The sequence below is a fragment of the Bufo bufo genome, chromosome 1, assembly GCF_905171765.1.
Source record: "Bufo bufo chromosome 1, aBufBuf1.1, whole genome shotgun sequence".
NCBI lineage: Eukaryota > Metazoa > Chordata > Amphibia > Anura > Bufonidae > Bufo > Bufo bufo.
In genome coordinates, this window is record NC_053389.1 from 716,413,800 (window position 1) to 716,532,147 (window position 118,348).

Sequence of the window (118,348 nt, forward strand, 5' to 3'; positions counted from 1 at the left end):
TTTAGTTCACAAAAATCTAGGCAAGGACGCAAGCCCCCAACTTTCTTCTCCACAAAGAAGAACCCTGCAGCCACGGGTGAAATACAGGGTCTGATATGTCCTTTAGCGAGACTCTCGGAAATATAATCCTTCATGGCTTGTCTTTCGGGGCCAGAAAGATTAAATAACCTGCTCTTAGGTAACTTTGCTACAGGGAGCAGGTTAACCGGGCAATCATACGGACGATGGGGTGGTAACTCTTGACACCCCTTCTCAGAGAAAACATTTTCAAAATCTGACACTAAATGCTGGTAAGGTTGTAATGGAGGTGGACGAGCAACTGCTACTTAAGCAATTGTCCCTACAATGCACACTCCACTCCAATATCTCCCTGGCCTGCCAATCAACAACAGGATTGTGCGCTACCAACCAGGGAAGACCCAATACCATAGGAGTAGGAAGACCTTCAAGGACATAGCAATAAATAACCTCATTATGGAGGGCCCCCAAACGAAGATGTACTGTATGTTATGTACAATGTGTGTAAGGTTCCCCTGAGTAAGAGGAGCAGAGTCGATAGCGAATATGGGGATAGATCTCGGTAAAGGACTAAAAGAAAAACCCAGAGTCCAAGCGAATCGGGCATCCACCAAATTGACCCCCATCCCACTGTCTAAGAAAACAGAAATTGTCTCAGTTTTATTACCCGAGACTACCATAGCTGGCAAAACAAATTGAGACGTTTGTATGGAGGAGATGTATACACCCAGGTTGTAATCCTCCTCACAACTTAGGGTCAATAGTTCCGACGGTTGTTTCTTTTTGGGTACGGATGGACAAGCTCCAATGAAATGACCCCTCTGACCACAGAAAAAACAAACCATTGTCTTACAGCGAACCCCTGGAGAACCAACCTGATGAGTGTCTCCCACTGGTTGCATAGGTTCGTCTGAGTCAGAACAAACACACTCCTGCCTGAGAAAAGTCTCTGGAGGACAAGAACTCCTCAGCCTATCAATTCTTATAGATAGCGACATAGCGGCCTCAAGGGATATAGGAGTCTCATACAGCGCAAGCACGTCTTTTACTTTCTCTGAAACCCTGGCAAAACTAGCTCCTGAGAGCTGGGTCATTCCACTGAGTATCTGTGGCCCACCTTTGAAACTCGGAACAATAAAGCTCCGCTGTCCAATCTCCCTGCTGAAGCCGCAGTAATCTAGACTCAGCTAGGGAGACTCAGTCAGGTTCATCGTATATGAGACCCAGGGCCTCAAAAAACTCATCTACCGACCGGAGGGCCTGTGTACCAGCTGGCAACGAAAAAGCCCAGAATTGAGGATCCCCTTGGAGAAAGGATATAACAATCCCCACCCGCTCGCTGTTCCTCATTACCAGAGGAATTTGGGCGCAGCCTGAAATATAATTTACAGGCTTCACGGAACACCACAAATTTGTCTCTCCCTCCAGAAAATCTGTCAGGGAGAGCAACCTTAGGTTCCAGATTGAAGGACCGACGTCCTCAATTCGGTCACTTCAAGAGACAGACCTTGCAACTGCTTTGCCAAAGCAGCAATAGGATCCATAGTGGATCTTAAATTTTGTATTTTTTTTTTTCAAAATAAGGGCCAGATATAACATCACGTCTGATGTGGCAGGTAACAGATGTGCGGAGCAGAGGGGAGGGAAGGAGAGTACCCTTTCACTAGGGAGAGGGAGGAGTGGTGACCCCTAACTCAGCTAGCACTGGCACCTGGCTCCCCTGACGTCCCTAGACGGCCTGCTAACCTGTACACTGATCACGTGCCTTGTCCCTGGCTTACCCTGAAATAAGCCCTAGGTAGTGAATAGGACGGTGGAAGCGCTAGTCCTCACCACTGACACCTAGGGTAACAACAGGGAAAGGACAAACAACACAAACACCACATATAACCCCGAAGGGAGACAACAACAGGAGTGAACCGGAGATCCAACAGCTCCACAGCAACTCCAACAACACCAGAGGTCAGAATAGAAGATCTGGAAAGAAGGTCTATATCTGGCAACAAGGGAAGCAGAAAGGGAGAATATATAGTAGCTGGGAATGTCTGACAGAAAACAGCTGAAAAGCAAAACTCAGATTTCTAAATGGGACAAATTTCTGGTCGGGACATCAAGTGCCTACTGTATACAGGGGCTCAGGAGGGTTTATGGCAGGGAACTGCTTGTCCTCCTCCTCCACTAGCTTCTGATCTCTTATAGACTCCGAAGTCATCACTGACAGGAGCAGACTGTGCATGCTCTGCTCTTACACGTGAGGGAGAAGAGCGCAGGCGCAGATAGACTGCACAGATGACCTGGCATGGACGATCTTGTTGTGAAGCTCCTCCATGTCGCGTGCAGCCATGGACAGATTCGGCTGCAGGGCAGAGCGGGCTCAGGGGGCGTGGCTTCAGATAATAGAAAAAACAGGCAGATCTGCTTAATGACATATATTAGGAAATTAACTTTTTCCCTGCTTCCTACACAGTAGTAGCAAATACATGGAGAGTGGACAACCCCTTTAATGTAGGAGCATCAGGTACTTATGAACTTGGCCAGTGCCTACAGGTGCTATCCTGAATTCAACTGTATTGCTAGGCTCAGGAGGATGACAATTTCGTACTGTGGCGTGGGCAGCAGTATTTTGTGCTGCAGTGGGGTATTTAAGTTCCCAGTCCGCCCTGCAGGTGGGTATTTAAGTTCCCAGTCCGCCCTGCAGGTGTATCTCTCAACTCATTCTCACCTGTTGGGTGTAAACCATGATCCATGAAACCTACCTAGTTTGATGAGGACAGGAGGCTTTATCATAATTTACCTCTCTTCCTAGATCAGTGGTTCTCAACCTTTCTAAAGCCGTGACCCCTTAATACAGTTCCTCATGTTGTGGTGACCCCCAACCATTACATTTTTTTCCTTGCTACGTCATAACTAATTTTGCTACTGTTATGATGACCCACCAAAAACAAGCACAGACACCAATACACCAAATGTTAATTCAAATACACAAGTATTCATTCATAACCACAGAACTTTAGCATAAATACAAAATATTTGTAAACCAAATAAATAACTTTAAAATAAATAATAAACAACAAATACCCCCTAAAAAATAAATCAGTGGTGCGCACAGTACCCCTCAAATAAATAAATCAGTGGTGCTTCAAGTCCCCCCCAAATAAATAAATCAGAAGTGCTCAGGGTCCCCCAAATAAATAAATCAGCGGAGCTTCAGGTCTCCCCCAAATAAATAAATCAGCGGTGCTCAGGGTACCCCCAAATAAATAAATAAATCAGCGGTGCTTCAGGTCCCCCCCCAAATAAATAAATAAATCAGTGGTGCATCAGGTTTCCCCCAAATAAATAAATCAATGGTGCTCAGGGTCCCCCAAATAAATAAATCAGCGGTGCTTCATGTCCCCCCAAATAAATTAAGCCTTGCTCAGCCAAATAATTAAAATAACATTAGCCAGGCTCAATTAAATCATTGGTGGCAGTGGTGCTCAGCGGCGGTGTCATTAACGAAAAAACTCGGACCTCAGCAGACAGGCGGCCCGACTTACCCGTCCAGACGTCAGGCTCCTTCAAGCACAGGCAGTGATAGGACATCACTTCCTGTGCGCGAGGATAAGGGGCCGCTGCCGTTGTGCGGGCGACCCACAATAGGAAGCCTCAGGCGACCCCCCGGAAAGGGCCGCTCGACCCCCAAAGGGGTCGCGACCCCTAGGTTGAGAACCGCTGTCCTAGATGTTAAAGCTATGAAGCTGTATTTAGTTATCAAGTCACCTGACCTTTTGTACATTCCTCTCATTCACGTGCCCCTGTCTACACTTCCACTAGGGCTAATGTTTCTTGCATTTGTGCAGTATTTTTTCTGCCCTGTCTTGCATAAGATTATTGATTGCACAGTTTACGGTCAGATTTAATCTGTTGAGTTACTGAAGGGTCCATGGAGAGGGGAGTCAGCACTAAACTGAATCTTGTCTCACAACATTTCCCTGTAATTGGCTCTAGGGAGCCCTTACTGCATGTATAGGTCAAATCGTAGTTAGCTCCCCCTAGTGTTGACTATAGGCAGCCAGAATGTCATTATCTTACTATGTTAAGAGAAGCAATAAACTTGAAGCTTAAAGGGTTTTTTTTCAAGACACCAAAAATTTGGCCAATGGAGAGAAACGCCATAAAGTAATAAAATATCAAATGCCTTAAAGGGAACCTGTCACCGGCATTTTGTGTATAGAGCTGAGGACATAAGTTGCTAGATGGCCGCTAGCACATCTGCAATACCCAGTCCCCATAGCTCTGTGTGCTTTTATTGTGTCAAAAAAACGATTTGATACATATGCAAATTAACGTGAGATGAGTCCTGTCCCTGACAGATATGGATCAAATCGTTTTTTTGACACAATAAAAGCACACATAGCTATGGGGACTGGGTATTGCGGATGTGCTAGCGGCCATCTAGCAACTTATGTCCTCAGCGCTATACACAAAATCCCGGTGACAGGTTCCCTTTAAAGGCTCTCCTGTTGTTTTCTGTGGTGCCGCTCCTATGGTCTCCGCTGATCTTTGTGTACTATGCTGCAGTATTGATGTGCCTACCTACATGACTGCTGCAGCCAATCACTGAGCTCAGTAGTCTTCTGCTATACACCACTGAAACCAGTGCTTGGTTGCAGCAGTCATGTGGATAGACAGGCACGTCATCGCTGCAGGACAGTAAAAAAAAAGAATAGCAGCAGAAGGATTTGTCAGAAGAATGGGTTTTATTATAATCTTGGAAGAAAACTTTAAAGGTGCATGGCCCACAGCATGGCCGGACCTGTGGAGGTAATCATACATACCTGATTCCTGCTCCAGCACTAGTTCTTACTGACAGACGTACAGAATTAAACCTCGCTGCAGTGATTTCATTCATTTTATTTCCCTGCATTGTATCATAAAGATTATAAACAATATTCAGGTCAATGGATAAAAATAATAGTTAAACACCGCAAATGACTTTAACATGTATTTATTTTTGGACCTTTGGTGGATCTAGGCCACAGTACGTGACATGACGGTGGCTGTTCTCCTGTTGTAGTCATGTTCTGCCATGTCTGACTGCATCACTCTTGACATTCAGATGTGCTTAGCAATGGATGTATACAACTGCAGTCCAGGAGGCTTAACAAAAAGAAACCATTGACACTTGTACTCAGAATTCAACACATAAGGGGCTGTTATGACATATACATGTCTCTTGAAAAAAATATGGGTGAGTGCTAATGGCCTACAAGTTAGAAAAGAGTCCTGGGGGTGTTGGTGGGGCACTCACAGAGTGCATATAAAGGGACCATTGTCACATAAAGGTATTGTGTAGCACCATCATGTCCTCAAATTCTCATGCAATAATGTGTGGGAGTACCGAGCCGCAACGCAAGCCTGTGACCAGTGTGAGGGCAAGAGGTATACATCCGGGGACATGATTGCCGATTGTTAGGAGAAACAAAACTGATGAATTTCAGTAATATAATCCACAAAGGATGGCATCAGGAATGTGAACAAGCCATGGGCAGAGAATGGACATCAAGATGTCTGGAAATGATATAGCACAGGCATACCATGTATGTAGAACAGGCCTCATGCAAACGACCGTATTTCTCATCCATGTGCATTTTTTGGCGATAGCACACCGACCCATTCATTTCTATGGAGCCTTGTACACATCCGTATGTTTTGTGGATCTGTGAGGCCATTCTGCAAAATTACAGGACATGTCCTATTCTGGTCCGCGTTGCAGACAAGAATAGTTCTTTCTATTGATGGAAGTGAGAAAAATACAGAATGCACACGGAAGGTGTCCAAATTTTGTGGATCCGTTGTTTGCGGACTGAAATATGCACACGGCTGTGTGTATGAAGCCATAAAGGGGTGGTCCCACGAAAAATATTCTAAATTTTGTAATCCAGCATTTGGATCTGAATACTTTTGTAATTACATGTAATTAGAAATTTTGTATAGTCACTGAGATATTTAACAAAATGTATCTGTACAGCACCACCTGTTTGTTCTTTTCCTTATTTCTCTGTCCACCTCCCTGAGATGGTCACACACGCTCGGTTCTATCCTCCAACTTCCACCAGCTGAATCTATTGTTAGAAGCGAAGCTGTGACAGTTACAGGGAGAGGGCTGAAGCAGAAAGAACATGCCCCCTGAGAAAAGACACACCCCCTGAGAACGGGCATGCCCCTGAGCTGCCAGCTTGCAATAAATCTAGCAGAGCAAATGGATAGATGAATGGGGAGATCTCTGGATCCAGGCGAGGTACAGGGTTGGTTGTAGCTTTGTTAGAAAAAGACTGTCATGTACTATATGATGTCCGATTTTAATTTTTTACATTATTCATGGGATAACCCCTCGGAGGCAATGATCTTTATAGTGCTGGGCAGATGCATAACTGGAAAATCCTGGGCCCCAATGCAAAACCTGTAATAGGGCCCCCACCTACATGTACCATTTATAATACTGGTGGCAGAGGGAATATTAACACAAGGGCCTGGGTGTGACTGCTACTTCTGCACCCCTTATAGCTATGCTTCTGGTTGGTCCATGTAAGATTGGCATGTATAATTTTCAGAAAGCACTGTCAGTGTAAAGGGAGCACACATGACACGTAATTATTGTTTCATTGTTTTTGCACTACAAGTACAAGAAGGCAACTTATTTGGTGATTTTAGCCTGACCCAAAATTCATCATATAGCACAAATGACAAAACCCAGATTCCTATATAACATCCTTTTCATTTAACTCTAAAGGAATTTGGTTTTGTAGGAAACTCAGCAACAGTTGCATGCTAGAGCCTCTAGTTTCTCTTCCATAGATGAAACATTACCATGGACCACTTTTAGTGGGCAGTGCCAATGCTATCCAATTCACTTCACTGCTACCTATAGCCATTCCCCGTCTGATACAAGACTGCCAGAAAATTCAACAAGTTTTAGTTGAAGAAAATGGCTGAATATTCGCAAGGCTTACCCCCAACATTAGGTCTATTCTGAAATCTGTGAAATCATGAAACAGACTAGTGGACCCAAATAGGTCATTCCTTTGTTTGTGGGTTCATTTAAGCCCAAAATTCAGTGTACAATCTCCTCCAGGTTGAGTGGTTGTAGTGAGTCTGGTGTATTGCTTTGTGGCAGTTCTTGCTGTCCCTTAGACGTTAAAGACACATCTTCTGAACATGGACCTCCACTGTCTACAGTGAACGGCAAGCCCATGATGGCCTGATTCTCCTGAAAGTCCAAACTCCTGGCACACTGGATGCCATTGGCAAGGTGCTGGCTCTTTGTTGTCAGTGAATTTAAACTTTGTTCTGTACTAATGGCCATTAATGGCTGGCAGCTCCAGTCTTGGCTTCCATTTTCAGTTACCATGCCCTGGGTTTGAAGGTCAGGGACTGCAGTCAAACAAGTCTCAGCTTGGTCTTTGTTTGGATCCAAACTAAGTTCTTCCTCTTCTTCTGAGTCCAAGCCAGCACAATGACCACTGCGCTCAGAAGCAGAGAAGTCAGAGTGGACAATGACGTCAGCCTCCACTTGATTCTGAGATGGATTCCTTTGATTCTTTCCAACATCCATCTGGTGAGAAGTAAATAATTTTTCAGTATGCTAAACACCAACCCAAAACAGAGCATTTATGTCTACGCACCCTTAATCAATTTTACCTTATGTGATTCATAGGAAATATCATGCAAGGCCATCCTTAGACCTCCAGAGGTCATATGATTTGCTGAACCATTGGCAGCACAAGTGAGGTCGCCTGTGATGGTATCAGCATAGCTGGTGATGTGGTTTGCCCAATTCTGAGTGACTGATCCATTCCATGAAGGCTGAAAGGAATATAGAGACAATTCATGTTGATGATTAATTGACAGCATTAAGATAAATGTATTGAATACCCAATAATGTGTACTTAAGGTGACTACATATGAAGGGTTGGCACTGTTCACGTTCCCTCTACGTTCGTTGTATACGCCAGAAATCTCCCATATCTGTGCTGAATGTAAAGGCATATTCCATTAAGTGGCATTTGTCAACCATTGGCCGCCCATGTCAAAACTTCATGTACGACCAGTGTACCTTTTTTCCGTTCAACCATTATACATGAAAGCACAAAAGGCTACACTTCCCTCCCTAAAGCTACAGTACAAATCATAAACTACTGACGTATACCTGCCCGTCAGATAACAGTAGAGCTCTATGGATACTTCAACCTCCAGGTTTTCCAGGCACATACATGAACATAGAAACACTTAGTATAAACAGATGTGTGGTGGCACACAGATGTAAATGTTAATAATCTAACAGTATAAAATATTTATTTTATATGGATATTTACCAAGGAAGCAATTGCCAGCAATACATTTTGATGCGGCACTTCGCTTTCAACAAACTTTGCATTATTCAATAGTAAAGTGTGAATACAACAGTATGGTGTGTATTATTTCACCTGTATCTGGCATTTTTTGCTGTGCTTGCTGAATATCTGGTTTGCAGCTCTCTCAGATATGGTAAATGGAGACAAGCTGCCATCACTACACACAGAAAGTAGAGGAAAATCTACTTAACTGTCTCACAGTCACTCGGAAGCAGCTCCAGGATTATGGAGGAAATGAAAGAGAAGTACTGACCTGTATTTTTGTGAATGAAGCACTTGTGATGAGCTATAAGCTTGCTATGTAGCTGCTTGTCTGTGTGTTTCTCCTCACTTCCTCCCACCTCCCCTCTCCATAGACTTGCACTGACATGTGTAATATGATCCCTTTGAGGAGATGGCATTTTTTCAAGTGAAAAACAATTAGCTGTGGAGTGGGGATTCGAGGTGCTAGTTAAACAGCTGATAACAGGTGAATACTGACATTTCTCACCAATAAAACATATTACAGTTTCTTGTTCAGGTTTACTATTGATTTATGCAAAGTTGTGTGAAAAGCTGGTGACCATTTATTACTTCTAACGCACATGATGACTTTGTAACTTTGTACATGATTGAATATCCTTATCTAGTGGTAGGCTACATTCTCATACAGTACTCTGTTCTGTAATGGAATTCTTTCAAGGCCTTTATCAGAAGAACCGGTCTTACATTTCTACTGTTGTTTATCAATGTGTGTGATATATGGACCTACCTTCACCTTCACTTGATTTTTGTCTTCTGTTGGTGGATTTAAAACAAGGCTATGGCTTCCTAATAGATTTGGAACTGAAAGAGAAGGAGTATCTTCTTGTGCAGGAGGCATCAAAGTCTCTAACTCATGTGAGTCTTGGCAGTGAGTTTGGGAACATGACCCCTGTCTTGCCCTTTGATAGGATGAAGGACCCCTAGTAGTCCTGGGCCCCAAATCAGATCCCACGTCCCTGGGTAAGAACCAGTAAAGAGAGCAAAATAAATGACAAGTACCGCACTGTTATGCGTTTAATGACATATCATTCCAAACTGGCTACCTAGTTATATAATTGCTATATCTGCGGTAAATATATCCCGGGCAGATAAGTGAACTTGTGTAACATATAGAAGGTTCTAGGGTTGAAACATTAGCCTTCCTTTAGTGGGGGTGTCAGCTGTTTTTTTTAGGTACTTTCACACTTGCTTTTTTCTTTTCCGGCATAGAGTTCCGTCCTAGGGACTCTATACCGGAAAAGAACTGATCAGTTATATCCTAATGCATTCTGAATGGAGAGCATTCCGTTCAGGATGCATCAGGATGTCTTCAGTTCAGTCTTTTTGACTGATCAGGACGGAGATAATACCGCAGCATGCTACGGTTTTATCTCCGGACAAAAAAACTGAAGACTTGCCTGAATGCCGGCATTTTTTTCTATAGGAATGTATTAGTGCCGGATCCGGCATTCAAAATACCGGAATGCTGGACCCGTCCTTCTGTGAAAAAAAAAAAATGTCGGATCCGTTTTTCCGGATGACACCGGAAAGACGGATCCGGCATTTCAATGCATTTGTAAGACGGATCAGGATCCTGATTAGTCTTACAAATGCCATCAGTTGGCATACGTTTTGATGGATCCGGCATGCAGTTCCGGCGACGGAACTGCTTGCCGGATCACTCTGCCGCAAGTGTGAAAGTAGCCTAACATGGATGGATCAAGTCCGCCAAAGCAGGAGTCACTTTTACAGAAAGGTGGCCCAAGCAAAGCATACCCTCTGTGACATCCACAGGGTATATGGACAGGGGTTATCTTATCTTAATCATATGCACACCAATGGAAAACTTTCCATTTTATTTCTCTCTCTCCTAGTTTTGACCTCAAAAACTGCATCAAAACTGCAGGTGTGAAAGCCCCCTCGGACACATGCCCTCTTGCCATAAATGTCAACATTTTCACAAGTTAATGCAACAAGTCTGATTTATACTATTAGAGAAGTGCACAGAATACTAACTAGTATCACATTTCTGACTTACCCCTGCTTGCCCTGTTGGAAGCTTGCACACATACAGAGAAGGAGGCACAGGAGGCACAGACAGACGCCAACAATGATACCAGTCACGGAATTCATATCCAGGACATCTGGAAAGACAGCAGAGAGACTTTTATGGCACATGCAACACAACATATTAGTTGCGTTTTATTCTGGACTAACTTCTCCTATGTGCTACTATTGAACTTTTCTCTGACTGTTGAATAATCCAGAATATCTCATTATCTGGTACCCACAGGTTCCTTTAATATCATGTTAAAGGGGTATTCTGGTACCTTGCTATGTAGCTGCTTGGCTGTGTGTGTCTCCTCACTTCCTCCCTCCTCCCCTTCTACTGCATTGGGGATAACTAACAGATTGGTGGGGATCTCACCAATCCTGACAATGCGTGTCCCATTCCCACATCTGAAAAGATCTGTAGGCCAAAAATGCGCCATGGCACTGCACTCATTCTCTATGGGTCTGCTAATGAGTGTCAAGTGCTGTACTCAGCTATCTCGGGAAGTCTAACAGAGAATAAATGGATCAGCATGGTGCATATTTGACCTGCCACTCCACTAGGATGGGGGTATGGGACCTCTGCTCTCAGGACCATTGGGTGTCCCAGCATTCGGACTCCCATCGATCAGTTAGTTATCCCCTATCTAGGGTTGTAACCAGAATTACATATGACGTCACGAGGATGGGGATGCAGGCCCTGCTGTATTCAGCAAATGGGGTTCGAGGAGCAAGTTGTTTTAATTTTACACCTGTAAGACCTTTGTAGCTGTTTTTAAAGGGTGCACTCCTGTCTGAAGGCCCATTGATTTCAAAGGCCAAAAATAGGGCATGTCCTATTTTTTGACGGTCGCTATTCATTGGCCATTAAAAAAGTGCTGTGTGACAGCCATTACAAAAATGGCCATCACACAACCGTTTCTTATTGTCGTGTGAATGTGGCCTTATAGCTTTAATGAAGCTGCATCATATTTGCAGCAGTTTTGAAAAAAACATGGCAAAAAGGCATGATGCAACTGGGATGTGTGAATACAGCCTTAAAATAAGAATAATAATGTTCTGTGGCGCGGCGAATCGATGGATGTCGTATATCTCGACTTCTCCAAAGCATTTGACACTGTACCACATAAAAGGTTAGTATATAAAATGAGAATGCTCGGACTGGGAGAAAACGTCTGTATGTGGGTAAGTAACTGTCTCAGTGATAGAAAACAGAGGGTGGTTATTAACGGTACACACTCAGATTGGGTCACTGTCACTAGTGGAGTACCTCAGGGGTCAGTATTGGGCCCTATTCTCTTCAATATATTTATTAATGATCTTGTAGAAGGCTTGCATAGTAAAGTATACATTTTTGCAGATGACACTAAACTGTGTAAAGTTATTAACACAGAAGAGGACAGTATACTGCTACAGAGGGATCTGGATAGATTGGAGGCTTGGGCAGATAAGTGGCAGATGAGGTTTAACACTGAGAAATGTAAAGTTATGCACATGGGAAGGAATAATGCAAGTCAACCGTACATACTAAATGGTAAAACACTCGGTAACACTGACATGGAAAAGGATCTAGGAATTTTAGTGAACAGCAAACTAAGCAGCAAAAACCAGTGTCAGGCAGCTGCTGCCAAGGCCAATAAGATAATGGTTTGCATCAGAGGGGCATAGATGCCCGTGATGAGAACATAGTCCTGACACTTTACAAATCATTAGTCAGACCACACATGGAGTACTGTGTACAGTTCTGGGCTCCTGTAAACAAGGCAGACATAGCAGAGCTGGAGAGGGTCCAGAGGAGGGCACAGGGCCGTCTTTACCAAGGGGCAAAAGGGGCAGCTGCCCCGGGCCCAGTTGCTCCTGGGGGGCCCAAGGCAGCTGCCTCTTGAGCCCTGCTAGCCACTGCCCCGGGTGTCAAGCTGTCAGCTACACAGGGGGTGCTGCCATGCCTGCCTGCACTGAGTCCAGGCATCATGATCGTACTGTGTTAAAGTTGTGATCAGGACCTTAATGACATCATCACCATGTGACCAGTAACCTAGCAATTACTGGTCACATGGCTTTGAGGTCATCACAGGTCCTACCAGGAGTGTTGCAGAAGTTAACTGTGGAGCTTTTTTGTGTGAACATTACATCAGAAAAAGGTGACAGGGGCTGTTATGTTAATATACTGTAAACTACTGTATAGTGGTGGGCTGTATACTGTGTGGGGGGCCTGTATACTGTGGGGAGCCTGTATATTGTGTGGGGGCCTGTATACTGTGTGGGGGCTGTATACTGTGTGGTGGGCTGTATACTGTGTGGTGGCCTGTATACTGTGGGGGGGGGGGGCTGTATACTGTGTGGTGGGCTGTATACTGTGTAAGGGCCTGTATACTGTGGGGGGGCTGTATACTGTGGGGGGGCTGTATACTGTGTGTGACTGTATACTGTGTGGGGGCCTGTATACTGTGGGGGGGGCTGTATACTGTGTGGGGGCCTGTATACTGTGGGGGGTGTATACTGTGTGGGGGGCTATATACTGTGTGGGGGGCTGTATACTGTGGGGGGGCCTGTATAGTGTGGGGGGCCTGTATAGTGTGGGGGGCCTGTATAGTGTGGGGGCTGTATACTGTGTGGGGGGGCCTGTATACTGTGTGGGGGCCTGTATAGTGTGGGGGGCCTGTATAGTGTGGGGGGGCCTGTATAGTGGGGGGGGCCTGTATAGTGGGGGGGGCCTGTATAGTGGGGGGGCCTGTATAGTATGGGGGGGCTATACTGCTGTACTGTATACTGTGGGGGTCTGTATACTGTATACTGTGGGTGCGGTATAGTGTGGAGTGCTATACTGCTGTACTGTATAGTGTGGGGGGCTGTATCGTGTATAGTTTGGGGTGCTGTATACAGTGAGGTGTTGTATACTGTGAGGTGCTGTATACTGTGGGCTGCTATACTGCTCTACTATATACTGTGGGGTACTGTATAGTGTGGGGTGCTATACTGCTCTACTATATACTGTGGGGTACTGTATAGTGTGGGGTGCTATACTGCTCTACTATATACTGTGGGGTACTGTATAGTGTGGGGTGCTATACTGCTCTACTATATACTGTGGGGTACTGTATAGTGTGGGGTGCTAAACTGCATACTGTGTGGTGCTGTATACTATAGGGTGCTATACTGCATACTGTGGGTTGCTGTATACTATAGGGTGCTATACTGCATACTGTGGGTTGCTATATACTATAGGGTGCTATACTGCATACTGTGGGGTGCTGGAGTGCACTGTAACACTAGGGTAAGCCGAGCCCCGGTCTCCTTCCTGCAGAGCGGTGCCCACTTCCAGCCTGAGCCCAGCTGCCCAGAGCACTGATCCTGAGCCGCTGGAGTCTTCAGAACTGGAAGTATTTACAGTCATTCACTGTACTCTACCAGGTGTGTGGATTTTTTTGTGTGTGTTGTGGTGGAGGGCGTGATTGCCTAAGGTGTGGGAAGGCGGGATCCAGGGGGCCCAAGTAAATTTTTGCCCAGGGTCCAATCAATATTTTTTTTTTAAACTCGTTTTATTGAAAATTTAACAATAAGCATGGTTCAGCATATTTTGAAGCATTGACACCCCACGCAGGGGGGTCTCCAGCTCCACATAGTACAAACGTGATACATAATGTGTCAAGTGATTCTCAGCAATATTTCGCTACTTGGCATCAAACAATACAGCATATCTACTTTCTAGTGTTTAGACATTTAATGCAATGTTACCCTCCGACACAGAGTGCAAGTGCACAGGTTGCAAGGAGTGATTTGAAGAGCACCACTCCCCCCACACTTTCTGAAATTTCCCTGGGCATTTTCTATGTATGTATACTACTTTTTCCATATTCATTGCATGGTTCATCAAGGTCTTCCATTGGTTCACTGTGGGGACTCTATCCGCCATCCACCTCAATGCTACAGCCTTCCTAGCCAGGAAGAGGGCTTCCCCTAGGAATATTCTCTGGTGATGTGTCCACTGTTCCTCCTCTAATATCCCTAGGATACATATTTTTGGGCAGGCTCCTATCGATACAGGCACTATCGTAGACAGAATCTCTAGAACCTTGTTCCAAAATACTTGTAAGTGTCTGCATCCCCATATCAAGTGCCAGAAATCAGCGCTCCCCTCTTGACATCTATGGCAACTGCTGCTAGGTAGTCTCCCCATCTTATAGAGCCTGAGGGGGGTTAAGTAGCTTCTATGCAATATGAATAATTGTATCAGTTTATTATTTACCGACGGGGAAACCTTAGTGGGTACCAACATAGCCTCCTCCCATTCTTCAGCATCAAGAGTTGGGATATTAACCTTCCATTTCGCTTCTACTTCCAATGGCTGAAGAATCATGCGATCACCTAGTAAATATGTGTAGAGTATAGAGATAATGCCCTTAGGTCCCTGCGATCTTAGCACCCCTATCAGAGGATATTTGGAAATGCTGCGACCTGTCCCTCTAAACTGATCATTTAGGGCGTGCCGTAACTGAAGGTACCGAAAAAACAAAGAATGGGGAATCTCAAATTTCTCCTGTAGTTGTTGCAAAGTTCGTAATACGCCCTCTTCATACAGCTCAGCTAATGTCAACACTCCGCATCCCTTCCATATCCCTGCACCCTCCAATGTTTCCAAGTGCGGCCACATGGGATTGTCCCAGAGCGGGATTGCATCTGGTAAATCTGCATACGAATTTAATTTGGCTGCTTTCCATATTTGGTTAGCCAGTCTATGAGCAGGAAGTAGTTTCCTGGATACTGTACTTGGGGACTCCAAGACAGGCCACAGATTAGAAAGGTTAAGATATTCCCTCAACCAATATTCCGGTCCTGGTAGTTCTCCCTGTTTGACCCATGCCGCTATATATTTCAACTGGCCGGCTAAGTAATATAGAAAAAAATCGGGTAGAGCCGCTCCCCCCCTCGTCTTAGACCTCTGTAATACTTTCTGCGAGAGCTTCCTCCTAGCCTTTCCCCACACAAACGCCGTTATCAGGGAGTGCAGCCTGTCAAAGAAGGCCTTTGGTACCGGGGCGCATGCATGTGACAGGAGATACAGGCCCTTGGGGAGCAGAATCATTTTGACTAGGTTCAATCTCCCCATCACCGAAATCGGTAATGCCTTCCAAGTTTTAAATTTATCAATAAATAAGGACTCTATCGGTTCTATATTTCTCGTCACAGACACTCCAGGGTCCCTTGTGATCACGATGCCAAGATACTTAAACTGGTCCACTACCGGTAAATTATGTATACTCTCCGGCCACCCATGATCCCAAAGAGGCATAATAGCTGACTTCGTCCAGTTTATGAGCAAGCCCGAGTATGTGCCAAATTTCCCTATTACCTCAATTGCTCTGGGCAGAGTCAGCTCAGGCTCGTCCATAAACAGAAGGAGATCATCTGCATATAAGCCTATCTTCTCCTCTCTGTCTCCTCTAGAAATCCCCATAAAGGACCTGTCCTGCCTCACTCTTAATGCCAAATGTTCGATTACCACCGCAAACAAAAGGGGGGAGAGGGGGCAACCTTGTCTAGTACCTCTATGCAGAGTAAATGAATCTGACATGGTGCCATTTACTAGTATATTTGCCTTAGGTCTCTGGTACAGTATCTCCACCCATCTTATGAACCCTGGGCCAAACCCGAATTCCTTCAGGATCCGAAACAGGAAAGGCCACTCCACAGAGTCAAAGGCCTTAGCCGTGTCAAGTGATGCCATGGCCCATTCACGCCCCTCCGCCACTCCTACCTGAGCAATAACCTGAGCTCTCCTGATATTGTCAGAGGTGGTCCTCCCTGGCATGAATCCCGCCTGATCCTGGTGTACTATAGACGTTATTACTTTATTTAAACGAGAGGCTAATAATCTGGTTAGAATTTTGTAGTCTAAATTGAGCAACGAAATCGGCCTGTAAGAGCCACATACAGTTGGATCCTTGTCTGGCTTTAATATAACAACAATAGTTGCATCATATAAGGTCTCGGGCAGTTGGTGACGCTGGAATGATGCTGAGTACATCTTAAGGAGTTGGGGGCTAAGAGTTTCACTATATCTAGAATAAACTTCAATTGGGATCCCATCCGGGCCCGGTGCTTTCCCAGTTGGTATGTCATGCATGGCTAGCTGGATTTCTTCCAGAGTTATATCCTTGTCCAGGAGGGTCACTTCCGCCTCGCTAAGCTTAGGATGTTCCACCTCTGAAATATAGTTACTTAACTCCCTCTCCGTGTAGTTAGCTGCTGTGCTGTACAGCGATTGATAAAACCGTTTGAAAGCGTCAAGTATTCTCTGCCCGGATTCCTCCAATTGTCCCTCAGGGTTCAGAATTCGAAGTACCGGGGGGGACGACTGGTTGGCTCTAGCAATCTGAGCTAAAAGCTTGCCCGCTCTATCACCAGATTCAAATGACTGCTGCTTCATAAAGAACATTTTGCGTTCACTTTTCTCCTTAAGGTGCATCATATACTCCCTTCCTCTAGTCATCCACTCTATCCTATTCCCTTCTGTGGGGTCCGAACAAAACAATACCTCCGCCTCCCTACATTTATTATGCAATTCTACTTCCTGGCGGGACGTGTCCTTTTTTACATAGGATATTGAGGACTTCAGACATCCCCTCAGGAAGGCCTTCAGGGTGTCCCACAATAACAATTCCTCTGTTTCATCTCCCTGCACATCCAGGAATACTCTCAGCTGATCGGGGATTCTATCATTTTTTGTCAATAAAGAGAGCCAGAAGGGATGTATTCTCATCTTCCCCCCTCTAGATGCAATCCCGGGAGTGTCAAAACGTGCCACTACTGCAGCATGATCTGAGGGTCCCCGCGACTCATAGTTAATTGCAATCAAGTCCGTATAACTAGCAGCATTTCCCAGGACATAGTCAATTCTCGAGAGTGCCCCCCTAGCGGGAGTGAAACAGGAGTATTCCCTCAACTGCGGGTTTCTAATCCTCCACATATCTATCCATCCCATTTCTGCAGCAATTCTAAACAGAGTGGTCGTCGAGTGGACTCCAGTCTCTCTCCCTTCAGGCGGCCTAAATCTATCTACCTCTTCCTGCATTACCATATTAAAGTCTCCCATGCAAATCAGCCGGGTTGAGGGATACTGCGCCACAAACCCCAGGATAACATGAAGGAGTGATATACTCGCCGGGGGGGGATTATATATGTTAATTATTACATACGGGATGTGGTCAATAAAGCCATACGCCATTATATATTGTCCCTCCGGATCAGCAACTGACTGCTGCGGTTCCCACAGGAGGCCCTTGCGCACTAATATAGCCGCGCCTCTAGAATTTGATGAGCCATATGACTGAAGTGACCACTGAACCCATTGTTTTACAATTCTGTGCCCCGTGTCAGCCGTCAGATGAGTCTCTTGAAGTCCCAGAATGTGAGGGCTATAGCGTCGTATATGCGAGAACACCGCTATCCTTTTGTTCGGATTTCCAAGTCCCCTCACATTCCAGGACATCACTACTAGAGGTCCCATAGTACAATCTTAAAGTTATCCTTCCAGTAGTACAGGATGTCATCCGGCCCTTGTGGAGTAACCTCACCCATTTTAATAGTTCGCCCCCCTCCCACACTACTGATGCATAATTGATGTGACCATGCTTTCAACAACTTACAAAACATATAACATAACAGATAAACTTCTAATACCTCTGAGCAAACATCCAGTGCATGCATCATAGTATTAACTAGGTGACAATCTATATTCGGAGACCAGTGCGGGGTGAAGATGTTATGCCCGCACAGGTAGCCGAGCATTCCCTGGTCAATGTGAGTTTCATAGCTGCAGGTACATCTAAGCCTCAATAGGTGCAGACACTCATATTCAGACAGCCTGTGAATCAACATCTACAGTAGGACTATAACCATGCTTACAATGATCTGCTATCTGAAAGAGCACCATATTGCATTCAAGTAATGCATATTGCATTCAGGTAAAGCTAAATATTGCACCATATAATAAGGATAAACCACTCAGTGACAAGGCCTCTATAAAGTGCCTTTTCAGAACTCAGTAATACTTGCAACTCAGTCCCAGTGTTTCAGATCAGTGCATTCTTGGACGTCTAGCAACCCAGTCCTCAGCCTCCTTTGGGTCGGTGAAAAATATCGGCCGTTCGCCATCCACTACGCGTAGTCGCGCTGGGTAGGCCATCGAGTATTGCAAATTTAATTCCCTGAGGCGTCTCTTGACTAAGACGAAGGTGGCCCTCTTTTTCTGCAAATCCGCGGAGAAGTCCGGAAAAAGTGACACGTTGGTGTTTTCGTGCATCAATACACCTTTGCTCCTTGCTTGGCTAAGAATTAAATCTCGATCCTTCCAATTTAATAAACGGGCGAGCAGGGGCCTTGGCGGTGCGCCTGGAGGTGGTGGTCTGGCCGGTACTCTGTGCGCCCTTTCAACTGCATAGGCCGCTGAGAATGTGGCTGTAGGGAACTGGGCCTTAAACCAAAGCTCCAAGAAGCTGGCAGGATCTCTCCCCTCCGCTCTCTCTGGCATCCCCAGGATTCTTACATTATTGCGTCGGGCCCGGTTCTCCAGGTCGTCGCATTTCTGCCTCCATAATCCAACGGCTCTTTCCACCTCCGTCAGCCTCGAATCTAGCGGCCTGGTATAATCCTCCAGCTCCGACACCCGATCTTCAGTGTGTTTAACTCTTTCCCTCAGCTGTTGCACGTCATGCCTCAACAGGCCCAGGTCGACACGCACCTCCTCAATTTTGCAGGTAAGGGAGGATTGGCAGGAGGAGATCGCTGTGAGGAGCTGCTCTGAGACCGCTTTCAGCGTTATCTCCGGTTCTCCAGCCTCATCATTTTCTATCTGCTGCGCGGCCTGTCCGCGCGTCACCGCTGCACGTGGAGTGGCGGGAGCCGCGGCGCCATGTTGGTTTTCCTGGCGGGCATATTCTTTAAGTTTGTCGGCCGCGGTCTGCGCCTTGCTGGGACCCATATCTTGGTTCCTGGGTTTCCTCCGTCTCCTCTGCACTTGCCACTCTGAGTCTGAGGAATGCAGCTTGGCAGGATTATTCAGGATTGATACCAGGGACCGGAGCCGCTCTCAAGTGCGTGCGGTCATGCCGGCAGTTAGCCACGCCCCCTCCAATCAATATTAAAGACGGCCCTGGGAGGGCAACTAAAGTAATAACTGGAATGGGGCAACTACAGTACCCTGAAAGATTATCAAAATTAGGGTTATTCACTTTATAAAAAAGACGACTGAGGGGAGATCTAATAACTATGTATCTGTATCTGATTGCCTGATTGGAGTCGGGAAGGAATTTTTCCCCTAAAGTGAGGAAAATTGGCTTCTACCTCACAGGTTTTTTTTTTTTTTTTTTTTTTTTTTTTTTTTTTTGCCTTTCTCTGGATCAACTTGCAGGATAACAGGCCGAACTGGATGGACAGATGTCTTTTTTCAGCCTTATAAACTATGTTACTGTGCTATAGTAAAAATGTGGTGTACCAGGGGGTAATTAGAAATTTGGAGATGAATACATGGAATTTGATGTGCACCAGCAAGCAGAAAGGAAGGTGTCATGTCTGATGTAGACAGACAATAGAAAGCACAAAATTGATATTTCATACCTGGTAGTCTTGGAGGCAGGGTCTCAACTTCAACCACATTGGAATATGGCCCCCAGCCTGACACCGTCTTGGCTCCCATCTTGAAGTAATATTTGGTCCCACTTTGTAAACCGTCCACTTCTGCACTAAAAGTAGTTCCTATGTAAAATAAGGCATACTGTCTTATTAACAGTACAAATGGAATGTGCTAGTGTTAACTACAATATATTCCACTAGTAAGCAGATCATGTAATGGTTTATATGTATGTCTAAAATGGAAAGGTTGTCCAACAAATAAATGAATGTATGCTATTAATACACACTAAAAAAATAATTTTTTAGTTAGATTTTTTTTTAAAATATGCTCCTGTGTCTAGATATTGCTGTTATATGCTTGTCATGGCGCCCCCTGCTGTTCTTTTAATTCTCCCTCAGAATATCCACCTAATGAGTCCACCTCTGGTGGTCACACATGCCTAGTAGCTCAGTCCCACTGCCTGGGTCCTCCCCTGCCGGATCATGGATCAGCAAAAACACTTCCGTCATGAAGTGATAATACAACCATCTGCATCTGTTATGAACGGATCCGGTTGTATTATCATTAAAATAGCCATGACGGATCCGTCACAAACTCCATTGAAAGTCAATAGGGGACGGATCCGTTTCTATTGTGTCTGGATCTCAATAGCGAAAAGGGAAAGCGCAAGTGTGAAAGTAGCCTTATTTATACCATAAAAAGAACTAAGGCTACTTTCACACTAGCGTTAAAGTTTTCCGGTATTGAGTTTGGTCATACGAGCTCAATACTGGGAAAAAAACGCTTCAGTTTTGCCCCATTGCGTTCTGAATAGAAAGCAATCCGTTCAGGATGCATCAGGATGTCTTCAGTTCAGTCCCTTTTACAGTATTTGGCCGGAGAAAATACCGCAGCATGCTGCTGTATTTTCTCCGGCAAAAATTCGGGAAACTTGCCGGATCAGGGCATTAATTTCCATTGAAATGTATTAATGCCGGATCCGGTACCAAGTGTTCTGGAAAAATGGACCCGGTTTCCCGATCTGCGCATGCGCAGACCTTTAAATCTGTGAGGAAGATAAATACCGGATCCGTTTTTCCGGATGACACCAGAGAGACGGATGCATTTGTCAGACGGATCCGCATCCGGATCCAGAAACAAATGATATCCGTTTGCATATGGATTTCCGGATCCGGCAGGCAGTTCTGGCAACGGAACTGCATGCCGGATTCTTCTAACGCTAGTGTGAAAGTACCCTAAATTAGCTAAGCACATCAGCATCCTCTACACACATCTAGGACTTCGCTACAATGTATCAGTCTGGAATCCAAGCTCAGAGAATTGCCAAGACTGGATACAATTGTATCCCCTTCTCATCTGACAGCAGGAACGGGTACACGTGGGTTTGCAGCTTGGGAATGTGAAGAATAATGCCAGCAAATATCTTGAAAATTACATGGAAATTAAACGTAAAGTACATCACAAAGTTATCAAACTTTTCACGTCGGCCTCATGCACACAACTGTGTCCGTATTGCATTTGTTCTGTGTCACTCCCATTACCAGAAATGACTATTCTTGTTTGTGATACGGATAAGGCTACATTCACGCGAACGTTAGGGCTCCGTGCCCGTGCTGCGGACCGCAAATTGCGGTCCACAATGCATGGGCACAGACCGCGGGGCAGCCGCATGCGGATCGCGAACCCATTCACTTGAATAGGGTCCGAAATCCGCATCTGATGGTCCGCACCGCAAAAAAAGTAGTGCATGCTCTACTTTTTTGCGGTGCGGAGGCACGGCCAGAAACACCACAGAAGTACTCCGTAGTGCTTCCGTGGGGTTCCGATCCGCGCCTCCATTCCGCATCTCCGTGATTGCGGACCCATTCAAGTGATACGGCCACGGGGGGCACACGGCCGTGTGCATGTAGCTGAAGAATAGGGCATGCTCTAAATATGCAGAACGGACACACGGATGTGGACAGCTGTGTTTTTGTTTTGTTTTTGCGGACCCATACAAATGAATGGGTCTGTGAGTAATCCACAAAAAAGGCGTATCAGACACGAATGCAAAATACGGTTGTGTGGATGAGGCCTAATACACCAATTAAGCGTTATTAACCTAAATGCCCTTTATTGATCATTAATATACACTCCAATTTTCTTAACATGATTATAACAATCCATATCATTTATCTAAAACGACAACAGATACTGCTCGCTGTCAACATCGCAGCAGTGAGCAACTGTACGTTATTACAAGAAGCCGTCCCATTCACTTCAATGGGAAGGATCGCTCCATTAAAGTGTATAGGAAGGGAGACTCCTGCTGGAAGGAATGCTGCATACCGTATTCTATTCTAAGAGCATGATTTTTCCATATAAAAACTCTTCTGTAACTATTGCTAAGTCTGCAAGAACCTTTAAAAATGAATCAGGCGAGAGATGTTCGCACAGGCGGAGTCAAGCTGCGATATTAACAATCTAATTCTTGTGGTCTTGTATAAGGCTACATTCACAAGACTGTATCCATTTTGCGGTCCGCAAATCGCGGATCCACAATATACGTATACTGTCCTTGTTCCATCCACATTTTTTTGAGGACCTATTGACTCCAATGGGTCCTTGGACCGCATTTTATGGACCGGACATATGGATGCAGACAGCACACAGACAGTATTCATATTTTGCGGATCCACGACTTGTGGCTTGCAAAACGGATACTGTTGTGTGCATGAGGCCTTAGTCACAATTATGGTCTTAGGCAAATATAATGATATGAGGGACAGCATAAAGATCTTAGAAGTTGAAAAACTTAGTGTGTATCTACTGATGTCCATATAATATTCTACACATACCGTCCTTGGTTAAAACAGTCCACATTCCATCAGGGTGGCTTTTATTGGCAGTGTATAGTATTAGATACTGCACAATTATTCCATTTGATTCCACCGGGGGGCGCCAGTGCATCTGTACAGAAAACTGTGACAGTGGCTCCAGAACCAGGTCAGCGGGAGCCGAGGACGGTCCTAAAGTAAGAGTCACAATTTAGAGGAAGAGACATAAAAGGTGCCAATCAGATGCATGGTAGAATGGACGTGTTAAAGGTGTTTTCCAGGTGTTTAAAGGAATTGTAAAGGAAAGATGACTTCCTGCCTTTCCAGAGCTGGCTCCCCGTCCCTTCTCCTCCTGGCCTCCAATGCTCCGTTGGGCTCCCTCAATGTCAACATCACCGGCCGAAGCAGTGACCAGAACCCTTTACGTCATGACAAATGGTCACATGACACAAAGGGTCTCTGCCGTGGCCAGGAATTGGTTGCGCCGATGTCAAACTGGATGTTGACATTAAGGGAGCCCAGCGGAGCATCACAGGCCAGGATGAGAAGGGACGGAAAGGTGGCGCCGGTAAGCAGGTAAGTCATCTTTCCTTTACAGGTCCTCCAAGTCGGGGGGTGGGTTCTCATTCTTTCACAACACTTTTATAGGGGTTGTACCATGAAAAAGGACATGCCCCCTGAGTAAGTGCATGCCCTATGAGCTTCGATTTTGAAATAAATCTAGCAGATCAATTGCAGAAATGAAAGGGCAGATCTTTGGATCCATGTGAGGTACAGGGCTGGTTCTAAGGCCTCCTGCACACGACCATATGGCTTTTTCAGTGTTTTGCAGTCTGTTTTTCACGAATCCGTTGTTCCGCTTTTTGTTTCCATTGTGTTTCCGTTTCCATTCCGTTTTTCCGTATGGCATATACAGTATACAGTAATTACATAGAAAAAGTTGGGCTGGGCATAACATTTTCAATAGATGGTTCCACAAAAACGGAATGGATACGGAAGACATACGGAGTACATTCTGTATGTGTTCCGTTTTCTTTGCGGACCCATTGACTTAAATGGAGCCACGGAACGTGATTTGCGGGCAATAGGACAAGTTCTATCTTTCAACGGAACGGAAAATCGGAAATATGGAAATGGAATGGATACGGAGTACATTCCGTTTTTTTTGCGGAACCATTGAAATGAATGGTTTCGTATACGGAACGCAAAAAACGGCCGTAAACATAAAAAAAAAAACGGTCGTGTGCAGGAGGCCTAAGGGTCAATTCACACGTCCGTAGTGTATTGCGGATCCACAATACACCCGGCCGGCACCCCCCATATAACTGCCTATTCTTGTCCGCAATTGCGGACAAGAATAGGACATGTTCTATTTTTTTGCTGAGCCGCGCTCCGGAAATGCGGATGTGGAGAGCACATAGTGTGCTCTCTGCATCTCTTCCGGCCCCATAGAAAATGAATGGGTCCGCACCCGTTCCCGATATTGCGGAACGGATGCGGACCCATTTGCGGACGTGTGAATAGACCCCAAGTTTGTTAAAAATTGTCATGTACTATATGATGTCTGATTTTCAAATTTTACATTACTCACAGGATAACCCCTTTAATAATGATGACCTATCCTCATAATAGGTCATGAATATCAGATTGACGGGGGTTCGACACCCGCCACTCTTGGTGATCAGATGTTTGAAGAGGCCTCCCCACAACAGCGCCAACCATTGCATAACTGCTGCACTTGGTATTGCAGCCCAGGCCGATCAGATATTGCTGAACTATCTGGAGGACAGGTCATCGGTATTAAATGCCCCTTTAAATCTCAGTCTGATTATTTAACGATCGCCAAAGTGTTAGAAGGTGATGAAGATATGCAAAGAGATACAGTCAGGTCCATAAATATTGGGACATCGACACATTTCTAACATTTTTGGCTCTAAAATGTGCTTTAACTGCAGACTGTCAGCTTTCATTTGAGGGTATTTACATACAAATCAGGTGAACGGTGTAGGAATTACAACAGTTTGTATATGTGCCTCCTACTTGTTGAGGAACCAAAAGTAATGGGACAATTGGCTTCTCAGCTGTTCCATGGTCAGGTGTGTGTTCTTCCCTCATTATCCCAATTACAATGAGCAGATAAAAGGTCCAGAGTTCATTTCCAGTGTGCTATTTGCATTTGGAATCTGTTGCTGTCAACTCTCAAGATGAGGTCCAAAGAGCTGTCACTATCAGTGAAGCAAGTTTAATGCCCTGCTCAGGCTATGTGCGGAGGTCTGCCAGATTAGCAGCACGTGTCTAGCCTTTTGTTTTGGAGTCAAGCTAGATCCGCCTCCCTTCAGGTGCACTGGGTGGGGTCGTTCGTTTCAGTTTAAATCACACCCACTCCCAGTGTTCCCTGCGGGTTATAGCTTCTGTCTGGCTCTGTGTATGCAAGGAAGGAAGGAAGAATTGGCTGTTCCTGCTCAGAAAGATAAGTTGTTTTTTTGTTCTCTTGTGGTTTGCTGTCTTGGCTGTTAGAGAGACGCCTGCCCCTCCAGGTTCTGAGGGAGCAGGCTGCCTCTATTCCCCTTTCACCATCTTAGGGTTTTTAGGGTATTTTCAGCCCAGGCACAAGGACACGTTATTCCCACCTTAAGGGTCTGAACGTGGGCATAGCAGAATAGGGAGAGCTGGTAGGGATTTGCCAGGAGGTGACCTTGATCCCCAGCTTCTCGCCTAGAAACTTGCATGTTTATCTTTCTGTGTATCTTATACCCTGTCCGCCGTGACATTATAACCCACCAATACTTTGACTGCCATTGCTCAGCGGTTGTGAGATGGAGTCAATTAATGCGCTAGTTGATCGCATGCAGGGATTATCCCTGGAGGTTGCGGATCTGCGTAATTCGGTCACACGGTGTCAGAATGCTCTGGCATCAGGTGCAAGTCAAATTTATGGGGAGCCTAAAGTCGCTCTCCCTGATAGATTTGCAGGGGGTGTGAATGACTTTATCTGCTTTAAAGAATCATGCAAGTTGTATTTTCGGCTGCGTCCATCTTCATCTGGTGATGAGAGTCAGAGGGTTGGTATAATAATTTCTCTGCTTAAAGGGGACGCGCAATCCTGGGCCTTTTCTCTGCCGCCCGGTTCTCTGGCCCTCCGGTCGGTGGAAGAATTTTTTAAAGCCTTGGGATTAGGGCTGCACGATATATCGCAAAAATAATCGAATCGCGATAATCGGCAAATGCGATTTGGCGATTCGGCCGACCCGAAAATGCCGCGATTATATATGAAGGGGCCCCTATTGATAAAAAGTCCTCTGTCCTATTGATAACAGGTCCAGCCTCTGTACTTACTTTCACGATGAATGCACTGCAGCGACGAGCGGGAGCGAGCGAGGCAGCCGGCCGGCGCGTGACTGACGTCACTTAGTCACGCTCCTGCTTCCTGAATTAAGTGGGAGGAGCGTGACAGTGACGTCAGTCACGCGCCGGCCGGCCCGCTCGCTGCCGCTCTCTGCAGTGCATTCATAGTGAAAGTACAGAGGCTGGCCATTTTATGAATAGGAGAGTTATGTGCGCAGTTTAGGACACATGAAGGGACACATAGGGCCATGAGGGGGACCAGCATAAGATGCTATATGTGTGTCTTATGCTGGCCCCCCTCGTGGCCCCATGTGTCATAGCACACATCCCCTATAACAGTGCCATCCACAGGTCCCCCATAACAGTGCCCTCCACAGGTCCCCCATAACAGTGTTCTCCACAGGTCCCCCATAACAGTGTCCTCCGCAGGTCCCCCATAACAGTGTCCTCCGCAGATCCCCCAAAACAGTGTCCTCCGCAGATCCCCCATAACAGTGTCCTCCGCAGATCCCCCATAACAGCGTCCTCCACAGATCCCCCACAACAGCGTCCTCCACAGATCCCCCACAACAGCATCCTCTACAGATCCCCCACATAACAGCGTCCACCAGAGATCCCCCATAACAGCGTCCTCCACAGATCCCCCATAACAGCGTCCTCCACAGATCCCCCACATAACAGCGTCCTCCACAGATCCCCCATAACAGCGTCATCCACAGATCTACACCTCCACAGATCCCCCACATAACAGCGTCCTCCACAGATCCCCCACATAACAGCGTCCCCCACAGATCTCCCACATAACAGCGTCCTCCACAGATCCCCCACATAATAGCGTCATCCACAGATCTCCCACATAACAGCGTCATCCACAGATCTCCCTCATAACAGCGTCATCCACAGATCCCCCACATAACAGCGTCCTCCACAGATCTCCCAAATAACAGCGTCCTCCACAGATCCCCCATAACAGCGTCATCCACAGATCCCCCACATAACAGCGTCCTCCACAGATCTCCCAAATAACAGCGTACTCCACAGATCCCCCATAACAGCGTCATCCACAGATCTACACCTCCACAGATCCCCCGCATAACAGCGTCCTCCACAGATCTCCCACATAACAGCGTCCTCCACAGATCCCCCACATAACAGCGTCATCCACAGATCTCCCACATAACAGCGTCATCCACAGATCTCCCACATAACAGCGTCATCCACAGATCCCCCACATAACAGCGTCATCCACAGATCCTCCACATAACAGAGTCATCCACAGATTCTCCACATAACAGCGTCCTCCACAGATCTCCCACATAACAGCGTCATCCACAGATCCCCCACATAACAGCGTCATCCACAGATCCCCCACATAACAGCGTCCTCCACAGATCCCCCACATAACAGCGTCCTCCACAGATCTCCCACATAACAGCGTCCTCCACAGATCCCCCATAACAGCGTCATCCACAGGATCCCCCATAACAGCGTCATCCACAGATCTACACCTCCACAGATCCCCCACATAACAGCGTCATCCACAGATCCCCCACATAACAGTGTCCTCCACAGATCTCCCACATAACAGCGTCATCCACAGATCCCCCACATAACAGCGTCCTCCACAGATCTCCCAAATAACAGCGTCCTCCACAGATCCCCCATAACAGCGTCATCCACAGATCCCCCACATAACAGCGTCCTCCACAGATCTCCCAAATAACAGCGTCCTCCACAGATCTACACCTCCACAGATCCCCCGCATAACAGCGTCCTCCACAGATCTCCCACATAACAGCGTCCTCCACAGATCCCCCACATAACAGCATCATCCACAGATCTCCCACATAACAGCGTCATCCACAGATCCACCACATAACAGCGTCATCCACAGATCCCCCATAACAGCGTCCTCCACAGATCCCCCACATAACAGCGTCATCCACAGATCCTCCACATAACAGAGTCATCCACAGATTCTCCACATAACAGCGTCCTCCACAGATCTCCCACATAACAGCGTCATCCACAGATCCCCCACATAACAGCGTCATCCACAGATCCCCCACATAACAGCGTCCTCCACAGATCTCCCACATAACAGCGTCCTCCACAGATCTCCCACATAACAGCGTCATCCACAGATCCCCCACATAACAGCGTCATCCACAGATCCCCCACATAACAGCGTCCTCCACAGATCCCCCACATAACAGCGTCCTCCACAGATCTCCCACATAACAGCGTCCTCCACAGATCCCCCATAACAGCGTCATCCACAGGATCCCCCATAACAGCGTCATCCACAGATCTACACCTCCACAGATCCCCCACATAACAGCGTCATCCACAGATCCCCCACATAACAGTGTCCTCCACAGATCTCCCACATAACAGCGTCATCCACAGATCCCCCACATAACAGCGTCCTCCACAGATCTCCCAAATAACAGCGTCCTCCACAGATCCCCCATAACAGCGTCATCCACAGATCCCCCACATAACGGCGTCCTCCACAGATCTCCCAAATAACAGCGTCCTCCACAGATCTACACCTCCACAGATCCCCCGCATAACAGCGTCCTCCACAGATCTCCCACATAACAGCGTCCTCCACAGATCCCCCACATAACAGCGTCATCCACAGATCTCCCACATAACAGCGTCATCCACAGATCCACCACATAACAGCGTCATCCACAGATCCCCCATAACAGCGTCCTCCACAGATCCCCCACATAACAGCGTCATCCACAGATCCTCCACATAACAGAGTCATCCACAGATTCTCCACATAACAGCGTCCTCCACAGATCTCCCACATAACAGCGTCATCCACAGATCCCCCACATAACAGCGTCATCCACAGATCCCCCACATAACAGCGTCCTCCACAGATCTCCCACATAACAGCGTCCTCCACAGATCCCCCATAACAGCGTCATCCACAGATCTACACCTCCACAGATCCCCCACATAACAGCGTCATCCACAGATCCCCCACATAACAGTGTCCTCCACAGATCCCCCACATAACAGTGTCCTCCACAGATCTCCCACATAACAGCGTCCTCCACAGATCCCCCACATAACAGCGCCATCCACAGATCCCCCACATAAAAGCGCCATCCACAGATCCCCCACATAAAAGCGCCATCCACAGATCCCCCACATAACAGCGCCATCCACAGATCCCCCACATAAAAGCGCCATCCACAGATCCCCCACATAACAGCATCATCCACAGATCCCCCACATAACAGCGCCATCCACAGATCCCCCATAACTATGTCATACCCAGCCGCGTCAGCGGCTCATATGGGAAAATCCAAGCAAATAGACCTCTAGCACAATTCCCTTAAAATATCGCATCGCATATCGTTATCGCAATTTTTAGGGCCCTAATCGCAATCGCACAAAATTCCCATATCGTGCAGCCCTACTTGGGATTAATATATGATGACCCAGATCGGGTCTCGATGGCGGAATCTAAATTGCGCAATTTATTACAAGGTGAACATACTGCAGAGGCTTACTGCGTTGAGTTTAGGAGATGGGCTACCGAGTCAGAGTGGAATGACCCCGCGTTACGTAGTCAGTTTTGTCAGGGGTTATCTGAGAGATTGAAAGATGCCCTTGCCTTTTATGAGTACCCGGATACATTGGAGAATGCAATGTCTTTGGCAGTACGGTTAGATAGACGTATTAGAGAGAGGTGTAAACCTCCCTCCGCGCAAGGGATCCCTCCTGTGAGTGGTTTCGTCTCACCTGCTCCCCAGGGTGATATTACATGTAACTCAGGTAGCTGGGTCAGGTATCTTTCCGTTCTGGTAGTAGAGACTTTAGGAGGTTGCATAAACTTTGTTATTACTGTGGAAAAAGTGGTCATTTTATTTTTTCCTGTCCTTTTGTTAGACCGCATGTTGATGAGAAAGAATCACAAAGAGGTTTACTTAAAGAGAAAAAGAAAACATGCCTGACTCGTGGTAGTGTGAATGCAGTGGTGGAGCAAGCAGGTATGCAAGCTCCCTGTAGTACTTGTTTTCTCCTTCCAGCTATAGTGGCGCTAGACTCAAGAATTTTTTTTGTTGAAGTATTCATTGACTGTGGTGCTGGGGTAAACCTTATTGATTTTCTTTTTCTTCAAAATCTGGGTCTAAATACTTGCACTTTAAAAAGAGAGATTCCGGTTTTTGCAATTGATTCTTCCCCTCTTTCTCAAAGGAGTCTCACTCATATTGCTCATGGTATTCTGTCTTGTTTTGTCATGAAGGACTTGCCCGCTCCTATAGTCTTAGGGTTATCGTGGTTGACAAAACATAACCCAATTATAGATTGGCAAGCAAGACAGATCATTGGTTGGAGTGAGTTTTGTTCGGATAATTGTCTTGGCACATCTATCTCTGGTGTGTCTACTACGGCTCTACCTCTGTATCTCTCAGATTTTGCGGATGTCTTTTCGGAGGGTGGGGCTCAGGAATTGCCCCCTCATCGTGACTATGATTGTCCAGTTAATCTCATCCCAGGGGCTAAGTCTCGGCTTTAAAATCTTTCTCAACCTGAAAGAGAGGTCATGCGGAAGTATATTGCCGAGAGTTTGGCAAAAGGTCATATTAGGCCATCTAAGTCTCCAGGCCTTTTTGACTATTAAGGAATGTTTTGCGTCTGCTCCCATTCTGGTGCAGCCCGATGTGTCTCTGCCATTCGTGGTGGAGGTTGATGCATCAGAGGTGGGGGTTGGAGCAGTGCTGTCACAGGGTTCATCTCCTGGCAAATGGGTTCCATGTGCTTTTTTTTCCAAGAAGCTCTCTGTCGCCGAGAGGAATTATGATGTAGGAGATAGAGAATAGCCATCAAATTGGCCTTTGAGGAATGGCGTCACTGGTTGGAGGGGGCGTCTCACCCCGTTACAGTATATACGGATCATAAGAATTTGGCTTGCCTACAATCTGCCAAGCGTCTGAACCCTAGACAGGCCAGATGGTCACTGTTTTTTACCAGGTTCAATTTTGTGGTTACTTTTCGCCCGGGGGTTAAAAACGTTAAGGCTGATGCGTTGTCTCGCAGTTTTCCTTGGGGATGTGATTCAGAGGATCCTGCTCCGATTTTGGCTGATGGGGTGGTGGTCTCTGCTCTGTACCCCGAATTGGAGATGGAGGTGTTGGGAGTCCAGGAGGGGGCTCCTGGTTCTTGTCCCCCAGGGAGGTTGTTCGTTCCTGACGGACTGCAATACAAGGTATTCAAGGAACATCACGATACTGTCCTGGCTGGACATCCTGGTGGTAAGTCCACCTTTGATCTTGTGTCCCGGAGGTTCTGGTGGCCCGGGTTATGTAAGAGCGTTGAGGATTACGTGGCAGCTTGTGAAACCTGTGCACGGTCAAAGGTTGCTCATACTCGACCTGCTGGTTCACTTCTTCCTTTGTCTATCCCATCTCGTCCTTGGACGCCTTTGTCTATGGACTTTATTACGGATCTGCCGAGTTCCTCCGGGAAGACTGTAATTTTGGTGGTTGTTGACCGTTTTAGTAAAATGGCTCACTTTATATCGTTAGCTAGTCTGCCCAATGCCAAGACTCTTGCGCAGATTTTTGTGGATAATATCGTGAAATTGCATGCCATTCCTTCGGATGTGGTTTCTGATAGGGGCACACAGTTTGTCTCCAGGTTTTGGAGGGCGTTCTGCTCTTGGCTTGGCATTCAACTTTCGTTTTCTTCGGCTTTTCATCCGCAGTCGAATGGGCAGACAGAGCGTACTAATCAAAACCTGGAGACCTACTTGAGGTGCTTTGTGGCTGAGAATCAGGAGGACTGGTCCTCATTCTTGTCCCTAGCAGAGTTTGCTTTGAATAACCGTAGGCAGGAGTCCACGGGGAAGTCGCCATTTTTTGGCGCATACGGTTTTCATCCTCAGTTTGGTACCTTTTCTGGGACTAGTTCCTCTGGGATGCCAGAGGAGGAGAGATTTTCTTCTGCCTTGTCTTCTATCTGTGTGGGTGATCTGGTGTGGTTATCTACCAAAAATATTAAACTGAGAGTACGATCTTGGAAACTGGGTCCAAGATTTATTGGACCGTACAAAATATCTGCCGTGGTCAACCCAGTAGCGTTTCGGCTGGATCTTCTGCAAACTTGGAGGATCCATGATGTGTTCCACAGGTCTTTACTGAAAAAATATGTGAAACCGGTGGAACCATCGCCATTGCCTCCTCCTCCTGTTCTGGTTGATGGAAATTTAGAGTTCGAGATCTCCAGGGTTCTTGACTCAAGAGTTCTTCGGGGTTCTCTTCAGTACCTAGTACACTGGAGGGGATACGGCCCTGAGGAAAGGATGTGGGTTCCGGCTCTGGATGTTAGTGCCAGCCAACTGGTGAAGGCTTTTCACAGATCCCACCCGGATAAGGTTGGGCTGGGGTGTCCGTAGGTCACCCGTAGAAGGGGGGGTACTGTCCTGCCCTGCTCAGGCTATGTGCGGAGGTCTGCCAGATTAGCAGCAAGTGTCTAGCCTTTTGTTTTGTTTTGGAGTCAAGCTAGATCCGCCTCCCTTCAGGTGCACTCGGTGGGGTCGTTGGTTTCAGTTTAAATCACACCCACTCCCAGTGTTCCCTGCAGGTTATAGCTTCTGTCTGGCTCTGTGTATGCAAGGAAGGAAGGATTAGCTGTTCCTGCTCAGAAAGATAAGTTGTTTTTTTGTTCTCTTGTGGTTTGCTGTCTTGGCTGTTAGAGAGATGACTGCCCCTCCAGGTTCTGAGGGAGCAGGCTGCCTCTATTCCCCTTTCACCATCTTAGGGTTTTTAGGGTATTTTCAGCCCAGGCACGAGGACACGTTATTCCCACTTTAAGGGTCTGAACGTGGACATAGCAGAATAGGGAGAGCTGGTAGGGATTTGCCAGGAGGTGACCTTGATCCCCAGCTTCTCGCCTAGAAACTTGTTTGTTCATCTTTCTGTGTATCTTATACCCTGTCCGCCGTGACAGCAAGCCATCATTAGGCTGAAAAAACAAAACAAACCCATCAGAGAGATAGCAAAAACATTAGGCATGGCCAAAACAAATGTTTAGAACATTATTAAAAAGAAGGAACGCACTGGTGAGCTCAGCAACACCAAAAGACCCGGAAGACCACGGAAAACAACTGTGGTGGATGACTGAATAATTCTTTCCCTGGTGAAGAAAACACCCTTCACAACAGTTGGCCAGATCAAGAACACTCTCCAGGAGGTAGGTGTATGTGTGTCAAAGTCAACAATCAAGAGAAGACTTCACCAGAGTGAATACAGAGGGTTCACCACAAGATGTAAACCATTGGTGAGCCTCAAAAACACGAAGGCCAGATTAGAGTTTGCCAAATGATGTTCTGGAACAAAATCCTATGGACAGATTTGACCAAGATCAACTTGTACCAGAGTGATGGGAAGAGAAGAGTATGGAGAAGGCAAGGAACTGCTCATTATCCTAAGCATTCCACCTCATCAGTGAAACATGGTGGTGGTAGTGTAATGGTGTGGGCATGTATGGCTGCCAATAGAACTGGTTCTCTTGTATTTATTGATGATGACAAAAGCAGCAGGAGGAATTCTGAAGTGTTTCAGGCAATATTATCTGCTCATATTCATCCAAATGCTTCAGAACTCATTGGACGGCGCTTCACAGTGCAGATGGACAATGACCCAAAGCATACTGCAAAAGCAATCAAAGAGTTTTTTAAGGGAAAGAAGTGGAATGTTATGCAATGGCCAAGTCAATCACCGCACCTGAATCCGATTGAGCATGCATTTCACTTGCTGAAGACAAAACTGAAGGGAAAATGCCCCGAGAACAAGCAGGAACTGAAGACAGTTGCAGTAGAGGCCTGGCAGAGCATCACCAGGAATGAAACCCAGCGTCTGGTGATTTCTATGCGTTCCAGACTTCAGACTGTAATTGACTGCAAAGGATTTGCAACCAAGTATTAAAAAGTGAAAGTTTGATTTATGATTATTATTCTGTCCCATTACTTTTGGTCCCTTAACAAGTGGGAGGCACATATGCAAACTGTTGTAATTCCTACACCGTTCACTTGATTTGGATGTAAATACCCTCAAATTAAAGCTGACAGTCTGCAGTTAAAGCACATCTTGGTTGTTTCATTTCAAATCCATTGTGGTGGTGTATCGAGCCAAAAATGTTAGAATTGTGTCGATGTCCCAATATTTATGGACCTGACTGTATCTCCCAGAGAAAGAGAGGCGTCTCACTACTGCCACCTACTGGAAGCGACTCCCTATGAGTTAATGTCTATGAGCAAGCCTTGGAACATGACATATTCAGAATGGCAGATGCAAATGTCAGAGAAGAATTATGTGAAGAGGCAAGCACAGCAATAGATAAAAAGTATTAGGCCTCTTTCACACAAGCGAGAATTCTGCGCGGGTGCAATGCGTGATGCGAATGCATTGTGTCCGCACGGAATCCGGACCCATTCATTTAAATGGGTCTGTGTAGATGAGCGGTGGCTTTCATGCATCACTTTTGCGTTGCGTGAAAATCGCAGCATGTTCTATAGTCTGCGATTTTCATGCAACGCTGGCCCCATAGAAGTGAATGGGGCTTCGTGAAAATCGCATCGCAAGTCCGGATGCGATGCGATTTTCACAGATGGTTGCTAAGAGATGTTGTTTGTAAACATTCTGTTTTTTATCACGCACGTGCAAAACGCAGTAAATCGCATTGCACACATGAGATAAAAACTGAACAACTGAACGCGATCCCAAACTGAATGGCATTGTTCGCTAAATCGCGCAGTTTTCACTGAACGCATCCGCAACTCATCCGGACATAATCTGGACACGTTCGTCTGCAAGGGGCCTTATGAAAAAGCACTGATTGAACAGTTCTGGGCTACCACCAAAAACTCTCTCTCTCCCCCTCAGTTTGGTTTGGGCAGAATCAATTCGAGTCTGAACCAAATTTTTTTAAAAATTCGGCAGGCCTGAAATGAACCACAACTCAAAAGGTTCGCTCTTCCCTAATGTACCGAAATACTGGTAACCGACAGGAACGCTGCAGAATCCACCGCTGACCAAATACCGTCTCTTACTCACTATCTGGAAGGGTCATCTTTTCCACAATGTTACTATAGGGCCCATCAACTCCGGCTCCACTGGACTGAACGGCAAACTCGTACCTGCTGTACGGTTTCAATCCACCAATCAGAATCTCTTCTGAAACACTGTGAACAGACAACATACAGGTTACATGCAGTTTGCCGGGGCCTGACGTACATAGAGGACATAGCAGAGCACATGAGCTCCTCCTTGGTTACCTGTTATGGTAGGAGAACAGAGACGCATTCTTGGTTGCCGAAGGTCCACATCGTACAGTATATTTCACAATTTTGCTACTTATTATGGGTTTCCTCCATTTCACCACCATTGATGTAGAGCTGTTTGGCATCACTTGAATATGGCTGGGTGGCAAGGGTGGGATCTTCTGGTCTATGAGATCTTCAGAGACAACATACTGTTTAGAAGGACGATACTTAACAATCGCTTATACTGCCGGTAGCAAAGAAGAGCCTGACTCCATAGGCTGTTACTATTATTTTGAATTGAACCCAAGTAACTTTATTTTTCTTAAAGGGGTACTCCACTTTGAGCAAATAGAGTTGTTGTTTTTTGTATAATAAAAGGTTATACAGTTTCCCAATAAAACCTCTGCTTGCTGTCATTCAATTGTTTACTTCAAATGGATAAAAATCTGTCCTGGTCATGTGATGGACACAGAGCGGTAACAATCCATCCACTGGAAAGTATGGAAACAAATAAAGGTTCCTATTACATGACAGCCAGCACAGATCTTGAAACTGACACAGAAAGTATAGCGGAAAATAGCACAACTTTCAGTATAGAAAGAATAACCTTTATTAGCCATAACAGGAATACCCCTTTAAATCGCATGTCAATAGGAAGAAAAGGTTGCTTGAGCCCTGTCCTGTAGAAGGGTTACACTTCTACATTAGAACTACCAGGGACCTACCGGAGAACGCAGGACTTGTGATATCTGGAAAGTCTGCATCATAAAACTGGGGTCCTGCCACGCTGATCAGATATATGGAGCAGCCCAGTTAGGCCTCCTTCACACTCAATTTTTTGTGGCATTTTTGTTGTGACAAGCGTTTTTCAGGTTTTTTTCCTATAGAGAATGCTTAAAGGGGTTGTCTCACTTCTTAATTTGTCTTCCAGGCAGCTCGCTAGGTGCACTTCCTGAGCTACCGGGGGCGGTGCTTATGCCTGTGCGCTCCCGAGGCTTCACACGCCTGCAGCCGGGTGCCTTTTCTTTCTTTCTACCTGCTCCCAGGCTACTGTCATTGCCAGGAGAGCATATACGAGGTGGCCGGGATGGGAGGGCGTTAGTGCGTATGTGCAGCAATGTGCATGCTCCCGCCATCCCAGCCACCAAACAGGCCAGCACTTTACTAACCACGGAGCAGAGGGTGGGCGTAACCCCTGGCAACGAGCATGCTCTAAGGGACTACAAGATGGCAATTATCCAGGAGAGGAGGCCACGCTGCAACATGGAGTATATTAGTAAGTTCTTCATTATAGCATTATACTCAACATGACTATCATTGTGCCAAGTGAAACAACCCCTTTAAGGCCTCATTCACACGACCGTTGTGTGCTTTGCGGTCCGCAAATTGCGGATACGCAAAACACGGAAGGCGTCCTCGTGCGTTCCGCATGGAGTGCTGTCCGCATCTTTTGCGGCCCCATTGAAGTGAATGGGTCAGCATCCAAGCCGCAAAAACTGCGTCTCGGATGCGGACCAAAACAACGGTCGTGTGCATGAGGCCTCACTGATATTAGTATCTGATCAGTGTGGGCCTCCATCGATCAGCTGTTTAAAAGAGGCTGCGATGCTTCGGTGAGCCCCGAGGCCTCCAGGAATTTAACCAAGCACGGATCTGGATAGCAGCTGTGTTTGGTATTGCAGCCTAGCCCTTTTCACTTGAATGGGACTAAGCTGAACCTACTGTATGTGACCGAAGAACGTGACGTCACTGGCCTAGGAAACAAAGGGCTTAGAGGTGGGGTGCCAGGAGTCCGAGGACAGGTCATCAGTATTAAACACTTGGAGAGCCCCGTCAATAAAAAATAAATAAAAAAAAACATTATAAAATGACAGATATAAGTCAATTGATCCTTACCTGGTGGTATAGCCAGGGTCGACCTGGTTCTTCCCTCCCACATGACCGTCTGCACTTCCTGCTTCTTATTGTATGCCACCAGTTTGACTTGGTATAGCTGCCGAGGTGCTGATACAGATTTGGAAGACAAGACCATTATAAAACATAGAATCTTGGGAGAATAGGCCACAGCGTTATCAGCTCTGGGGGTTCAACCTCTGGGACCCTCAATATTCCCAAGAACAAAGGGATTGAGGTTCCTCTGGCTTTGGTGCTACCTTCATGATATGAGACCAGAGAGCAGGAAACATAAGGGTGACTTCTAGATTACTTGATGTATGGCAAGGAACTTACTTAGGTGGGTTAAGTCGTACTGTTTCCTTTTCTTCTTTAGTTTGATTGGCCCCACGTCCCACTCATTTTGTTCTTGCCGTGGACACAAAGAGGTGTAATTCGCTGTAGGACACACCATGCGGTAATAGAGCCTAAAACCAGTGACTTGGAAATCAGAGTGGGGCAGCTGCCAGCTGACAAGCAGTGAGTCTATGTGGGCAATGACTTGTAACTGTATTGGTGCCTGGTCCACTGTAAGGGGAGAAAATTAGTTAAACATATTGTAAGAATATTAAGGAGCTGATAATAGATAAGGAATGGAAATACAAGGATGGGAACATCTAGAACATCAGTTCCTTATGTCATAAAGTCACGCACCCACTAGGGTCTGATTGACTCTGTCTAAAGTGCGGTGCAGCACCCAGTTTGAGGGGACTCCATATCCAGCTGTGGTAGCAGCAGAGATCCGGACTTTATATACAGTATCGGCCTGCAATGAGGATAGTGTGACCTGGGTCTCATTTGCACCAGCTTCTAGCGTGCTGACCACACCTGAAATGTAAGACAAGAAAAAGGTCAGAAAAATGAGATTTGGAGCACACAGTACTAATAGACAGAATTAGAGCTAAGGTCCGCATAGTCACATCTTAAGGCCTCATTCACACGACCGTATATTTTTTGTGGATCAGATGATGACCCATTCATTTCCACGGGGCCGCAAAAAATGCGGACAGCACACCGTACGCTGTCCATATCAGTAAGTCAGTCCTTCCGGCCCGCAAAAAAATAGAACATGTCCTATTCTTATCCGTTTTGTGGACAGGGATAGGACATTTCTACAGAAGCAGAAAAAAATGGCAGCATGCAGACGGTTGGTATCTGTGTTTTTCGGATACTCAGTTTGCAGACCAAAAAACACATATGGTCGGGTGCATGAGGCCTAAAGTGGAAGTCCACACATTCTAAAGACCTATCAAAACCACTGGTAAACTCCTTGAGCTTGGGCCGCCATTTTCCGATCAGTGATGGTGCTGGCACAAGAGGTGTGCCCACACTATTGCTTGCAGGACTAAGGAATATACTACACGTAAGCAGTCATCCCCCTCTACCTGATGATGTTATCATTCCTAAGCTAGGGGAAGAGATAAAACTCATTATTTTATAAAGGTTGAGAATGTATTGCACAAAGCTCTTACCTCCCTGCCCTGTTTCATACATCTTCATGCAGTCTTTTTTTTGGCGGGTGTTCAACATTTTTTCACTGCGCTTTTTTTTTCCGAGCTTTATATTTTGCAATTTATTATGCGTTCACATATGTTACTTTAAAGACAATAGTGAATTATGAAATTCACTACAAAGTTCTTTTGCATGCCGTTTTTTTACATTGTGTTTGAATGTTTTTTGCTGTTTTTTGTCAAAACACAGCATGCTTTGGGTATGATTTTTTCAGTCATTTTTTTTTCAGTCCTTGGACATTTCTATGGGAGTTGAAAAATCTCCCTTTAAAACATTACAATCCAAAAATGCTAAAAAAAAAAGTTTAAAAAAAGCGCAATTTTTTTTAAATTAAAAATGCCCGCATGGCCACTGCTGCATCTCCTTATTGCGTGGATCAGGGTATGGACATGGCCACAAGCACCACTGCAGCCAATCACGTGTCCCCAACTCCTATGTCATCTTAAAGTAGTCTATACCCCAGGCAGAAGAAAACAAGCCAGGGACTGGAAGATGGAGGAACAGGGGACAGCGTGCAGAACTAAAGTGGAGGGGAGCGTGTAAGGCCAGTTTCACACTAGCGCTAAGCATCTCTGGAAGGCTGTTCCAGCAGGGAGCAGCCTGCTGGAGACGTCTGGATCTGGCATCGCTAGACTCTACCTGATACCCACTGGCCCCTTAAACTATAATGGGGACTGGCGGAGATCTGGCTGCAACCCCGCAAATATGCCTAGAATTATTCTGGACTAAAACTGCTGATCGCAGTTGCAGGCGGATCTCCACTAGTCCCCATTATCGTTAATGGTCCGGCGGGCCCTCAGGCAGCTTCTGGCAGTACCGGATCCAGAAAATGCCTTTAAGCTTGCAATGAACGACAATGCCCAAATTGTTCCCATGATTATTTTTTTTTGACCTGGCCAAACATAAAGGGGGACATTTATCAAAACTGGTGTATAGGAAAACTATCTTAGTTGTCCATGGCAACCATTCTACCCTTCATTTTTCAGAGCTCCTCTGGACGAGTTTGATAAATGTCCCACAAAGAGTTTTTCCTACAATGATGTCACCTGCACAGGCTGTCTCCCTGTCCGCTAAATTGGCACGCCACTAGAAAGCGTGGGTCTCTCTCTAAGGGCGCATTCACACAAACGTGGTTTGGTTCCGTATCCGAGCCGCATTTTTTGCGTCTCGGATGCGGACCCATTCACTTCAATGGGGCCGCAAAAGATGCAGTCAGCACTCCGTGAGGCATTAGGCCTCTTTCACACATCAGTGAATCTCCACACGACCGTATGTATTTTGCGGTCCGCAAAAAAAGGATGACGTTTTTGCGGATCCATTGTAACAATGCCTGTCTTTTTTTCACAAAACGGACAAGAATAGGACATGTTCTATATTTTTTTGCGGAACGGACACGGAATGCACACAGAGTAATTTCCGTTTTTTTTCAAGCCCCATTGAAGTGAACGGTTCCGCGTATGGGCCTGTAAAAAAACGGAACGGATACGGAAAAAAATATGCTTCGTGTGCATGAGACCTAACTGTGGGTCAGTGGTAAAACCACAGAGACATGGACTACTTTTGTCTGTGATGCAGACCAAACATGTCCATTAAAGCCTATAGGTCCATAAAAATCATTGACACAACATGGATGGCGCCTGTGCTCTGTCAGCGATTTTTCACAGACCATTGATAGAAGACATTCTGAAAATTGTCATCCTAGCAGTGTACGCAAAATACAGATGACACATGAAGGAGCAAAAAACGGAAACACGGACCAAACATGGATTCTTTACGGCCATCTTAAGGGGCGAACCACAGGCCATCTTGTCATGGGTGTCATTATGGACGTGTGAAAGAGGTGGTGTCATCATGGATGGTTATAGAAGCAGCTGTGAGAACATTTACCCGCTGCATATACAGTAGTAGGGCATTTTATTTGTGATGATGCTGCTGGTTGCCACTTTCTACCACAAAATGTGAATGTGACTTTGATAGAATATTACCAAAAACACTCGATTAATGGTGTCACATACAGTTAGGTCCAGATATATTTGGACATAGACAACATTTTTCTCATTTTTGTTCTGTACATTACCACAATGGATTTTGAACAAAACAATTCAGATGCAGTTGAAGTTCAGACTTTCAGCTTTAATTCAGTGGGTTGAACAAAATGATTGCATAAAAATGTGAGGAACTAAAGCATTTTTTAAACTCAATCCCTTCATTTCAGGGGCTCAAAAGTAATTGGACAAATTAAATAATTGTAAATAAAATGTTAATTTCTAATACTTGGTTGAAAACCCTTTGTTGGCAATGACTGCCTGAAGTCTTGAACTCATGGACATCACCAGACGCTGTGTTTCCTCCTTTTTAATGCTCGACCAGGCCTTTACTGCCGCGGTTTTTCAGTTGCTGTTTATTTGTGGTCCTTTCTGTCTGAAGGTTAGTCTTTAACAAGTGAAAAGCTCTATTGGGTTCAGGTCAGGTGACTGACTTGGCCATTCAGGAATATGTCATTTCTTTGCTTTAATAAACTCCTGGGTTGCTTTGGCTTCATGTTTTGGGTCATTGTCCATCTGTATTATGAAGCGCCGACCAATCAGTTTGGCTGCATTTGAGCGCACAATATGTCTCTGAAAACCCCAGAATTCATCCGGCTGCTTCTGTCCTGTGTCCCATCATCAATAAACACTAGGGACCCAGTGCCACTAGTAGCCCAAGCCATCACATTGCTTCCCCTGTGTTTTACAGATGATGTGGTATGCTTTGGATCATGAGCTGTACCATGCCTTCGCCATACTTTTTTCTGGTAGAGGTTGATCTTGGTTTCATCTGTCCAAAGAATGTTCTTCCAGAAGTGTGCTGGTTTTTAAGATGCTTTTTTGTTAGTAAAGTCCAATCTAGCCTTCTTATTCTTGAGGCTTATGAGTGGCTTGCACCGTGCAGTGAACCCTTTGAATTTACTTTCATGCAGTCTTCTCTTTATGGTGGATTTGGATATTGATACTCCTATATCCTGGAGAGTGTTGTTCACTTGGTTGGCTGTTGTGCCCATGAAACAGCCTTTGAGTCAATTGTCCAATTACTTTTGGTCCCTTTAAAAACAGGGTGCCACATGTAAAGGAGCTGAAACTCCTAAACCCTTCATCCAGTTTTAATGTGGATACCCTCAAATGAAAGCTAAAAGTCTGGACTTTATGTCCATGTCAATTATAGAACTATATATAACTTGAATATGTTTTAGTAAGCAGGTAATAAAAATGAAATTTGGGTTAGCGTCCAAATATATATGGACCTAACTGTATGTCCCTCTGGAATAACCAATGAATACATGCAGGAAACGTACCATCTCGCTGGGTGCAGTATTCAATGCGATACTTTGTGATCTGGCCATTGCGCATCTCAGGCAGAAGGGGGAGCCATTTCACATGAAGATCTTCCGGACCATCGCTACTGAGGGCCAGCATGGGTGCAGCTCCTGGAACTACAGTAATGAGCAGAAAATCATGAGATCCAGGAGAAGAGTCATTCCCAGCACTGACATAAAAGTAGTCTTTCACTGGGTAGTCGCACATGCCGTGAGAGAACACATTTTTACCACGCCACATCGTTTTCCCTTCAGTTTTGTGGCAATAAACTGTAATTATTGTATAATAGGAAGTTATAGTAATCACTGCATGAACGTTATTCTACTTTCTAATATAGTTTCCGTCTTGATGTCAATGAGTAAGAACAATCTTGTTAAAGGAGTTTTCTGGGACATAGATATTGAGGCCCTCACCATCAGATCAGTGGTGGGTCCAACACCCAACACCTCCATCGTGTTTTGGGCAACCACTGGCGGCAGGGGTGCACCACCAATGAGGCCCGGTGAGGCGACCTCCTCAGGCAGCACCAGGTAGGGGCCATGGGCTGAAGGGAAGTGGTTAGGTTAAGAAATTGACCATTTCAGTTTTCGCCTCAGGCAGCAGAAAGGCCACTTGCACCCCTGACTGGCACCCATACAGTGGATGGAGCTGGAAGCAGCAGGTTTTTCTATACTCTGTAGTGGCCATGCCATCATGCTGCGGCAAGTGAAAGGGAGCGGAGCTGCAGTATACCAGCGCTGGAGGTCATCAGTATCTAAGATCCAGAAACACTCTTTAACAAACCGAGGCTGAAAACTTTTACATACCTAGTTCTTAATTCAGCTGATAAGTGGTTAAAATTGTATCCAGTCCTAGGAAACGCTCTGTGGGTTAAAGGGGTATTCCAGTTACTACAACTCATCCCCTATCCACTAGATAAGGGATCGATAGCGGTTCCTGAGAATGGGGGCCCTGTTCCCCTGACCTAATGGAGTCTTGTAGGTCTAGCTCAGCTGAATGTAATGACACCTTTCACTTCGCTATCCGTTCTTCATTCTGGTAAAATTACTTTTCATCCATATGCAAATGAGCAGTATAGTGCACCCTCTGCACCCTTGCTCCTCTGCCAGCCCTGCCCTCTTCTTGATTGACAGGACCAGACGAGACGACCATGCAGGAACCTGGCCCCGTCAGTCAGGAAGGAGGGGGAGGGTCTCAAAAAGGAAGGAGGAAAAGCAAGGGTGCACAGAGTGACTTGGGCCCACCCTTGGTGCACTTAACTGCTAATTTTCATATGTAAAAAAAAAGTACTTTTTCTCCAGAATGAAGAAACAGATAGCCAAGTGAAAGGTATAATTACATTTAGCTGAGATAGCCCTACAAAACGTGGTTCAAGGCCTCATGCACACGACCGAAGCAGGTCTGTGCTAGTATTGTGGCCCACAATATATGGGCACCGCTTGTGTATGCACTGTATCACGGATGCTGACCCATTCACTTGTACAGAGGCACGGATTGGAAGCCCACAGAAGCACTTACAGGGTGGGTTTTCTGTCTGTGCCTCCACACCACAAAAAAGTAGTGCATGCGGTGTGAACCATCAGATGCGGACTCCATGAATTCATTATAGATCAGTAGAATACAAAATCTCATAAAAGAAAACTGACTACATAGCTATGCAAGGAGTGAAGACGTCATATGGCACACATAGGCTGCTGTGTGCCCCTACTGTAGCTTTGTACGACTCTGATTTCATTTGGAATCATGCAGAGTTTTTTCCCCTGTCAGACCCTGCATTATTGCAACATACAAAATGGAGGTTTCATCATTGCATATGGCATTTACAGAGGTATTCTCCCCTAGAAACACAGGCAGCAAGCAGCACCATACAAAGTCTCTAGGGCTTGGTAGTGAACCAACGTTCACAAATAAAATGAAGGGGGTCATTTATCAAACAGAAATACGTCTAAATTAGGCATATTTCTGGCACAGATTGCGCCGCAATCTGAAACTTCTCACCGCTCCCTTCAGGTCTAAAAAAGTGGGAGGGGAAAGGGACGGGCCCATCTCATTCATCATTTTCTATGCCTGTTTCAGGAGTAGAAAATGGTCTAACTGTAAGACAGCTAGGAAGCCGTCTTACATTTATAAGCGGTGGTTGATCCGCCGAAGTTATGAAGAGGCCGGCGCCTCTACATAACTCCACCGCAAGTGCAGGGCCTTATTAAATATGCCCCTAAATTCCTACATAATTGGCAATTTTCTTGGAAACTGTGTTTCAAGAATAACAAATGGAACGAGAATTCCTTTTCTCGACAACTAGTTTGTGGTTGTGCTCATAATCACACACCAGCCAAGATACAGCAATAAGGCAAGTTCACATCGGACGCTGCCATCTGTCCGTCCTGACGAATAAATGTCTCCATACCATCATCCAAAGTCTGCACCACAAGATGCTCTGAAGCACGACTGGCTCCTTGCTGGGAATAGGCTACGACATAGAAGGTGTAACTGGTCCCAGGTTCCAGGTACCTCACAGTGAACTCTGTGGTGTTGTTATTCACTGCAAACTGATATTCTTCATTATTCAAACCTGAAAAGCAGAATTAGGAGCTTTTAGCACACAAGGCAATCGGCCTTCTACACCATCCGAGAACGAGTACTGGCTTACAATCCATTACATACGTACCACCCGACTTGGCATAATGAAGAGAGAAGCCTACAACTCTCTCCCAGTTGCTTTCCGGTCTCTCCCATGCTACTGTTACTGTCTTGCTGGTTACGGCCTGGGATTTCAAGGCTTGTGGTGGACCAGGTAGACCTTCTTGCACTGTAACATGGAGCTTTGCGATAGCGCAGACACTTCCCAAAATATTCTCTGCCACACACTGGTAATAGCCGGTATCCTCCAGAGCAACCTGTGTGATAACTAGGCTGCCCCTTGGCTGTATCCTGACTCTGCCATTGGAGGGAAGCACCTCACCATTTTTTAACCAAGTGATGGTGGGTTCGGGGTCACCTTCAGCTCTGCAAACAAAGCGGGCGGTTCCTGCTCGTGCCCGTGTGATGGTCTCTGGGGGTTGAGTTATAACTGGAGGCACTAAAAACAGCACGGAGAAGAAATATTATATTATAACAAAACCATGTGTGTGTGTGTGTGCGCATTTAAGACCACCGTCCAGAGAGTGTTCTTGACGTGCGGCACCATGCGTATCCCAAACTAAACTCAATGGGGGGCAATTTAGTAAGAATTGTATATGCCAGTCTAAATAAGAAGTGTGCTGGAGTAAGATGTGGCAAACTTATTAAGAGGCACAGGCCTCTCTACGTGTTCACACGAATTTTGAAAATCCACCCAAAAAATTCAGCAGGAAATCCGCGGGTGCTTTTTTTTTCTTTTATGTATTTTTTTAAATTTTTTTTTACCAATGGGTGTTTACTTCAATACAAAACTGCATTTTCAGCTTGTGATTTTTGGCACGGATCTGCGCCAAAAACATGTAAAAATGCCTGGACATATACGTAGCAGGTTTTTTTTCCGTCCCAAGATAGGATGCGCTGCTTATTTTTTTCCATGTGGAAAAAAAGCAAGTGCTGCTTCCCATTGAAATGAATAGGAGGTATTATTTGGAGCTGATTTTGAAGCAGAAACGCTCTAACATCAGGGCCAAAAAACTGTATGTGAACTGGCCCTTACTGATATATTGTTGATGGATAGTAACATGGTAACACAGTTTAGGCTGAAAAAAGATATACGTCCTTCCAGTTGAGCCTATTATCCTTAAAAATTGATGGATGGACGTACATCTTTTTTTAGCCTTACAAACTATGGGAGTCATTTATCAAACTGGTGTAAAGTAGAACTGGCTTAGTTGCCCATAGCAACCAATCAGATTCCACCTTTCATTTTCCAAAGGAGCTGTCCAAAATGAAAGGTGGAATCTGATTGGTTGCTATGGGCAAGTAAGCCAGTTCTACTTTACACCAGTTTGATAAATGACCCCATATGTTATTATCCATCAACAACATATCAGTGAGAGTGAAAAGTAGATTAAAGGGGTTGTCGCACTTCAGCAAATGGCATTTATTATGAAGAGAAAGTTAATACAAGCCACTTACTAATGTATTGTGATTGTCCATATTGCCTCCTTTGCTGGCTGGATTCATTTTTCCATCACATTACACAATGCTTGTTTCCATGGTTACGACCACCCTGCAATCCATCAGTGGTGGCCATGCTTGGACACTATAGGAAAAAGCAGCGGCCTCTCTGGTGGCCAGGACCACGGTAGCACACATAGGCTATATTTACTGTAGTGTGCAAGTACGGCCACCGCTGCTGGATTGCAGGGTGGTCGTAACCATGGAAACGAGCAGTGTATAATGTTGCGGAAAAATGGATCAAGCCAGGAAAGTAGGCAGTATGGACAATCACAATACATTAGTAAGTGCCTTGTATTAACTCCCTCTACATAATAAATGCTATTTGCTGATGCGAGACAACCCCTTTAAATTGAATCCATCGTTGCCTCACCTTGTTAATCCAGAGTAAGGGAAAAAAACACCTGTGAAGTAGATGCCAAGAGAAAAAAATACATTTCCTCCTGACCCCAAATACTGTATGTCAATAATAAAAATACCTGTACCAATTACCCATATCAAACACTTTGATTTTATGTCCTAACAGAAATTCATTCATCAAAAGAAGGGCAGAAAAAAAAGGTTGGTGGCGGGGCAAAAATTTCCATTTGTACCAGTGACCCTCGAAAAACTACTACCAGTAGTTTAATCCAACACATTGGCAAAATACAGTGTGCAGGAGGTATTTTATTGAAAAAACACATATAATCAAGATATACAGTCAGATGGTGAAGAAGACCTTGATTGCATTGTCCCAGAATGAACATTTATCAGTCAATTCTCGAGTAATACAGTAATTCCAACGTGTATCTCAAATGAAATAAATCCGAAGCTGTGCCATCGAGTTTCTGCAGCGGATTCACATGAGGATAATTCCCATTGGCATTCAATGGGTCTAACCCTAGGTAATTCCATCCAAAAAATGTGCTTCTCATATTTAAGGCATTACACCACACAACTGAAAATCTGTGCAGAATTTTTTTGATGCATGACAGCGGGGTTGTGGAAACCACCATCACATGCACGGGTGGTGGATTGTTAGCGGATTTCACATAGATTCCGACATCAATATACCCATAGAGTCTATTTAATAACTGGTTGATGTTTTATGATAAGTATTTAAGTTGCATTTTCTCATTACCAAGGACGTGAAGATGGGCTGAAATGGCGACAAAGTGCTGACTTTCTGGTTTCTTAGCTCTGCATACATAAACTCCAGCATGGTGGGCCTGAACCTGCTGAATCAGAAGACTGGTCTCTCCCAGCAGGATGATATCAAAGGAGATTGGTTTTCCATCTACACAACATACAGAAAATAGTTTAATCCTCATAAGAACGACACATGGTGTGCTTCAAAATTGCATAAAAGAGCAAAAAGGACAATTTCTGGATTATGATGTTTGCATCTAAGCAATGGAAAATAGGGTCTCCAAGTTATGGTGGAAGAACAACCCTGGCTAGGAGAAGTAGAAATGGTGACACTTCATAAATACCTCTGTAAGCATGTGGATATCGGCATAAGAGGCGTGGATGAGCGCTGCTTTTTTTTACAGTAAATTACTGTGTGATAAACCTGGTGCAGGTTGTAGACAGTCTGTCTAGGTTTACGCCTTCTACAGGTTCAGTAAATGTGCCCCACAGTGCTTCCATCTACAGATCAATGGATACCTTGACGAGACCAGGAGACGACCGGTGTTACATTCCCTTCGGCTATACACTCCATTACTGCACTCTGACCCACTGCCACAGTCAGGTTCTGTGGTGCTCTAATAATTGTAAGCTCATCGGGTAATGGTTTCCAATCTAGAAAAGACAATATACAAGAAATGCTTAAAGGAAGTCTATCAGGTATTATATCTCCACAAAACCCTTAAAATCCCCAGGGAGGATACTTAAAAAAAAACATGTAAAACCATTCCTGTTGACCGCCTTATTATTGCAGAGAAAAATACGTTTTATTGATTATGCAAAACTGGCAAGTACCTTGTGGGTGGTCCCCAACTTGGCAAGGCCTCTAAATCTCATGAGTAAACACCACCCAATGCCACCCCATTGACCTTTACAGCTTCATTAATCTTGCACAGGCTCTGACTGGCCCACAACAGTACAGGTGAATCCCCCAGTGGGCCCCTCAGCAAGGTGGGCCCCTAGTCTCCCTCCCCCTGCACAAGTGGCACATAACTTACTGCACTACATACATATATTCAATGTACAGCACCTCAGCCAGCCTATGTTCATATAAAAAACCTGATAGATTATTAAAGAAACTCCACAGTTTATTATAATAGACACGATCAGAGCTGAGATGTCTTCTAGGTGTAGAGGAAAGCCACCAGTGTCCTCTTCTCCCCAGGACCCTGCAGGGACCCCCATATTCAATCATCTGGTAGTATCTTGCTGCTGTGTCAGCAGGTAATATTTAAATGTATCCGCACTGTGGCCCCCAAAATAAACTTTACTGGTGGGCCCCCAAAATAAATTTTACTGGTGGGCCCTAGGCACCCCAGTCCGGCACTGCTTGCACGTCATTATATTCAGCCACGAATGCTTGCGCCATCCAGGATCCATCGACATGCTGCATTAGTGAAGCTGTCAACCAAGACCAAGTGGGCAGTGCTGGGTGGAGCACCTGCTGAGATTAGGACCACCCTCGAGGTACTTGACAGCTAACTTACATAATAAACAAAACTATTTTTTCTCTGCAATAAAATGGTGGTCAGGGGCCACAAAGGTATGGTTTTACATGTTCCCTTGTCCTCATACAGTGAAGGAGATCGCTGCATGTAAATGCGTGGTCCTCACTGAACGAGCAGCTGTCAGGAAGGAACGCTTCCTTCCCGACAATCGGCCGCTGCATCGCCCCGTGTAAACCCAGCTTTAGTTTGCTGTCAGTGAATGAGAACACTTCTGTTTAGATTCAGAGGCTGGAAACCTGGAACAGTAACTGCAGTCAGTCTACCTCCAGCACTCCAGCTGTTCGGAAACTGCAACTCCCAGAATCCTCATTTGACTTCTAGGGAGTTAGAAGAACAGCAGAGCAAATGTGCATGCTGGGAGTTGTAGTTTCACAGCAGTAGGCTGACCCCTGGCCTATGCAATGCCATCAGCGGCTGCACAATTCTAGCTGGTAGACTACTACAATGCACCAGTCCGGGGATCAGCCTGGATACAATGGTATCCACTTCTAAGCTAAGAGCATTAGGAGAGATGTACAAACCTGTGACAGTAAACTGGAGTGTCCTCATTCACTGACAGCAAACTAATATATTGCAAATGTATATTAGAAAGCTGTACAACTTGTCATTTACATACATAAAACTGTGCAATCTCTCCCCATTTGGTACAAATTTAGAAGATAATGATTTCCATTTCCTCCTCCATTTCTCTGCATATTCTTGAAGTGACCATTTTCTCATGCCTCATGTTGTCTGGGTCCTAAAACAAGCAAGTCTGTGTAGCATGAAGTGAGAGAGTACGGTATAAACTGTGATTACAGCGGTGCCATGCAGCTCCTGCCCCCTAAAGGCAGCTGGTAAAAGTACTGCCACACTCGTGTATGGGGAGGTGTCTCTGGAAACAATGAGGGAATGTGGCGCTTGCTAGAGCTTCCGGATAATAGGGGTTTCGGAGTTTAGGTTCTGGAAAACCATTTAAGTCTCTAAACAATTAATTACTACAGATATTTAAAGGGTGTCTGTCAGCAGTTCTGACCATGCTAACTTGCTACTAGTAGTAGTTAGGAGCTCGGTACAGCAGTAGAAACATATCTTTTGTGGAGTTTTTCTCCCTAGGAGTAGTGAGAATATCATCTTTTCCTCTGACAGATTCTACTCCTGCAAGTGCCCAGGAGGCGGAGCTTCACTGTAAAGTGCCCTCTGCATTGAGCTGATTCCCAGCCCCTCCCCTCTGCTCTGAGTGACAGCTGTAGGGGTCCCCTGGTTGGATATTACAGCTGTCACTCAGAGCAGAGGGGAAAAGTTGTGAAGCAGCTCAATGCAGAGGGCACTTCATAGTGAAGCACCGCCCTGGGCACGTGCAGGAACACAATCTGGCAGAAAAAAACTTCATATTCACACTAATCATGATAAGAAAAGGTCCAAAAAAAGATATGTTTGTCCTGCTTTCCCCAGCTCCTACCTACTGCAGGCAGTGTAGCATGCTCAAAACTGCTGACAGACTCCCTTATACAATACAAGATAGATTTGTATATATGAAAAAACGTATACTAGGCACGGAAATTACCTTTTTTCACAGACAGCTGAGCTTCGTTGCTATATCTAATACTCAGCGTGTTGGCAGCCACACAGCGATACAGCCCCTCATCTTCCTGCTGCACCCCAACGATCTGCAGGACTCCAGAAGGAAGGACGATGATCCTGAAATATAAAATCCACACCGCAGGTCAATTTCTCGCTGTATGTGAAGTTTAAATCTCATCCACTTTCATGGTTCTGAAAATTTGTAGTAGAAAATTTGCCGCGTATCCTTCCCATAAGGGCGCCCCTCTGTGAAGCCCACATGTGGAGTACTGTTATAGTTTGTTTCTAACTTATAATATAACACGGATGTCTTCTGTAGCCTAATTTAACTCCATTCACAGGGTCTGCACATTAAGACTGCAGCATCAGAGCATTTAATAATAATAACCTGCGCCAACCCGCAAGTCATCCAACCCGTAATACAATGCGTCCTCATTCCAAATGAACATTGTGCCATCCTTCCAGGAATGCATTATGACAAGCGCTAGAAATATACTGTGCCAGTCTTCCGACAGTAATCTATGCCATCCAACCATTATACAACTCTTCCAGTAACGTAGGTCACAATCCCTCCAGTAAAGCACACTGTGCCGTCTCTCCATTAAAGTGGACCTCCAGCTATAAACCTCTCACAGATACTTTACTTCTTGGGCCCTTTGAAATATCCATTATGCTTATACAGAGAAAGGTCCATTATGCTCATACAGAGCTCCCTTCACATAGAACTGGCAGCTCTTACTGATGTGTGATGCATGTCGGACGTCTGCCAGCTATGTGATATGAGGAAAAGGGCACCGGAGTTCTGTATAAACATTAGGGACCCCCTCCTGTAATAAAAATACATGAAAAAATAAATGTTTAGCTGGAGATACACTTAATATACACTGCATAAATGTTCCACAATGCATACACAGCAGTACACAGTCCTATAAGTAATGCCTGCTGCGCAAAACTAGCATAATACACACCGCACAATCATCATGAATAGTCCCAGAAATGATCATCCATTAAGTGATTTCAGTAGAATATTAGAGAGTCCACCCAGCACAGTCCTTACATGTCTACATGCAGCACTATCCTTACACAGTTGTGTTCAAAATAATAGCAGTGTGTTTAAAAAAGGGAATAAAGCTCAGAATCCTTCTAATAGCTTTTATTTCCATACACACAAATGCATTGGGAACACTACACATTCTATTCCAAATCAAAACATGAAGAAAAATATATCAAATTTGTGTTGTTCCTCTAAAAAAAAAGAAGAAAAGTGAATATTAGACTGTTCAAAAAGATAGCAGTGTTTGTATTCTTCTTTACAAACTCAAACATTCACTATATAAACTGAAAACTGTTTGAAGATTTTGCTTTCCTTTGAATCACTCAACTAATATTTAGTTGTATAACCGCTGTTTCTGAGAACTGCTGGACATCTGTGTTGCATGGAGTCAACCAACTTCTGGCCCCTGTGAACAGGTATTCCAGCCCAGGATGATTGGACTACATTCCACAGTTCTTCTCTATTTCTTGGTTTTGCCTCAGAAACTGCATTTTTTATGTCCCCCTACAAGTTTTCTATTGGATTAAGATCTGGGGATTGGGCTGGCCACTCCATAACGTCAATCTTGTTGGTCTGGAACCAAGATGTTGCACATTTACTGGTGTGTTTGGGGTCGTTGTCTTGTTGGAACACCCATTTCAAGGGCATTTCCTCTTCAGCATAAGGCAGCATGACCTCTTCAAGTATTCTGATGTATTCAAACTGATCCATGATCCCTGGTATGCGATAAATAGGCCCAACACTGTAGTATGAGAAACATCCCCATATCATGATGCTTGCCCCACCATGCTTCACTGTCTTCACAGTGTACTGTGGCTTGAATTCAGTGTTTGGGGGTCGTCTGACAAACGGTCTCCGGCCACTAGACCCAAAAAGAACAATCTTACTTTCATCAGTTCACAAAATGTCTCTTTAGGCCAGTCTATGTGCTCTTTGGAAAATTGTAACCTCTTCAGCACATGTCTATTTTTCAACAGTAGGACTTTGCGGGGGCTTCTTGCAGATAGCTTGGCTTCACATAGGCGTCTTCTAATTGTAACAGTACTCACAGGTAACTTTAGACCTTCTTTGATCTTCCTGGAGCTGATTATTGGCTGAGTCCTTGCCATTTTGGCTATTCTTCTATCCATTCGAATGGTAGTTTTTCGCTTTCTTCCACGTCTTTCAGGTTTTGGTTGTCATTTTAAAGCATTTGCGATAATTTTAGCTTTTTAATCAAGGTACGCTGTTCTTCTGAACAATGTCTGGAACGACCCATTTTCCTCAGAATTTCAGAGAGAAATGCACTGTAACCAGCATGTACAACATGCACAACATTTGCCGCCTTCCTTACTTCCTTAAATAAGGGCAATAATGACACCTGTTTTTCAAAGAATGAATGACCTCACTAAATCAACTCCACACTGCTATTATTTTGAACATGCCCCTTTCAATTAGTGATTCAATTACACAGAATCAGCAGAATGCAGGTCATGACTGTTGGGTCTGTTGGATTTCTATTACTCTACTACACCTGCTAGTAAATTATTTGCCATGTAGAAATATCATTTCTACCAAAAACAGTGATTGATCAGGTTAGTGATGTCTGACTTCTACAACTGTACATCCAGCACAATCCTTACACTTCTACCCACTGCACAGTCCTTACACTTCTACACACTGCACAGTCCTTACACTTCTACACGGAGCACAGTCCTTACACTTCTACACGGAGCACAGTCCTTACACTTCTACACGGAGCACAGTCCTTACACTTCTACACGGAGCACAGTCCTTACACTTCTACACACTGCACAGTCCTTACACTTCTACACGGAGCACAGTCCTTACACTTCTACACACTGCACAGTCCTTACACTTCTACACACTGCACAGTCCTTACACTTCTACACACTGCACAGTCCTTACACTTCTACACACTGCACAGTCCTTACACTTCTACACACTGCACAGTCCTTACACTTCTACACGGAGCACAGTCCTTACACTTCTACACACTGCACAGTCCTTACACTTCTACACACTGCACAGTCCTTACACTTCTACACGGAGCACAGTCCTTACACTTCTACACACTGCACAGTCCTTACACTTCTACACACTGCACAGTCCTTACACTTCTACACACTGCACAGTCCTTACACTTCTACACACTGCACAGTCCTTACACTTCTACACGGAGCACAGTCCTTACACTTCTACACGGAGCACAGTCCTTACACTTCTACACGGAGCACAGTCCTTACACTTCTACACACTGCACAGTCCTTACACTTCTACACGGAGCACAGTCCTTACACTTCTACACACTGCACAGTCCTTACACTTCTACACGGAGCACAGTCCTTACACTTCTACACGGAGCACAGTCCTTACACTTCTACACACTGCACAGTCCTTACACTTCTACACGGAGCACAGTCCTTACACTTCTACACACTGCACAGTCCTTACACTTCTACACGGAGCACAGTCCTTACACTTCTACACGGAGCACAGTCCTTACACTTCTACACACTGCACAGTCCTTACACATCTACACACTGCACAGTCCTTACACTTCTACACACTGCACAGTCCTTACACTTCTACACACTGCACAGTCCTTACACTTCTACACACTGCACAGTCCTTACACTTCTACACACTGCACAGTCCTTACACTTCTACACACTGCACAGTCCTTACACTTCTACACACTGCACAGTCCTTACACTTCTACCCACTGCACAGTCCTTACACTTCTACCCACTGCACAGTCCTTACACTTCTACCCACTGCACAGTCCTTACACTTCTACCCACTGCACAGTCCTTACACATCTACACACTGCACAGTCCTTACACTTCTACACGGAGCACAGTCCTTACACTTCTACACACTGCACAGTCCTTACACATCTACCCACTGCACAGTCCTTACACTTCTACCCACTGCACAGTCCTTACACTTCTACACACTGCACAGTCCTTACACATCTACACACTGCACAGTCCTTACACTTCTACACGGAGCACAGTCCTTACACTTCTACACGGAGCACAGTCCTTACACTTCTACACGGAGCACAGTCCTTACACTTCTACACACTGCACAGTCCTTACACTTCTACACACTGCACAGTCCTTACACATCTACACACTGCACAGTCCTTACACATCTACACACTGCACAGTCCTTACACTTCTACACACTGCACAGTCCTTACACTTCTACCCACTGCACAGTCCTTACACTTCTACCCACTGCACAGTCCTTACACTTCTACCCACTGCACAGTCCTTACACTTCTAGACACTGCACAGTCCTTACACATCTACCCACTGCACAGTCCTTACACATCTACACACTGCACAGTCCTTACACTTCTACACGGAGCACAGTCCTTACACTTCTACACGGAGCACAGTCCTTACACATCTACACACTGCACAGTCCTTACACTTCTACCCACTGCACAGTCCTTACACTTCTACCCACTGCACAGTCCTTACACTTCTACCCACTGCACAGTCCTTACACTTCTACACACTGCACAGTCCTTACACTTCTACACACTGCACAGTCCTTACACATCTACACACTGCACAGTCCTTACACATCTACACACTGCACAGTCCTTACACTTCTAGACACTGCACAGTCCTTACACTTCTAGACACTGCACAGTCCTTACACTTCTACACACTGCACAGTCCTTACACATCTACACACTGCACAGTCCTTACACTTCTACCCACTGCACAGTCCTTACACATCTACACACTGCACAGTCCTTACACTTCTAGACACTGCACAGTCCTTACACTTCTACCCACTGCACAGTCCTTACACTTCTAGACACTGCACAGTCCTTACACTTCTACCCACTGCACAGTCCTTACACTTCTACACACTGCACAGTCCTTACACTTCTACACACTGCACAGTCCTTACACTTCTACACACTGCACAGTCCTTACACTTCTACACACTGCACAGTCCTTACACATCTACACACTGCACAGTCCTTACACTTCTACCCACTGCACAGTCCTTACACATCTACACACTGCACAGTCCTTACACTTCTAGACACTGCACAGTCCTTACACTTCTACCCACTGCACAGTCCTTACACTTCTACCCACTGCACAGTCCTTACACATCTACACACTGCACAGTCCTTTTTATATTTTTTTTAAAGAAAATAGGGGGCTGCACAACCCCTTTAGAGCTGTATTACTGATGAGTACTTACCTGTTACTAGATGATGGTAGAGGAACCTGGTCTTTTTGCCATGTGATCTGAGGTGTTGGAGACCCGTTGATGCCACATTCAAATCTTGCCAGAGTGTTCTCTAATACAACCTGAGGTTCAGGATGGAGGTGAAAAGGAGGCAGCCCTTCACAGACACAGAACAACGAAAGTAAATGTATGTACAATGGCAGGTCTACTAGGCTATTCCATACGTTATATTGATTTGACCCCCCCATCTGGCTAATGCAACCTTATGAACACGATTAGCATGTATGTCAGGAGCTTTCCAGGCAAACACACTAAATGAAAATTGAAAATCAGAAACGCGATGTGAGCCCAGGCTAAAATATTAAAGAACTCGACTGAAGAGGACACCTCAATATTTTTTCATTTCGAGAGGAATTCTTCTGGAAAGGGGTATTCCCATCGGGGACGTTTATAGCATATCGCTAGAATATGCCATCAATGTCAGATAGGTGTGGGTCTCGCCTCTGGGACCCGCTCCCATCTCCATAACAAGTGAAGGAGAGCACACTGTGCATGAGTGGTGTGTTCTCCATTCATTGCTATGGGAGTTAGAAAAATAGCCAAATGTACGTGCTCATCTATTTCCGGTCCCATAGCGGTGAATAGAGAGCTGCTCTCCCTTGACTTTGGGGGGCCCATTCTGGAGATAGGAGCACCCATCTGACATTGATGTTATATGCTAGCGATATGCCATCAATGTCTGAGATGGGAAATCCCCTTTAAAGTGCATCTGTCAGTAGATTTGTACTTATGACACTGGCAGACCTTTTGCATGTGCGCCTGGCAGCTGAAGACATCTGTGTTGTTCCCATGTTCATATGTGTCCGCAGTGCTGAGAAAAATTATGTTTTACTATATGGAAATGAGCCTCTAGGAGCAACGGGGGCGTTGTCATTACACCTAGAGGCTCTGCTCTCTCTGCAACTGCTGGTCCCTCTCCACTTTGACTGACAGGGCCAGAAGCGATGACATTTTCACTGCCTGGCCCTGTCAAAGTGGAGAGGACGCAGCAGTTGCAGACAAAGCAGACCCTCGAGGAGTAATGGTAACGCCCCCGTTGCTCTTAGAAGCTCATTAGCATATATTAAGAGGGAAGAGTTGATGTTTTTATTGGTACCATTTTTGGGTACATATGATTTTTGGATCATTCAATATTACTCTTTATGGGTCAAGGTGACCAAAAAAATGTTGACACAGTCTTTATTTTATTGTTTTACGCCATTCACCTGAGGGGCTAGACCATGTGATATTTTTATAGAGCAGGTCGTTACAAATGCAGCGATACCTAATATGTCTACTTTTAAAAAATATATATATAGTTTTACACAATGAAAGAATTTTTGGAAAAAATTTCATGTTTTAGTGTATCCTTTTTCTTAAAGACATATTTTTTTTATTTTTTGGGCGATTGTCTTATGTAGGGGTTCATTTTTTGCAGGATGAGATGATGGTTTTATTGGTACTATTTTGGGTACATATAACTTTTTGATCACTTTATATTACACTTTTTGTTAGGCAAGGTAACCAAAAATGGCTGTTCTGGCACAGTTTTTACTTTTAGTTTTTTACAGTGTTCTTCTGACAGGTTAGATCATGTGCTATTTTTATAGAGCAGGTTGTTACGGACGCAATGACATCAAATATGTCTACTTTCTTTGTTTGTTTGTTTCAGTTTTACATAATAAAGCGTTTTTTAAAAAGAAATCATGTATTTGTGTCTCCATTTTCTGAAAGACTTATTTTTTCTATTTTTCTGCCGATCGTCTTGTGCAGGGGCTCATTTTTTGCGGGAAGAGTTGACATTTTCATTGGTCGTTGTTTTGGCACACATTAATTTTTTTTACGGCATTTACCTTTTGCCGAAAGGGTGTGTGATATTTTTAAAGAGCAAGTCGTTACGGACCTAATTTGTCTATTTTTTTTATTTTTTTTGCCTTTACACAATAACAGCATTTTAGAAAAAAAAAACATGTTTTTGTGTCTCCATTTTTTGAAGGCCATATTTTTTTCATTTTTTGGGCAATTGTCTCATGTAGGGGATCCTTTTTTTCGGGATGAGGTGACGGTTTGATTGGTACTATTTTGGCATACATACGACTTTTTTGGGAAGTGAGGTGGGAAAAATGTAAATTCCATCATAGATTTTCTCTTTTTTTTTTTTTTTTTATGGTGTTCACCGTGCAGGGAAAGTAACGTGATCTTTTTATAGATCAGGACGTTACGGACACGATCATACTAAACATATGTAGTTTATTTTATTTTAAATTAATCATAAATGTGTGGCTATAAGAAGAAATTGTATTTTATTTTTTACTTTTTTCTCTAGTTTTTTTTTTTTTTACCCACTTGGTTCTTGAAGATCCAGTGGGTGTGATGGTTTACAATACACTGTATAGTGTACTGCAGCGCATTGTCACTCACAGTAAGCCTGATCAGCTATACCAAGCAAGCCGGATGCCTGTGAAGGCGTCCGGTTGCCATGGTAACCATCAGGACGCTGCCACAGCAGTGCAGCGCCCGATGGGGGAGGGAGCTCCCTCCCTCTGTTAACCCATCAAAGCATCGGGCCGCTGCCACAGCAGCCCGATGGGAGACTGTCACGGAAGGTGTACAGGAAACAAGACAATGCAAAAGAATCTATGACTCACTGGATCCAAAACTAAGGAACAAAAGGGAGACCCCTGCATGAGACCTGGCACTCTCCCTGACTGCTCAGCCTATGCGAACACCCTAAAGGTGGATGATCGCATATCCTCGTACCTCGACTATATAATACCTGAACACCCTACAATAGTGAGGGGACACGACCACCGGCTCCCTACACTAGACACGGAGGGAGTCAGGGTCATCTGGGATCCAGCAAACAGAAAATCACAAATGAATGTACAGCACTTATCTTGTAGAAGACTGGGAAATAGGAACAGCATGCACACACACTCCAGGAAGTTGTATAAGCCGCACACTAATGCATTATGGGGAGGAATTTAAAGGGATGCAATCAGTCCAACTACATGACAGCTGAGAGAGACTAACGAGATGAGGAACTGAAAACCAAAACAAAGAAAACTCAAGGAGGAGGTTCTGAAAGGCTTCTGTCAGAGCTTCTCAGCTGTCTGGTTGTGACAGAGACAGAGGGAGCTCCCTCCATCTCTTAACCCCTTCCATACAGCGGTCCCTATGGACCGCAGCATGGAAGGGGTTAAACGGCCGACATCGGTGCCAACACCGATGTCGGCCATTTCAAGCAGAGTGTGAGCTGTATATTATAGCTGACACTCTGCTAACCGCTCGGCCATCCTGAAACAGATTGAAGTGGGAGGTGGGGCGGAAAGGGGATCTGCAGCGCTGCCGGTGGCCATCCTGAAATTAGGGGGGCACAATGGGAGCTGGAGCCCATGGAGGGGAGGGTATATTATATATATACACATTTTAGAAGGTTCTGATCCCCACAGTCACGGACTTTGGGGATCAGAACCTTTCAGCTGGCATTAGGATCCTGTGATTGACTAGTCTGTACAGACCAGCCAATCAGAGCGATCGCCGGGGGGCAGACTGGACATGCGCTGCTCTTAGCAGATTAGGAAAAGCAGCGCATGTGCAGTTACAATAAAGGCATGGACGATCTTTCTCTAAAGCTCCTCCATGTCGCGTGCAGCCATGGACGACCTGTCTACATGGCAGAGCGGGGCTCAGGGGGCATGGCTTACTATAAAAAGATTAACAGACATATTTTTTAAATAAAGTATATTTGGAAACTCATTTTTATCCTGCCCCTTACAATGTTGTGTAAAGTAATTATATAGTGGCCAACCTCTTTAATCATCTGATGCTGACACATAGAATTGAGGACCATTCACCTCTCCGGACATGTCTGTGTCAGTGAATACTTGCATTTCCTATGAAAGAACAATTCTGGTGCATCCATTCTTGAGTCTATGTAGAGCTAGTGCTCTATTATTCTTGCCAGAAATGTATGAATGAATTGTCAGAAGTCTGCAATAAAGGTCTATCTGGGTGCTACCAGCTGGAGGTGTGTCCCTGCACAGTCTGACACTGGCAGAACTGATTGGATAGTGTCAGACTGCGCAGGGACACACCCACAACTGGTAACACCCAGATGGATGGACCGTTATTGCAGACTGCTGGCAATTCATTAATTATCTTCATAGAGCATAGAGTCATAATAATAGATGCTGTAGAATTGTGATTACATTGTGAAATGCAAGTAGTTACTAAAACGGACATGACAGAAGAGGTGACAGCTCCTCATTAAGGTGTCTAGTTACAAAATATGTGGTACCCACCTGCCAACCTGACTGTGCCTGTTCTGCCCTGCAAAACTCCAAAGGAGTTCTTGATGCTGCAGAAGTAGCTTCCCTCGACGCTGGCTCCTTCTCCTTGTGATATTACAAGCGATCCATCAAGAAGCACGGTGAAGTCTTCTGTGTTTAGCTGCTCTCCATCCTTCCACCAGGTGACATTATTGGATACCTCAGAGTCATCTAGGTCACAATGCAAGATGGCTTCCTGACCTGGCAGGAGAGTTGTATCTGTGGGGCCAGGACGGCAGCCAAGGTCTAGCCAGGTGCTCTGTCCTACAACAAAGAGACAAGAAAGTACAATTATCACTACAGCCCAGACAAACACCAGTCAGAGCAATTGATCATATGGGGTAAACATTTTACCTGCCCTAATATATCACTGTAGTACGCAGCGATTTTGCTGCAACTATGCGGATGCTCTAAATCCTGGATGACCATTGTAGAGAAGAACAACATGTAGCCTACAGAAGATCAAGGGCAGAAAAAGTGCTCTTGGTCCATCTAGTCAGGCCTTTTATTATTTTTATTTTCTTTTTACCTTATTGTTATGCTACAAATTTTGTATAATATACATTATCTTTATGTTACATGCAGTGTAATTTTCACTCTGTTCCCTCAGGCTCCTTATCTCTGACCTCCTAAACATTCATTATACCTCAATTCGTATCTTACTGATAAAAATGTGACTCAAATAAATATTAATGACTTTTTAGTAATTTAGAGATAAGGTTTAGATGACAGCACAAAGTGAAAGTGACTGTATCATTCACACAACTAGACAAACAGTTAACTGTTTAATAATTTTAGTAAATACCAATTGAAAAAAAGATTTTTAGGCCAAAATGAGTAAAATGCAATGTTTAAAAGAAAAACAAAAGAAGGGCTTCCTCCAACTTTTTTTTGGAGTATCCATGATCACTGTCTGCCACTGTGGATTTTAAAACTTTCTCATTACCCTTTAGGTACCATAAGTAACCTTATTTCCAATTACAACGCTGTCTTCTACTTCAGTGACTATAAAACCTTGAACAGTGTGTCTGGTGAATGCCCAAGTGACTCACAGCACTTGCAAGGGCACTTAGAAGCCTGTGGGCACATGCAGTTCATACATAGTTGCCAACAGTCCTGAATATGCAGGGATTGTCCCTAATTTTCAGAGACAGTCCCTGCAAATTCGGTCTGTCTTAGGCCAAAAAAAGGGTGCGATTTATCTTAACCACACCAACAAATGGGTGATCCTGTTTGGGCATTCCCGGGGTCTGGCTTACATGTCCTGAATTACCAAGTACAATGTTGGGAAGTATGGCTCATAACACTGTGATTGAACGGAAAAAGAAATGTAATCTGATATTCAAATCATATTGCAAGTACCCCAATTGTGGTCTCAAGTAGGCCTGGGTCTCGCTGGTAAGCCCTACCCAACAGCTATCCTTTAGCTTTGACTGACAGAGCCAGCCCGGCAATGTCCCTGTTAGATGCACTGACGTTCCGTAACTGTGTTATTCGCTCCCAGATCGTTCGATGACAAGTCATGGTCCTTCACTACAAAACCAGGAAATTTCTGTCTGAGAGAATAAGGGCATGTCCCATGTCAAAGAAGAACCTATTTGGTTAGAAAAGCTTTTATCATTCAGCCATGAAGGCACAGTATAATATACAGGCCTAATAGGTTACCTGTAAATCAGCTCATCAGAGAGCAACTCTCGTGGCAAGTGACTGGCTCCAAAATAAGCTCCAAAAGTGCTTTTCTTCTGTTGGACTTTTAGGTCCAAATATCGTGCCAGAACCTGGAGCCAGCCAAGCCTGATAGGTTTAGATGAACACATGTGGTGTATGGGCAGAGAAAGCTCCAGACTAAAAGAAGAACATAGCCACAGGGACTTGTTCACCCAACATTGGGGTGGTATGCACCAATTTATATGAAAGAGCAGACTGCATCAGCCCCATAGAAAGTGAATGGATAGTGGCCACACATGGGCACTACTACTGTATTCACACAGGGGACTTGGGGCCCCCATTCTCTCGAGAGGGTTTCCAGCAATCGGACCCGCAGTCATCATACATTTATCATCTATCCTCTAAATATATTTTTAAATGTTGAATGCAGGCCAAACCCTTTGATAAAGGAGAACCCAACAATAGATCAGGCTAGCCCACCAGAATACCAGAGGATTCTCTGATGGGTTTAGGCTCTGATATAGTAATGAGTTCCAAATATCCAGCAGAAGACAACCATATTTGGATCTGATGTGGAAGGCAGTCACTTGCCACCGGTTCTATTTCTTATGGGTTGATTCACAAATAACCTATAAGACCAAACTGATATGTCCAATGATAACAAGAAAGTTTACAATGCACTTAAAAGTATGGGCTGTGGGATCTTAGAAACATTTCTTCTTGTAGGTCCAGGAAATCCCAATGCTACTCTGACTGAGTGGACAACCTTACAAAATAAATGCAATGACTTCCATTCATCATCTATTAATCAGGAAGGCTATGTAGACCTAGATCAGGGATGGGCAAACTGCGGCTCTCCAGCTGTTGTAAAACTACAACTCCCAGTATACCCAGTCTGCCTACAGCTATCAGCCTACAGCAGGGCATGATGGGATTTGTAGTTTTACAACAGCTGGAGAGCCGCAGTTTGTCCATCACTGACCTAGATGAATGAGCCAAGCCTGGAAATATGCAAGATCCATCAGCTGCAGTCTCTCCTTTGTTATATTACAATATTAAGTGGGAATAAGCATCCTGATAGCACCCAGAACATCCAGTTACATGACAAAAAAGTCTGAATTAACCCATTCCCCACATGTAGTTGGATCTCCATGTCTATGTTCTACCAGTCCCACTGTATTGGCCTAGAGGGAATGAATGAAGGTCTATTGTGACAAATTATCCCTCTCTGCGCCAAACCCAGTTCTGTTCAATGGTCACTGAATAAAGAATTCCTCTTGAAGCAAAGAGTCAAATAGGCATAAGGCCCGGGACCTGCACCTTGAAGGCATCTACTCAAAAAAGCTGATATATTCACCAGCTGTTCATAGCCCTGCAATATCTTTAAAGCCTCAAAACAATTTTCATCAGTACTGATAGGATGCTGAACTGACAAAAATTTTTTACTTTTGTGTTCTACAACTACAGCTCAAGCAACTTCATCAGCACCAGCATCACAGGTCTTCACTGGTTTCACCTCCCCATGCGTCCAGTGTCAACCAAAGGCAGATGTTTAACCTCTGGAAGCCTACCCTCTAGAATTTTGATATGTAAACATTATTATTTTTATTTTTCACATTTATTTTTACTGTTTTTATTTGCTTTACATTTTCCAACAGAGCAGGAGGGGCATTAGTATCTGTAATCTGATTAGCTGCCTCTAAAAAAATGTCCACCTCTGTCCATATGCTCTATTGGGTAATATTATGTTATAGAGGAGAAGTTACAGATCAGCGAGTGTGGACCCACTGTGCCAACCAACCAGTTTGTCTTTGGGTTAAACCCTAAGGATGTTATTCCAGCACTCCCCTGTTACACACCATTTAACCCCTGTACAGGAATCTGGTCTTCACTGCAGGGAAAGAACCGGACCGCTACCTCCTGGGATAGTCCCGATGTACTTGGCAGCTGACCCACATGGGTCAGGAACTATGATCCAAGCACCAGAAGCTCAAGATACAAAAATGCACCAAAAACTGAACAATCACTTGAATGCAGGTTTCTGAGATCCAGACAGGACGAATGAAGCATAGAAAGTAGAAAATAGCACAGACAAAGAAATGCAGGATGTTCTGATAGTATAGTGCTGTTGTAGACTATCAGAACACCTTTGCAGGTCACCAGGGAACCTAAAGCTCAGCACCCTCCAGGTCTAGAGGGCACCTTAAATATCCTGGGACCCCAGCCATTAGCTGGGGAAAGACTTGGAAGCACATGCACTGGCCCTTTAAGAGGCCAGAGTGAGACAGAAGCTGGAGCATTTAGGCAACAGCATAGTGAGTGGCGCTGGTATCATGTCCACAGGGGAAAGCAGGGCAGCGTCAGGTGGGTTTCCCTGCTCAGGACCTCCTCTATAAGCCAGAAAAGAAATCAGCTGTGTTTGGGAACAAACCTCTCTACAAACACTGGCTCTGGTTAACTGCCCTGTGTGAAGACGCTGGCGATCACCCGATAAACAGGTAAGCAATTGCTCATTGGGTGAAAGTATAGTTGATGTGGCACCCAAAATAATAGTTTCTGAGCAGCAGATCCTTCTGTACAAACAGGGATCTGCCGCTGCAAAACAATGAATCTGTATGGGAAAAACTGATCGCAGTAGTGATCGCTCGTCCCCATGCACTGGAAGTATTTGCTGAATGTAAATGCAGCTCGCCTCTGCTCACGATCTGGCCATTATTAGGAATGAATGGCCCGTTACAGATAATTGACTGGTCAGTCGGCCTGTCTAAAGTCGCCATAACAGTGAATCCCACTCTAGTGGACCTGTTCCATGCATACAATTTATTTGAAGCCACTGCAGGGAAATGAATGGCCAAATGCTTCTCACCAATGGTTGGAGAAGCCGCACTGATCACTGTGGTTTTGACAAGATAACCATTTTAACTGATGAATAAAAAAAAAAAGAATGACAAGAATTATTTTGGGTAGATGGGCACAAAAGAAAAAAAAAAATGGCACCAGTTAGATTAAGGGTATGCCCGACTTTCAATGGGTCCGTGGAAAAATCGGAAAATGCACCGTTTTGCAGCCGCATCCGTGATCAGTGTTTCCTGTCCGTCAAAAAAATATAACCTGTCCTATTTTTTTGACGGACAACGGTTCACGGACCCATTCAAGTCAATGGGTCCGTGAAAAAACACGGATGCACACAAGATTGGCATCCGCGTCCGTGGCCGTAGGCTACTTTCACACAGACGGATCCGCAGATCCGTCTGCATAAAAGCTTCGTGAAAACTCAGATCCAACAGTATATTCTAACACAGAGGCGTTCCCATAGTGATGGGGAAGCTTCTAGTTAGAATATACTTTGAACTGTGTACATGACTGCCCCCTGCTGCCTGGCAGCACCCGATCTCTTACAGGGGGCTGTGATCCACACAATTAAGGCTACTTTCACACTAGCGTTCGGAGCGGATCCGTCTGATGTTTCATCAGACGGATCCACTCCGATAATGCAGACGTTTGCATCCGTTCAGAACGGATCCGTCTGCATTATTACTTAGAAAATTTTCTAAGTCTGAAAGTAGCCTGAGCGGATCCGTTCAGACTTTACATTGAAAGTCAATGGGGAACGGATCCGCTTGAAGATTGAGCCATATAGTGTCATCTTCTAGCGGATCCGTCCCCATTGACTCCCATTATAAGTCTGGACGGATCCGCTCGCCTCCGCACGGCCAGGCGGACACCCGAACGCTGCAAGCAGCGTTCAGGTGTCCGCTCACTGAGCGGAGCGGAGGCTGAGCGCTGGCAGGCGGATGCATTCTCAGTGGATCCGCCTCCACTGAGAATGCATTAGGGCTGGACGGCTGCGTTCGGGGCCGCTTGTGAGACTCTTCAAACGGAGCTCACGAGCGGACACCCGAACGCTAGTGTGAAAGTAGCCTAACCCCTCAGGTTAATATATACACAACGTATATGGGTGTATACAAATATCAACAAAATAAATATTACGTGCCAATAAAATCGTAAGATTCAATTCAGAATTTCTAAAATTCCCTGCCTATAACCGGCTAGACTTTATTTACTAACAATGGTAAGCTATATCCTTTAAAGTGAACCTTTCACCTGGATTTCACTTAATAAACTATCAAAAGTACCTTATAGATCATCCTCATTGTGTTAGCACACGGTCTTGTCCCGCTTTTCTGTCATGTATATGCATGGAAAATTCGCCTTATAAAGTACTCTTCTCCAGCTCCACAAGTCACGGTAGAAGTCAAGGGGGTAGCCCTTCCCTCATTCCAGGCTGTAACTCCCCTGCCCTAACCCCGCCTCTATGCAGTCTAATTGACACTCGGCTCAGTCGCCGGGACCGCGCTTGTACAGGCGGCGCATGCGCCGTCGGACTCGAACGCGATCCTGTAGAAGACAGGCAGGCATCGGGGACGGCGCATGCGCAATTCAGTTACAGGATCGCGCTTGAGTCCGACGGCGCATGCGCCGCCTGTACAAGCGCGGTCCCGGTGACTGAGCCGGGTGTCAATTAGACTGCATAGAGGCGGGGTTAGGGCAGGGGAGTTACAGCCTGGAGTGAGGGAAGGGCTACCCCCTTGACTTCTACCGTGACTTGTGGAGCTGGAGAAGAGTACTTTATAAGGCGAATTTTCCATGCATATACATGACAGAAAAGCGGGACAAGACCGTGTGCTAACACAATGAGGATGATCTATAAGGTACTTTTGATAGTTTATTAAGTGAAATCCAGGTGAAAGGTTCGCTTTAAGCCTTAGGCCTCATGCACACGACCGTTGTGTGCATCCGCGGCCGTTGTTCCGTTGTTCAGATCCGACAGTATATTCTAACACAGAGGCGTTCCCATAGTGATGGGGACGCTTCTAGTTAGAATATACTTTGAACTGTGTACATGACTGCCCCCTGCTGCCTGGCAGCACCCAATCTCTTACAGGGGGCTGTGATCCGCACAATTAACCCCTCAGGTGCTGCACTATCATAGCCCCCTGTAAGAGATCATGTGCTGCCAGGCAGGAGGGGGCACACCCCCCTCCCTCCCCAGTTTTAAATTCATTGGTGGCCAGTGGGCCCCCTCTCCCTCCCTTGTATTTAACACATTGGTGGCCAGTGCGGCCGGCCCCCCCTCCCTCCCCTGTAGTTAACACATTGGTGGCCAGTGCGGCCGGCCCCCCCTCCCTCCCCTGTAGTACTGTAGATTCATTGGTGGCCAGTGGGCCCCCCTCCCTCCCCCTCCTAATTAAAATCTCCCCCCCTATCATTGGTGGCAGCGGAGAGTACCGATCGGAGTCCCAGTTTAATCGCTGGGGCTCCGATCGGTAACCATGGCAACCAGCACACTACTGCAGTCCTGGTTGCCATGGTTACTTAGCAATTTTTAGAAGCATTATACTTACCTGCGAGCTGCGATGTCTGTGACCGGCCGGGCGCTCCTCCTACTGGTAAGTGACAGGTCTGTGCTATAAGCAATGCGCCGCACAGACCTTTCACTTACCAGTAGGAGGAGCACCCAGCCGGTCACAGACATCGCAGCTCGCAGGTAAGTATAATGCTTCTAAAAATTGCTAAGTAACCATGGCAACCAGGATTGCAGTAGCGTCCTGGTTGCCATGGTTACCGATCAGAGCCCCAGCGATTAAACTGGGACTCCGATCAGTACTCTCCGCTGCCACCAATGATAGGGGGGGATTTTAATTAGGAGGGGGGGCCCACTGGCCACCAATGAATCTACAGTACAACAGGGGAGGGAGGGGGGGCCCACTGGCCACCAATGAATCTACAGTACTACAGGGGAGAGAGGGGGGCAGGCCACACTGGCCACCAATGTGTTAACTACAAGGGAGGGAGGGGGGGGTCGGCCGCACTGGCCACCAATGTGTTAACTACAGGGGAGGGAGGGGGGGGCAGGCCGCACTGGCCACCAATGTGTTAACTACAGGGGAGGGAGGGGGGGCAGGCCGCACTGGCCACCAATGAGTTAAATACAGGGGGGGGGGGGGGAGTCTGCCCCCTGCTGCCTGGCAGCACCTGCCAGGCAGCAGGGGGCAGTCATGTACACAGTTATTTTAGTATATTCTAACCTGAAGCGTCCCCATCACCATGGGAACGCCTCTGTGTTAGAATATACTGTCAGATCTGAGTTTCACGATCTAACTCAAATCCGAGGGTATATTCTAACATAGAGGCGTTCCCATGGTGATGGGGACGCTTCAAGTTAAAATATACCATTGGATTGGAGAAAACTCCGATCCGATGGTATAAAAGGGACTCCTGACTTTACATTGAAAGTCAATGGGGGACGGATCCGTTTGCAATTGCACCATATTGTGTCAACGTCAAACGGATCCGTCCCCATTGACTTGCATTGTAATTCAGGATGGATCTGTTTGGCTCGGCACGGCCAGGCGGACACCAAAACGACTTTTCTCATGTCCGTGGATCCTCCAAAAATCAAGGAAGACCCACGGACGAAAAAAAGGTCACGGATCACGGACCTACGGGCCCCGTTTTGCGGACCTTAAAAAAAAACGGTCGTGTGCATGAGGCCTTATTCACACGTCCGTGTCCGTGCTCAAATCCGTGAGCAGGTGGTCAGTGATGCATCCGTGAAGCTGTCCGTGAAGGATCTGTAATGGGTCCGTGTGTCCGTTTTTTTTGCTGTCCGTGTTGCATCCGTGTTTCACTGATCCTGCACAGCTGAAAAATAATTTTCAAAAGCACCTCATCTTAATGATCCGTGAAACACGGATGGCATCCGTGTTTCATCTGTGGTTTTCACGGACCCATAGACTATAACGGACGTGATGGATCCGTGCAACACGGACAAAATAGAGCATGCATCTGTGCTAAAAACACTGACCCACGGACCGTGCTAAAAACGCTGATGTGTGAATACACACATTAAAATGAATGGGGACGTGTGCTGTCTGTGGAGAACACGTCCAGCACAAGTCCGTGAAACAGTGACGTGTGAATGAGGCTTTACTCTCTACCTTTTTTCTATGACCCGCTGCTGCCTATACTTTTTTGTTTAGTTTTATGAGTTACTGACTTTCCCACAATTTCCTAGGAGAGTTATAATATGGCTATTGCTGTTTCTGTCTGGCATTATCCTTTTATTCCACTTTTCTGGTTATCTAGTCTTATGATTTATTATCTTACTATGATTTTATCTTATTCTGCTGTGATTGATTAATTTTTATTAATTCTTTTTTCTCCTATACCATTTTCCAGATTATTGTATACTTCAGCGACGCATTGATTGTACCGAAACATTTGAAACTACTGCCACCAACTTACCAGCGACAGCGATACTATACGGGGTATTACCCCGATTCTATTTTGTTGTATTTACAGAACCTTAGAGTATTTAAGTTGCACTTTTGTTTTTTTGGACACTCGATTTGCACAATAAATCACTAACTTTGATTCCCGATACATCCCCACACGCAATCTCCGATCCTCACAAGACCTCCTTCTCTGCTCTCCTCTTATCACTTCTTCCCACAATCGCCTCCAAGATTTCTCCCTTGTATCCTCCATACTCTGGAACTCGCTACCCCAACATATCAGACTCTCATCTACAGTGGAATCCATCAAAAGAAACCTGAAAATCCACCTCTTCAGACAAGCCTACAACCAGTGACTCTGCTGCATCTATACCGCCATGACCAGCTTCACCCGCACCTACTGTGTGCTTCTCCCATACCATGTAGATTGTAAGCCCTCATGGACAGGGCCCTATCTCCTTCTGTACCAGTTTGTAACTCGTCTTGTTCATACTTATTGCAATTGTCTGCATTATGGATGTATATCCCTTATCATATGTACAGCGCTATGGAATGAAGGGTGCTTTAATAATAAATAATAATTGGGATTTCTTCCAAGAGTGCTTTTTGGGAATTGTTATTTCTCAATTGCATTCAGGGGTGCACAAACTTTATCCTCTATATAACCTAATGTAGAATTAGGGGTATGGACCGGATGTAGAAGAAGTTGTAGATGAAAGACAAAACTTCAGAAGGATGAGCAAGGTTTGCATGCTCTCTGTAACCACAGAAACTCACGGGCCTGCATAGGAGCTGTATACACAAAATGATAAGATCATTTTTGAACAGGCCTAGTTGGACATCTTTCATTTTTGGTATAGATGCATTGCGGAAATTAAAAACCTGTTTACATAAGCGTGCATAAGGAACTAGTGTTAGCGCTGTATGTAGGATGTAGATGAAATCCTGCTCACACATTGTTATCGCTATCCCGGTCTCTCTGCACTTCCTGTTGTAGTTCGCCATGTTGAGATTGGCCCACTCAGCCAATCACTGGCCTTAACAGGGATCCAGCTCAGACAGTGACGGAGAGAGTGAGCGGGGGGGGGGGGGGGGGGATCAGTGGAGTGATGATTCATTTAACATGTCGTGCCTCATTTTATGTTAACCCCTCAATGACCAGGCCTGAAAAGGCCTTAATGACCAGAAAAAGGTTTTCGTTTTTGCCTTCCAGCAGCTACAACTTTCTTATTTTTTCACTGACGTGGCTGTCTGATGCCTTGTTCTATGCAAGAGCAATGCTAATATTTTAAGTTGTTTGGGAGTATATATAAATGACGGTGTAATTTATATCAATTTTTCTTACTGAAATAGTGATTTTTGCCATTGTTTTTTATTTCTTCCACCATTCATGTTTCACACGAAATAACCTAATAATCAAAATCTTCAGTTTTTCATTTTTATTTAATGTGTATACAATGTTTGTTACACTAAATAATTGTGATTTATTAATTTATTTATTTTGGGGGGGGGGGATTTTTTATTTTCTATTACATCATTTAAAACATTATAGGATTATTATTTCATAACATTGTTTCAAATTTATGATGATGATGATGATGATGATGATGATGATGATGATGATGTATATGTATAGTCTTGTGTACACGCAGTCTTACCCTTCGGGCCTCGATGCGCTTAGCTGGCTAATTCGACAAGGGAGGAAAAAGAAGAAGCCCTGATACTTTGCCATGGGCCACAAAGGCCTAGAGAATAAGGCACCTATTCCAGAGACCAATTTCCTAGCACTTATTAAATGGAGAGTCAAGAAAAAGGAGAGGAAGGTAGGGGGAGATATAGAGAATGTGAAGAGAACAAAATTAATAAACGTGAGGAAAAAGTATCTTTAAAATAGAAGAACATTACCAACCGTGAATTTATAGACTAAGATTTAGGAAAACCCCCAAAATTATATAAACCAAATAAGTGTTATATAGGAAGATCAAACGCCTGTTTGAAAAGTAAGGTTTTCAGTGCACGTCTGAATGAGAGAAGACTGGGAATCATTTTCAGGGCCAGAGGTAGGTGGTTCCAAAATCTGGCGCCTTGAGCCGAAAAGGATCTACCTCCACGTCTCATCTTGTTAACTTGCGGGATGTTAAAATTCACAGAGTTACTAGACCTCAATGTCCTCAACGTACCTGGTGAATTTACGTCGCAGGTACAAGGGCCCCACACCATGGAATACCCTATGCATGAAGCATCCAATCTTGAACATCACCCGTTGTTGGACAGGTAGCCAGTGCAAGGCATTAAGAGAGGGAGTGATATGCTCTCGGCGGGCAACACCCGTTAGGAGCCTTGCTGCGGCATTCTGCACAAGTTGAAGTCTATGCAAGTTCTTCTTAGGGAGTCCCATGTACAAGGCATTACAATAGTCCAACCGACTGCTGATCGCTGCTCCGACCAAGGCTTTCCTTGTTTGCTAATACATTATACTTTGTGTCCTGGCAGGGCAACACTAGTGTGCCCTAACAGCAGGCTTACAGTGCAGACAGCCCTGGGGTCCTTCATAGGTCCTCAGGGCTGACTGCAATGACTCCCCCTGTCTTTGATTGGGTCACTAGGATACTTGGTTAACCAACTGCAAGGGGGAGTCCCTGTTATGGGGTTAACAGCTGGGATCGTTGCTCCAACCCCGGCAAAGAAGCAGCAACCTGTTAGTAACAGCCGGTTTTCAGCGCAGGAGAGCTCCAACAGCTCTTAACCCCCCTCAATTGTAGCAATGCCAAAGACATGTCATCAAAAGATAGCGAGCAGTCATTAAGGTGTTAATTTTTACCAGAAAAACATTTTAAATCAGAGGCACCACAACCATATAACTTGTATGTTCTCCCCGTGTTCATGTGGCTTTTCTCGGGTACTACGGTTCTTTCAACAGTCCAAAGGCTTAAAGGGGTTTTCCGATCTGAGACAATGGGGACATATCGCTAGAATATGCCCCCATTGTCTGAAAGGTGCGGGTCCCACCTCTGGGACCTGCACCTACACCGAGAACAGAGCGGGCAAGGTGTTGGCCTGGGATTTCACCAGGTCTGGCCACCACCCAGCACTCTCCCCATAGTAGTGAATGGGAGTGCACTGCTCTTGCACAGCCACCGTTCCCATTCATTTCTATGGGGCCAACTGAAATAGTCAAGCCAGCACCACAACGTTCGGGGCTCCGTTTTCAATGTAGGTGGGACCCGCACCTATCAGACAATGGGTGCATATCCTAGAGATGTCTGAGATAGGAAAACCCCTTTAAGGGTAGTTAAAGGGTATCTGTCAGCAGATTTGTACCTGACCTGTTACATTTGCACTTGGCAGCTAAAGGCATCTGTGTTGGTCCCATGTTCATATGTGCCTGCATTACTGAGAAAAGTGATGTTTAATATATGCAAATTAGCCTCTAGGAGCAACGGGGGCGTTACCGTTACACCTAGAGGCTCTGCTTTCTCTGAAACTGCCGAGCCCTTTGCACTTTGATTGATCGGACCAGGCATGATGATGTTTACACTGCGCGGCCCTGTCTATCAAAGTGCAGAGGACGTGGCAGTTGCAGAGAGAGGAGAGGCTTTAGGAGTAACAGTAACGCCCCCGTTGCTCCTAGACGCTCATTTGCATATAATAAAACATCTTTTTTCTCAGCAGTGTGGGCACATATGAACATGGGACCAACACAGATGCCTTCAGCTGCCAAGTGCACATGTAAGAGGTCAGCCAGTGTCATAGGTGCAAAACTGCTGACAGATGCCCTTTAACTGGCTCTCTTATAAGTGTGCACGGGGATTGATGAGAGTGATGACAGCCTGTCAGCAGCGCTGTGGAATAGGTTTCTGCTATACTGTATATATCCTATTTTAAATGACAAAATATCTAGTTTGGGTCTTCTGAATGCAATCAATATTCCATCAACCACAGTGCAAAATTCTCTTAGACTGAATACCTGCAAGTGTGTCCTTGTCACGAGGACGGAGGTCGCTAAAGAAGATGGGGCTGATTTTGTGGAAGATGAACAGTACATTTTTAGAGATTTTCTGTAAAACTATAAACATCTTACCAGCACCGGATACAAATAATAGTAATAATAGTAGCAGTAATTATAAAAATAAGCCCACAATACAATATTAATGCTTGTTCCAGGCACTTTACCTTATTCATATACAGTTTTCCTATTTTTAACCATCGCCTGCAGTTGCTAGGAGACAATGATATCCAGCGCCCCGCTCCGCTCCGCTCCTCTTCCGCCCGGTAGAGATTCAGAGCCTATCTGGTTTCTGATCCATAATCAAGCATCAAGATGCATTACCATTAAGATGTATGATACCTTTTTATAAGGCCTCATTCGCACAAGCGTAAGTCGTCCATGCTGCAGACAGCAAATAGCAGTCCACACTGCACGGGCACTGGCTGCGTGAATCCTGTATTGCGGCGCACGCCGGCGCAGACTCATTGACTTGAATGAGTCCTTGATCCGAAATATACGACAAAAGATAGGACTTATCCTTTGTCACAGACGCCAAAGCCCACGGAAGCGCTTCCGAGCGCTACTGATCTGTGCTCCCGCTCTGTATCTTGTGGATTGCGGACCCATTCAAGTCAATGGGTCCGCATCCGTGATATAAGAAAGTATCTTGTTATAACTGGGACATACATATGCATGGCTGACAGGCTTCTGCAAGGGTATCAAATACATTGCAGAGACGGTATGCTATATGTTCTGTGGCAGGGGCGTAACTACAAACGTAGGAAAGGTCGAGAATTTAGATGCCGAATCAGTCAACACATTTACTGCCAACACAAAAGGTGACACTACAATTTCCAGACGTGTGAGACAATTTCATGGGGGTGACCCTAAATGATTAAAGGTTTTGGGGCATCTGTATTGGCTACTTTCACACTAGCGTTTTTTTTGCGGATCCGTCATGGATCTGCAAAAACGCTTCCGTTACAATAATACAACCGCATGCATCCGTCATGAACGGATCCGGTTGTATTATGTCTTCTATAGCCATGACGGATCCGTCTTGAACAACATTGAAAGTCAATGGGGACGGATGTATTTTCTATTGTGCCAGATTGTGTCAGAGAAAACATATCCATCCCCATTGACTTACATTGTGTGTCAGGACGGATCCGTTTGGCTCCGCTTCGTCAGGCGGACAGCAAAACGCTGCAAGCAGTGTTTTGGTGTCCACCTCCAGGTGACTGATCGGAGGCAAACTGATGCATTCTGAGCGGATCCTTTTCCATTCAGAATGCATTAGGGCAAAACTGATCCGTTTTGGACCGCTTGTGAGAGCCCTGAATGGATCTCACAAACGGAAAGCCAAAACGCGTGTGTGAAAGTAGCCTAAAAATCATTAGGTGCCAGAAAAGGCAATTTGGATTAAATCCTGTTCAAGAGGAAACTAGGTGGATCTATAGGTTGGACAGTTTGAGCCCTGGAGGCCTTAATGATTTTCCTCCTTCCTGTAAATATTGCAGACAATTATTATTTGGTATTATACAGTATATGTTACATACATTGAAGGTGAGCAGTAGGGACACTGTGTATTATTATTAAACTATTTTTTATTTTTTTTTAACTGTAATGCACTTCACCCAGAAGTAATCAGTAATATATATTCTGGAAATGACCCCTGAGTGTGCAGTCATTACACTTACTATTCTTAGTAGATTCAGCATTTAGAGTAGACATCAGCAAACTATGCACATTCCCTCTGGCGTATTGCATCTAAGTCTGTGCACATGGTGATGGACCATGTGATGAGCGCAGTGACGTCACCAAAGGTCTTTTTCTCCCAGGTCCTCAAAGAAGAAGAAAGAAGACAAGCCGGATGAGGCGAGTTTGATTTTTATTTTATTTTTTTAACCCCTCCAGCCCTATTGTACAATGCATTCTGTATTCAGAATGCTATTATTTTCCCTTATAACCATTTTATAAGGGAAAATAATAATGATCGGGTCCCCATCCCAATCGTCACCTAGCAACCGTGCGTGAAAATCGCACCGCATCCGCACTTGCTTGCGATTTTCACGCAGCCCCATTCACTTCTATGGGGCCTGCGTGGCGTGAAAAACGCACAACATAGAGCATGCTGCGATTTTCACGCAACGCACAAGTGATGCGTGAAAAATCACCGCTCATGTGCACAGCCCCATAGAAATGAATGGGACCGGATTCAGTGCACCCACGCGGAAAAATCACCCGTGTGAGAGGGGCCTAAGGGTCCATTCACACGTTCGCCAGTGCGATTTGCAGTCTGCAAATTGTGGATCCACAAAACACGGACACCGACCATGTGCGTTCTGCATTTTGCGGACTACACATGGACGCCACTGTAATAGAAATGCCTTTTCTTGTCCATGTCTGCGGACAAGAATAGGACATGTTCTATTTTTTTACATAAGTGCGGATGCGGAACGGAAGTGCGGATGCGGACAGCACACTGTGTGCAGTCCGCATCTTTTGTGGCCCCATTGAACGGATCCGGACAAGTGAATGGACCCTAAGTCCGTGCGCATCCTCTATAGGCAAGCACGGCAGTCCGCAACTCTGAGTCCAAGCGCATCGCGCGATTGCGCAGGACGTCAGCAAGCGGGGAATCCCCCTCCACATAGGTAAGTACGCAGCACTGAGCAGCATTGGATAATATATGAAAGGTCAGTTTCACTTATATGACGTACTTCTAGTTAGCAGCGTCCCCCTTTAAGTCTGCCTCAAACCCCTGAAGAAGCCAGGTTAGCTGGGGAAACATGTCAGGGGGCAGTTTTAGGTTTTAGGAATCTGTCGACTGTTGTCCTCGGTCTAGTATCATGCAGTAGAAATGATTATACTAGGGTGATCCATCTTCTTAGCGAGCCAGTGAATTAACTGACCAACACATCCCCACCACCAGAAAATTACTCACATTTGAAAGAAGAGCAAGTTTGGGACAAAGTTAACAGCTATTTTTATTATCTCTTTGGTTAGCTCACACTTTTGATTTTTAATATAAAAGCAAATAAAAGTTACATTTTAACATAGCTAAATATATCTGGGTAGTTGGCCTACATAGGCTGTTTAGTGAGTTTTTTTACAAAAGGATGGGCCCCATAGCAATTTTTTGAGTAGGGCCTCCCATGAGCAAGTTACGCACAACCCACATTCTGGTGGCTAGTCAAGATCGCCCTCTCCCTCTGTCTAACTACTCAAACTCCCACCCATGATGGATAAATCCGGAATCGTTTAATAGGTCCTATCAATACGGTAGACCATCAATACTGATCGTAGGGGGCTGGACTCCAGGACCCCCACCAATCATCACAGCGAAAGGAGCTCCATGTTTAGTTTCATTTTTTTTTGTTTACACAGACACAATGGCTGCTCCATACGACAGCTGTGCCGAACACTGAATCTTGCCGTGTTTAAGAGAAACCGCACAGACACAGCCATATCTACAGGGAGTGCAGAATTATTAGGCAAGTTGTATTTTTGAGGATTAATTTTATTATTGAACAACAACCATGTTCTCAATGAACCCAAAAAACTCATTAATATCAAAGCTGAATATTTTTGGAAGTAGTTTTTAGTTTGTTTTTAGTTTTAGCTATTTTAGGGGGATATCTGTGTGTGCAGGTGACTATTACTGTGCATAATTATTAGGCAACTTAACAAAAAACAAATATATACCCATTTCAATTATTTATTTTTACCAGTGAAACCAATATAACATCTCAACATTCACAAATATACATTTCTGACATTCAAAAACAAAACAAAAACAAATCAGTGACCAATATAGCCACCTTTCTTTGCAAGGACACTCAAAAGCCTGCCATCCATGGATTCTGTCAGTGTTTTAATCTGTTCACCATCAACATTGCGTGCAGCAGCAACCACAGCCTCCCAGACACTGTTCAGAGAGGTGTACTGTTTTCCCTCCTTCTAAATCTCACATTTGATGATGGACCACAGGTTCTCAATGGGGTTCAGATCAGGTGAACAAGGAGACCATGTCATTAGATTTTCTTCTTTTATACCCTTTCTTGCCAGCCACGCTGTGGAGTACTTGGACGCGTGTGATGGAGCATTGTCCTGCATAAAAATCATGTTTTTCTTGAAGGATGCAGACTTCTTCCTGTACCACTGCTTGAAGAAGGTGTCTTCCAGAAACTGGCAGTAGGACTGGGAGTTGAGCTTGACTCCATCCTCAACCCGAAAAGGCCCCACAAGCTCATCTTTGATGATACCAGCCCAAACCAGTACTCCACCTCCACCTTGCTGGCGTCTGAGTCGGACTGGAGCTCTCTGCCCTTTACCAATCCAGCCACGGGCCCATCCATCTGGCCCATCAAGACTCACTCTCATTTCATCAGTCCATAAAACCTTAGAAAAATCAGTCTTGAGATATTTCTTGGCCCAGTCTTGACGTTTCAGCTTGTGTGTCTTGTTCAGTGGTGGTCGTCTTTCAGCCTTTCTTACCTTGGCCATGTCTCTGAGTATTGCACACCTTGTGCTTTTGGGCACTACAGTGATGTTGCAGCTCTGAAATATGGCCAAACTGGTGGCAAGTGGCATCTTGGCAGCTGCACGCTTGACTTTTCTCAGTTCATGGGCAGTTATTTTGCGCCTTGGTTTTTCCACACGCTTCTTGCGACCCTGTTGACTATTTTGAATGAAACGCTTGATTGTTCGATGATCACGCTTCAGAAGCTTTGCAATTTTAAGAGTGCTGCATCCCTCTGCAAGATATCTCACTATTTTTGACTTTTCTGAGCCTGTCAAGTCCTTCTTTTGACCCGTTTTGCCAAAGGAAAGGAAGTTGCCTAATAATTATGCACACCTGATATAGGGTGTTGATGTCATTAGACCACACCCCTTCTCATTACAGAGATGCACATCACCTAATATGCTTAATTGGTAGTAGGCTTTCGAGCCTATACAGCTTGGAGTAAGACAACATGCATAAAGAGGATGATGTGGTCAAAATACTCATTTGCCTAATAATTCTGCACTCCCTGTACATGGATGAAGGAGATGCAGAACTCACAGGAGCGCCATGGCCTCTTCAGTGTGATGATAGTCAGGGGCACCGGACCCCCACTAACCAGACATTTATTCCAGCAGGAATTGATATGTTGTGCAGACAGCAAGATAAGTTGAGGGATACAACAATGTAGAGGAAGCGGGAAAGCAGGAGACGTTATCTGCAGTCCTATGTAACACCACAGAGAACACATTGATGACTCTCTGAGTACAGAAAATGTAGTAGGTGCCACCTGCAGTCCTATGTAACACCACAGATAACAGTGATAACTGAGTACAAATAATGTATTAGATGTCACCTGCAGTCCTATGTAACACCACAGATAACAGTGATAACTGAGTACAGATAATGTAGTAGACGTCACCTGCAGTCCTATGTAACACGGCAAAGATAACACAGTTGTGAGGAATATGGATTATCATTTACTGGCAGCCCTGAGTTTCATTTGATTCACCCTTTGTATGTATACAGTCAGTGTACATGCAAAATATATTCTCACCCCCCAGCCATCTGCTGTAAGATAGCAAGGGAGAAAACCCCCCAGGGGTCCAGGCTTCAAGGAGGCCCCAGGTGGATAAAGTCACACCTCTTCCAGCTGACAGGCACCCGGAAGATGTAGCAGGAAAACATCCGGCAGGAGGTCTCAGCCCTGGACCAGATCTATCACTTTCCCACAGACATGTTGCCACCGACATTTCATAAGGAATTATGAATCGTCCGTCCATCCCAGGTATAATAATTCAGTTTTGTGATCCTGGGGCAAAGCCAAACATCCACGTGGTACTGGCTTCATGCTAGGATGCCAGGAAAGGGAGATATACATATCTCCCCACAGAAACCAAATAACAGTACCATGTTTAGGACCCATATTGGTCCTAGAACCGTCTCCTTGTGACCTGCTGGCCTGGAGCTATGAACCCTAAAGGGTTTTGTGGGTCAGTTACTGCCAGCCCAGCAGAGAGGAGGGTGGACCCCTCCCAAAGGCCGGGAGGGGAGGGACCGGCTACAGATTAAAAGGCTTGTGCCATCAAGCGGGCGTGTCTTTTTCTGGAAGGGGGTCACATCGTGCAAATGTGTTTAGAGAGACCTGGAAACCGCTGACATTACCGTCCCCACGTGACTGCAGCCAAGGATTATTTCACCCTCATAACCCCAAGGAACTTTACTCTACCCGGTAACTGACTTTTGCTCTGCTTAACCCTGTTGTACCTATATCACCTGTATCTGTATCTGTAACCTCAGACCACTGTATATATTCCCTGTGTATATTGTGTCATCTAGTGTGCCCTTTAGGCGATTAAATATATAATTTAATCTTGTGCTTTCTTGTATCTCGATCACGAATCCCCAAGTCCATGTTTCGGCCTAGTTATAAGCTATCGTGGGTTGGTTTCTCACCCTATATAATCCCGTTAGCGGACCGGGCTTATATCAAACGAGAAGCTGGTGGCAGATTACCCGGGCTGAGGAGGCGCTGTTTTCACTGCGGCAGTGGAAAGGCTCTCTCAGGTTGTTGCCTCTCTGTGCCCGCGTGGACAAGAGGTGTCTGTGTAAAGTATACCAAGCTGACCTTACCTGCTCCTCCAGGAGGGCGTAACGTCATGCTTTGGTAACAAGTGACCATACTGCGTCTCGTGAGCTCGACGTAGGTGACGTCAAGCAGGCATGAGGCGTGGTATCCGTCACAACAGTGATAACTCTCTCTGAGTACAGATAATGTAGAAGTTCTGCCTCTGCCTGCCCACACTGAAATCCCACTGCTGTGCTCTGCACAGATCCAGAATATGAGTGGGCGGCGGGGATGCGCCTCCTCTGTGTGCAGCGTTAGCGCGACGATGCATGCACACGTGGGAAGCCACAGGTCAGGAGATGGGGCCCAGTGCTTTACATGTTCTTTATTTTGTTGCACACAATAAATGTATAACCTGTACATTCAGGCCCAAAACACAAATCAACCACTGCACGGCTTAGTGCTAGCTAAACAGTTTCCTTGACTATACAAGTACCACTCAAACAAAATGACATTAAATGGAACCTGTCACTGGAATTTTGTGTATAGAGCTGAGGACATGAGTTGCTAGATGGCCGCTAGCACATCCGCAATATCCAGTCCCCATAGCTCTGTGTGCTTTTATTGTGTAAAAAAAAAATATGATTTGATACATATGCAAATTAACCTGAGATGAGTCCAGCGTGAAGGAGTCCAGCACCACTCCGCATCCTCAGAATCTCCTCCTTGCTACCTGACGTCAGAAAGCAAGAGCGCCGTAATCTCGCGATGCGTGAACTAGCGCATGCGCAGTTCGTTCCCTGAGCCTGATGCCAGCACAGGGAAGGAACACTTTGACGACACTGCGAATGCGCTAGCTGGCGCATCGCGAGATTACGGCGCTCTAGCTTTCTGACGTCGGGGAGCAAGGAGGAGATTCTGAGGATGCGGGGCGGAGCTGGGCTCCTTCACGCTGGACTCATCTCAGGGACAGGACTCATCTAAGGTTCATTTGCATATGTTTTAAATCGTTTTTTTACACAATAAAAGCACACAGAGCTATGGGGACTGGGTATTGCGGATGTGCTAGTGGCCATCTAGCAACCCTCAGCTCTATACCCAAAATCCAGGTGACAGGTTCCCTTTAAGTGAGGTGTGTAACCAAAAACCTAAATACCCTCCCTGCTCCCTGTTGTGGGTAGTCATGTGGCATGCAAGGAGGGTATTTATGTTTTTTGTTACACACCTCACTTAATGCTTGAGAAAGACCATTTAAGGTCAAAACGTCGCAGATTTGGTGAATCACAGCTAATTTTTTGAAGACCTAAGAGTACTGCGGTTCCCTTTTACTTTCTACATCTAAATATATACACAACGTATATGGGTGTATACAAATATCAACAAAAATATTGCGGATGTGCTAGCGGCCATCTAGCAACCCATGTCCTCAGCTCTAAACACAAAATCCCGGCGACAGGTTCCCTTCAACACGTTTTCCCTCACACCAGGAGTAAATGTTGACTTTGAGGCTAGTAATCACAGCAGCAGTCTCCCCAGACAGGTTCTGTCTCCTCAGATGGCTCTCTCTCTAGTGCACATCTTGCACCTCCATAGCCCAGTAATGAGCTTACTGTGGTACAAAGAAAACTTGTACTGGCCACACTACAAACCTGCCCATCGTTCCATAAAAATCCAGGCCCAAAAACAGGGCTTATACAATCCCAAAGGAAACTATTATTCGCTAGGGATACTCCGCTTTCCTGGATTCCTTATATCTCATCCAGCTTTTCCTGGAAGAGATATATACTTTGTGGAACCTAGTACAAATATGAGAGAAAACCTTGGAAAATATAAGATCCCCAATTATTTTTCCTGTCACTGTCTGTATATATCATATATACTCTTAGTTGCCATGTTATTAGGCAGGGGTGAAGCTATAGGGGCTGCAGAGGTAGCAGTCGCACCTAAGCCCTGATGCATGAGGAAGCCTGGAGACCCATCTGATAAGAAGACACCAGCATTATAATGGCACATGGTAAACAGGAGGCCCTATTACGAATTTGCATTGGAGCTTCTACTTACATCTCTGTTCACCCTGGCTCTGGCACCTGAAGGGGCCCACAGGCTTCTTTGTCAAATAAGAATACACCAGCATTATAAATGTCAGATGGAGGGCCCTGTTAAAATTTTGCATTGGGAACCAAAAACTTCAAGTCTCACCACTATTACTACATCTACCTGTGACAGGTGAGGGCTCATCCCGCCAAAAGTTATCTCTGCCAACTGCTCCATATACAAGCTTGCTCGCCTAGTGACTGTCCTGAGAAGGAAGCTTCTATCAGACATCTCTGGCAGTGGCTTATTTACACAAGAGAAAAAGGATCACGCAGAGGAAACTGGCCGAGCCTTAGTTTCCCCAATGTCTGCTTTCAGGGGTCATGAGACACATCAGATGGACAGCCGGTTCAGCTGGAATCGACAGGTTCAGCCACCATTAGCCTAATGTGTTTGACCAGCTTTACCCCTCAATACGACATAAGGACTGTGGTCGTCTCAAGACATCCCTTTTAAAGAGGTTTTCCAAGAATTTTTACTGATGACCTATGTGGATAGTGCTTGATATCGCAGCTCAGCCCCATGCACTTCAATGGAGTTGAGCTACGCCTAGGCCATGTGACCGATGAATGTGACATCACATCCTAGGCAAAGATGGAGAAGGCCACCGCGCTACTGCGAGCGGGTGTCGGACCGCCCAGATACTGATGGCCTATGCAGAGTACAGGTAGTCAGTAAAAAACTCTTGGAAAACCCTTCTAATGCAAGTATCTAACCAAATTCCAGCAACTCAATGCATAAGAGGACAAAGATATGGTTGACAGGTTCAGCTGTTGTTGAGAACAACGAGAATGAGTAAGAAATGTAACCCGAGTGACCATGAAATTGAAAATCTCAGAATCTGCTGATCACGTGATTTTCATGCACAACAGTTTCTGGAGTGTACAGAGAATGGTGCTCAGAACAAGCAAACACTTAGTGAGCAGGGGTCCTGTTGAAGTTAATGAGAAAGGTTAGAGGAGAATGGTCAAACTGGTTCAAGCTGACAAGAAGGTGAAGTAAAAGGTCTGTTTACACAGGACATTATAAATGATTTGCTTATAAACATGGCTGGTGACACCAGGAAACTTCACCCGCAGCAACATTTACCTAGGGCGTGGTTCTCACAAGAGCTGTCCTTACGCAACAATGATGCTTCTCAATATGATGAAACTGACGGATACAACGCCTCGTGTCCGCTTGAAGTCACCTACGTCGAGCTCACGAGACGCAGTATGGTCACGGGTTACCAAAGCGTGATGTTACGCCCTCCAGGGGAGCAGGTAAGGTCAGCTTGGTACAGTTTACACAGAGACCTCCTGTCCACGCGGGCACAGAGAGGCAACAGGCTGAGAGAGCCTTTCACTACTGCAGTGAAACAGCGCTGTCTCAGCCCGGGTATCTGCCACTAGCCTCTCGTTTGATATAAGCCCGGTCCGCTAACGGGATTATATAGGGTGAGAAACCAACCGGCGGTAGCTTATAACTAGGCCGAAACACGGACGTGGGGATTCGTGATCGAGATACAAGATAGCACAAGATTAAATTATATATTTAATCGCCTAAAGGGCACACTAGATATAACACTATACACACAGAGAATATATACAGTGGTCTGAGGTTACAGATACAGGTGATATAGGTACAACAGGGTTAAGCAGAGCAAAAGTCAGTTACTGGGTTAGATGAAAGTTCCTTAGGGTGATAAGGGTGGAATAGTCCTTGGCTGCAGTCACGTGGGGGCAGTGATGTCAACTGGTTCCTGATCTCTCCAAACACATTGGAACAATGTGACCCCCTTCAGAAAAAGACATCGCCCGCTGGCTTGCATGGGCTTATGACCTGTAGCCGGCTGCTTCCCTCCCCACCTATGGGTAGGGTCCACCCCTCCTTCTCTGGTGCTGGCAGCAAATGACCCATAAAACCCCTTAGGGCTCATAGCCCCAGACCAGAATGTCGCAGGAAGATGGTTCCAGGCCCAATTGATCCGCCTGGGTTCTGGCTACAACTAGAGTCCAAACATGGTGCAGCTATGTGGTTTCTGTGGGGAGATATGTATATCTCCCCTCCCGGGCATCCTAGCCTCAAGCCAGGACCACGTGGACATTTGGCTTTGCCCCAGAATCGCAAAAAGATAACCGAATTATGCCTGGGATGGACGGACGGTTCATAATGCCTTATGAAATGTAGGTGCCAACATGTCTGGATGGTATCATTGATCCTGGGCAAGGGCTGAGACCTCCTGCTGAGGGTTTTCCTGCAGGATTAGCTTGCCTCCAACCTGGCTGGTTGAGGTGTGACTTTATTCACCTGGGGCCTCCTTAAGCCTGGACCCCTGGGGCTTCCTCCCTTGCTAGCTGACATCAGATGGCTGGGGGGGTGAGAACTTATTTTGCATGTACACTGACTGTGTACATGCCAAAAGGTGAATCAAATGACAATCAGGGCTGCAAATAAATGATAAACCATATTCCTCACAGAAACTCTCCATCAGATCCTCACAGACAATTTTTTTTAACCCACCATTCATAAAATGACCCAAAATATAGATGTTCAGCACCACAAGATATCAATGAAATCTTCTGTTTTAGTGAGTGGCACAAGATTAAAATTCAGACAGGATAACAAAACACAGTACATAAGCTTGCTTATGCATTTCAGCCATGAAGAGTGCCCTAATGAATGCCCAACCTGCGGCCCTCCAGCTGTTGCAAAACTACAACTCCCAGCATGCCTGAACAGCCTACAGCTATCAGTCTACAGCAGTGTATGGTGGAAGTTGTAGTTTTACAACAGCTGGAGGGCCGCAGGTTGAGCATCCCTGCCCTAAGTCATAGAACTGATCATTGATCAATGGTTTGAAAAATCTATCCACATTAGGCTCTGTTTACATCACGACAGTGGAGCATAGGTCAGGAAGACTTTCCAACATACACAGCATCCTTTTTCATACTTATGGATGGTATTTGTGTGTCAAAGTGCAGTTGACTACATTTCCAATACAACAGGAAACCACGTGAAAAAAAAATACAAAAATGTGCATCATATGTTTCTAAAATGGGAGTCAATGGCAGGTGTATAACACTGTATGGGCTTTAGTTTTGTAGTACTTTTCCAACATGCATGCAAACATTAGGGCCAAAATTACAAAAAAGTGTTCAGGTGACAGCAGATGACCATACCAAGTTCCTCCCTGGTCACATATTGGCACAGGCTCACCAAAACCGCATAAGTAAAGACAGAAATCATAGCCTGGTAGGAAGGAATTCATATTTTTCCAGTTCTAGCGTCGGACTGGCCCACCAGGGTACCAGAGGAGCCTCTGGTGGGAGCACGCTCTGATACCATAGTGGGCCCAAAGTTCCAGGAGAAAAAAATCCATTTGGAGCCAATCACCTGCCACTAGGGTCTATTTATTTGAATCAAAACCTGTTTGACTTTACTGATAATATGGGGGTTGGGCTCTGAGAATAATTTCCTCTGGTGGGCCCAAGGAATTCCAGTCCAACAATGACCAGCACCATCAGATGATAGTCAATATGTGGTGTAAACCGTTAGAATCCATAGATCCACCTTGACTGGTATCTAGTAATGGTACACCTAGTGGTGGTGCAATATTTTCTCAGAACATGTAAAGTTCATTATTAACACCAGTTGAGCATCATGTAACCACATTGCTGATGATGTGCCTCCATTTATGGCCACAGCCTACCAATATCATCTCAGGATGGTTCCAGAGACATGGCAATGAGAAGAGTCAACTCCAATAGCCAGCACAGTCCTCAAGCCACAATCCTATAAAACACGTTGGCCCAGATTTACTAATCCTGTAGAAGGTGTAAGCTTAGACCGGCTGTCTAGACCTGCACCAGATTTATCACATGGGCTCAGGTTGGATGATAAATGTGGTGCACGGACAGACAATTGTCTCTGACTCTATACCAACACTTTTCACTGACTCTTTGAGGCAGATCTTTACGCTAGAATGACTCCAATATTTTTGCCCAAAATAGAGCATTGTTGACCCTGACCTCTTTCTCGTGTAGCTCCAACCACTTTGTTGAGCCTTGCATGACAAGAAAAATCATAAAAACCCTAGACCAGCACCATTTTGAAAAACTTTTTTAGAAAGTTTTTTTGTGCAGATACATAAGTGAGGCTACTTTCACACTAGAGTTAATGTTTTCCGGTATTGAGATCCGTCATAGGGTCTCAATACCGGAAAACAACGCTTCCCTTTTGTCCCCATTCATTGTCAATGGGGAAAAAAACTTAACTGAACAGAACGGAATGCTCCAAAAATGCATTCCATTCCGTTCTCATACCGGAGAGCAAGTGCACAGTACATATTTTTCCCCGAAATGTGTTTGCTTTGCGCATTATGATGAAAACTGATCTGGAGATTGTAATCACTGAGGTATAAAAGGTGTTTTCCGAATGTAACACAATCTTTCTGAAAGATGATACGAGGTGACATAATGGTCACAATACTAATTGTGCATTTCATGCTGACAGCCTAGATGCTGCTTTCAGGGGTGTGAATGGCTCAAAAACTTTAGCTGGAAACGCTCTAAATCTAAATTGAGGACCACAAAACGCAGTAAAAGTCAAAAGCCAATCCCAGAAATATCAAAGGTTTTTTTAACCTTTTTTAAATCTATTTTAAACTAAATTTTATATTGAATGTCATTTATTTTATATTTAAGCAGCAATGGTGCAAAAAATGCAATTTTAAAAAAAAACGCATAAGACAAAACCGCATAGAATACGCATAAAAATTATACCACTGGTAAATCCGGGTTTTCCATGTCTCCCTGGGATGATGAGATTCCTGTCCGGACTTTGACTTATACCATGATCTCATATAAAAGGATATGGGGAAACACTTCAAGGTTACCACTGAGGAAGGGGTCATCCAAGCAACCCCGAAACGCATATGGTCTATACCTTGTACCGGCATGCTGGGAGAGTAGTTCCCCTGGATTTTGGAACCCCCGCGTAAGCAGCTCCAATAATACGAAGTATAAAGGAGCCACGTGAGCAGATATCCAGGTGACGTCGTGTTCACAGCGAATATTTCAAGTTCGGATAAGGACGAGAGTACACCGGCCAGGTAAAATCGGCGCAGCTGCATGAATAGGTGGGACGCCACCCTGATATATTATTGCACTGTGTCTTTGTGACTTTTCATAAAGGACTGGCAACACTTGCTTATGCTCCGTTGATAAGAGCGATACATAAGACCTATTATCCTATTGGAGTCATATGCGATCCTACGATTATTTGAAAGAGTAACATCTATTGCAAGCAGGAATTGCGGTTCTTTCACATTCGCACAATATATTTGCGTTTCACACTGTTGATGAATATTATCTCGGTCTGAGACATTGCACTGATTGCTGCTGCTGCTAATGCGCTGTTGATTTTATTGTATTGACATATGTGTTTATATTATTGTATTGACATATTGTATTGATTTTTATTGTCATATTTACTGCCACCGTGGGAGATAATCCCTTATTAAATAGTCTTCTCAATTACTCCATATTTGAGTGCCTGGTTCTACCGGTTTTTACAGGTTTTTTCGAATGACCAAAGACAATTACCACTCCCAACTGGTTCAGGATCCGACTAGAGGGACGGCCATACTGGACTTAGTATTAACCAATAGAACTGACAGAACAACAGACGTGCAGGTTGGGGGACACCTGGGAAATAGGGACCATAAAGTAATACCCTTCCAATTATCATTCAAAAGAGCGTTTCTACAGGGAGGAACAAAAATACCAAACTTCAAAAAAGCTAAATTTAGCCAACTAAGAGAGGCCATAGGCCAAACTAACTGGCACAAAGTCCTCAAAAATAAAAATACAGCCACAAAATGGGATATCTTTAAAAACATCCTAAAATCTCATTGTGAGAGGTACATACCGTATAGGAATAAAAGGTTAAGGAACAAAAATAAACCAAGGTGGGTAAATAGAACTGTAAAGAAAGCAATAAATGACAAAAAGAAAGCATATAAAATCACTAAAACAGGAGGGTAGCACGGAAGCACTGAAAAACTATAAGGAAAAAAATAGAACATGTAAAAAACAAATAAAAGCGGCCAAACTAGAGACCGAGAGATTAATTGCCAAAGAGAGTAAAACTAACCCTAAAATGTTCTTCAATTATATAAATGGCAAAAAGTATAAATCTGAAGGTGTCGGCCCTTTAAAGAGTATTGAGGAGGGAGTCACAGAGAGCGACGAGGAGAAAGCAAAGCTGTTAAATATTTTTTTCTCCAATGTATTCACTGAGGAAAATAAACTGTCAGATGAAATGCTGAATGTAAAAATAAATTCCCCATTAAAAGTGTCCTGTCTGACCCAGGAAGAAGTACATCAGCGACTTAAAAAGATTAAAATAGACAAATCGCCAGGACCGGGTGGCATACACACCCGTATCCTAAGGGAATTAAGTAATGTCATAGCCAGACCCTTATTTCTGATATTTGCAGACTCTATACTGACAGGGAATGTCCCACAGGATTGGCGCATAGCAGGGGCGGAAACTGGCAGCAGAGGGCCCCTGTGCAAAGAATGTGCCTGGGCCCCCCAACCACACATATAGAAATAAACATAGGCCATAGGTAAAGATTAATACAATGAGGTGTGGCAGCAGAAAGGACCCCAATTTGTCATCTTCCCCCAATCCTACAGGGGGAGGAAGGGGTGATCAGTCGCATCAAAGATAGGGGAAACCCTTCAGATACTGTGGTGCGTATTAATGTCCTCTTAATGCTCCTACATAGTAATTTTTGCCCCTTTGTGCCAGCACACAGTAGTAATATCCACATTGTGCCCCCTCCACAGTAGCTATGGACAGATATGCACCCCCTCACAGTAGTTATGCCAGATATCTGCCCCCTCTCAGTAATTATGCCCAGATATGTGCCACTCACAGTAGTTATGCCCAGATACGTGCCCACCACAGTAGTTATGCCAGATTATTTGCCCATCACAGTAGTTATGCTAGATTATGTGTCTTTCACAGTAGTTATGCCAGAAAAGGGTCCCCCTCACAGTAGTTATGCCAGATTATGTGCCCCCTAACAGTAGTTATGGCCAGATATGTGCCTCCTTTACAGTAGCTATGCCCAGATATTATCCCCCCTTCACAGTAGTTATGTCCAGATATGTGCCCCTCACAGTAGTTATTGCCAGACATATGCCTCCTCACACAGACCTATTGAAATGAACAGGTCAGGATTCAGTCTGGATGATATGCATATAATGCATTTACACTGGCGCTGGATGCGCTGAAGTTATGGAGAGGCCAACGCCTCTTCATAACATCAGCAGAACCAATTCCAGTTTAGGGGTTATTAAAGAGGACCTTTCATTACAATAAAAAATCTAAACTAATGCTGACATAGAGAGCGGCGCCCAGGGATCTCCCTGCACTTACTATTATCCCTGGGCGCCGCTCCGTTCTCCCGATATAGGCTCCGGTATCTTCAGATTTTCGGCTCCACTGGGAGGAGCCTGCTCTTGTTCTCCTGGGTGTCTCCTTCTCCCAGGCTGGAGTGCTGGCCAATTGCAGCGCTCAGCTCATAGCCTGGGAGAAAAAAAACTCTCAGGCTATGAGCTGAGCACTGCGATTGGCCAGCACTCCAGCCTAGGAGAAGGAGACGGCCAGGAGAACAAGAGGAGGCTTCTCCCAGTGGAACCGAAAATCTGAAGATACCGGAGCCTATACCGGGAGAACGGAGCGGCGCTCAGGGATAATAGTAAGTGCAGGTAGCCTCACAGTATGTGGGTAAGGGACAGTCACAGGAGGGCCAGAGGGGGGACAGGTGGGATGGGTGGGGTAAAAAACAACATACCAAGTCAAGTTCAGTGTCTGGCAGAGACAGTGGTCACTGGGGCAGCCTCCGATCCTCACTCACTTCCTCCTAAGTTGCTGCAGGCCTCACACATTAAGCACCAGAAGCGCTAGGAGAGGACCGCATGTGGGCGGGGCTACCACCAGGGGTCGGGGCTACTGACATTACCTCACGGAGGCGGAGCTACGACACAGTGAAGTGGCTCAGCACAGGCCTGGCTGACGCTGCCCACTACACAGCAGGACTGAGCTGTATGGAGGATGGGGGGGCTATCGCAGATGCAGCTCAGGATGTGCTGCCCTGGCCCTGCTCCTCAGAGCTGCGGACGCAGTACATCTTGAGACTGAAGTCAGATAGTAAGGTGGGCCCCTTCTACATGCTGGATGGTGTGATGATGAATGGTGAAGCGTGCGGCTCTCTGCTTCACCATTACAATCAGCTGTCTGTGCGTCCTGTAGATGCTTAATTGGAGGGCCCCCTCCCACACTGGGCCCCTGTGCAGCTGAACCGGCTGCACAGGTGGTATGTCCGCCCCTGGCGCAAAGCAAATGTGGTGCCAATATTCAAAAAGGGTCCAAAAAAGGAGCCTGGAAACTAGGGTTGTCCCGATACCGATACTAGTATCGGTATCGGGACCGATTCCGAGTTTTATCGGCGGTACTCAGCCGCCGATACCCCGCCCCGATACATAAATAGAATACTATGGGCGTAACTATGGGCGGGGCCCGGTGCAGTCACTGTACTCTTACACCGGGCCCCGCCGCTCACCGAAGTATTTATAAACGTGAATCCTTATCCTGTTGTTAAGTTGAACTAACGCTGCCCTCTCCCATGTCACCCCTGTATCCCCCTGTATCCCCACAGCACTTACTTAAGCTTCCATAGCAGGCAGAGCGGACGGCACCAGTAACGTCACTCACTGACGTAGAGCGCCTGCTCCGCCTGCTTCACTCATAAAGTGGGCGGAGCAGGCGCTCTACGTCAGTGAGTGACGTTACTGGTGCCGTCCGCTCTGCCTGCTATGGAAGCTTAAGTAAGTGCTGTGGGGATACAGGGGGATACAGGGGTGACATGGGAGAGCGCAGCGTTAGTTCAACTTAACAACAGGATAAGGATTCACGTTTATAAATACTTCGGTGAGCGGCGGGGCCCGGTGTATTGGGGGACACTGTTATGAGGGGGATCTGTGGATGACATATAGCAGTGTCATCCACAGATCCTCCCCATAACAGTTCCATCCACAGATCCCCTATAACAGCACCATCCACAGATCCCCCACCAAATAACAATGCCATCCTCAGATCCCCCCACCCCATAACAATGCCATCCACAGATATCCCACCCCATAGCAGTACCATCCACAGATCCCCCATAACAGTGCCATCCACAGATCCCCATAACAGTGCCATCCACAGATCCCCCATAACAGCGCCATCCACAGATCCCCATAACAGTGCCATCCACAGATCCCCCATAACAGTGCCATCCACAGATCCCCCATAACAGTGCCATCCACAGATCCCCCATAACAGCACCATCCACAGATCCCCATAACAGTGCCATCCACAGATCCCCATAACAGTGCCATCCACAGATCCCCATAACAGTGCCATCCACAGATCCCCCATAACAGTGCCATCCACAGATCCCCCATAACAGTGCCATCCACAGATCCCCCATAACAGTGCCATCCACAGATCCCCCATAACAGTGCCATCCACAGATCCCCCATAACAGTGCCATCCACAGGTCCCCCATAACAGTGCCATCCACAGGTCCCCCATAACAGTGCCATCCACAGATCCCCATAACAGTGCCATCCACAGATCCCCCATAACAGTGCCATCCACAGGTCCCCCATAACAGTGCCATCCACAGATCCCCCACATGACAGTGCGTCATCCACAGATCCACAGATCCCCCAAAACGGTCACATGACATTTAAAAAAAGTATCGGTATTCGGTATCGGTGACTACTTGAAAAAAAGTATCGGTACTTGTACTCGGTCCTAAAAAAGTGGTATCGGGACAACCCTACTGGAAACTATAGGCCGGTAAGTTTAACATCTGTTGTGGGTAAACTGTTTGAAAGTTTTCTGAGAGATGCTATCTTAGAGCATCTCAACGAAAATAAGCAAATAACGCCATATCAGCATGGCTTCGTGAGGGATCGGTCACGCCAAACCAATTTAATCAGTTTCTATGAGGAGGTAAGTTCTAGACTTGACAGCGGCGAATCAATGGATGTCGTATATCTGGACTTCTCCAAAGCATTTGACACTGTACCGCATAAAAGGTTAGTATATAAAATGAGAATGCTCGGACTCTGAGAAAACGTCTGTAAGTGGGTAAGTAACTGGCTCAATGATAGAAAACAGAGGGTGGTTATTAGTCGTACACACTCAGATTGGGTCACTGTCACTAGTGGGGTACCTCAGGGGTCAGTATTGGGCCCTATTCTCTTCAATATATTTATTAATGATCTTGTAGAAGGCTTGCATAGTAAAATAATAATTTTCGCAGATGACACTAAACTGTGTAAAGTAATTAACACTGAAGAGGACAATATACTACTACAGAGGGATCTGGATAGATTGGAGGCTTGGGCAGATAAGTGGCAGATGAGGTTTAACACTGACAAATGTAAAGTTATGCACATGGGAAGGAATAATGCAAGTCACCCGTACATACTAAATGGTAAAACACTGGGTAACACTGACATGGAAAAGGACCTAGGAATTTTAATAAACAGCAAACTAAGCTGCAAAAAACAGTGTCAGGCAGCTGCTGCCAAGGCCAATAAGATAATGGGTTGCATCAAAGGGGGCATAGATGCCCGTGATGAGAACATAGTCCTGCCACTTTACAAATCATTAGTCAGACCACACATGGAGTACTGTGTACAGTTCTGGGCTCCTGTGAACAAGGCAGACATAGCAGAGCTGGAGAGGGTCCAGAGGAGGGCAACTAAAGTAATAACTGGAATGGGGCAACTACAGTACCCTGAAAGATTATCAAAATTAGGATTATTTACTTTAGAAAAAAGACGACTGAGGGGAGATCTAATTAATATGTATAAATATATCAGGGGTCAGTACAGAGATCTATCCCATCATCTATTTATCCCCAGGACTGTGACGAGGGGACATCCTCTGCGCCTGGAGGAAAGAAGATTTGCACACAAACATAGAAGAGGATCTTTACGGTAAGAGCAGTGAGACTATGGAACTCTCTGCCTGAGGAGGTGGTGATGGTGAGTACAATAAAGGAATTCAAGAGGGGCCTGGATGTATTTCTGGAGTGTAATAATATTACAGGATATAGCTACTAGAGAGGGGTCGTTGATCCAGGGAGTTATTCTGATTGGAGTCGGGAAGAAATTTTTTTATTCCCCTAAAGTGAGGAAAATTGGCTTCTACCTCACAGTTTTTTTTTTGCCTTCCTCTGGATCAACTTGCAGGATGACAGGCCGAACTGGATGGACAAATGTCTTTTTTCAGCCTTATGTACTATGTTACTATGTATTTCTCTCTAATAGGCACACTTGATGACACATTGTTCTGTAATAGTAATACCTTCAGAATTATAGAACAATAAGACGTTCCTCTCCATACTGGCACAAAGGGCAACACTTTCACTCTAAGATTGTTACTTTAACTGTTCACTTTCTACAGTATAAAGCTTTGAAGGAGCCCAAGTATGTCGCCCGACAGACCCCTTTAAAGGCTATGAAAATCTGCGTTTACTCATTTTGGGGCTAAAAATTTTTTTTTCACGCAAGGAAGCATGACTAGACTAAGAATTTTCTCATGGCCAATCAGACCGAGACGTTCCACCATGTACATACAGTACAACACATGGTGCTAAACTCCTGATTAGTGTAGTGGCCCCCACTGATGTGGTTTAGAAAGATCTTCTAATATTTGCTTATACTGTACTTAAAGGCTTTGAACACGTTCGGGAGCGGTTGTTTTTATTATTGCATTTTACTCATTTTGGCCTACAAATTGTTTTTGCAATTGGTCTTTATTAAAAATTTTCAGCAGTTTTTGTGCTACTGGGTTAAAATTCAGCCTAGTTTCCACGTTCAGCCACCATGTTGTTCTGATGGCTATGTATTGGCTCTATGTATCTCTAAACCACTGGGAGTTTATAAACATTCATTTAAATCATATTACTATTAGTTTGATAAGAAATTAGTTATAATAAGTGTTTATGAGCTATCAGGAATTCAGAGATAAGGGCTATACATAGCCGTCAGAACAACATGATGGCTCAGTGTGAAAGATGGGCTGAAATTAACCCTATAGCACAAAGACTGCTGAAACATTTCTTCAAAAAGACCAATTAAATAAACTATTTAAAGGGCTTCTGTCACCCCACTAAACTGTTATTTTTTTTTTTGGTTACTTATAATCCCTATTCTGTTAAAAACGTACTTAAAAAATATGCTAATTACCTTGCTGGTAGCAGCCGCATCCTCCTATCATAATGACCCCCCCTCCGCATGTTGATTGACAGGGCCAGCGGACGGGATCTTTCTCTGCTGGCCCTGTTTGCATTCAAAATCTGGCGCCTGCGCCGTACCTGTCTTCAGTCGGCGCAGGCGCACTGAGAGGAGGACGCTCGCTCGGCCGCTCCTTCCTCAATGCGCCTGCACCGGGTGTAGATGTGACGTCATCGGCGCAGGTCACTACAACCGTCCGCCTCTCTGTGCGCCTGCGCAGACTGAGGACAGGTACGGCGCAGGCGCAAGATTTTGAATGCAGACAGGGCCAGCAGAGAAAGATCCCGTCCGCTGGCCCTGTCAATCAACATGCGGAGGGGGGGTCATTATGATAGGAGGATGCGGCTGCTACCAGCAAGGTAATTAGCATATTTTTTAAGTACGTTTTTAACAGAATCTGCTGAACCAAAATGATTAATTACAGTATGTATGGATAAATCGCAGTATAGGGATTATAAGTAACAAAAAAAAAAAAAAAAAAAACAGTTTAGTGGGGTGCCCTTTAAGCCCAAAATGAGTAAAATGCAATCATAAAAACAACGGCTCCCGAACGTGTTCAAAGCCTTTAAGTATGAGCATATATTAGAGGTGCTTGTTAAATCACATCAGTGGGGGCCACTACACTGATCAAGAGTTCAGAACCATGTGTTGTATGTAGATGGCTGAGCATCTCGTTCTGATTGGCCATGAAGAAATTCTCAATCTGATCATGCTTCCTTTCGCTAAGTGCATTAGTCACAATGATGTGAGGTGATGTACAGATGGTGAAAATGTCGTTTAGGAGACCCAAGAAGGTAAAGGTGTGAAGTGGATGAGATTATACAGATAACATCCACATGATGTCTACACAGAAATCTGTATCGTGTTAGGGGTTTTCCTGAAAAAGATAATGATGACTTATCCTCAGGATAAGCTCCAGGTTCTGGCACCCCTGCCAATCAGCTGTTTCAGGGAGCCGCTGTGCTCACCAAAGCTATGATGATCCAAAGACAGCGCCATACATCGTATAGTGGCAGTGCTTGGAACTGCAGCTCAAGTGAATGGGGCTGAGCTGCAGCTAAGCCATGTGATTGATATACAGTGATGTCACTGGCCTAGGAAGAGGCTGCGGCGCTCAAGACCTCTTCTAACAGATGATCGGCGCACCCTCGCAGATCTGATACTGATGACCTATCCAGATTGCAGGCCTTAAATATCTTTACCCAAATAAACCCTTTAATTTCTGCTACAGATTTTCACTGTGGCTTTCACCCCTTTCAATTTAGAAGGGGTGAAATCAGCTGTAATTTCGGGGGTCATTTGCATCACTCGCTCGAGGGACTCAGACGCATCGATTATCCGTCTGAAAAATGAGCTGTAGCACATGCTTCTTCCATGAGCGAGGCTACTGCATGCCAACTAGTCTAGCTATTGTCGTGGCTTCAAAAACACTCAGCGGGCACACAGCTAGCCCCTTCTATATAGCCCGCAAGATCCATTATTCACTCATTACCACTAGGTGATACAGATTCTTTCGTTTTCCACATTACTAGTTATAAGCATTCCCTTGCTTTACCTCCACTTACCATTGCCTTCCACATTTCATATTCTAGCCGTCCACCCTAGCAGTGAGGGGTTTCCACAATATACAGACATAATTAGGTACCCGCCGTTCTTGTAACAAAAGAGCGAAATTTGGTCCACGCTTGACATATAGGTAAACAATACGCACCGCTGTGCGCTACGGTCTAGGAACGAATTACAGTATAGATCTTTCATATAATTAGGCCTGCCTCTGGTTTCTAAAGCAGAGGGCTCACCACCATATCATACAGATTTCGGCTTCTCTGTAATTAGACACATTCCTCACTTCAATATGGAAAACATCTAAGACAGTTTATGCATGTTACCCTGCAGCGGAAAGAAATGCCGTTCTGTAGAGGCATCTGAGGGTAACTGCTGGGAGTAATGTCTAGGGACTATTTTAAATGTTGCTAAAATCCTAAAATCTCCAATAAATAGAAGTTCTCTCAAAGTTCTCGTACAGCTCTCATAGGACTCCTTTTGTAGCTTTCTTGAGTACTGAAAATAAAATCTGCCTTCATAAGCAGGGAAAGCATATCCTTCCAAACAGGGGTTTGCCATTCAGGAGTCTAGAAAAGCACAATAGGAGAGAAACCCTTTGAGGGCTGAAAGCGTACCTGAGTAAAAAAAAAAAAAAAAGTTTGTACAATCATAACTGTGAAGGAATGTGTCTTTTTTCCCTGATGTCTTTTCAGCCATAGTATTCCCTGTTTCAGCCGCACAGCTAGATACATTTCACTCACAAGCAGGGGTGTATCCCTTTCGTACTGCTGTGACATCATTCCTCTTACTTCCCACTATGTTCGTAGAACAGATAAGAAGGGGGAGATCACACTTTACACTTACAGACACACAGGAGGCTCCTGTGATGTTTAGAAGCTGTGTAGAAGCAGTTCTCAGTAGTATCAGGCTCAGGAGCTCAGCTAGCTCTGACACCCCCCTTCTTCCTCTCCGTTTTCTATTACCAGGGATGGACTTGCCTAACAACAGGCTGAAACTTGTTAGTTACACCATTCTCTATTAAATCAAACTGTGTGAAAGTACAGTGACTTCTGAAAGGAAACCATACTAGCTTTTACCCAGCTTTCTCAGAAACAGATATAGAAATGAACATCATTTGAAAAACGTATAGATTTAGACTAATCGAGAATACATCTTTTTAACCCAAAATGTGATATAAAAGCAGCATAATACCTTCAATATGCACCAAATCCTAGATACTCAACCTTAGGTACATGTACCCCATGACTCCAGGAGGTACCTGCACTGTCCTTGGGGGTATTTTAATGTAATATATTTGAGTCGGGGTACTTGGCATTGAAATATTGAGAAACACTACAGGATGGGTATGTTCACATTGCTTCAGTCTTTTTCCGCACAATCACTTCCCCAAACCCGTCTGCAGTACACAGTGCTAAGGCTACGTTCACACCAGGCTCGGAGTGCACGTTAATCCTATGTGCTGGCAGATAATCTGGAATATATGATGAACAGGTCCATAGACACAAAAAATACCAAAAGTGTGTGTTGGGAGTTGGTCACCATTTTTTTTTTTTTACAAGGACACTTTTGGATGAAGTATGTGAGTTTATGCTATAGCGAGATGTAGAGTATATTAGGGCTCTATGCTTGGTGCATACATATTGTGAGATTTCCCCCATTGGATGAAAGATAAGCATTAAAAGGGTTTTTCTGGGAGTATAATATTGATGACCCATCCTCAGGGCAGGTCATCAATATCTGATCGGTGAGGATCAGACTCCCGGCACCCCAGACAACGTCACATATATTAGTTACATGGTCTATGTGCAGCTCAGTCTTAGGCCTCATGCACACGACCGTTGTTGTGTTCCGTTCCGCAAAATGGGGTTCCGTTGTTCCGTTTCCGTTTTTGTTTCCGTGTGTCTTCCTTTATTTTTGGACCACCAGACATAAAGGAATGTAAAAAAAAAAGTCTAAGACAGGTTTGCCATGCAAATGATAGGAAAAAAAAACGGACGTGGATGACAATCTTGTGTGCCTCCGCGTTTTTTAGCGGTCCTATTGACTTAAATGGGTCGTTTTCCGCGAAAATAATAGGACAGGTTATATTTTTTTGACGGACACGAACCACGGACGCGGATGGCAAACGGTGCATTAGCCGAGTTTTCAACGGACCCATTGAAAATCAATGGGTCCACTGAAAATCATGAAAAACGGCGCAACGGACACGGAATAAAACAACGGTCGTGTGCATGAGGCCTTATTCAAGTGTATGGGCCTGGGCTGCAATACCAAGCACAGCCACTATACAATGTATGGTGCTGTGCTTGGACTGCCAGACCCACAGTCAGACCCTATCCAGTCAGATATTGATGACCTATCCTGAGGACAGATCTTCAAAACCACAATGACGTCAGCAGCTTCATCACTGGTGTCTTTATTCAGTCCAACAAGTACATATATACTGAATAGAGATATTACTGATAGAGATGCTGATTTATGGGAATGCCTGATGTGGATCCATTGGCGAGATGTCCTGATGCATGCCCGAGGTGACACGATAAGGGACATTAGTTCTGTTCTCAACTATTTATTGCCATGCTGAGGACAGGTCATCAATACTGTATTCTCGGAAAACCTCTTTAACATGATGTGAACAGGGGCCTAATCAGTACATCATATAAACAGAGAATATGAATCTACAAGTAAGGGCTCATTCAGATGGCCGTAAATTGCCGATACACAAAACACGGATACCGGCTGTATGCTTTCCGCATTTTGCGGACTGCACATGGCCGGCACTATGATAGAAATGACTATTCTCGGACATGCTCTCTTTTTTGCAGGGCCACGGAACGGAACTGCAGATGCGGACAGCACAGTGTGCTGTCTGCATCTTTTGGGGCCCCATTTAAATGAAATGGTCTGCACCCGTTCCACAAAATTGCAGAACGGATGCGGACCCATTCATACGGTCGTCTGAATGAGCCCTTACTCTGTAACTACATTATTTCTTTTGCACTGGTTCTAAGTATTAACACCAAGAGCTGCATTAAAAATTCAGCTTGTCGTTATTGGCAGCAGTCAACAAGGGTTAAAGGGTTGTCTGATCTTTCCTCAGAGGTAATCAATATCAAATCGGCATGGGTCCGACTGCCGGCACCCCCACCAATCAGCTGTATGAAGAGAATGCAGCGCCTTAGTCTCATTCATTTCAATGGGATGGCTTCCTCCTATTCACTTCAATGGGGACGGTTCCGGCTTCCAGTCGTCTCATGGAAGCGAATGGGATGGCGTAGTTGTATTAACACCAGCTCGCCATCAACGCTGAATTGTATGATCGCTGCGTTCTCTTCATACAGCTGAATGGAGGGGGTGCCGGGTGCCGGGTGCCCCCCCCTCCCCCCCCCCCGCCCCCCCCCCCCCCCCCCCCCGCCCAATGTCAAACTAATGACCTGAGGGTAGATCATCAAAATAGGATAAGCAGAGAATCCCTTAGGCCTCTTTCAGACGGGCGTTGCGGGAAAAGGTGCGGGTACGTTGCGGGAACATGCGTGATTTTTCCACGCGAGAGCAAAACATTGTAATGCGTTTTGCAGTCGCGTGAGAAAAATCGAGCATGTTTGGTACCCAAACCCGAACTTCTTCACATGGTAAAAGATCATGTGATGGATCATGTGATGACCGGAGTGACGCCACCACAGGTCCTGTTGCTGCACACAGCTAAGATGAAGACAGAAGAGATGCCGGCTCCGCGATCAAGTGGACTAAGGTGAGTTAAATTTATTTATTTATTTTTTTAACCCCTCCAGCGCTATTGTACTATGCATTCTGTATTCAGAATGCTATTATTTTCCCTTATAACCATGTTATAAGGGAAAATAATAATGATCGGGTCTCCATCCTGATCGTCTCCTAGCAACCGTGCGTGAAAATCGCACCGCATCCGCACTTGCTTGCGGATGCTTGCGATTTTCACGCAACCCCATTCATTTCTATGGGGCCTGCGTTACGTGAAAACGCACAAATTAGAGCATGCTGCGATTTTCACACAACGCACAAGTGATGCGTGAAAATCACCGCTCATGTGCACAGCCCCATAGAAATGAATGGATCATGATTCAGTGCGGGTGCAATGCGTTCAACTCACACATCGCATCCGCGCGGAATACTCGCCCGTGTGAAAGGGGCCTTAAGGACCCTGCCATTTTTCTCCAGGCTGTTTTTTGGAAACTTGACATGTGTCACTTTATGTGGTAATAACTTCGGAACGCCTTTACTTATCCAAGCCATTCTGAGATTGTTTTCTCGAGACACATTGTACTTCATGATAGTGAAAAATTCTAGTCGATATAATTCACCAGGCAGATAGTGATACATCATAAAAGAGTTATTACTTTACATTTCCCATATGTCAACTTTTATGTTTGCATCATTTTGTAAATGTAATTTTATATTTTAGGATTTTATAAGGCTTAGGCAATTTGCGGAATGGCACGGACAGCCATTGATATAACTGCCAATTCTTGTCTGTAAAACGGACAATAGGACAGGTTATCATTTTTTTGCGGAGCCACGGAACGGACAACGGATGCGGACAGCACACGGAGTGCTGTCCGTGTCTTTTGCGGCCCCATTGAAGTGAATGGGTCCGCACCCGAGCCGCAAAAACTGCGGCTCGGATGAGGACCCGAACAACGGTTGTGTGCATGAGGCCTTAGAATTTTACAAGCAAATTTTCTAATTTTTAAGAAAATTTCCAAAACCCACTTTTTTAAAGTCACTTTGTGGGGCTTACATAGTAGAAACCCCCCATAAATGACCCCATTGTAGAAACTACACCCCTCAAGTTATTCAAAACTGATTTTACAAACATTGTTAGGGCTCGTTGACACAAACGTTTTTTTAGTTCCCTACACGGTCTGTATACGGAACCATTCATTTCAATGGTTCCGCCCAAAAAAACAGAATGTACTCCGTATGCATTCCGTTTCCGTATTTCAGTTTTTGCGTTCAAAGATAGAACATGTCCTATTATTGGCCGCAAATCACGTTCCATGGCTCCATTCAACTCAATCTTTTCTATGTAATTACTGTATACTGTATATGCCAGGGATGGCCAACCTGAGGCTCTCCAGCTGTTGCAAAACTACAACTCCCACCATGCTCAGACTGCCTACAGCTATCAGCCTACAGCAGGGCATGCTGGGAGTTGTAGTTTTACAACAGCTGGAGAGCCGCAGGTTGGCCATGCCTGGTATATGCCATACGGAAAAACGGAATGGAACCGGAAACAGTACTGAAACAAAAAACAGAAAAACGGATCTGTTAAGAACGGACCGCAAAACACTGAAAAAGCCATACGGTCATGTGAACAAGCCCTTAACCATTTAGGTGTTCCACAAGAATTAAAGGGGTTATCCCATCTTAGACAATGGGGGCATATATCGCTAGGATATGCCCCCATTGTCTGATAGGTGCGGGTCCCACCTCTGGGACCCGCACCTACAAGGAGAACGGAGCGGAGAAATTTGAGGAGGGCGCATCGCGCATGCGCAGCCGCCCCCCATTCATTTCTATGGAGCCACCGAAAATAGCTGAGCGCTGGCTTGGCCAATTCCATTGGCCCCAAATAAATGAATAGGATCGGTGGCTTCACTTTAATGGCAGAGGCGGGGAGCTGCGCATGGTGGTGGACGGACCCTGGGTTTCTCCAGCCACAACTCTCCCTGGCTCCGTTCTCCTTGTAGGTGCGGGTCCCAGAGGTGGGACCCGCACCTATCAGACAATCAGGGCATATCCTAGCGATATGCCCCCATTGTCTAAGATGGGATAATCCCTTTAAAGGAAAAAGGAGATTCAATTTTTAAATTTCACTTTTTTGGCAGATTTTCCATTTTAATTCATTTTTTCCTGTAACACATCAAGGGTTAACAGCCAATTAAAACTCAATATTTATTACCCCGATTCTGCAATTAACAGAAATACCCCACACAGTGCTCCAGACTAAAAAATATATCAAGGAGCCATTGACTCCTATAACCTGAAGAATTTTTAGTCGCCAAATTTAAGATACGCGTCTTACCTTGTGTAGTTGCCCATTTGTCTCTCCTTTTGATTAGTTCTAGCCCCACCAATCTTGAGGCTCACCGTCCTTCATTACCCCCCCCCCCCCCACTGTTCCTCCATTAAAGCCCCCACCTACTCTCCCCCCTATGGCCACTGTAGTGTTCTAATAAAAAAAAAAAAACTGGGACGCTTAGGAGCATGAGGCTTCTTAGGCTACAGCCCACACAGTTAAAGGGGTTGTGCACTCATTTTCATCACCTCTCAGACATGCAGATTGACGTTGCTGATCATGCTTCCTTCATCCCTAGGTGCTGGGCCTTGGCTCATTCGCTTCCGGGCCTCCGCTGCTTGTCTTGGGTTTCTCCATGAAAACTTTTATCTTGATACCACTGCAGCCAATCACTGGCCACAGTGGAGATCGGCTCCCCTTGCATCACATGACCATTTAACATAATGCAAGGGAAGCAGTGATTAGTTATTGGCTGTAACGGCGTCAAACAGGAAGTTTTCATGAAGACACTCAAGACAAGCAACGGAAGCTGGGAGCAAACGAGCCGGGACCAGGTAAGTATCAGTGTATACAAACCCCTTTAAGGAGTTAATTTTTTTAAGAGGGGTTTCAAACCAGTATTCTTCTATATGTGACACAGAATGGGTTAAAATAAACTATCCCCACTGCAATCCTTAAAAGGCCAAACATCCACCTCCGATTCAGCAATGGTTCCAAAGGTGTGATCCACTGTACCGTATGGAACAAATAGCGCACTGGGACTCCCGAACGCCCCATCGGTTTGAAGCAGTTTGGAAACCTTGGAAGACTTTTAGAAATTTCAATACCTAGAAACACAACAGGTTTTCTCGTTATAGGGAAGGTCATTTTGATATCCCATTGATGGACAGATAGACCTACTGAGCAACTTCATAGCTAAAGAAAGAGTTCAATGTATGAATTCCAATCTTGCTTCTTAAGCAGGATGAATAAGCGACAACACCCCCCCCCCCCCCCCCTTTTTCTTTCCCTACTTTTCCCTCAACCCTCCTCCCTTGTTTGTCTTTCTCCCTCCTATTACTATATTCCGTCCGCTCCTGACAGCTCATGTGTTGGTACAGATCTCCTCTTGTACAAAACTGGTTTATCACCGGCGCCTACATATGCAAAGAAAACGCCATGTCAAATGTGATGCGCTCTAGTATTTACATTACGGTATATATTGTACCATCTGGCATCTATGCATTTATATATTTTGGTATATATTCAGGAAAAGGACTTTTCTTTATCGATATCTGTATGTATACAAAACGAATAAAAACTGTTTCAAAACAAACAAAAGGCCGATCACTTAAGAGAGTCGTCACTGCAACCAGTGACCCCATCAGCAGGCATCACGTGGTGACGGGGTCAGCATGACAGTGGGCTGGGGACACAGCAATTTATTTATTTTTTCATTTAGAAAAAATATAATATAGCAGATAAAAATATAATACTTCAGGAGCTTTACTCTTTATTCTCAACACCTCTGTTTGCCTGTCAGTGAATGAAAACCTTTGCTCCCAGAGGGATGAAACTTTGCCCATATTCTAGTGCTGCTCACTGTGTAACTGTGGCTGGACATGGACATTCAGTCTGTGAATGTGAACCTTAAAGGTTTCCATTCACTACCAGCAAGCACAGGTGTGGGAAAGGTAGGAGACCACCTCTGGCAGCTGAACTAGCCTGTGCTTAACCCCTTATAGGCTGCTTTAGTGCCATTATCCCTCTTTTTAACTTCACCACATGTCTTTGGAGCAGCTAACCACTCTCTGCCCATCACCTCACATGTCCGTAAGGAGCCGCGCACTAGCATAGCCGTCCTTTTCTAGATCGTGCAGGAGCTCTGTACTGCCCTCCCAGCACTGCCCTCATAAATCAGTATAATGCTATGTAACCCTTACAGTTCTGGAATGTATTAGATAACACTGACAGCATTATCCAGTATACTCCAGTATACTCCAATATAATGCTATGCGACCCGGTTAGTGCTATGCAGACGAGGACGGGGATCCCACCGACATACTGTGGTGTGAAACCAGCACAGCCGGTGCTTATAGATGTTCTAACAGGGTTTACCGATCTCTAGCTTCTTGTGACCTCATGGGGACCCAGTCCTATAAAACACACTAATAAATCTGCATGCCTAGTGCCATCCGCCGTGGACAGTGCGGGAGCTCTGTGCGGCCCTAGTGACATGTCTCCAGAAGCTCACTTCCCCCAGCAGCTCAGCTCCACAGCACAGACTCAAACTTGCCAGACTGCTGGAGGCGGGAGCCCAAGCCCCGCCCACCCTCTATGCCGCGTAGTATGAGGGGCGGATCTTCACCCAGCAGACGTCTGCAGCGTGTGTCTGCTGGATGAAAGCCTTTTTTTCTTAGAGGCAGAGAATTGGAGGGTCTAGGCGCAAATGGAGACAATTTTGCAATTCTAAGTCGCATTGGCGACCATTTTGGTCGCCATCTGGAGCGCTGCCACATGTGGTCGTAAACTGCTGTACGGGCACACGGCAGGGCTCAAAAGGAAAGGAGCGCCATATGGATTTTGGAGGGCAGATTTCACTGGGATAATTTTAAGTTGCCATGTGACATTAGAAACTCCAAAAAAGTGACCCCATTTTGAAAATTATAGGATACGGTGACACTATTATTGGTATTATATTGTGGTATATATGACTTTCCATTGCTCTATATTACGCTTTTTGTGAGGCAAGGTAACCAAAAAATGCTGTTCTGGCACAGTTTTTATTGGTGGGACCTGAAGGATGAGGATAGGGAGCGCAAACCTCCCATATGAGGGGTTAATCTACCGGCATCTGCATTATCACCGGTGCTGGTAGATGCAGCAGGGATCCAGCTGTCAGTAAGGCTACGTCTACACGACGACATTTGTCGCGCGACAATTTTTATAATGGCAGTCTATGGTGTCGCACTGCAACATGCAACATGCTGCGACTGTTGCGTCACAGTCGCAGCATGTTGCATGTTGCAGTGCGACACCATAGACTGCCATTATAAAAATTTGTGCAACAAAATGTTGCGCTACAAATGTTGCAGTGTAGTTGTGCCCTATCTGTTGCGCGACAAATGTCGTCGTGTAGACGTAGCCTAACAGCCGGATCTGTGCTGTTGATCGCGGCACCGCACATGGGGGGGGGGGGGGGAGGGCCCCCAGGACGAGAATGCTCGTCCTGGGGCACAGAGTACCGTCCATTTAGGACGAGCATTCTCGTCCTGGGTCCTTAAGGGGTTTTTAAACTGAGCCGGGTAATGCGGTAGAAGTTTTTTTTTTTTTTACATCACATTACTGTAAAATGCCTCAGGTTGGTTATACTCTCCCGTCTTCAGAAGTGATGCGAGAATTCAGCTCTGAGGCCGGCAGAACTGTGACTGCAGCTCTGGGCTATAACTGATGTGACCCAGGACCCAGATTATGGCATATGAGCTATAAAACGGTAAAAAGTATAACAAAAGGTGAACTGTATAGTGTTAAATTTTTACCCTGCAAATCATGATTCTGATAAAAGTAATATAAATCTCGTCACCATTGAGAAGGGAACGGCTGTGTGTGGGGCCACTGCCTGAGGGCCCTAGTCAGGGGAGGAGGCAGAACACTTCCAGGTGTCTGTGTAGTGAAGAAGTAATCTCGCTGAGATTTACACGTCTATTATATATAATGGCGGAGGTAATGTCCGCAGTGGATGTGCCCGCTGAATGCTGAGCGTTCCCCTGCATGCTCATTTACCAGATCCCCTGTTAAATATTATCTTATCAGACCTTGGAACAGTGGCCGGCAGCTGATCTTTGGTCAGTCCCTATCCAAGTGGGGACCTGTTGTGGAGGAATGAGTGGAATTGCTACCTCACAAGTTCTAGAAGAAAAAGCTCAGTTATATTCTGTTTCTATTACTGAAGGGGCACCCAAGCTCCGCTCCTTTCTATGGCCAGCCTTTCAGTCAAAGGGCTGACCACAGAAAGGAGCAGAGCTTGGGTGCAACAAGAGCAATGGTGACGCCCCCGTTGCACCCCCGAAGGCCTAATTTGCTTATTAAAGAGGACCTTTCACTAGAATAGAAAATCTAAACTAACTATACAGACATGGAGAGCGGCGCCCAGGGTTCTCCCTGCACTTACTGTTATCCCTGGGCGCCGCTCCGTTCTCCGGTTATAGCCTCCGGTATCTTCATAGTTAGGCTCCACCCAGTTGAGCCTGCCGGCGTCTCCTTCTCCCATGCTGTAGCGCTGGCCAATCGCAGCGCTCAGCTCATAGCCTGAGAGGTTTTTTTTCTCTCAGGCTATGAGCTGAGCGCTGCGATTGGCCAGCGCTACAGCCTGGGAGAAGGAGACGCTGGCAGGCTCAACTGGGTGGAGCCGAACATATGAAGATACCGGAGGCTATACCGGGAGAACGGAGCGGCGCCCAGGGATAACAGTAAGTGCAGGGAGAACCCTGGGCGCCGCTCTCCATGTCTGTATAGTTAGTTTAGATTTTCTATTCTAGTGAAAGGTCCTCTTTAAGAACAAGTATCATGACTCGGGAAACAGAGCCTCGGATCTACAAAACAAAAACAGCGTTTTACAGCTATGTGTCTATGCAAACAGCTGAGAGAGAGGTCGCTGGTGACAGACTCCCTTTAACACTTATAAGAGAAAAACTTTAGGAAAACCCCTTTAAGAAGTATAAATATAGCCTACATCTGGAGGCCATTTTCTGAACCAGTCATATGTCATATGCTTACATATTACATTTCTATCGCTGGTACAGCCTTTTCTGAATATGTCACACAGTGCCCAAGGCACCTTGCATGGCTTCAGTGTCATATGTAAGGGAATTCGGAGATCTGATAAGGTAAGATTTAATAAAGTGTCTCAGGTAACATTTAACCATGTGGCAGCCGTATCGGCTCCATTTGAAAATCCTAGAATGACGATATTTCCCCCCATCCACACAAGCCTCCGGGCTGTAATGAGAGCTGTCATCTTCTGCAGCGTACAGGAATATTACATGTACACCTAGTACTTATGCACATAGTTATATTCCAAAAAACACGTCTCTAGACTGACATTCACAAGCTCTGAATACAAAGGACGAATATACAAAACGCATGTAACAGGCCCGTTCCCCATAATGGACATTTACGAGATATTCATATTCCATAGATGTTTGATGCATTGGAGTTAATCTACTGGGACTCTCACAAATCCTGAGAATGGGACTGTTCTGACCCCTACTCCCAGCACGTGGGTGATGACCCCGTGTGTGGCTCAATGGAGAGTGACCACACACTACAGTGCCCAGCTAACCAGTCAGCCAAATGCCATGTCTGTGTTAGTGACTACCTGCATTACCCGTGTAATATCAATTATGGTGAATCTATTCTTATGACTTTAGGTTGCGATTTTCCTTTATTATTCCTGCTAGAAATTATAAATTAATTACAGTTTGCAGCGAAGGTGCTACCAGTTGGGGGGGGGGGGGGGGGGGTCCCTGCACAGTCTGATACTATCTAATCCAGGGATGCCCAACTTGTGGCCCTCCAGCTGTTGTAAAACTACAACTCCCACAATGCCCTGCTGTAGGCTGTCCAGGCATGCTGGGAGTTGTAGTTTTGCAACATCTGGAGGGCCGCAGGTTGAGCATCCCTGATCTAATCAGTGCTGCCAGTGTAACACCGTTATTAATTAATTCATAAATTCTAGCAGGAATAATAAAGGAAGGGCACAGCATACAGTCATTGGAATAGATCCTCTAGAATAGTTATTACACGGGGAATTCAAGTAGTATCTAAAACAGACATGTCTGGAGAGGTTGAATGGTTATGTACTCTTCACACCTTGGGTCCAGTGTGGGTGCCTGTGAGAGTGGTTTAGACAATATAGGTTAAATATCCACGGCGCTCCAAAAAGTTTTTTTGCAAGAATAATTTCATTTAATTCTTAATAAACAGAATGCTGTTAATATACATCCAGTGCAAGTTCATTTACATATAGTAAGTATTTTATGCCATATTAGATAGAAAAATCCCGAACGTTTCGGTCTGTACGACCTTCTTCAGCGGGGTCTGAAGGCAGAGAGAATGGGCGTGCGCTGGATGTCTTTTTCTATCTGATATGGCATAAAATACTTACAATATGTAAATGAACTTGCACTGGATGTATATTAACAGCATTCTGTTTATTAAGAATAAAATGAAATTATTCTTGCAAAAAAACTTTTTGGAGTGCCGTGGATATTTAACCTATAATGTCTGGAGAGGTGACAGGTCCTCTTTAAAGGAGCTGTCCCATCTCCACATGTATGGCCTATTTATAGGATATGTTACAAATATCAGAAAGGTGTAGGTCCAACCTTTGTGGCCCGCTCCTAGCTCCAGAATGTTGGATTCCAAACTTAAAGGGGTTGTCTCATCTCAGACAATGGGGGCATATTGCTAGGATATGCCCCCACCACTGAGACCTGCACCTATATCGAGAACGGAGCAGGCAAAGTGGTGGCTGGAGGACTCCGGTACGGCCACCACCAATCGCTCTCCCCATAGAAGTGAATGGGAGTGCACCACGCATGACCGGCCACCGCTCCCATTCCCATTCTCAACGGAAATAGCCGAGCCAGACGCCATAAAAAATGTATGAAGAGCAGCAGCTGCGCATGCGCATTGTGCCCTCCACCCTTTTCAGGGCTCCGTTATCGAGGTCTCATGCTGGGAACCGCACCTATAAGACAAAGGGGGGCATATCCTAGCGATATGCCCCCACTGTCTGAGATAAGACAACCCCTTTAAAGAGAGGAGCACACCACGCATGCGCAGCGTCCTCTCTATTCACTGCTGTGGGACTTAAGAGTGGCCGAGTGCTCGGCTATTTTCGGAAACTCCCATGGTGGTGAATGAAGTGAGGTGGTGTATGTGCAGTGTGAGGGATTAGCTCTATCTCCGGGGTCTCAGTCACAATATTCTCGCTGAAAACCGCGCTGAATGTCCAAACTGGGCATTTATTTTGATAAAAGCACCAGCAAACAGGATACAAAATGAAAACCTTCCCGTCTGGGCTCTACCTAAACATATAACATGATCCCTGACTCACCTATACAGACCGCTGTTCACACATGGAACATAAATGCTGCTTTCTCCAGCCATACAGTCCAGCAGCTTCCGGGCTGTGACCCTTCAACACGTTCTGGGGGATTGTGGCCCAGTAGTCCTCCCGACTCTGGCCTCGTGATCTTTGTTCCCAGGCGTCAAGGCGTCCCCCAAAGTTCCGGCTAGCGCCTTGCCCTGCTGAGGCTACGCTGACAGAGCCTCGCCAGGCCTCTGTCTGTACATTCCCCACTAACTGACACCCTGGAAGGATCTTTATCCCAGTCTGATTATCACAGACCTCACCTGCGATCCTCTCTGGTTAAAGGGAACACCCGTGCTGGAAGGGTGTGGATTGGCAGATCCCACTTTCAGTCCTATCTGCCAATCCAACTAAAATCCGGCCCAGACTACACCAACAAGAACCTTGTCTCAGCAACCTACATGCTGCTGAGACTATTACCTCCCGTATTTTAGCTATCCCACCCAGCTGAAGTATCTGAGTGGGATATACACCTCTTCCCGCACTGTCCACCTTATCACACTTATCACAGCAGCTACACCTTCACTTTGGACGCCCCTTGCTGGAGATAGAAGCAGCCCACAGAGGTGGGACCTGCACCTATCGGATATTAGTAACATATCCTAGCAATAGGCCATCAATGCTGAGGTGGGACAGCTCCTTCAGAGCACCACAGTGATGAGGCAGTGACACTTTACATACGACCATCTAGCACTACCACTTAAAGGAGAAGTACTGACAGACAGGACTCTCCTCCTACAGGGACTGTAGAAACAGTAAGTAGTACCCTTGTTATGTGCTCCTGGGCATCTTATAGACAAATGTCTGTAATCCAAATACCACTGTCTCATGACACAGATGTTCTAACACCAGGGCAATGCCGAGTGCAAGCGGATCTACAGAAAGCGGACTGCAGCATTCGGCTCACTCTGGAGCTTCTCAAAACTGATTTTAAAGGGATTGTCCAGTATTTAAAAAAAATGGCTGCTTTTCCAAAAACAGCACCGCATCTGTTTGCAGGTTGTGTGTGGTATTGCAACTCAACTACATTCACTTTAACAGAGCTCAGCTGCCATACCATACACAGCCTAAGGACAGGTGTGGTGCTGTTTTTGGAAGAAAGCAGCCATATTTCCTTATCATGGACAAATCTTTAAAGAAAATAACTTGGTCAATGCAAGTAAGTCACCCAGCATTTTCACCAGGGTCTCTGCCCTCAAACACGGCAGCATAAAACTGCTGACAGATCCCCTTTAAGTTAGGGCTCATTGACACAGCTGTATTTATGTCCACATCTGTTCTGCAATTTTGCGGAAAGGGTGCGGACCCATTCATTTCATTGGGGCCGCAAAAGATGCAGGCAGCACACAGTGTGCTGTCCTCATCCGTACTTCCATTCCGCGACCCTGCAATTGTCTGCAATTGCGGAAAAGAATAGGCATTTGTATCTTAGGGCTGGCCGTGTGTGTTTTGCAAAATGTGGAGTGCACATGGCCAGTAACCGTGTTTTGTGGATCCGCAATTTGCGGTCCGCAAAACACATACGGTTATCTGAATAAGCCCTTAGACCACCCACAGAACTCCTAAGCATAGAAAGAGCGAGGGTTTCAATGAATAAACTACAAGTCGGGTTACGGCCACAACGAACGGATCCCCCGCCAAAGTGGATGTGATTTAAACAAATCTTATCCTCCCGCTGCGTAAAAAAATCTGCTCTGTGGATTTCCAGCAGGGATTTTACCATTGGGCAGAGTTCACACACTGCAGATTTATAGTGGAGTAAAGTAAACCCACAGCACACTTGTCGGTTGCGGATTTATACTCTATAAAAGGTAACGGAAGAAATCCATGACTAATCCACAAACAATCTGCAATATAATGGGCATGCCGCAGTTCGCATGAAGAACTCTGCATCTAAAAAATCTGCAGCATGAAGACGGAGGTTGGAAAGTCCCATGGACTTGTATTGTACTGTAATTCACTGCAGGTTTCAGGTGCGAAAGACCAAATACAGAGGGGAAAAACGGCAGTAAATCCACATGTAACATGTGTGGATTCTGCCATCGGATTTTTACCCACAAAACAATATTTCAATCTGCTCAGCTCCTCCTGTCCAATAAGATGTTGACTTTAATGGGTCCACGATCGGCAAGATGCGGCCAAACATAGGACATCGCAAAGGCACGGACCCGGAAACACATGGAAGCCCTTCCATGTGCTTCCGGGTCAGTGCTGCAAAAGATAGGCCATAGGCTACATCTTGCCAATCGCGGACCCATTGAAGTCAACGGTCTGAAAAACGGGTACGGCCGTCACACGTTTATGTGAATGCGCCCTTATTAACATGACAAGTTCCCTTTAATTTCATGCAGCTCATGTTAAAGGGCTTGTGCCAAGTTTTGAGGTTATCCCCTATCCACAGGTTAGAGAATAACTAACTGATCGGTGGAGGTCTGACTGCTGGGAGCCCATACCCCCACTCCAATCCTGAGAATGGGGGTCCCATTGCATCAATCTGATGGAGTGCCAGACTGGGCACGCGCCTTGCTGCTCCATTCATTATCTAATGGGGGGCTGGAAATAGCCGAGCACTCTTCTCCGCCATCCCCTGTGGATAGGTGATAACTTAGAAACTTGGCAAAACCCCTTTAAAACACATTTTGTATCAGTAAATGGACACTTGTAACAATTTTTTTTATATATTTGGAAATAAAGATAAAAATACTTCTGAACCCTGAAGTGATTGAGTCTTTACTCTTCTGAATCTAATTTTAATGAAACAAGCAAGAGCCGAGCATTGACGACGCCAATCAGTCACTCTGTCAGTCCTTCGATCCCGCCATATATAAGAGGTAACATCAGCACGTCTATAGCGATCCGCCACTATATCAGGTCTCTTTATATAGAAAGGTATTGACGCATTGATAAACCGGGAATAAATCAACATGTCACAGTGCCAGGACCTTGTCATTACCTTCTCCTATCATGTCAGCAATGGAGACCTAGAATTGATGCACATTTCAGTATGCCAAGGCCAGGGCAGTAAAGGTAAGTGCACCTGTACCATGTCAGTATGTCACTGTGCCAGCGTCAGGTTATTACAACCCAGTGCCATTATATCAGGGTAGTATACACAGGAAGCTATCAGAGTACGGATAGACCTGTAAGATACATTACCGGAAACTGAACAAAGAACACATGGAAAACTTAGGGTTATACCCATCTCAGACACTGGTGGCATAGGATATGCCACCAATCTGATATACGAGTGGGTCCCAGAGGTAGGACCCGCACCTATTTCCAGAATGGGCCCCCCAAAGGCGAATGTACCATGCAATCTCGGCATTCTCTCCATTCCTTGCTATGGGAGTTCTGCTTGCGCAGTCCACTCTCCTTCTCTTCAAGGGGCCCGTTCTGGAGACAGGAGCGGGTCCCAGCGGTGGCACCTTCACCTATCTGACATTGATGGCATAGCCTAAAGATATGCCACTGATGTCTGAGAGGAGACAACCCCTTAAATATGATTCAGCTGAGATTGACAGAGTATAAACTGCTAGTGGTGCTCGGACAGTGATCACACAACCAGGGTGGTGCACCCTTTATTTTGGTTTCTGCAGAAGGGTACATGTGGAGTTAGGGTAACATTAATACTGGGTGGAATCTTCCCTTGCTGCGGCAACAGGCTGGCACTCTGGCATGGTAGCGTTCATACAGATTCTGGATTTCGTCCGGTCCAGGGGAGTACTGGGAACTTAAAGTGGCCCTGGAAAAAACACTAAAGGTAGCCCCGTTTTGTATTCGCGTCCAAATTGATGGAAGGCAGGGCCAGCAATACCATATTGTGGCACAATACAACCACCCCAACAGAGCCAAATACCACAGTCCATCACAAAATAGTTGGGCATCGCCCCAAAGGGAAATTTCCCTGTAAGGTCTATGGCCAATCTGCTCCTGGCCCGGTCATTCACCTTGGACCCATAGATAGCCAAGGGGGTTGTTAGCTGCTGTGCATGGGAGACCCATTGCTCCATCCAGTCCCAGACACTCGATGGAGGAGAGATCTGGTGATCAAGCTGGCCAGGAAGCTGCTGGATACCCTAAAGAGCACGTTGTGTAGTGCGGGCAGTGTTGAGCGGGCATTATCTTGTTTGGACACGACATCTCCTGAGTCAAACAAAAAGCAGTACGACTGGTTCCATGATGTCCGAGACATATTGAAGGCTGGTTACTGTTTCTCCAACGAATACCAAACAGAATTGGGCATGGTAGCTAATGGCTCCCCACACCATGACACCTAGGGTTGGTTCTGTGTGTCTTCACACAGTGCATGATGCCAGTAGATGCTCTCCAGCCCCCTGCAAACACTGATGCGGCCAAATCAGAGTTTGTAGGAAAACTGGGGAGCACCTACTGCAATCATGGATAGTGTAGAGACACACCGGACAAACCCTAGTAGTCATGTTGTGGGATGCCATTAGTTACCATGCCCGTTCCCATTTGGTATTCATGGTGGGAACATTGACCAGCCTTCAGTATGTCCAGGTCAAGCAGTCCTACTGCCTTTTTTGACTCCATTAGATGTGGTGTCCCAACAAGATAACATCTGTCCACACACTGCCCACACAAGACAACATGCTCCTCAGGGTACCCAGCAGCTCCTCTGTCCAGCTCAATCACCAGATCTCCTCCCTATTGAGAATATCTGGGACTGGATGGGGTGACGGATGTCCCATACACGACAGCCAACATCCACTTTACTTGAACTATGACTCCAAAGTGAAACCGCTTAGAATGACCACTGGAGAATACCCATCATCTGTATGACCACTACCATGCCAGAGTGCCAGCCTGTACTGCAGCAAGGGGAGATGCCACCCAGTATTAATGTGACTTCAAAATAAAGGGTGCACCACCCTGACTGTGTGATCACTGGCCGATCACCACTAGCAGTTTATATTCTGTCAATCTCACCTCAATCAAGAGGTTGTCCAAGATTTTGATATTGATGAACATGTTATGGACTCTGTGTCATGTTATAACCCTCTATTAGTAGATCAGTCTCATTTATATATGGCTATATCAGTGTATGGAGCTGATATGTAATATATGAGCATGTCATGGAGCCAGTGTCATGTTATAACCATCTATTAGTAGATCAGTCTCATTTATACATGGCTGTATAGGTGTACAGGGCTGATATGTAGTATCTGAGCATGTCATAGAGCCAGTCATGTTATAACCCTCTATTATTATATCAGTCTCATTTAAACTTTGCTATATCCGTGTATGGAGCTGATATGTAAGATATAAGCATGTCATAGAGCTAGTGTCATGTTATAACCCTCTGCCATTATATCAGTTCCTACATGGCTATATCAGTGTATGGGGCTGATATGTAATATATGAGCATGTTATAGAGCCAGTGTCATGTTATAACCCTCTATTATTATAATCAGTCTCATTTATATATGGCTATATCAGTGTATGGGGCTGATATGTAATATATAAGCATGTCATAGAGCCGGTGTCATGTTATAACCCTCTGCCATTATATCAGTCTCTACATGGCTATATCAGTGTATGGAGCTGATATGTAATATATGAGCATGTCATAGAGATGGTGTCATGTTATAATCCTCTATTAGTATATTACGGTCATTTATATATGGCTATATCATTGTATGGAGCTGATACATAATATATAAGCATGTCATAGAGCCAGTGTCATGTTATAACCCTCTATTAGTATATCAGTCTCATTTATACATGGCTATATCAGTGTATGGGTTTGCTATGTGATATATAAGCATGTCATAGAGCTAGTGTCATGTTATAACCCTCTGCCATTATATCAGTTCCTACATGGCTATATTAGTGTATGGGGCTGATATGTAATATATGAGCATGTTATAGAGCCAGTGTCATGTTATAACCCTCTATTATTATAATCAGTCTCATTTATACATGGCTATATCAGTGTATGGGGCTGATATGTAATATATGAGCATGTCATAGAGCCAGTGTCATGTTATAACCATCTATTAGTATATCAGTCTCATTTATACATGGCTATATCAGTGTATGGGGCTGATATGTAATATATAAGCATGTCATAGAGCCAGTGTCATGTTATAACCCTCTGCCATTATATCAGTCTCTACATGGCTATATCAGTGTATGGAGCTGATATGTAATATATGAGCATGTCATAGAGCTAGTGTCATGTTATAACCCTCTATTAGTATATCAGTCTCATTTATACATTGCTATATAAGAGTATGGGGCTGCTATGTAATATATGAGCATGTCATGGAGCCAGTGTCATGTTATAACCATCTATTAGTAGATCAGTCTCATTTATACATGGCTGTATAGGTGTACAGGGCTGATATGTAGTATCTGAGCATGTCATAGAGCCAGTCATGTTATAACCCTCTATTATTATATCAGTCTCATTTAAACTTTGCTATATCCGTGTATGGAGCTGATATGTAAGATATAAGCATGTCATAGAGCTAGTGTCATGTTATAACCCTCTGCCATTATATCAGTTCCTACATGGCTATATCAGTGTATGGGGCTGATATGTAATATATGAGCATGTTATAGAGCCAGTGTCATGTTATAACCCTCTATTATTATAATCAGTCTCATTTATATATGGCTATATCAGTGTATGGGGCTGATATGTAATATATAAGCATGTCATAGAGCCGGTGTCATGTTATAACCCTCTGCCATTATATCAGTCTCTACATGGCTATATCAGTGTATGGAGCTGATATGTAATATATGAGCATGTCATAGAGATGGTGTCATGTTATAATCCTCTATTAGTATATTACGGTCATTTATATATGGCTATATCATTGTATGGAGCTGATACATAATATATAAGCATGTCATAGAGCCAGTGTCATGTTATAACCCTCTATTAGTATATCAGTCTCATTTATACATGGCTATATCAGTGTATGGGTTTGCTATGTGATATATAAGCATGTCATAGAGCTAGTGTCATGTTATAACCCTCTGCCATTATATCAGTTCCTACATGGCTATATTAGTGTATGGGGCTGATATGTAATATATGAGCATGTTATAGAGCCAGTGTCATGTTATAACCCTCTATTATTATAATCAGTCTCATTTATACATGGCTATATCAGTGTATGGGGCTGATATGTAATATATGAGCATGTCATAGAGCCAGTGTCATGTTATAACCATCTATTAGTATATCAGTCTCATTTATACATGGCTATATCAGTGTATGGGGCTGATATGTAATATATAAGCATGTCATAGAGCCAGTGTCATGTTATAACCCTCTGCCATTATATCAGTCTCTACATGGCTATATCAGTGTATGGAGCTGATATGTAATATATGAGCATGTCATAGAGCTAGTGTCATGTTATAACCCTCTATTAGTATATCAGTCTCATTTATACATTGCTATATAAGAGTATGGGGCTGCTATGTAATATATGAGCATGTCATAGAGCCAGTGTCATGTTATAACCATCTATTAGTATATCAGTCTCATTTATACATGGCTATATCAGTGTATGGGGCTGATATGTAATATATAAGCATGTCATAGAGCCAGTGTCATGTTATAACCCTCTGCCATTATATCAGTCTCTACATGGCTATATCAGTGTATGGAGCTGATATGTAATATATGAGCATGTCATAGAGCTAGTGTCATGTTATAACCCTCTATTAGTATATCAGTCTCATTTATACATTGCTATATAAGAGTATGGGGCTGCTATGTAATATATGAGCATGTCATAGAGCCAGTGTCATGTTATAACCATCTATCATTATATGACTGTCATTTATACATGGCTGAATAGGTGTACAGGGCTGATATGTAGTATATGAGCATGTCATAGAACCAGTGTCATGTTATAACCCTCTGCCATTATATCAGTCTCTACATGGCTATATCAGTGTATGGAGCTGATATGTAATATATAAGCATATCATGGAGCCGGTGTCATGTTATAATCCTCTATTAGTATATTACGGTCATTTATATATGGCTATATCATTGTATGGGGCTGATATGTAATATATGAGCATGTCATAGAGCCAGTGTCATGTTATAACCCTCTATTAGTATATCAGTCTCATTTATACATTGCTATATCAGTGTATGGGGCTGCTATGTAAGATATAAGCATGTCATAGAGCCAGTGTCATGTTATAACCCTCTATTAGTATATCAGTCTCATTTATACATTGCTATATCAGTGTATGGAGCTGCTATGTAAGATATAAGCATGTCATAGAGCCGGTGTCATGTTATAATCCTCTATTAGTATATTACGGTCATTTATATATGGCTATATCAGTGTATGGAGCTGATACATAATATATAAGCATGTCATAGAGCCAGTGTCATGTTATAACCCTCAGGGTAGCTCATGTCATACACATCTGTGGCCGTAGTAGACCTGTATTCCATGACTATGCCACACAGCTATGATGATAAGGTGTAGGAACCCTGGCATGTTCGCATCTGATATCACCCATGTGCCCCATGTGATTTACAGCCACTGGCACATTTCAGGAATGCAGCAGCCATTTATCCTGGCAGCCGGCTGGTGCACCTCTTCCATAAGGGTTCAGGAGGAGGCATCATCTTCATGCCCATCATTACCCTCCCGCTGCCCTGCACCCCATTCACCCCACAGGCTGGTGAGATCAGCAGCAGCACTAGTCTCAGCCCCACAGCCCAGCACTCACCTCCAGCAGCCAGCAGCAGGATGCATCCAGCCCAGTGCAATCCCCAGAGCAGAGACAGCGCCATGTAGCGATCAGGATCCCCCTCCTCCTCCTCCTGCCAGGCTGCCCGCTCCCCTCTCTCACCAGCCCGGGGATGCAGAGAGGGGCTCCCTCTCCCTCCAGTCAGACGCCATCTTGTACAAGTTTTTCTCTTTTTTTTTAACCCCCTTTCTGTTTATTTAGGCAGCTGGTATCTGTGTGTCCTGCTGCTGCCATCTATTGGTTAGTGAGCCCGTCTGAGGACATCTCCACTGTCTAACAAAGGGGTCACATGTTTGGGAGAAGCTGCTCCCCACCCCGTCACTAATCACACAGGACTGGAGGGGGTGAAGGGGTTTTATTTCTGGAAGGGCTCTAGACATACAGGCTGAGGTGCTTGACCATAAGGGGTTAACCAGACTGAAGTTATGAGAAGAGGGGCTCCCTGTCCCCTAGCATCTACATCATGTACCA

The 118,348-nt window shown here is 45.1% G+C and overlaps 1 protein-coding gene across 2 annotated transcripts; it reads right to left on the bottom strand.

Moving 5' to 3' along the window:
- Positions 1–6,267: 6,267 nt before the first annotated feature.
- Positions 6,268–118,038, bottom strand: LOC120986009 (immunoglobulin superfamily DCC subclass member 4-like). Of its 2 annotated transcripts, XM_040414279.1 has the most exons (20): positions 117,857–118,038; positions 60,353–60,643; positions 56,022–56,166; positions 50,712–50,845; positions 48,138–48,272; positions 47,611–47,766; positions 45,019–45,429; positions 44,758–44,922; positions 42,329–42,466; positions 38,140–38,313; positions 37,783–38,013; positions 37,450–37,557; positions 35,566–35,746; positions 35,345–35,472; positions 22,938–23,108; positions 20,085–20,222; positions 10,456–10,561; positions 9,166–9,394; positions 7,702–7,866; positions 6,268–7,615 (listed from the first exon to the last, which is right to left on the bottom strand). In XM_040414279.1, the coding sequence occupies exons 1-20, from the start codon at positions 117,918–117,920 to the stop codon at positions 7,115–7,117; spliced, it is 3,771 nt and encodes a 1,256-aa protein (XP_040270213.1). In that variant the 5' UTR covers positions 117,921–118,038; the 3' UTR covers positions 6,268–7,114. The 2 variants fall into 2 exon arrangements, with proteins under 2 accessions (XP_040270213.1, XP_040270214.1); XM_040414280.1 differs by lacking the exons at positions 56,022–56,166; positions 60,353–60,643; positions 117,857–118,038 and having other exon boundaries at positions 48,138–48,274; positions 50,713–50,809.
- Between the last annotated feature and the right edge of the window lie 310 nt (positions 118,039–118,348).

Bases quoted from the DNA above. Each gene is read 5' to 3' on its own strand.
- LOC120986009 (XM_040414279.1), bottom strand. From the start codon at position 117,920: ATGGCGCTGTCTCTGCTCTGGGGATTGCACTGGGCTGGATGCATCCTG. The intron at 60,644-117,856 runs GTGAGTGCTGGG...TCTTTGTTGTAG, and splicing joins CCTGCTGCTGGCTGCTGGAG to GACAGAGCACCTGGCTAGAC. The intron at 35,473-35,565 runs GTAACCAAGGAG...GTCTGTTCACAG, and splicing joins CTGTTCTCCTACCATAACAG to TGTTTCAGAAGAGATTCTGA.